Below are 143142 nucleotides of genomic sequence, written 5' to 3' on the forward strand. Positions count from 1 at the left end.
TTTGTGACACTACATGTCCGGATCTGGTAAAATGTAACTCCCAATAAGGTTTCCAAGCTTCTTACAAGATGTGATTCATCTAAATATCCAACGTTATTTAAATCTTACCAAGTGTATTTTCACTTGTTCTATGGTCAGATTTTTTTTACCTATTCCAGTTTTTTTGGGGCATTATTTTTCCCAGTTAAATAACCTACAAATGTTCCGGTTTAATTTCTCCCAGAGCCAAAGCAAACAGCAGCGATGCAGATGAGAGCTATAAATAACCCCGCTGTCTGTATCGGAGGTGGTGCAGCTGTTGTAGGAGAATAGAGGTCTCTGCAGGGCTGAGAGGAGGTGTTTCTTCCTCCTGCTGAGAACACCGCTGCTCTGAAGCGCTCTTCAATCCAGAGGGGGAAACTCCCCCCATCTGTCTGCTGCAGGGAACATGTCATGTGACTGAATCATGAAGCTGGCAGCCTGTGTGTGTGTTCTCTCTCCTTTTAGTCTCGTGGAAACGGTGGCGTAAAAACGACTTAATGTACACAAAAGGCGTATACACTGTGCCTATACTGCAGCAGGTGGACGGGAATACCCTGTTATATGCTGTTAATTATTGAAAGGCCTTCTGACATTGGCTCTCACTTCTATTTTGTTGCTACACTGGAGAAAATGCTGCTTCCAAAATCAAGTAAAAGTAGAATAAAAACAAGGTGTTTTCACACAACAACAAAAAACTGCCAACAGAAGAAGTGAAAATGAGCTTGGTGAGATTTCTTGAAATAAGATGGGATATTTAGATAAATTACAATTACAAAATAAGCAGAAATGCTCAATAGTTGGTATTTCCAATAAAAAAAGGTTAAAAAATAGGTCTTTTCATCTGAAAACAACACCCTATATCTCACTGCGTTGCTACTTCTTAGGTTATTATGTCTTATATCAAGTGTGAAGACATATTGTGACTAGATATTAGACGCATATACTTGGCAAGAGTTTAAGTTTTAACAGTGTATGTGAATTACGGTTGCACTACAATATGCAATATGTAATATATACTGTTTATTATTGTTATTTCCAGCTGCTACTTCACTCCGACTGTAACAGTACTGTTGAGAGTATGTGCATTTTCACAGCCAAATAGTCTTGTTACTTACCGCTAAAGATAGCTTTTGTATGCTCACTTATATTTGTCATATTGCTGCTACTTATCCTTTACAATAGATGTGTCTTTGCCTCTTTATGTAACATCTAACTCTGTTATTGTTTGCCTTTTGGCTGCACTGTCCGTTTAAACTAGTGATACAGAAAGGATTCCTGATTCAGATGTTTGTGTGTGTGTTTGTAAAATATACTACTTTAATATGACATACTAAAACAGCAGTGATAGCTACTGATAACGCATATTTAATGAGCTGATAACTGAACTTGGTGCCTTTTTATCAGCAGAAGGGCTTCCAATAGTTAATACTACAAGCAATAAATGTATATATGTTATAGCTTGAGAGGAGCCGGTCCACACACCAGAGGTTTGCCATCCCTCCATGACAGAAAATGCATTTTCATGTGAGTATAGTTTATGTGTATACCATAAGAGAGTGCAAAAACTGCATCTCCCCTTTGGGTTTAATAACGATACGATATGATCATTCTTTAAAGGTCAGATCGAGTCTGAAATTAGCCTTGCGTCACAGCAGCTCCATTTATAACATCTACATGGACAAATATCGAGACGCAATCCATGAAAAAAAAAAACATAACAATCATTGAGAGAAATATTCTCAAAGACCCTTCAGCGAGTAGTTGATCTGGGAGTTAGCTCTCTGTTTACTGAAAGGATTGGCTGGTGTACAAAGGAGTGCTTCAGTCTGACTTTAATGAATCCAGGGTCTTCTTCTTCATGAGTATCATGCTCTACTGTCATTAGGGAGAAGAATCGTCCACTTATAGACTTTAAGATGCATAATGGTTGTGTATTGTATGCAGAGTGTTGTTTTAAAAGCTGGTGCCAAAGACAAGTTTCAATTTGATGTACATTTAACGGACAGAGGGATCTTTATCTGCACATGCTGACCACATCGTCAGGTATATTATGCATGTCTGAACCTCATCTCCAGGCTACATAATATTGCACATAATATTTAAAGTAAAAATATATAATATTTAAAGTAAAATATAAAGTTAAAATATATAATATTTAAAGTTAAAATATATAATATTTAAAATAAAAACTTAAAGTAAAAATATATAATATTTAAAGTAAAAATGCAAAGTTAAAATATATAATATTTAAAGTTAAAATATATAATATTTAAAATAAAAATGTAAAGTTAAAATATATAATATTTAAAGTTAAAATATATAATATTTTAAATAAAAACTTAAAGTTAAAATATATAATATTTAAAATAAAAATGTAAAGTTATTTTAATGTAGAGGAATATACCCGTTATGGTCCCGCTGAGGTGAAATTTTCGTTTTTCATTTGAGCCATCCTTGTGTTAGGAGCAGTGGGCTGACATTATGTACAGCGCTCGAGTAGCAGTATAGGGAACGGTGCTATGCTCGGGGACACCTCGGTAGCACTTGGTCTTTCCCAAGCCAAGTCCCTGATCATTCAGGATGAGCATAACATCACTGTGGGATTTGATAATGCTAAACCCCATGGTGAGTGGCTTAATAAATAATTTGTGTCCTGTTGCCCACCTGGTTTCCTTCTTTCAAACTGTTAGGGGTTTCTGACATCGACTCTAGGGTTAATTATATGCACTGTGTATCGTGTAAACACATATTCTTCACATATTCCTATTATTTAGTTTCCCCGTGGCTAAAGGCTGCCTCTGCATGCACATCATTAAGACATAAAATAGAGAACACACCAATTAGTGCATGAGGGAAATAATACTGCCATATGTTATTCGTGAGAAACTATTTTCCAAACTAATTAGTGGGATAAGTTGTCGGAGAAAGAAGATTACGGATGCCACTTCAGGATCATTGCACAACCGGTGTGTTGCCTTATGAAGATGCTGTGTGTGTTACGTCATACCCACCGCTGTGAGGGTTACTCGGACAAAAGGAATTACAGAAGTAAAGAGAACGAGAGCTGCATGTTTGCTTATTAAATATGAAACAGCCTCTGTGTGCCAGCAGCTCCCCAGGATGGATTTTAATTTTCTGTTATGCTGTGTGCTTATGCACTGTGGGCGAGAGAGAGAAAGGGAGGGAGACGTACCCTGCACTGAAGGACAAGGCCAACGTAATCACACTTGAGAATGTTGAGGCTGTAACCTGTTCACTGTGTGCGCGTGCGTGTGTGTGTGTGTCAGTATTGTAGTTTCTCTTTTTCATGTGCATATAATTATCGACTGATGGTTCTGTACGGTAAAATATCTCACTTCACTTCACAGCTAAGTTGAATACTTGATTATGATTGGTCAATTTAGATATTCAAGAAGTCTGCTATTTTTTGCTAACAGACCGTTGCTAATGAGATAGTTCTGTTCATGTGAATAGAGTGTGAATAAACACTAAAGAGAACAGCAGAAGAAGACAGACGGGAGGTAAACACTAACGGGAACAGCAGAAGAAGACAGACGGGAGGTAAACACTAACGGGAACAGCAGAAGAAGACAGACAGGAAGTAAACACCAAAGGGAATAGCAGAAGAAGACAGACGGGAGGTAAACACTAACGGGAACAGCAGAAGAAGACAGACGGGAGGTAAACATTAACGGGACAGCAGGAACAGCAGAAGAAGACAGACGGGAGGTAAACACTAAAGGGAACAGCAGAAGAAGACAGACGGGAGGTAAACACTAACGGGAACAGCAGAAGAAGACAGACAGGAGTAAACACTAACGGGAACAGCAGAAGAAGACAGACAGGAAGTAAACACTAACGGGAACAGCAGAAGAAGACAGACAGGAAGTAAACACTAACGGGAACAGCAGAAGAAGACAGACAGGAAGTAAACACCTAAAGGGAACAGCAGAAGAAGACAGACGGGAGAGTAAACACTAACGGGAACAGCAGAAGAAGACAGACGGAGGTAAACACTAACGGGAACAGCAGAAGAAGACAGACGGGAGGTAAACACTAAAGGGAACAGCAGAAGAAGACAGACGGGAGGTAAACACTAACGGGAACAGCAGAAGAAGACAGACGGGAGGTAAACACTAAAGGGAACAGCAGAAGAAGACAGACGGGAAGTAAACACTAACGGGAACAGCAGAAGAAGACAGACAGGAAGTAAACACTAACGGGAACAGCAGAAGAAGACAGACAGGAAGTAAACACTAACGGGAACAGCAGAAGAAGACAGACAGGAAGGTAACACTAAAGGGAACAGCAGAAGAAGACAGACAGGAAGTAAACACTAAAGGGAACAGCAGAAGAAGACAGACGGGAGGTAAACACTAAAGGGAACAGCAGAAGAAGACAGACAGGAAGGTAAACACTAAAGGGAACAGCAGAAGAAGACAGACAGGAAGTGAACACTAACGGGAACAGCAGAAGAAGACAGACAGGAAGTAAACACTAAAGGGAACAGCAGAAGAAGACAGACAGGAAGTAAACACTAAGGGAACAGCAGAGGAAGACAGACAGGAAGTAAACACTAAAGGGAACAGCAGAAGAAGACAGACAGAAAGTAAACACTAAGGGGAACAGCAGAAGAAGACAGACAGGAAGTAAACACTAACGGGAACAGCAGAAGAACAGACAGGAAGTAAACACTAAGGGGAACAAAGGTCGACGCTTTACTTCAGTAGCAGCTTATTCATTTCCTCCCTCCTGTTGTCATTGTTAGAAAAACACATCTACTTTCTGGCATCTTTCAACAAGAACCTGACGAATCGTAACATATCTCATTATCTTTCTAACACTATACAGTTGGCACATTTTAGAAAGTTTGATTATTAGATGATGTTTATTCTGGACTCAAGCTAACTCCCTCAACAATATTATATGGGTATGAAAGTTTATTTAGGATAAGCAAAAATACAGCCTTTCCACCACAATGTTCATATTAAATGCTAATTCCTATTTTGGAATAAGAGTATAGCCTACACTAGATTGATATACCTGATCTAATTCAGTCAAATATTTAGGAGATAACATGTGCATCCAACCCAAGAGTAATATTTTAAAAATCCTCCTGTTTTCAAATATGGGACATACAAAAAGCAAACAACCCGTTTTCGGTGTGTGTGTGTGTGTGTGTGTGTGTGTGTGTGTGTGTGTGTGTGTGTGTGTGTGTGTGTGTGTGTGTGTGTGTGTGTGTGTGTGTCCACAAGAGGGTCTGAATCACTGTTCCTGCACAATGGGCTGTGTTCTCATGTCACTGCCTCCAGATATCATCACTTATGTGAACACACACTCAGTGACCTGCCCGGACCGATCTTTATGTAACGCCGTGCTTTCTGAAATGTCTTGAAATGCATTGTGATCGTTAGAGACTCACTGCTGTCACAAGGACTACTCATTTTTTCCTTGAGTGGATTTGGTGTGTGTGGGGGGGGGGGGCTAACCTTGAGCTAATGTTCACGCTAAAATGCTCACAAAATAAATATCAATGTGCATTTTTGATATACTAAAGGCCACCTTTATTGTTTGTTTATGTTGAATATATTTATATAATGTGTCACATCTCACATTAGAGCTGGTGAAACTAAAACTAGAGCCGCTTGTGATCATCTCACAGCAATAACAAGCGAAGTGAAAAGGTTTCAGACGTGTGAATTGTACTCCCAGTTAGAGATCACACCTGGTCTGGGAGATGTAACGTCGACTTCACACGTGTTCTGCAAGCGTCAGCTCCCAAGACAGGTTTACACATGCCTCGAAATACATTCAGGTTTGGGGAGTAATGGATTGCATGTAACAATGTGATTCCTAACAGTTACATAATTACATTACTGGTACATTTCCAAAAAATGGGGATTACTAGCAGGATTACGATGCCAGAATACACCAGCTGCTCTCGGTGCTTTTATACTGTCACACTGTTGGACACAGGCTACTCGTGCTAATGGAATAACAGGGACACTGATATCACACCAAACCTACAGCTGATGGAGAGATGCTGCATATGTCTTCAATTAAATACACACACACACACACACACGTGCACACACGTTTTCACAGCTACACATGGCAGCACAGGTGTTTACATGCATCCATGCTTGTACACTTCACACATTCATGCACAATCACACACACATACACACACACACACACACACACACACGGTACAAAAACATATGCAGACTTCAAAACAGACACACTGATACACATGCCTTAATGCACGGAAGATCATACTCACACAGCAGTACATGAGTTACACCTTGCACACAAAGGCATGCACAACACATTGTACATGATAAACTGAGGGGCGGGACAGCTCTCAGCGGTTGACCAATCACAACAGAGCCGGCCAGCTGACCAATCAGAGCATACGGGACTCTGGTTTCAGACGGAGGGTGAAGACATGCATGGAGACATGTCCCTGGAGAGACACTACATACTAATATAAACCTGGAAATGAACAGAATAAGTCCTCTTTAAGTGCAAGAGTATACTAGAAATATATTAAAGTAGTCATTATGGATACAGATGTTATATCACTGAGTACTAATACAGATCCGCTCCTGTGAAAAGTTGTACATGGTTCTGCCTTTAAGAAGTGGAGTTGCATGACTGTTTATACTCCCTGGTATCTCAATCTAAAATAGTACGTCATAATTCATAAGTGGATTTACATTTTGTAGTAATAATAAGTAGCTAATCTGTCAAATTAAGAAAACAGTTGATATATTTATAGCATAAGTATATTCAAAATAACCACGAGTACCTCTAACTGTACTTAAATACAGTACTTAGTTACTTTCCACCACTGAAACATACATATTATAAGCTATTATACTTCCTGCTGCTGTCAACACCAGAGGCTGGCTGAAGAGGAGGAGGAGGAGGAGAGGGCTGGTGCTATACCGAGTGATGATTGGCTGTTGCTATACCAACGAGGGCGGGCCTGGAGTGGGAGGAGCCACCGTCTCTTTATAAAGCCCTCATTGAGCAGCGGCTCTGCGCTCCTGGGCTGTCCACACTGTGTCTGTGTTTGTTTACTCTGTTATCTGGCTCTGCAGCGTGGAGCTCAGAGGGACGTTTGAAGGGTGAGCTGTGCACCGGGTCGCTCCATTTCCTCCGTCTTCCTGCCATCCCAGTGACACAGCTGCCTGTGGATTTCTATCTGACTGTGGGTGACACCTCTGAGGACGGAGAGGCAGGAGTCTGCTCCCAAACCCTCCTGTGTGTGTGTGTGTGTGTGTGTGTGTGTGTGTGTGTGTGTGTGTGTGTGTGTGTGTGTGTGGATGACCTGTGCGCTAATGTGAGTATATCTGCTGCGGACACACACACACACACACACACACACACACACACACACACACACACACACACACACACACACACACACACACACACACACACACACACACACACACAGTTTTTCATTGAGCTTGGGTTCAGGGGAGGCACACACACAAGGGAATATGTTGCTGATTTGAGGATGAACTTGTGTTATTTGTACAATCAGGATTACTTGTTAGCTTATTGGTCTTCTCAGGGGGTCTTATTGAGCTCCATGGGGGCTCTTCTAATTGGTTATTTTTGCTGTAAAGCTCTGTCTTGTCATCACACTCAAATGGTGAATTTACAAGTTTGTAATGCCTTAGAAAATTCATGTAAAAAGTATACCAAGATTGCCTGGAAGCCTATATTGTTCCATTAACAAAAACAGCATGCTAGGGCGTCATGCAAACACTTATAACTACAGTCATGCTGTCCAGGAAGTACATGCACAACGAGAATAGATATGTCTTAATGTGACATGAGTCTACCGCTGCTTTAAGAACATCTTTACATATCTAAAAAAATGAAGCGTACGCAGCCTCCCACCCACCTCTCTGCTCTCTGATCAGCCTCAGGTTTAGCACTCGCATGTAAACTGACCCTGGAACAGTAGTAATGTGAGGTAAGAGGGTCATCTAAACATACAGAGGTCTGTCCATAGCCACTGTGCACACAGCACTGTTTACAGTATAAGAGACTGCAGGGGGAATTGTGTGTGTCTATGGTGTGTGTGTGCAAAACCGGTTCCCTTTTCCTTATCATTGTCATGCATCATTGAATCATGCAGACTAAAACATGTCAGTGGGAAGTTAATGGTATGTGGAGGGTGGCGTGAACTCACTGTTTGTGATCATTGTAATAATTGTGTTTAAGGATCTTTGAAAGCTTCAAAATGCACGACTAGAAACATGTTACTGGGGGCCCTGTTGTACTTTTGGGGGTCTACCTTTCTCCTGTAGTGTGTTACATAGGTTTGTGTGCATGTAAACGGTCTGCAAGCTCCTTTATTTACTTCCGGAAAACAAAGTGAGTACATCACTATGTAACACTTACGCTTCTATTGGCTAGCGCTCCAACACATTGTACCTGATAGGCTAAGGGGCGGGACATCTTTCAGCGGTTGACCCAATCACAACAGAGCGGGTCAGCTAACCAATCAGAGCAGACTGGGCTCTGGTTTCAGACAGAGGGTGAAGAGAGGAGCTTTTTGAACATTAAAGCATGGAGACATGTCCCAGGAGAGACATTTAATACAAATGAAATACAGGACAGTTAGTTTTAGACCTCATTTTTAATTGACTTTACCTTTAATGCAAAAGGATTGTACCATGCCAAACAGAACCAGCGTGTCACTAAACATACTGGATCCTTTAAAAGCTTCAAAATGAATTATTAGAGATATCTCAAACCATTTTACTCTGAATTTGCTTTCATTCTAACGCAGTTTTGACTGCAGATGGGTATTTGTACTGCCAATAAACCCAAAATCGTACTCTAATCCAAAACCAATAACAAGCTTTGGATGAAATGCATTGACTATAATTAATACAAAATGATCGTACTGTGACAAACGTAGCCCTCATGTTACTTAACATCCTGCCAGCTTTGATCTCATTTCCAGTTCTCCTTTTGCCCCCTATCAGAGGCCCATGTTTCCCCGCCTGAAATGATAATAGTAAAATGACTGTTGATCGTGTTGCCTCAGCGGATGGTTCATAGTGTAATTTTCCAAAGTAGCCGTCTTTTGTCTTTACCCCGCTGCAGCTGAGGCACAATGATAATGTTTACATAAGCAGCTTATTATAGAGTCCCTGAATCACCACACAGCCTTTTGACCCGCTCAGCCATGATAATGTGAAGATAGACCCTACCATGTTTAACTATAGCTCTGGCACCAGCCCCGAACCGTCCGTCACAGATGAGCAAGCACGTGCAAACGTTTGGTCAAACACAGCGAATGGAGAGCACTTTTCTGGCAGCACGGAGTCTACAGGCAAGTGAGGGAAGACTGAAAGGTTGAATTTTTCACTTCAGCGAGCAACTTTAGTCAAAGTAAATCCATCATCTGCACAACCTGAGACTCCATCGGCCCTTAGCATGCATTTAAATAGAGCCAAGGTGGTTTCTTTAAAAGTGTATTCCATTACCATAACTACTTACCTGTAAGGAAATGCAATCAGTAACGTAATCGTGAGTATTTAATCATAAAAATAATATAACTTCAGTACTCTTGGTTGCTTTTGGAATAACCCAATATCAAACGCAATGCAAATAAATACAAGAGAAAATAAATATCAATATGGTTTGTTTTAACTAAGTGTATTATGTAAGTCAACAGAACAATGTGACCTTACAGAGGAAGAAACCAGGATATTCAGGATCAAAAAGGACTTTATTTATAGGAAAACCTGACAAATGAAACACGGAGAGTGGAAACCACAAAGCCGATTCAGGCGGTAGGCGTAAAGATTCACACTTTGCCTACAGAACAGAACAGCTGACAGAGGAGAGATACAACTTTTGCATGCTGCAAATCTTACCTCACTGCTGTCATGTTGTTGTGTAAGGACCGAACTGTGTGCGCAGTGAGCTCTTTGCAGGTCACTGACACGAAGGTAAGACAGTTTTCCTTTATTGTTGCCACTTTGAGATGACGGCATGCAAAATGCAAGAAGAATGCGATGTTCCAGGGGGTTCTTGTTACTTTTCATTATCCACTTTTTCACTGCACACTAGCTAAATCATCATGTTGTTGCTTTATTTCTTAGACACTACTTCTGCATAGCTGAGTATAAACTTAAATCAGCTGGAAAATACATAAAGTAAAGAGTAATGTACACAGTGACAAAGAAGCATGTGTGTTCAAACACTGGCACACATTCATCATTTTCCCTGTAAAGCGTTCCTTTCTCATAAAGCTTTTGCACATCCAGTATCTAATGGTGCGTTTTTACCATACATGTTTTGGTGTGTCCTTGCGCATCAGTTTGTATCAAATTATTAAAGGTTATTCAGTGATAGGTTAATCCTAACCCATTTTTCGTGCATTCTCCTACAAACGTCCAACAAAACGAGTGATTAGTGCGCCTGCAAAAGCTCCTGCATTGTTGCACCTAAAATCAAAACCAAGAATGTTTGATAACGATCAGGAAAGATTGTGGTTTGGGTTCGAATTGGTACAGAAGTCAACCATTACAGTTATGTAGCATTTGTAAAATAGTAACTCGACAATGGCTTCTGGTTTCCGGGACGTAAACGGCAAATCTCTTTTTAAAAAGCTAATTGTTTTTGGACATCTATACCTCCACCCTCTGTGGACTTTGTCATATTTTAGACAAAGCAACTGCTTCATGATAACGAAGGACATTTATGAACTGATAGAGTTTTGAAATGTAAGTGTGTGGTCTTCGTACGTACATCTACGAGCAGTGTGAGAGCCTGACATGTTGGGGTTGGGGTTTGTGTTACCTTTTACACTTAACAGCTGTTGATCACGGGCAAAGCATGACGATTCCTCACACACACAGACTATTATAAGGAATAACAATTAGCACTTTCAATGTTTTATTTGACATGGAGTAGCTCAGCACCAGGACACGGTTGGATCTTTGTGTGCATGAGCCGCAGCTGCTTTCTCCATCCTGTGCCGCTGCCAGGTTGGCATTGAATTACTAAAAAAAGATCTGAAGGACCTAAAGTGTTGCGGGGCATGCTTTCCTCACTCGCGCCCAATACGCTTCAAAAGCTCTTCACAGGTGGGCGGGCGGCGCGTTCACAGCCCAGCTATCCAGTACAAGAAAAATCTGCCAATGCTTCATAAAGAATTATGTTATTTTCAGAAAACACATGGCAAGACATTTTGTGACAAGCTGTTTGATGTCCCAGTGTGTTCTTTTAAACCTTGCACTGTGTTTAGGCGCTTTATATAATTGCAGCCCTCTTTCTCCCAAGTTGCCAGTCTCCTGCTGCAGCTGTGGCTGCCTATTAGACGTTGGCTCACACGCTGACACAGGCGGCAGCCACCTTGGGAAATATACAATTTACTGTGTGAGAATGTTTGTGAGCTGAGCTGTGAGTCACAGAGCTGCTCCTGTCAGAAGCAAGACCACAAGCCAAAACCTGAGGGAAAGCATCTCATCAGAATAAACACATAATGTGATGTAGTCCAATCCGACAGATGGAAAGGTCTGAGTTTCTAAACCTCGTTTCAGACATTAAATTGCAAAGGAGGATTTGTGTCGGTCCCTTAAGTCATTCATAGCTAATTGGACCAATAATGGTTGTGGTTTGTCTGCCTAGTCAAGTAATTAACTTCTGAATGTTTATTATTGAAAGGAGAGAGAGGTGCAGGGATGACTTATTCCAGTAAGACAGTTAGCATCTTAAGCCGGGCTTTCGATAAAAATCAATAGGATTTTTCCATTGGATCCATCGTTATATTGCAGAAAATATACCCGTTTATGGTACGTACATGTGTTGAAGCGTAAATACAATCAGCAGAAGTAAAAAGCTAACGTTAGGCTATAAGCAAACTACAGCACGATAGCATTTCACATCACCCCTGCTAAGCTAACGGCGGCTAATGTTCCGCATGACGGATGTTGAGTCGTCTCACTATGACCCACAGGTCGATGTCTTTTATGTTGTAGCACAAAGAGTGAAACTCTCTTAACCTGTTAACCAAGATCTAACAACAAGCAAACTGTTGATAAGAGACGAGGGAACAGGAAGTGGTAAAAAGCTGTGTCCTTTGTGGGTTTTGAGACTTACTCCTGCACCACTCTATAGCAAGGTACCAACAATTTGTCTATCACATACCTATAATGACAGAGCTATATGACCCTACTGCATTTACAAAACTGTGACTAAAGTAGACTTTTAAAGCAACATTGTAATCTGCATTATGAGGAACAAAGTGCTGCTTTTGTGCAATCTGAGGCTGTTTGCGTGTTACAGTGCACCGTTTCAGGGAGAAATGCTTCCTCCTTAGTTTGAAAAGTCATCCAGTGCATCACTAAATGTTGGCATGACAGCAATCTGGGACATTTTTGCTGCAGTACGTGATGTTTTGGATTGTGTTGCATGTGTCTAGATATGGATTCAGTTCAACCCTAACCCTGAGTGGAGTGGATACATGAATCCCATCGAAGCAGGGAGAGGTATTTTCAATATTTACAACTTACTCCTTCAGACAGATGCTTTGAGTGTCTATGAGTGGGGAAGTGGAACTGGAATAAAATGTGGACTTGTTGCTGGTAGAAAAAGCTCAGGCTCAACTTCAGATTTTTCTTGCTATCTGCAGGAAGTTCCCCAATCTAATTTTGCAGTTTGCCCTTTTGACCTCGCTCAACTAATGTCATGCTTTGAGTCACAGACTTTGGTTGAACTGAGTCTGTCTGGGGCTGATAGCAGTCTGTGTTGCATCCCAAAATAAATCAATAAGGGGGTTGTCTATAAAGACAGAGAGACGAGACTTTGTCTGGATGAGAAATATTCTGTCTATTGTCTGCGTCTTCAAGACACCAGAGGCTGAGGCTGAGACGGCACCAAGTGTGTTCGCCTTCAAGAGACTAATGCAAGATCCTACTGTACAGACATGCAGCAAACACACAGGGGAACATAGTTGTGTGGCAACACCGACCAAAAGATAATCCACCTGTTGGGCCAGTTTCTGTTTGAACTCTATCTATTTGTTTCCCTGCCCTAAGGAAGATGTCAATCCTTCTGATTTCCAGCCATGATAACTATTGCTTCTCATGCAATAGTCCCACCTATACTTTATAAACATGCACATTACAGCGCCACAGACAATATTGAGGTTTGGTCCTTTACTTTATTTGAGAATGTCAGTCTACATGTGCTTAGTGAGCTTTGTCCTGAAGATATGTGGCTTTAATCACATAGATGTATTGCTCAAACTGTTTTTCATGATCTTATCAGTACCTGCATCAGAACACATGCCAAACCAAAAAGTAGCATGCCATGAAAAGCCTGTGTTTGGTCTGGATGCTCACTGGTGCGTAGTCCCCCCTTAGAGTAGGTAGACTTTTGGCCTGTCATCCACATGAAAAAGTGCCTGAAAGTTGACCTTTTGTTAACAGTTTTCAGGGAAAAGATTTCCAGAAACCCCGTCCAGTGTTGACGCGTGGACAGAGAAATCACTGTGCTGTTACGAGTCCAAACATTTTGGCTCATTTGTGTAACTTATCTCCTCTCCTTGTCCCTGGAATTTAGTGACAATAATGGTGGAAACAAAGGAAACATTAGAAAAAGGACATTTACATTCATTTATAGTACTCTTCCTGCATAAGAGTCAGAATAGGTCACGTAGGTCGCTGCTACAACCCTCCTACGACACCATGTCTGCCATTTTTGGACACTATCCATGTCTGTGTTTGGCCCAAACTGCTCACTGGCCTTGAGAGTATTTCAATGGAGATTTCTTATGAGAACAAAGAAGGAAAAACCCTGAAAGTGTGGTCCAGATCTTTATCCTCTGAAGTATTGGGATTTATCCTGATGCGTGGACAATGCTTTTACTAAATATACGTATGGAGTCTGCTGATTCTCTCAGCAGAAGTGCCATCACGCCATGTGTGGCCTGTTGCACAATAGGCCAGTCTGATGTTGACCCCAGCTATGTTGTTATTCACTTACAGCCACTGGACACAGTTGTGCTTCTGTTCACATGGGGGCAGGGGGTGACATGTAGACAGACACAGAGACGAAGACACAGGGCGTTATTGTTACTGTCAACACTGTTGTCATTTTTTCTGCTCGTGACAGCTTCAATACGGACACCTTCGGCCTGTACTTGAACCACTATGAGCTACATGGTGAGGAGCTAAGGGCTAAGAGAGACAAACAAAGGATAAATTCTGGAAAACGTCTAGTGAAATATATATACAGGTATATAGTTTTACTCGGAGAAACTCGAGACTGAATACAAAATATAGATTCTTACTTATTGCTTGTAATAAAAGTGGCATTAATCAAACACACTACAAGGGACTTGGTTACAAGTTAATGGGTTCATTCATTCAGAATGGAAGAAGCCAGTAAATGAAATATATGAAATGGAAAAATGAAAATAAGAAATGCCTTTTGAGGAAGGATGGGAACAAATGCATGAGACATAAAACACCAAACCTTTTGAATGACTCTCCAGTTAGATGTGACAATGTGTACATAACAATGAATATATAAGTATTTGTGATAGCTATTATCTATTTAATATATTGATTTAATTGTTGTTCATCAGGTTAGTTTGTTTTTTGTGTGTTTTATTCTCTGTTTCTGCTTTTAAAGAGGCCTTTTTGTGCTTTTTGGGGGGTTTTCCTTCCCTGTAGTGTGTTTTTAGTGCATGTAAATGGTCTGCAATGGTTAAAATGTTCCCTCCAGAGGGAGTTTCTCTGCCTTTTAAATAAAGATGTCAGCTATAGAAATGTTGAGTGTGAGCCGTACAGTATAACAGAGCAAATAATCCCGAGATTGTTGTCTGGTGAGGCCCGACTCCAAGAAAATATGGGATGGGAGGAAACAAACGGTCATCTTTATACAGCTGAAGCCCTCACAGAGAGAAGAGGGGCAGAGTGTGACATCATATTGCTGAATCGTTGCTTTGTGTGAGGTATCATAAAGATGTCATGCTGGATTTGTCATTATGGATCAGAGCGACTGAAGCGGTGTCGTCAGCCTGCACAGAGAGATGTCGGGCGGAAGTGATTATCACTGTCGTGCAGCGGGGAGAAACTCTCTGTGGTTTCTGTTATCTCTTAACCCATCAGACCTAACCTGTCCTTTTAAAAGTAGTGTAACACCACGCCAAGTTTGTTAACTTTGCCATGTTTGGTTCTTGTTTACCCTCGTCATGTTGAGTCATCAGGTATTGTCTTTCAATCTGAAGGTCGTGGGTTCGATCCCAGCCCTTGCAGTCAAACATATCGATGTGTCCTTGGGCAAGAAACTTAACACCGAATCGCTCCCGATGGCCGACGGTGTGAGAATGTCTGTGAATGCTGGCTTACTTACACTTACACAGGAGGCAACAATCAGGGATGGGACAGACAATCGCACTGGCGGGAAGTAAAGGGCTCTAAAACGACACAGAAAGGTTAGGTACAAAATGAAACAGGAAGTGCCATGAGGAGACTAGACATAAGTGACTGTAACTTAACACCAAGTCTTGTTTCGTTGGTCACGTGTTAAGTTACAGTCAGTTATGTCACGTCTCCTCGTGGCACTTCCTGTTTTATTTCGTACTTAAACTTCCTGCCTCGTTTCCTCCAGCCATTGTGTTTTTTTCCCACCAGTCCTGGGTTCGATCTCAGCCCTTGCAGTCAACATATCGATGTGTCCTCGGGCAAGTAACTTAACACCGAGTCGCTCCCGATGGCCGACGGTGTGTGACTGTCTGTGAATGCTGGCTTACTTGAGCAAATGGCACATTGCGCTTTGAGGGGACGTGAAGACTGGATGAAGTGCTGTGAGATAAGATGGAATTTTATTGATCCCTGTAGGGAAATTCAGGATGTAAAGACAGTCCATTTACCATGTTAAAGGTTCCATGTTTAGCTTATAGTCCTTGTTAAGTTATGTCTCCTCATGGCACTTCCTGTTTCATTTTGTACCTAACCTTTCTGTGTCGTTTTAGGGCCCTTTACTTCCCGCCAGTGCGATAGTCCGTCCCATCCCTGATTGTTGCCTCCTGTCTCCCGTTAACTCTTCATCAAATAGTCCTCATCTTTCTTTGTCCTGTGTCCTTCTTCTTTCATGGCATGTCAAGAGAGCCAAACCTTTACTTTGTTTGTACCGAGAGCCATGTTTATGCAGTCTTGTATTTTTTTGGTCTGCCTAGTTTTGCCCTGACTGATGTCTGTTCTACTTTGCCCGCTTCCTGTGTGTGTGTGGTCAGATGGAGCTGTGCTATCACTGTTAGCGGGGGTGATGGTCTGTCCTGACACGGCGCCACATCCTGTTTTATTTTTTAAACGGCGTGACTCATTCATTCATTCAAATTCAAACCGGACAGAAGGAAAAACTGAAAGGGAGTCTGCCTGAGGTTTTATATCTGAGCATGTGCAAAGTCATCAGCCAGCACGAGTCAGAGCGAGGCTTGGGGAGTAACGGATTACACAGTTACAAAAAAGTATTCCTTACAGTGGACCGTCCCAGCGCTGGTCCCGGTGTATCTCCAGGCCTCTACTATAAGCCTTAGATATATCTGAACGTGTGTCATGTGTTGTGGTGAAGCCCGTTGAATCAAAGCCCTTATACTTCCATCAGCTGGCGCCATTTCTCAACCATCACACCTGAGGGGAGTTGTGTGTGTTCATTTAGTCAGACATGAGTAACTGGACTGCTGACATATGGCTTTTTGCTCAAACACTCTCCTCAACCCTTCAGAGGTGACTGGACTGCTTCAGTGGATTTGCTCACTGGAGGAGATTTAGTTTCCTCCCACTGCAAAACATCTGCAAGTAAATCAGCGTGTTCACACATCCTTATCTGACCGGGTCCTTGTCGGTTTTCTACGGTTGTTATATTTCATACAGACTTTTGTTTTTGTACCTCTTTGTGTCGAGTCGTTGCATTTCAGTCCCAGTCTTTGTGGGACATCTGAAACAATGACGTTCACTGCAGCCTGTAGGAAGTAAAAAGGAGTTCAAAACCAACTCATAACACTCTTTCTAGTTAGACAATGTGTGTTCAAGCTTTGTTAATGAGAATGTAATCTCCTGGTGATGTGACCCACACAGAGCTCTGTGTTTTAAGGTTTTTGAGTCTTTAGTTTGAATGACCAATCCTGCACCAAGGTCGTCCTACTGTAGAAAATAATGACGTTCAGAGGACTAATGACAGTGTTCAATGTGCAGGGTGGTGCTTGTAGAGCCGTTTCCCTCAGCTGCACAGAGCCTTTAAGCATCTTTTAAATATTGTTTTGAACTTTGCTCCAAACACCCTTGTTTATAGCAGCAACCGATAACTGTTTAGTGGAACATTTAGCGGCTCAGTGAGTGTGTAGAGCTAAAAGTAGAGCGAACACTGGACTAAATTCATCAGGGGACCAGACACATACTTATAAATGTTGCTTGGAGGTCTCCAGAGTTTTGTCCTGTCCACAAATATTATGACGACAATGTAAAAAATGTATTCGGAAAACTAAGTTTTTGCCAAGGCTGACGTTAAATGGACCGGACTTCTTTCAGAGGATTGACACGGCTGCACACAATCCCTTGATCAGATTGTCCTTAGCAACAGTCTGTTCTCCTTAGCAACGGTCTGCTAGCGAAAAAGAGCAGACCACAGAATGTTTGAAATTGAGTCAGCGGTGTTAAGAATACGTAGTAGACTTCACCAAGCACTGTTACAAACACTTGAGATGCCTACGTTTTCGTGTGTGAGAGCCATGTTTTTAATATGTTCTTTAATATGTGTGTGTGTATTGGGTTTTATGGGTTTGTTTGAGGTAACTCCCCCTCAGCACAGTTGGTGGTATATGGTGTTCGGAGATAAATAAATGAGTCAGTGAGCCCCAAGCAGATGTGTTGTTTACCAGAGCAAACCATGTAGCTGTCATGTGTGGCATACTGAGCCTTTTGCATGCAGTTTATTACTAGCATGAACTAAAAGTGCATGTGTGCATTACAGATTAAACACACCAGCTCTTAAACAATGATCCTCTCTCACCACACCGGCCTCTGTGAAGCTGCACCGCCGCCACCATTCATCTACAGTCGGGGGAAATATGTGTTTGTGTTTGCACGTGTGTCATTGTGTGCGCACAGTCGTACAAGTTGAAGTGTAGTTTAGGTCCATATGAACAACTGGAGCACACAGTAATGTAACCTCAGGCCTAAGGTCAGTTTTAGCTCATATGACCCATCACACACACACAGGCGGATGACACAGACGAATGTGTGCATGTGCTTTTGTCTTGAATACACACTCTGTCCAACAGCATGGGAAAACACCGACAAAGAAAGAATGGAAAGAATAAAGATGGGAAAATGTGCTCTGTCGAACGCTCGACTATGTAAAGGGAGTTTGAAGCAGATCTTATTTGGTTCTTATTTGAAGGCTAAACATCTGTTTTTAAGCCAATATGGACTTTACACAGCACTCATCAGAAGAAAAGTAAAAGTAAAGATGGAGACAAATATATAATATCGCACATAATATTTAAAGTTATTAAAATGTAGAAGAAAAGAAGAAGAGTATACCCACAGAGGGTAAATTAAGTTTAACTAGTAGAATGTAGTATGGTAGAGGTAACCCTCCCCCTCAATATTTGGAGATATCAGATCCCATTCGCTCTGCACCCCCCCTTATCTTTCTCTCTTCAGTTCCTCCCGGCTTCTCTCTCGACCCTCCCAGAGATCCACAGCTTGTGTTGGCAGCCCGTCCTGCTGTCAGGAGCAGGAAGCTGTCGTGCCCGCTTCCTCTGTGTGTGTGTGTGGTCAGATGGAGCTGTGCTAGCACTGTTAGCGGGGGTGATGGTCTGTCCTGACACGGCGCCACATCCTCTTTTTGTTTTTTAAACGGCGTGACTCATTCATTCATTCAAATTCCAACCGGACAGAAGGAACAACTGAAAGGGAGTCTGCCTGAGGTTTTATATCTGAGCATGTGCAAAGTCATCAGCCAGCACGAGTCAGAGCGAGGCTTGGGGAGTAACGGATTACACGGTTACAAAAAAGTCTTCCTTACAGTGGACCGTCCCAGCGCTGGTCCCGGTGTATCTCCAGGCCTCTACTATAAGCCTTAGATATATCTGAACGTGAGTCATGTGTTGTGGTGAAGCCCGTTGAATCAAAGCCCTTATACTTCCATCAGCTGGCGCCATTTCTCAACCATCACACCTGAGGGGAGTTGTGTGTGTTCATTTAGTCAGACATGAGTAACTGGACCGCTGACATATGGCTTTTTGCTCAAACACTCTCCTCAACCCTTCAGAGGCGACTGGACTGCTTCAGTGGATTTGCTCACTGGCTATTAGCACCATATTTAGTTTCCTCCCACTGCAAAACATCTGCAAGTAAATCAGCGTGTTTACACATCCTTATCTAACCGGGTCCTTGTTGGTCTTCTACAGCATATGGTTTCTTGGTAAGTGAGAAACTCTTTCTGTCAGTACATATCTCTCGTTAGACGCTCAATACTCTGGGCAATTTCCACAGAAGCAAATTTGTGGTGAAGTGTCTCGCCCAAGGACACAACGACATGCAGTGGGGATTGAACCTGATCCGACGGCGCACAAACCCATGCATTACAGTCACCTGATCTTCCTAGGAGATAGATCTCTCCGGGACAAGGACTTTAGGCTCAGTGATATCACTGCGAAATAATGACTATTTAGTCCAATTTCCACTCAAACTAACCAGTCTTAATGGTTCCAAATTAAGTCAGTTTCAACAGATGAGTAACTTCAAATAGTGTCTCAATCTGGTCATTTTTGGCCTCCTGTCAACCATCTCATAATCCAGCCATGGGGGTCTGCTCACTGTACTTTGAAGGGTTGTCATCTAAAATATACAAGAACAAAAACAACGATATGAAACCACAAACGAAGTGAGAGGAGGACATCAGCTGAGATAGAAACAGGGATTTAAAAAGAAGAGAGACCTGGGTACTGAAGTGTGTTTGTGTCCCGCTTTGCATTAATGCTACAAAACCTTAGAAAAAGCAAAGTGTATGAAGGTGACTCCTATCGAAGCAGGGAATGTTGAGACGTGTTGGATTGTGTTTCAAACACCGGAGAACCAGAAAGGAGAAAACTAGTGAGGACAAGTTAGTGCAAAAACCCACTTCCTCTCCAGGGTGAAACACTGCAAATAGAAAGTATGTTGCATTTCCACTTGAGGCTGTCTGAACACACCTATCAAAGCGAATAACAGGCTGGGGGACTAACGTATTACATGTTAATGGGTTATGTTAGGTCAGATTACAAAAAAGGTAACTGTACACTGTTTGTACTGCACTCATCCAGAGCTGCAGGGATATTAATATTTACATTTGAAACACTTCAGTGAAGCTCTCACTTAGAGGGATGTGAGAGTGAAGTTCAAGTGAGCATGTAGTCTCACTCTTTGATGCTGCACTCTCACGGATGTGTTCTTTTACAGTTGTTTTTATTGAGATCTCTTATCGCTCGCAGTGGTGTTTCTGTCCTTTGACTTTTACCTTTACTAAGGAGGTCCATGATTTCACTTTGGTTTGTTGGCTTGTCTGTTCATCAGCAGGATTTTGGACAAAACTACTAACCTGATTCTCATTAAACTTTGTGGACGATGGTGGGGGTCTATACTCACCTCTCGATACTCATACTGCCTGTGATGCAGCACCTCTTTTCACCCTCTGTCTGAAACCAGAGCCAAGTCTGCTCTGACTGGTCAGCTAGCCGGCTCTGTTGTGATTGGTCAACCGATTACAGATGTCCCGCCCCCTTAGCCTACAATGTGTTGGAGCGCTAGCCAATAGGAGCGAGAGTGTTACATAGTTATGACACTAGTTTGGAAGTGAACAAAGGAGTCCAATGGAGGCGTTTCAGGATGTGACACAGGGATGTTAGCGTTTGCAGACCATTTACATCCACCAAAACCTACATAACACACTACAGGAAAAAGGAAAACCCCAAAAGGAGTAATAGGGCCTCTTTATAACTGATACGATAACATGTATTTGTCTAGGAGCGCTGAACAAATCATACAGCGTGACATCCGTGAGTAGATGAGTAAAGGTCAGTTTCATCCCCATCATAACAATAAACACAGTCCTCCTCTTCTTCAGAAAGATCACATCAACATTGTGACACAAAGAGGTCTTTGTTCTGCTGTTTTTCAATGGACATGCTGATTTGATTTAATGGATAACATGTCTTTTAGGACAACAGTGTCAACTACAGTTTATTTGATCTGTTTTATATGTGAGTCACCCAAATAAGACAACAGAATAATGTGACCTTAGAAAAGAAGAACCCAAGATATGTAGGATCAAAAGTGTGTCCTCTTTATAGGAAAGCATCTTCAGGCAGTAGTACCCTCACCCTTCCTGCAGTAGTATATAGCTACACACCACAACACATCGGCACTTTAGCCAGCCGTAGTGCTATTGATTTCTGTCTGCACAGTAAGCCTCTTTGCTCCTCCCTTCAATCTGCTTCATCTGATCGCTTTTTATCATACCAGTTTCATATGTAGCTTCCCATGATATTCTGCGTGACAAATAACTGATTGTCAGGATTTTCTCACATGGTATTGCTGTCAAAAAAGGAAGGAACAGACCTGCAGTAAATTACTACACAGTGTATTATTACTGCCAAGACATCCAGTGTGTTCCGGGGCACCTGTATTATCTTGATGGAAGAAATTGCACACTCAAGAGGGAAGTGTCCAAGACCAGAGGGGTCATATACCGACCAGATTGTAAAACCCCCTGAGGGTTATTTCATCGGTCTATATAAATAAACTTGATTTGATTTGATTTACTGGACTTCATGCAGCCCTAGAATTCTGAAGCTAAGGTTTTCGCTTCAGCTGCTCATTGCGCATGATTGAGTATTAATGGATTACATAATCAGGATACCATTTATTACAAATGTTGATATGCTACTCATCCATCAGTGCTGACACGAAACACATCAGAAGGTGCAGAACGACCGGGACCGTTATGCTATGTAATATAAGAGATTCGCCGAGCCGTTTCAGAAAACTGCGATCACATGCCCCACAGGAATGAATGGGAAATCCATTTGAACAGTGCTCAAAACCCCCCCAGTTTGACCCCATACATGTTCCGCATACTTTAACGTAGAGCAAAAATGACAAGTTTAAGCGGTTCTCGAGACGATGGACTTTATTAGACTAGTTGGATATTTTTTGATAGCTAGTACGGTTCTCACGTTGTCACAGTTTACGTTTTACGTTCCACATTTTTTGAATGGGAGAGCTCGTTAAGACGTAGACTGGATGACATCACGGCTAGAGGGGAGAGGAGCTGTAAAATCTTCTGAGGATATTTTCCAACTATTGCTCAGCTGGCAACACAGGGATTTTAGCCTCTGCAAACCATTTACATGCACTAAAACCTTTATAACGCACTACAGGGAAGGGGAAAACCCCCCCAAAAAAGCCTCTTTAAGTAAGAGGATGTTTTCCACCGGGGAGTCCCACGAGCTGATTGATTTCTAAAAGCTTCTCCTTCCAGAATTAGAAATCCTCCTTTTCTCTCCACTGATCTGGGGATTATTCGCTCCCACCGTCGCTTTTTGAGCTGCTTCCTTCACACGCTGTTCAATTTATGGCTGCCACCCACGCTCCTCTGGCTCTGAGGCTGTCTTTGTTCTTTTACTCCCAGGCCTTTGAGAATACCTCACACCTTTCATGTAGCTTACGCCCCGACAAACAAGAGTGCATCAATTATTTGATGCCACCGTCACAATCCCCCTTTTTCAACTTAAACCACCTGTGTTTGAGACAAAACCTGAGAGCGTTCCGTAATAAAATAGCACTTTCCATCGATTGAAGGTGCACTGGGGGTGTCTGCTTTCTTGTAATTTTGTTTTTCTGACCAATTTGTGGTGTGTGTATCCTTGAGTATGAGTGTAAATAAAGATGCTGGGCTTAGGGATCAGTCAGAGAAAGCACGCAACAAATGTTTAAGGTTATCTTTGCATTTGTGCTGAAGGGAAAGTAATCAGGCAGAATATCACACACTTATATTTGGGATTGTCGACATGTTATTTCATATATGCCAATCAGATTATTGACCTACCATTAGACCCATTGTATGTTATCATTGGAGCAATCCCTGATGGAGATTTGGGAAAGAGAAAGGCCTACACTTTTATTTACATGCCTTTATTGGTAGCAGAACATTTATTCTGTAAACTCTAAACTGGTTGCCTCCTGTCATCCTTCTGAATTTGTCCCTTTATTTTTAAATGTTTTGTCGGATGCCATGCTTGAAAATGAATCCATTGCATGTTTTGCCGAACCTTGTTGGATGTTGTTTCGATTCTGTTTTGAATTACTTGATAAAACAGCGACGTATTTTTGAAAAAAGCACAAATCCGTGTTCTTTTTTATTTTGCAATCCATGTAGTTTAAGGCTAAATATTTGCACATTTGATTCTCCTTTTTTTTAGGTCACTTGACACCCTGTGTGCATGCAGATCTCATTAAAGACTTGTGTTTTTAAAAGCATTTGCAGTATATTAGAATCCCATTACCTGACCCCGCAGTAATTTGTATGATTGCATATTGTGTGAACTGTACAAAGACGGTTGTAATGGATTGTAATCACTTCAGCAAAACACTTTATTCACAGCCCAATGTCACAAGTAACAATTTGCCCTACCTAACCATACGTTACACCCTTTTAGTGGACAGGTGTGTGTGTTATTCATCTGGTTTATGGTCCTTTTTATGCGTGTATGTGTGCTTGTTGCATGTGTGTATGGTGTGCTGTAGCAGGCATGTTGATCCGAAAACAATGCCACGATAGCTCAGACGCTGTTATAGCCTGACGGTTTATAAAGCTCTAAAAATAACAGTAGGGATTGCAGAGACTTGCTAGAATTGAACCCCCCCTCCGCACACAACCTCTCCAATAATGAGCTGAAACACCCACACACACACACACACACACGAGCACAGATCAGTGCCATTGAAGGGAACGTGGAGACCCCATGACACCGATCTCCAAGGCAAACAAGACACGGAGAAAAAGAGCAAGACCAAAAAGGCGAGCGGAGAAAAGACGTGTAACTTGTAAGGCTGCTGTTTGTGGCTGTGCAACCCACGGACAGAGAGGGTTTATTGATCAGCTGCTTTCCTGCTGTTTCCTGCCTCATTATCAGATGAGGCAGGAGACTGTCTTTGGTCAAACCGCTCATGAATATCCTTCACCGCTGCAAGCTCAGCAAGGCCGTGCACCGGGGAGTGTTTAGTTCCTTCCTCTATTGTACAAGATGTTCTGTGCAGAATGGAAATGGCATGATGGATCTAAATGTGTTGCATTCAGAAATCCTTATCCTTATTTTTGTATTCTGTGGTGATAGAGGGGTGCAGTCATGAGACCTAAAACCTGGAAATGACTCATTTGACCACTTTTGGTTCCCTCGTCTTAAATTTTAAAAAGGTGTACAGGATTTTAGTTAGAAGCCTGAAATGAGGTCTCTGCTTAATACAAGCTTATACGTTTCTATTGTTATGTTTACAGTACGTCATGCTGTAAAATATGTCAGTTAATACCCCACTGTGGCAGCGGGATGTGGTTAGGGCGCCGGCTGCTGGAGTGGTAGGACTGGCTCAGCCTGAGGCCAGACAGCTGATCATGTAATCAGGCACTGATTAAAGTCATGGTCGTAACCTGGTTCTGCGCTGTTGCAGTAGTGAGTGAGGACTGTTTCCCCTCGCCCGCAGGACGAGAGCCACTAACCGCCAGTATCATTGCGAAAGCACTGTTCCCTAATAAAGATTTCATGTTGTTTCAAAGTACCGAGTGGTCGTTCCATCATTGGGAACGTAGGTGTGAGCCCGAACGCTCACACCTACATATATCATAAAAATGGTGGTTGCTAACAAGTGACTGAATGAGAAAACTAAACGTCATCACTCTGAACATTATCTGCCAACTGGTGTTAATATATGTGGAGATTCTCCTGGTGAACAAACTGTGTTAACGGTGCCGTAGAATGGAAAACTGTGTTGACCTCGGCATAGTTGAATAAGGAGAGTTCGGTACATTGAGCTGACATACTGTGAACCTCAAACACCATTGTTTCCTCCTTCAGGTGCAAATCATGAATATGCATATCACAGCGGTAAAACGGGCGAATTAGAACAATCCCTGTGTGTGACGTCACACACAGTAGTCCAGCCCCAACATCTGCATACACCAGCTGCTGGAAACACTAACGCTAACACTCACCACTCCTTAACGCTGCTCTCCAATCTCCGACCAACCGGCTGTTCTTCAAACTCATTGGTTTCCTCCTCCGATAAAGGCTCTAACATGTGAGGTTGGATGCCAATAGCCTCCATGGTTCATCTCTCACAGTTTCACAAACATCACTTACTTCTGTGGGCTCTGAGGCAGCCATGGATTGCTCCTTGTAAACCAGCCAATCAGAGCAGAGCTCGTCATAATTATTTAAATGAGCCCCAAATAAGGCAATTCAGCTCGTTTCATTCTAGGACCAAATCATAGGGTTGTAAATGGGTCTGTAAAACCACATCTGGACATTTTTTGGATCAACCAAAGCGATATACCTTCTTTGTAGACATCAGAGCAGATAGATGCTTTCTATGGCACCTTTAAATATCATAAACGTGTGTCGGCTGCAATATATCAAAATCCAATTGGTTTTGGGTCGAGGAAGCCCTTGCGACGCTAACTTCTGGGTCTTTGGCTAATTGCACCACCCTATACATAAATACAAATACTGAGCTTTGATTTTTTTCAGTAAAGTAAATGTTCCTTTGAAACTTAAATAAGAATGCAGTTTGTTTGGGAACATAACCCTAGCCCTGCAAAGACTGCAGGTGCATGTACTGCATTGGTGTTTATTTGGATATCTTTTGTTGATTTCTTGCTTCCTCTCTTCTCTCAGAGTCTGTTCCTCAACACCATGAACAAGATGAAGAACTTTAAGAGGCGTTTCTCTCTTTCTGTTCCTCGCACTGAAACCATCGAGGAGAACGAGTTCACCGAGCAGATAAACCAGCTCAACATCCGGCACACTCAGGGTAAGAACCCCCCCACCCCCCCACCTCCATTTTCCTCACCTAATATACTCCCTCGTTGCATTTGGTTCCAGAATTAAAAGATACACTCTCCAGATTGATGTTAATGTTTTGATATTTCCGAAAATGTGAAAAGAAACTCTAATAGGACTGAATCCCATTTATCAGAAAATCTGTTATTTAAAAAAATAGAATAGTTGAGAAGCCCCTTGCTCTACAAATAAATACTAATCAACAAAAAAACAAAACATAAAATGGCTAATTATTATTATTCAAAATGACAGAACAGGCACATCCTGACCTACGGAGCCTCTGATTGGCTTACTTCAATGCCCTGACTTAACCATATAATGAAGGCGGAGGGTACTATGGGGTGTCAGGCCTTGACCACAGTAGTAAACCAAGTATAATAGCCTTGTAAGTGTTTGTTTTCCTAAAACAATTGCAGTTTGTATTCCATCTAAATCTGCGTGCAGTCGGACTCCAGGGGATTCAGAATAATGAGCAGCACCAAGCTGCGTGTATCTGCCATTTAAATTTGATCCAGATTTAATTGGTCCTTCCTTTCCACCAATTTCATGAAAATCCACCTTGGAGTTTTTTTTCTCAGTAATACTGCTGATAATAAGGCAAATAAACCAAGAAATAGATCCCAAAACATACCCTCCGATACATGCGCTGCGATCTCTATACCCCTCCGATTACTCGAGGTAATAAGCCATATGTGAATGAAGCTCATTCAAAGTCCTTAACGCTCTACTTCCTTATGTCTTCTGGTCTCTGTGCCAATGAACAGCTCATGTCTAATAATAGACCACAATCTGCATTCAGGTTTCTTAATACCAAATACAAAAGCCTTCTGTGTCTGTGGAAGACCCTCTCAGATTAACCAGGGTTTTTTTAGGCTGTGAATTGTACCACAACTGAAGCTTAGCCACGGAGGATCAGCAGGCTTCAAAGGGAAATGAGGGTTAGGGTTGGATAAGTAGGGGTAGATAATGCAGAACTAACCAAATGCATCCAGAACTAGGTTTTCAAGTGTCTCTGCTTTATGATGTATTACCGAGAAGACACTACAAAGCGATGGAATAGCAATGAGATGAGTGAACACATGTGCACCGGGACGGTTAACACTTCCATCCTACACTTTGCAATCCTGTGTGCGGCTTTGAAGTGGGAAACAAAGCTTGGATTCAAAGCAAAAAATAATTGCTAGGAGGAGAGAAGTGCATCATGTCAGATGCAAGGTCACTATAGGTTTATTAAAGAGGCCCTGTTGTGCTGTACGGGGATTTCCCTTGCCTGTTATATAGGTTTGTGTGCATGTAAATGGTCTGCAAAGGCTAAAATCCTCTCCCACACACAATTTGAACCAAATGATTCATGTTTATCGATTTCATTAATGTTCAGGTCTGTTTGTGTGTTTTATTCCCTTTTTCTGATTTGTGGATTGTTATTTACTCTTTTCTTAATGTGTTCTAGTTTTGAAGAGGCTTTGTTTATGCTTTTGGGGGTTTTCCTTTTCCTTATCCCTGTGTTCCCTCCAGATGGAGTTTCTCTCCCACAGCTCTTCCTGAAATGCCTCCATTGGACTCCTTTGTTTACTTCTTGAACTTAGTGACATCAATATGTAACACTCAAGCTTCTGTTGGCTAAGGGGCGGGACATCTCTAATCGGTTGACCAATCACAACAGAGCCGGCTAGCTAACCAGTCAGAGCAGACTTGGCTCTGGTTTCAGACAGAGGGTGAAAAGAGGTGCTGCAGCACAGGCAGTATGAGAAACAATAAAGAGCTTTCCGAACATTAAAGCATGGAGACATGTCCCAGGAGAGACACTACATACAGATATCTACCTGAAAATGAGCAGAATATGTCCTATCAGATACCTTAACACTTGAGTCAATAGAGAGCATCTACTTCCTCTGAATGTAAAGCAAGAGGCTATAGAGTTCTGTAAAGTGGGGCTGCTGATGGGCCGCCTGACAGAGAGAAAGCAGCTGGATTTGTAATTTCAACCCCCCCAGAGTACATCTGTCGGCCTCACTGTGTGCTGCTGAAGGTCAGTGAAGAGGTAACAAGACAGAGGGACAGAAATAGAAGGAGGATGATGGAGAAAGGGAGACAAACAAGGACACTCAAAGAGAGACGGATGGTGTTTACACTCCTCCTCTAAGCCTTCAGTGTTCATTTGTCTTTCTATCAACCTCTCCTCTCCGGCCCATGTGACAACGTTATGCACTATGGCTGTTAAGACATCATCGGACATTTTTGCAAAGATATTATCACAACACGCCTCGATGAAATGGCCCTGGAAAAGCAGTGGAGTGGAGTAGAAGTAGAAAAATACCTCCTCATTGTACTTAAATCCCGTATGTGAGTAAATGCCTTAATACTCTAATGGTTGCCATGAGATAAGGAAACATTGTACACATGCATTCGAATCCTATTCAATAAACAGCTCGTTGAGCGAGTTTTACTTTCCTCCATCTTATCGGATAATTAGATCCTTTCATTTCATTTCATTAAGAAAAAAAAAAAGCAAGAGCAGCTGCATCAAATTGACACACAGACAAAAAGTGAATCAGTCTCAGATCACTGAGCGCGATGAACTAATTAGCATCCCCCCGAAGGCCGCAAATACACACACTAATACCGAATTAGATGCAGCAACAAAGTGTGTGTTTGTGGGAGTGTTTGTCTTAGGGGAAGCCTGGAGTTACTGCCTAACAAACCACTTATATTTCACATTAAACCCCCCCCCCCCCCTTGTTCTCTCATTTTATATCAGAATAGAAGGTTTATTGCTTAGCTTCACTACTGGAGTCATCACAAAGCGACGCGTTTAAAACCATCTTCTGTGTTTTCTCTTTTGAATTCAGAAGCCCTCTGGCACACAGTTGCACATACAGTCACAAAGCCTTTTACAACCAAGCACATGAGATCTTCTTATCTTGGTTATGTTGACTGGCTGCAGTCCAAAACACACTGCCAGTTGGTTTTCCAGGCAAAGCTCCATCTGCTGCCATTCCCATTAATCTACTCTGTCGTTTAACCTGCTGGACCACATGTTTTTTTTAGCTCAGTTAAAACTCCTCTGCAGAGTTTTATTTACTGTAAACCTGCATGACTTTCCTTTCCCTGTAAGAAGATACAACCTACAAACTAGACGTACAATCACCCTTTTAAAGCTGTTATGGTTCAAGTTTTTATCAAACAGAGGCTTAACTACACACTGAGCAGTTAAACATTGGCATGCATTTGGAGTCTTGCCAATTCAAAATCCAATCCTCATCGTCCATTTTGATCTGTTTTTAGATCACAAACTGTGATTGAACCTGTTAGCCAGCTGATGTTAGCATTCAGCTAACTAGCTCTTGACTCGTCTCTCGGTTCAGAAATGAGTCCTAATAACTGAAAGTCAATGGTTTTTTGACATTGAATTTGGTTAGACAACTGACATCAGGTCTGTGGTGAGCACAAGCATTCAACATTTTCCCACTTTTAGACACTTTTAAACATCCTCACGCCGAACATTAGCCGCTTTTAGCTTAGCGGTGGTGACGGTCAGCCATGTAACCATTATGTAGTTGGTTTATTGGATTACGTTTACTCCTTACTTCTACCGATTGCATTGCAAAGGATCACACAGAAAGTGGTGTTAATATGTGGAGATTATCCTCCTGAAGAGAAACTTGTGTTGGCCAAAACACTAATTTGGGGAAATCCCTTTGATTGTTGTCCAGGGAACCTATGCGATGCTAACATCCGGGTACAAAGTACGTCACCACTGCACCACGCTTTAACATGGCAGTAGGCTCCTAGCATTTTTCAATCGAGGTTTGTTGCATGGTTTTTAAAGTGTGTGCAATGGGGTAAATTCTGCCAGTATCTCTGCCTCTGTTTCCTCTTCGCTGTAACCACGGTTTTGGAAACAAATGCAATGGAAACGCTACAAAAGCATCATGTAGCTCAGCATATGGGATTGTGTTTTTCCCTTAGATGTCAAGCAGGCGTCCATCCATATCTCAGCCATCAGGCTCTGCGTGTGTGAATCAGTGTGTGTGCTCAGATCCTCGTCGCCTGTATTGACCCTAATTAGCCACGGGAGATCAAAGGAGCGCTGTAGCTGTGATATTCAAATGACTAGAAAACAGGTTGTTATTGCATCCTGCAGCCCATTTAAGCTGTCAATCAATCTGACTCAGAGTGGCCCGCAGGAAGCCTCTCTGCAGCGCTGTTACACACACACCTGTTCAACTCATCCAGGCATTAATAAACCTGGTAGAATAGAAAGCACTGTACAACTTCCCTCGTTGATTACTGAATGTAGGACAGCTTTTTTACTATAAGTGTTCTGATTTTGTTTAAAAATGAAAATGACGTATATCTTATTTATTTGCGTCCATTCCCAGAACAGAAATCTGATTTAATTAGAATAAAATGATATAAAACACTAATATAATAACTCAGAATTATTGGTGATTTGTTGGCATCATGGAGTCAAACATTTTTATTTTTACAGAGGGAATTTTCCCTTTTCCAGAAAAAAAAAATCTAATTTCGGCTTTAATTAAATGTCGTTAAGGCTACGAATTATTTTAAAAATACGTAGAAAAAAATCCCTCTGATTTTATCTCTAAAAAAATGCTTAGAATTTTTGTCTGAATCATTTAGAGGTTAGAGTTTTGACATTGTGGCATAGACCTCCATGTATTGACATTTAGATAGGAAGGGATATCCCCTTGAGATCTAATTTTTTTGAGGGGGTCATAAAACATAAATACACAAGTGATAAACCACACACATAACACACACTACAGATACACACATACACACAGCTCGCTCAACCTCCTCTCCAGCCCTCCACAGAAAACAAAGACCAGATACTGAAGTCTGAATGAAAGTCGGTCTGCTCAAACTAAAAGCATACAGAGGCATTGTGTTGCAGATATAGATCAGGCTTCTAACTAAAGACATGTTAAACAAAAACGTTGACTTTGACGTTCTGTTACATTTTTATGCTTTATTTAAAATATGCAAAGGATGCAAAAACAAAGGAGACGACAGGACAATGTGTCAGGATCTCTTTTTGCCACCTGAGAGCCACCGTGTCCTCTATGTCTCCCTGCTCTATCCTTCTATTGTAATTAATTCACCAGCAGCTTGTTATACGAGTGTGTGTGTGTGTGTGTGTGTGTGTGTGTGTGTGTGTGTGTGTGTGTGTGTGTGTGTGTGTGTGTGTGTGTGTGTGTGTGTGTGTGTGTGTGTGTGTGTGTGTGTGTGTGTGCGTGCGTGCGTGCGTGCGTGCGTGCGTGCGTGCGTGCGTGCGTGCGTGCGTGCGTGTGGTGTTTGTTGGACAAAGTTGAATTGACTATAGGAGAAGTCATTTTTTATGCAGCTTATATTAATGTTTTTGTGTTTACATAAAGGTGTGTGTGTGTGTGTGTGTGTGTGTGTGTGTGTGTGTGTGTGTGTGTGTGTGTGTGTGTGTGAGACTTCCTCATTAACACCGCCGAGACTTGCTTCCTTTGACTATCCCCATGGAAACAAGGATTTAGAGCTCTTCGTTTTTTGTTTTTTTTTAAACCGCTGTAGGGGAAAAGTTGTACTGCAGACATTCACACACACCTGGAGGCTGCAGATAAAAATGAACACACTTCAAACACCACACTTCCTGTACCTGTGCCAACACACGCACAGGAGATCAAACTGCAGCGTTTAAAAGAAGCATCAAACACACGTCACGTGACATGGTGTGTGTTGAGAGTCCATTCTTCCCACACACGGCTCTTCACAGTTTAATTGTCTGACACGTTCTACGCTTCAGCTGCCTGAACTTTAATCTCCTGGTGGTTTAGAATCACCCTCTTCTCTGAAATGGTGAAGCTTATAGTCCACTTCAGCAATCAATACTCTCATACAGTGTAGACGCAGCTAACCAGCCACAGTCCTCCCAGTCTCCCAGTCTCCATGTGGTTTCAATGTAGATGTTTGCATGGGGCATCTATTCAAAATAGAACCAGATTCATCGAAATGAAAGAGGACAAATTCTGCTCATTTTCATATCAGTATTTAGCTCCTCTCCTGGGACATGTCTCCATGCTTTAATGTTCAGAAAGCTCTTTATGTTTCTCATACTGCCTGTGCTGCAGCCCCTCTTTTCACCCTCTGTCTGAAACCAGAGCCCAGTCTGCTCTGTAATGATTGCTCGACCGCTTAGAGATGCCTTCTTAACCTATCACATACAATTTGTTGGAGCGCTAGCCAATAGAAGCGCAAGTGTTAGATAGCGATGTCCTCATATTCCTGAAGTAAACATAGGAGTGTTTGGGAGAGAAACTCCCTCTGGAGGGAACACAGGGATTTAAGCCTTCCCAGACCATTTACATGCACTAAAACCTATCTAACCTAAAGCGTTATGTCTTGGCTTCTTTTTATTTCATTTGTATTCCACATATGGAAAGGAATCAAACAGGCTCTGTGTTTTGTTCATCTCAAAGGACGCCCACATGAAAGTGTAATCCTCCTCTTTAAACTGCTTCATGTTTTCTTCCTTTACAAGTGAAAGTAGCACAGAATAAAACACAACCAGTCTTTAGTGTGGGTATACAGTATATGTACAGTAAAGTATATGTAGTAAAACTGTATGTAAACATCTACAAGCTGTGATCGAATGTGTTTTGTGGCTAACCCCTTAACGAAGATCTATACATCTTGCTTGTATTCAAGGTCTTTTAGAAAACAGTGAAACCTTCTACCCACCAGAGAGCACTGACAGATATTGAAGGTTGATAAGAGCCTGAAATCAAACCAGTGATGTCACCACTCTGCAAATGTTGACTGGATGTGTCTCTCCTCTGTCAGGCCTCACTCAGGACAGGCTGTGTCCCCCGTCTCATGACGCCAGTCCTTCGAGTCCTGAACCAACAACACCCGGAGCTGAGTCTCCGTCACACCTCCACTTCCACAGCAAGGCCCAGCAGAGACGTTTCTCCATGGAGGTGAGCAGCATCTGCAGGAGGACACAGGGCTTGGGGAGTCACGGATTACATGTGACAGGATTACGTGATCAGGATACCAAAGAGAGGAGCTGTATTCCCCTTAAAGTTACCCTAAAAAATATGTAATTGGATAATATATTAAATGCAGATACACACGTCCAGTTCATCATCGTAGCCTGTATTTCAAAGAATGCTTTCACTAGAGGGATGTTTCCCCATCTCCTCTTTGGATTAAACTCAAACGAGCATTTGTTTGTCTCAATATGCTTAAAAATATAGAGCAGAAGATACCGTTTTTTTCTTGTCACGGGAAAACTAGTCTTAAAAAACCATATGTAGTTTTCCAGTTCATCATCGAGGTGTCTAGTTCAAAGAATCCTTTCCTTGGGTGGAGATTTCTACTACTGTATGTATTTTGGGGGGTTTTCCCTTCCCTTCTAGTGTTTTATGTAGTGCTCCAACACATTGTACGTGATAGACTAAGGGACGGGACATCTCTAAGCAGTTGACCCACCACGACAGAGCTGGCCAGCTAACCAATCAGAGCAGACTGGGCTCTGGTTTCAGGACAGAGGGTGGAAGAGGGGCTGCAGCACAGGCAGTCTGAGAAACATAAAGAGCTTTTGAACATTAAAGCATGGAGACATGTCCCGGAAGAGAACCTGAAGATGAGCATGATAGTTCCCCTTTAAAGACACCCCTCCCAACCTGGGTGACGGTGAGGGGTTAATGGGGCTAAATGTTCTCTTTGGTTTCAGGTCATGCTTTAGTCATATGGTTTTCAACAGTAAGGTGTTTGTGTTGCGGATTGGGCACCGATAGAAACTGTCAAGGTTCACGTCCACGTTGAAAGCACTGAAAAGGAGTCTGACATGGATGTATATAATGGAGTATATTATCCGTCTTCCCCCAGACTCATTTCTTCATCTCCACCCCCGCCAGCTCAATGATATGAGTCATCTCAGATGGGTTTATGCCTCCCCAGAGTACCAGACTTTTTATTGGAAATGCGAGAGAGTTCACAGTTCCACCTTTTCAGAAATAGTCCCCGTGGAGCGAGTGTGATTCACTTCGAGTCTGTCTCCAACATCTCAAGTGAAGCCACGCCAGAGGAAAGTGAATGCTTAGGAAGGTTCTTCGAAGACGGAAATAACTTTGTGACAATAAGACGGCTGAACGCCAGGGTTGGGAGGGTTAACATGTCTAGTTACCTGCCTTTCATGAAGCAGATTCAGGCTAAAAACCAACACTGAAACACAGGAGCTCATACTACAGTTTACTGAAGCAGGAAGAGATCTGAGCTGACAGGAAATGCTCCGTTTCAGTTTAACACACACAGTTAATCTCACACACACTATTTTATGAACATATAGGTTCACCTGCTGAATTACAAACAGAACAAATGAACCAAAGAGAGAGAAAACCATGAAGCAGATTCAGGCAGTAGGAGTATAGATTCACTCTGAAAGTATGAGAGAACAGAACAGCTGACAGAGGAGAGAGAACACCTGATCCACTCAGGATGAGGAAGAAGTCAGACTCTTAAAAAAAAGTGAGATTTTTGAATAAGTCAGAAGTCAGAAAAACATTTTATATATTCGACATAATACGTTTTTAGGGAAAAGTGTACATTTTGAAGAAAAGTGACAATATATCTGAGACCAAAAGTCAGATCTTTTAAAAGAAAATCAGATCTCATGAAGCAGATTCAGGCAGTAGGCGTATGGATTCACACTTACAGTATTTATCCTACAGAACAGAACAGCTGACAGAGGAGAGGGAACATCTGATCCTTTACAACGAACACTATATACTCATTTAGTATTTGAGTCACATTGTAATCCTGAGGTAATCCCAAATGTTTATAAAAATAACAGTCATCTGAACACAGATTACTTTTCTGTATCCTGTATCCTGATAACATAGTCCCGTTACATGCAATCCAATACTCCTTTAACCTGGATATCTTCATCTGGATAGGCACAGGAAAGTGCTTTACAGGTGGCCACTAATGATACTCCATGAAGAGGGCCAAATGAATGGTTGCTAGGATGTGAAAAATCCATCGATCTGCTAAATAACAACCACAAAAACTATAGCATCTTGATGATTCACCAGGAGGACCTTTCCACAGTTCACCCACTTATCTTCCTGGAACGAGACCCAGAGAACTTACAGTGATCAGGCCCCGACCTATTACTGTCGTGCCCTTAATTAACGAATGACTGTAACATCTAAAGGCCGTGTTGCACTACACTTGGTTCATTGTTTAGCCTCTTCTCAGGAATCCGACATGTAGAGCTCAGCTAAGCTCCATCACCTTCAGCCTGAGGTCGGACCAATCAAAAGTAATAGCCCACATTTGATGGATGAACACGGGAGAATGTCAAAGCCCTTTATTGATCATTTCTAAAACAAATCACAAAGCAGCATGTCCGCAGAGCTGTAACAGCGTCAGTGTGGTTGCAGACATAAAAGGAAAGAAAATAGACCTGTGAAGTACAACACGAGCTGTTCCCCTATCGATCAAAATAGAAACATATTTCTGTGGCCTGTGAGAGGTAGGACTGGAAAACGACTGAAACTCCTCCTGCGGTGTGCATTAAAGATGTAATTGCCTGTACTTATGCGCATATATTAAGTAAAGTCAAGTATTTTTCTTTTCCTGCATTCAACAATTCCCCTGCTTTCGTCTTTTTTGGGGGATATGTAAGAAGCAGAGGGATCTTGATCAGCCTGAAGGGAGTGCTTTTCCTCATAATGACCGCCTCGCTGCACATTACCCCGCTTATTACTCGGCCACATACTTCACAAACTAACGACTCGACTCCCAATATTCATTTAAATGATTTTATTGACTTAAAAAATGATCGTATTTCTTCCGCTAGTGTTTACTTCCTGTCCGTCTTCCTCTGGTGATCTATCTGACGTCCAGCGCTCCGTCTTTTAACCTCTTTCCACTGATCCTCCTTAGCAACGGTCATTATAGTGCTCATCAACAGTCTGTGCTACTGTATTAATGACCTGTCACCTGTTCTGAATCGACCAATCAGAATTGAGCATTCGTGTAAGGCGTGTAATAAAATGTATTAAAGGTGAATGACGCTGTTATCTATAACTTAAACACATTTCATAAAGTAGGACATCTTTATGAGTGGGAATGTGGGTCTTTATTTAAATGATTTATTATAGTATTTTAAATTCACATTACCTCTTTGTCTATTAGATTGTCTATTTTGTCATTTTACACTGTCATTCATATGTGTTGATCTGTACTAAGTGCAAAGCCCCCTGAGACAAATGTGTTTTCTGATATATAAATGAAACTTTTAAAATCAAATAGATCAAATCTAATAAGAAATACATTTAATTCGATTTTTAAAGGTCAGCAAACTTACTTATGACAGCACTTGGCCATATATGGGGTTTAATTGCCACTTTCAGGATAATGCGTGAGTGAAATGAATGTGTTTACTGCTGATTCATTGTCTTAAAATGAACTCCGCACCCTTTAATGTCTGCAGGACGTCAGTAAGCGCATGTCTCTGCCGATGGACATCCGCCTGCCTCCAGAGTTCCTGAAGAAGCTGCAGCTGGAGAGCGAGAACTCCCCGCTCTGCAAACCTCTCAGTCGCATGTCCCGGCGTGCTTCCCTGGTTAGTACATTACTGCAGAATTATCTGTATCATATAGACCTTATAGCCTGCCTATGAAGTGTTGAAATCTCAGTGCTTCTATTCCATTTCATATCGACTGCTGTTATCTAATCTCATTACCTGTACATCCCATATAAGCCACTGTGTTGGCTCTGTTTATGTTACCACCCATTCGACAGATTACCCTGGAGCCAGTGGAAGTCCCGGCTCATATTACAGAGCTTATTTCCTCCTCTCAGCAAATTACCACTGGTCTTATCTCTTATCCTTCCTGTTGTTATTTCGGTCCTTTTGTATTCATACTATAATGAGTCCATTCTTTTTCTCTGATGATTCCCCCAGTTCTTCATTAGTGTAATAGGCTGTTGTGTTCGGTCTGGAGTTAAAAAGAAGGATTTGACCCTAATGAACACGAGAAAACATGAGCTAATGAGTTCAAAATGGTCTTTTAAATGGTCCAATGGGAAACACGATTAATCTACCTTTTCTTTTTCTCTACCAGTCCGACATAGGCTTCGGGAAACTGGAGACGTACGTGAAGCTCGGCAAACTGGGTGAGGTACGTCTCTGCCGACCTGTTACGTCCCCACTAAAGTCTAGGGGACCTGGAGACAGTAACACACAACAACCAATTAATGAGCGATTAAATGTAGACAGACAATGTTTATTTCTAATCACTAAAGAAGGAACAACAAATGTTCTTCAGGAGAGGAGGAGGAGGAGACAAGGGAGATTGTGCCAAATAAAAGAAATACATATAACAGAAACCAGGCCTATCTCTACCTCTCTTCTGAAACAAACTCAACCAAAAACCCTCACTTCCTGAACTACTAATAAGTGGACAAAGCAAAATACAGGGGTGGCAACAATCCGCTAACCTAGTGTGTCTTACATATGTTATCTACGTGATGAGATGTAAAGGGTACCCCAAACTTACCTAACTCCTCCACCTCCCACCACACACACACAGTCACAACATATAGCACAGGATACACAATTGTCACAATGCTTTAACACGCAGTCAAATTGAGGCTCTCCAGTCAGCAGCAGGCCCAGCAGTGAGACCCCCCGAGAAGGCTTCCTGGTTGTCTCCTTTATGGCTGGTCCTGGGTGCTGATTAGTCAGCTGAGGGTGAGAGGAGCCAATCAGTCATGAGTCAGAGATGCCCAGGCAGGTACTGATCAGCTGCTGATTAGCTGTAGCGAATGACAGGGAGTAGAGAAAAGAGCAGGAGGCCAGAAACAAAAGTACAGCCTGCCCGGCACGTAACACGACCACTCAAGCATTCACTTCATAACGATTTTTTCAGGCAGAGGATGTTGACCGAGGTTAAAGGGAACATCTTCAGACACAAATGCAACGTGTCTCTGGTGGGTTATCTCCACCCTGCTGACCACAGGTCTCTGCCAGTCTCCATTATACTTATCAGGTCTTCGCTGAGTCAAGGCCCCTCAGGAGACTAGAGCCTGTCAACATGTGTATAGGTTTGTTTATATGCCAACAGAGTGCAAGCTACAGTATGACCATGTGTGCATTAGTTAGAAATGGGGTTACGTTACCATTAATAGTTACATGTGAAAAATGTAACTTTAAGTCAAAGCTCTTTCTCAGAAATGTTAAAGAAAAATGTAGAATTTTGAAAATAAATCAGAATTCTGAAAAAGTCGATATTTTTGTAAATAAAAAAAATCTGAGTTTAGAAAAAAAAGTGCATTTTGAGAAAGAAATCTGAATTTTGAAAAAGTGAGAATTTTGAAAATAAGTCAGAATTCTGAAAAAGTCGATATTCAGTAAATAAGTCGAACATTAAAAAAAAAATCTGAGTTTAGAAATAAAGTTTGAAATTTGAAAAACTCAACATTTTGAAAATAAATCAGGATTTAAAAAAAAAAAAAAATCTAAATTTGGAAGAAAAGTGAGAGTTATGAAAAGAAACTCAAAAGGAAAAATATCGGGGACAAAAAGCCAGAGGTTTTATAACCAAATGAAGTGCTTTACAGGTGGGCCCTAATGATGCTCCATGAAGAGGGCAAATGAATGGTTGCCAGGATGTGAAAAATCCATCGATCTGCTAAATAACAACCACAACAACTATAGCATCTTGATGATTCACCAGGAGCACCTTTCCACAGTTCACCCACTTATCTTCCTGGAACGACATCCAGAGAACTTACAGTGATCAGGCCCCGACCTATTACTGTCGTGGAAGTGCCCTTAATTTATAGAAAAATAATTGAGAATTTTGAAAACAAGTCAGAATTCTGAAAAGGTCGATGTTCAGTAAATAAGTTGAACATAAAAAAAAAATCTGAGTTTAGAAAAAAAGTTTGAATTTTGAAAATAAACTCAAAAGGAAAAATATCGGGGACAAAAAGTCAGAGGTTTTATAACCAAATGATTTGGACCACGTAAAACAAAATGAAGATCTTATAAAGCAGATTCAGGCAGTAGGCGTATAGATTCACACACACTGTAATCCTGCCAGCAGAAATCCCCATGTACGGGAACAGTTACCTTTCTTTCCATCCTGATGACGTAATCCTGTCACATGCAATCCGTTACTCTTTAAGCTCGAGCCAACACACCTAAATCCTTCAGCATTTATCTGCCATCACTCGTTGCCTTGAGGAGTCAGGAATGATTAGTGACAGAAGCCGTCCGCCTTAGTTTCAGTCACAAGACTCTGCAGCAGATAACAGTGGTGGTGAAGGGATGGAAGAGAGATGCTTTTGTTGTCAATTATCATAACCTGAGGCTCACAAAGGCACCGTTCATCTGCAGTGGGAGACAGTGAGCTGAACATGTGGCAAATATGAACTGAATCCACTGCGGTTTTTCTCTCAATCTCCAAATGTTTTGGCTTTTTCAACTCACAAATGACCCATCATGCCTGGCTGTGGAGAGTATAGAGCGTGCGTAATTGAGTTTTCCCTTAAGGCCCCGTCCCTGATCTCCCGCTCTCGGCTCAGTAGAATTCATGGAGAGAGAAAATAAATATAAACCTAATGATTCAAATCAGGACTGTAAAAGTATTAATACTGGATTCATAATTTAGTTTAAAAAGAACTATCCACCGTCTCTTTCCCAATGTAAGTCAATGGGAAAACTCTTTCTAGGCCGGACATACGGAAGTTGTAGTACCTCCGTTTGGCCACTACAATATTTTCCGTCCAGAGCACTTCCTGGGGGCTTTCCCATACCGTCTTCCTGTTAGTGTTTACTTCCTGTCTGCCCTCTCCTGATGTATCTGACGTCCAGCCCTCTGTCTTTTAACCTCGTTCCTTCTCTTTGCGCTTTTTTGCTTCTCGTTACTCGGGACCGTTTAGCCATCGTGAATCTAACGTTTTCCCTGCTCTCCACAAATTTAAGAAGTATATATTTAAAAAGTATTCACATAGTCCCTTGATCCTCCTTAGCAACGGTCTGTTTTCCTAGCAACAGTCTGTTAGTGAGTATTAACGACCTCTGGAATGTCCAAATGAACCAATGAGAATGGAGTATTCCATTGAGCTGTGTGATAATCAGAAATAAATCAGACCCCTAAATGAATAAATATGCATTAACTGAAAAGCTTTCATTACGTTGATGTGATTTGTCGAGGCTTCTCATGGATGACAGCTGTTTAAACTAATAACCTCTTTCAGTCAGCTGGAATACATTATCTGTTTAAGGTTGATGAGCTGTGGATCATCAAATAGATTCCAATCTGTTATTTGGTAATTACATTGCTAATAATATATAAAAAGACATTTGAGTAAAAGCTTGTGTGTGTGTGTGTGTGTGTGTGTGTGTGTGTGTGTGTGTGTGTGTGTGTGTGTGTGTGTGTGTTTGTGTGTGTGTGTGTGTGTGTGTGTGTGTGTGTGTGTGTGTGTGTCACAGGGAACGTATGCCACGGTGTTCAAAGGGCGAAGCAAACTCACGGAGAACCTGGTGGCGTTAAAGGAGATTCGGCTGGAGCACGAGGAGGGAGCGCCATGCACGGCTATCAGAGAGGGTACACACACACACACACACACACACACACACACACACACACTATGATTTATCTTTCCGGTCCAGGGGTGCTGACCTCAGGCGGATAATAATTCTATTTTAGTCTCAAGGAAGTGACAGGAGCACATTTTAATCTGCCACTTTCACTTAAATGGAGCTTGATTATTGCCCTGGCTCAGGAGGCAGCCGGGTTATTAATGCGTGGTTGATTCTTTATCTGGATTAAAAGTAAATAAGTGATGCACAACCAATGCATTAGAGTGTATACATTTGACAATGTTTAACTGAGTGTTGCCTCTGTTATCACTTATCATTCCCCACCTTCTAGAGATGAATTCATTCTGATATTCATCACCTCAAACCTCTGTGTTTCAAATCCATACTGCATCCTCAAAACTGTCAGTATTTAAACTGATCTTGAGTCTGCTGTGTGACACTTTTACCCACAATGCAATGCACAAATGGAAAACTACAGCAATCATGCGAAGTGATTGTGGATGTTGGTAAATAAACTCCACAAGCCCCTCAGAATACAACTTCTGTATTTTTGGAAACAAGTCACGGTAACGGTTTAAAACGGGGTCTCTTCAAAAGTAACTAAATAGGACAGTTACACTTCGTTGTACCCTTTAATACTTATCCTACTGGTCAATCTCTAGATATGCATAATATAAAAGATTGATCTCACGTTTGTCTCCCAATTTCTTTTCCTTTCTTCTTTCCAAATTTCTGACTTTTTGTTTTTTACAATTTCTGATTTTTTTTCTAAATTTCGACTTTTAAAAATGTCCCACTATTTTCTCATTGTTCTAACTCCTTACTAGTATAGTGTTTGGGACTATTCGCTAAGGTATAAGTGAAACAGGGGGGTCTTCAGTTTGCGACAGAGGACACGTAGACTCTCCACTGTCCTGATTTCAGTGGGAAGCTCCTTCCACCATTTAGGAGCCAGGATAGCGAACAGGCCTGTCTTTGTCGGGGGGGGAACCTGGTTCCACTGGAAGGGAGTAGGCTAACGGTGCCAGGAGGAAACAGCAGTATTAATCTCTCCTCCTTCTGTCCACAGTGTCTCTCCTGAAGAACCTGAAACACGCCAACATCGTCACGCTGCACGACATCATCCACACCGAGCGCTGCCTCACGCTGGTGTTTGAGTATCTTGTGAGTACACGTCGGCGGCTCAGCATGCAGGTGTTCAGAACACAAGTGGATTATGGGTAGATTTGAGTGTGCCTGTTGTGTCTTCCAGGACAGTGACCTTAAACAGTACCTGGACAACTGCGGGAATCTCATGAGCATGCATAACGTCAAGGTGAGCAGCAAGCACAGAAATATGAACCTGAAAACTAGCGTCTGTCCTCTTTGATCCTCATAATGTGACATTTCTCGTACAGATCTTCATGTTCCAGCTGATGCGTGGTCTGTCCTACTGTCACAAGAGGAAAATCCTCCACAGAGACCTGAAGCCTCAGAACCTGCTCATCAACGACAAGGGCGAGCTCAAACTGGCCGACTTCGGTACGAGCGACATACACAAACATTAACCGGTGCAAATCTGAGACACATTTACAATAAGACAGCATGATTCCTGACACGATTGATTTTCATATATATTTTTCTTGTCACTCTGCAATCTTTTGGTCCCGACTCCTTTAGCACCCTTACTTGCTGTAACCTAGCAACTGTGCCCCTCTCTCTCTCTGAGTTTCTCCATTTTGTGCTGGATGTGGGTAGATAAAGCCACCAGGACTCCCTGACTTTCGTTCAATAGTTTAAACACAGCATATGACCAGACAGAGGCTTTATTGTCACATGCACAACAGCTACAGCGTCGTTGTCTGCAATAGAAACGTATAATATAAAAAGTCCCAGGATCCTCAGACACACAAAGACAAGTCACACAATAAACTTAATTCATAAAAATAAAAGAGATAAGATGGTGCAAGTCACAAAATAATGCAATTTAAATGCAGGAATAAGTAAACTATGACTTGACAGTAAGCGGGAATTTCAATGTAAAAATGATATGAATATTATGAATATAGTAATGAACATATTTACTAAAATGCCCAACGTTTTAAACTACAGTACAAAGAATGTCACAGATCTACTATAGTAGTCGGTTGGCCTATGGGGAGGGGATAAGAGCATAAAAGCCTCTGGCGACAAATGGTTTTGGGCGTGTCTGACGGTGGCTGTACAACAGAGAGGTACCTGTAACATTTTCTGAGAGCTCTATATATAAATGTTTATTTATTTATTATATTTTTCTGTAAATAATTTTGCTGTAAATAGATTGTATTTATTCTATTTTAATTTAATCATATTTAATTTATTTTATTATATTTTGCTGTAAATAAAAGCATGTATATGTTTTGCGACTTTAGCCATCTTATACATTTTCTTAGTTATTGCATCCACAATTTCTGTAACACAGAAGAAAGTGTGATATGACTTCCAGAAGAAAGGCATCAACTTCCTGGCCTCTAGCCGAAAGCAGTTACTTGCAAAGATAGATGCTTACCTGAGGACCGAACGTACCTGTCTTCATTACGATGTTGTAGTGGATAGAAACCCTGAGCCTGTTGGTGTTTTCCAGGTCTGGCGAGGGCCCAGTCCGTTCCCACTAAGACTTACTCCAATGAGGTGGTAACACTATGGTACCGCCCCCCTGACGTACTGCTGGGCTCTACAGAATACTCAACACCCATCGACATGTGGTGAGCAGCACGATGTTGATATGTTAGAAATTATAGGATGGATGGATGGATGGATGGATGGATGGATGGATGGATGGATGGATGGATGCATGGATGGATGGATGGATGGATTGAACTTTAAATGGAAGGATGGATGGATGGATGGATGGATGATGGATGGATGGATGGATGGACGGACGGACGGACGGACGGACGGATGGATGGATGGATGGATGGATGGATGGATGGATGGATGGATGGATGGATGGATGGATGGAAGGATGGATGGATGGATGGATGGATGGATGGAAGGATGGATGGATGGATGGATGGATGGATGGAAGGATGGATGGATGGATGGATGGATTGAACTTTAAATGGAAGGATGGATGGATAGATGGATGGATGGATTGAACTTCAAATGGAGGGATGGATGGATGGATGGATGGATGATGGATGGATGGATGGATGGATGGATGGATGGATGGACGGATGGATGGATGGACGGATTAAACTTTAAATGGAGGGATGGATGGATGGATGGATGGATGATGGATGGATGGATGGATGGATGGATGGATGGATGGACGGATGGATGGATGGACGGATGGATGGATGGAAGGAAGGATGGATGGATTGAAATTTAAATGGATGGATGGAAATTTAAATGGATGGATGGATGGATGGATGGATGGATGCTTTTACTAAGGTACCATTTTTGATGTGGTGCTTTTACTTAAAAGGTGGTCATTTTACACTGTGGTATTAGTACTTTTACTCGGGTAAAGAATATGAATACCATTTCCACCACTGACTGGTAGTATTAATCCTCTCTTAGGACCCGGGAAAAACTGAGAACCAATGGGATTGCTCATTTTTTCTCTGACAGAAAACCGCCTCCAGGGTGTCAGCGCTGGTGCTGAGCATTTATCTCTCTTGGTAAATGAAATGAACATTTAATAACCGGAGGATCATACAGGATTTCTATGAATTATGCATATCTATTGAAGTCTCTCAGGTCATCAACTGAGGGATGAGTCACTATTCTTAGCACAGAGCGTAATTCATCTGCATCTTCCTTGTGCATTGTTGCAGCATGCCACGGTGACAAAACCCACACAGCTCTGGTAAAGCAATGAGGATTAAATGTGTTTCTCTAGCAGCCTCCAGCCTCTTATGAGCTCACCTAGCTACATGTCCTCTTCTCTGACCACAGGGCGCCTCTTCATTACTGTGTCAGTGATGGAACAAAGGGCTGCACTGTGCCCACTCACGCCACACGTGTTTGCACTTATGATCAGCGCTCTTTGAAGTGCGTTTGTTGATCACCTAGGGTTTTATAATTGAAGGGCTCTTTGTATTTGCTCCTCATCCCTGTTTCTTCATCTCCTCTTGCAGGGGCGTGGGTTGCATCATGTTCGAGATGGCAACTGGTCGTCCAATGTTTCCTGGGGCCACAGTGAAGGAGGAGCTGCACTTAGTTTTTAGGCTTGTGGGTAAGAAAGCTGCACACACAGGCTGATATTGAGTAATATGTGCAGTGAGAAGAAGGGATAGAAGCATGCAACCTTACATGCATATGTTCTTTTGTCTTCCAGGCACTCCAACAGAAGAGTCTTGGCCTGGTATCAGCAGTAATGAGGAGTTTAGGTCTTACCTGTTTCCTCAATACAGACCTCAAGCTCTTATCAACCATGTGCCCAGGTAAGATGAGCAGTGTCTGAGGTATAAATTAAAAGACTCTACAATGTCTACAGCTTTAGAAGTGACCGTGTTCACTATTTTAGCTTTGTTTTTAGAATGCTAACAGATGCTAACTAGGCTAACGTTTGCCGATCCGGAAGTTAACTTCACAAGGGCTCACTCGTCCAAAAGGGAATGGGATGTTTCCATTGGATTTTGGATTATCCCCACACATTAACCCCACTAACGAAAATGCAATCGCCAGAAGTGAAAAGCTAACGTTACGATATGAACCAACTAAACGATGGCTCTGCATCACCACCGCTAAGCTAACGGCGGCTAATGTTCAGCTTGATGACGTTAAGTTGTCTCGTTTAGCCCCTTGTTATCAACCACCTTTTTTAAGACACTTTTATGTTATAGAATAACAAAATGTTCTTCTTAAAAGCAAGTTATCTCTCCATCATTTAGCTTAATAATAAGAGCAATTGAAGCTAACTCCCCCCTTGTGTATGTACCTTCATTATCAGTATCAGCATGTAATTGTTCCCTTAATACCAACTGATTTCACCTTTTCTCTCTGTCAGGTTGGATACAGAGGGGATCGACATGCTGACTGCTCTGCTGCTGGTATGAGACTTAAAAAAAAAGAAAGAAGTGTCACTCATCTCGATATGAGAAGAACTGGACTGTGATTAATGTGCTGCTTTTATTTTGTGATCACAGTACGACACCAGGAGCCGAATCTCCGCTGAAGCCTCACTACGACACCCCTACTTCACGAGTCTGGGGAATAATATACACAATTTGGCAGACAGTGAGCAGACACACACACACACACACACACACACACACACACACACACACACACACACACACACACACACACACACACACACACACACACACACACACACACACACGCCAGACTCAAACGTAGGTGACATTCTGATAATACTTTATTGTAAAGAGTACCCTCTGAACACACCTCTGAAGCCTCTTGGGTGTGTCAAAAGCTTTTTTGCAAACACCTGTTAATAAACTGTCTCAGCTGTGGCCTTTCTAAAAAAAACTAAATTACATTGCCATCTTTTGAACACAAATAGGACATAAAATGCACATTTCTAGTACAGCTTAAAGGTCAGAAACAGAATAGGGAAACCAGGTTCCAAGAAGCCTCATGTGGGACAAAGAGTATGTTCGTGTCGGACAATTTGGGACTGTCAATCAAATGCAGGAAATTGGCTCAATTTGTGGGCCAAATGTTAAAAATGCTGTGCAGTCCCACACAAAGCAGGACACCTGGTCATCCTAGATGAAACACATTGTGAGTTTAAAGAGCGCTGGGTTTAAATTAAGTGCTGGCATCCTTTTGTACCACTGCAACATTAATTCAAAGGTTTCCTCTGGCTAACGTATCTGCCTTATGTCGTTTTTTGTCTCGAGCTTCCATTATTAGCATATAGCCTGTTAAACTCCACGCCATGGTTGTCAAGGAACGTTCTGAGCTCACCCTAACTCTTACACCATTTTGTTCCATTACAACATTTGTAAACCTTGAATTTGGCTAAAGTATCTGCCTTAAAGGACTTATGAAACGAATTTTAATTGTTGGAATTTCACAGTTTTGGGTGCTGATTCTAAAGGTTCTAAGCCTTGCGATTAAAATGAGATATTGTCTGGATAATAATTTATCCGGGAAGTCATGTTAAAACGGGCTCAAAAGGAGCCACATTTTGTCTTTTTGTGCGAATTCATTTTTTTATGCGTGACGTCATAGGGTTGACACAGAAGTTCTAGTAGTCTAACTGTAATGGCGGCGTCTATGGCTAAGACATCAAAGCACGGTGGAAAATATTGTGTTGCTGGAGGGCCAAATGGTGTTAGTTGCAAAAATAGCAGCTTCACTGAAGGCATCTCTCTGCACATGTTTCCGAAACAAAAAAATACTGGAACTGTTTTCCGTTTTCGCCCGGTAGGGCTAACGGCTCATCCTGGTAGGCACCAACATAGTCCGACTCCACAGACTCACCATCTGTATCTGTAGGCCTACTAGAACTATCTGTCTCGCTCCTTTCACTTATTTCGGAAATTTCCAGATCTGACATTACTGGACTTGTTTTTTTAATATACATATAATAGTGTTCGCTTACTGTTCGCTTCTGAGAAAATACTCTTGAGCCTGCGTCAAAGCAAAGCATCTTCCTTGTCAACCGTTGCCATAAACAAAATGAACTAAGGTAGATGTAGCTGGTTGATCGATACATTTCGGCATAATAATGGGGATAACGCCATTGTTTATTAAGCTTACATTAAAACCATGTTATTATCACACAAGTTTTTTTTAAGTGGCTGGATTTCAAAGTGCCACTTCGTTAGGTTTCAACCAGTAGCGGTGCGTGGCCAATTTTACAGAGGAGGCCAGAGAGATCGTAAGCTACTGAATGACGTCATACCCATGTCAACAATGTGACTAAAAGTAGCATAAATAAATCAGGACAAATGATTGCAGCTGCTGCTATTTATTGACACCATATCGCAACAAGCTTAAACAAACACAACACAACACAACACAAAACCTTACACCCATATTTGTAATCTCAATAATACACTGAACTGTAGCCTACAGGTGGCCTCACATTCTAAAAGTCTCTGACGGGTTCACACCGCTGTCCGCAGGATGCTAAAGTGAAAGCCTCGGCTGTCACATTGCGTAAAGAAATAAAGTAAGCTTACTCACTATTTGTAGAGAAATGCCATTCTCCTATCCTTAATGGTGGCGAAATGATCTGTTGGAGCGGTCAAACAAGAGGCATGGCCAGCAGAAAAGACAATTTAGCATTACACTCCCTGTTAGCCAGTCCGTTCTCGTATAGTTCCCTTCACAAAACGTCCGGGTATTTCCTTTAGCTCTTCCCTGAGTAAGGTCGAGATTCGGAGTGGACCTACCCTTCTGTTTTATTTTTAACTGAATTTCAAACGGTAGTTTAGTGAAATCGTTTCTCAGAAAAAACTCTGGGTCTCCGTCGCCATCCATTCTTACTTTCTAACCTTCCTTCACGGTTAGCAACAGCATGGTTGTGTGTGGTTACGTACTTACGTATTAGTGTAGGAGGCACGTACAAGCTAGCCTCCTCATTTTTTAAATTTTTACAGTTTGATTGACCTTGATGAGCGTTCGGTGACAAGCCGAGCTTCAATCTGATTGGCTAAAACCCTTAGTAGTAGTGGAGGCCAAGTTAAACGGGCCTCCTTAGATGGCAGTATTTCACCTATAGGGGCGCTGTTTTGCTCGCTCAAAGAAAAACATGACATCAGGGAATTAAACACGGCATATTTGGAACCTAAAATGTGCGTCATGAATCCCAACGCATGGATATTTTTTTATCGAATATAAATGAGGAGGCCACGCCTCCCTTGGCCTCCGGGAGAAAACGCCACTGGTTTCAACGTGTCAAAGACAGCGCAGCAGAATGCCATACCTGCGAAACCGGCATGTTCAAATCTTTTCCAGTTTACCACAGCAAACATACACTATTGTGTCATTTGATTGATAACATCTTAATAATAATAAGCGTGTAGTAGAAGCGATGGCTGTTTTGTGCCCGCCGATCCTGTGCCGAAAATGGTAACTTTCTTTCATTTCCATTAGCCTACCCATAGCCTACGGGAGGTGCAGAGAGCCTCTACAATATAGATATTAAATCGATTTGTGTGGCTTAAATTCAACGAAAGTTTTTCCACATAATGTTAGAGGTGTGTTCTTTCGACCTGCTGATGTTTGTATCAGAATTTTGGTTCCTTGATGAGATATAGGTCCATCAAATGTATGTTGTTTTCGCAGCCAGCCATACCAGCAAATAAGGGAGTCAACCCTATGACGTCACGGTCACATGGCCAATTTCGCACCCAAGGCCACATAATTCACACTTTTAAATGGCCGTTTTAACAAGTTATGCCCGGAAAATTTAGTTCAAGTTGGATTGATGGTTTAAGAAAAAGTCAAAATTTCATTTGAATGATAGATGAAAATTCATTTCAGTTGCACTTTAATGAGTTGTTTTCTATGGCTTCCATTATTGGCATATAGCCTGTTAGCTAAACTCCACGTCAACTTCTGTGTTGTATCGCCCTTAAAGCAGTGGAGCAGTAATCCAGCAATCCGGAAACATACTTATTTTTTGTGTTTCTTAAGTCATCCTCTGTCCCTTTTTTGTGTTTAGCTGCTTCAGTGTTTTCCCTCAAAGAGCTCCAGCTCCAGAAGGATCCAGGCCACCGCAGCTCAGTGTTTCAGCCTTTAGGTAAGATCCTGCTGCACGTCCTCACATGATACTGCAAATCTCCCTCTTTGAAAGCCCCTCATTTCCTCCTGGGAAAGTAGACGTACTTTACTAACTTGACTACGTTCTTCACATGTGTCTTTATAGATATGCACTTTAGTTTGGTTATTATTCTCATCGTCCACTTTAATATATCACAAATGTTGTGAGTCTGACTGATATTTATTGCATGATAACAATGTACGTTTCCAGATGCTATGAAACATATTCAAACTAACCTGTTTTATTCCTGACAACATCTCAGCTAATGTAGTGTCTGTTGACTGCTAATTAGCAGACCTAAGAAGAACTGTAAAGAAAAGGGAAATAAACAAGAACGTATACAAATTAAAAACAGATTGCTGTCATATTTCTATACTGTTATAAGGTTTTAATGTAATTAGTATGTCCTTCTACAACTTTCCTTCCCTCTTAAGTTATATAACTTCATGGCCTTACTCATAATGCTTAATTTATTTGACAAGTGTTAAGATTACCTGCAGTCTTTGGATATAAATATACGAGTCATTGCTAATAAACGGCATCATATATTTCAATCTAGCTAAGAGTGAATAATCATCATTCTTATAAAACGGATTTGATTTCATTCTGTCTCTCTTCAGGTCGGGGAAAGAACCGAAGACAGAGCATCTTCTAGAGGTCCCAGAGGAGGATCAGAGACGCTCAGAGAAGCCGCCTTTTCCAGACCACTGCACAAAGGCCATCAAAGCTCAGCTCATTCCCAAGCATGCTAACCTGTGTGCACACACCTGCATGTACACACAGACTCGTGTGCACTCACTTATTTCCAGGGGAGTTCACCAACGGAGACTCACATGGTTTCTGGAAATAAACTTGTGAAATGACTGAGCAGAGATACCCTCCCCCTGCACACACAAGTACAGAACATATTTGCACACATTTGCACAATCAACGACACTGAACATGCTGCCATTACCTATTTGCACACACGATAGATGTATAATTATTCTGCTGACACACATTTGCATTATAGCCCATGATTTTTGACCACTAGGCCCCTGCTTGAAACTTGAATATTTTCCATTTAGAGCATACCCAGGGCTCTAGCCATGTGAGGTAGCTACCACATCTGGAACCTCTGCGTTTTGTTTGTCTTACTAAGGTTAAGGCTTGTCTCTACAGTAAAATGTAGCTTGAAGATACACTCACTGAGTTTCATAAAGCATGCAGTGGCAAAACATTCCCTCGCAAAATATTACAAATGTTATGATCATAAATTCCCCAAATGCACCTCTTACAAACCTCCAAACACTATGACCAGGAACCAAAGAGAGGGTTTCTATTTATTCATGTTTCAAGTGTATTGCCAGGAGAAAAATGATGTCAGAGAAATGCTTAAGGTTTTATTTTAATCATTATTTGTCTGACCTACAAGTAGTTAAAACATACTGATTTAATAAATAAAAGGGCCCTCAGGTTGTTAAAATCTCCCAAATGTTAATAGCGGCTAAAGCCTAGCCTGCTAAAGCCTAGCCTGCTAACAGGAACTAGCTACAAGTACAGACTTGACAATTAAACAATTGATGTCTTTGTTAGCTACAGATAAGCTAACAGGCTCATTTAGCATCCCAAAGTTTCAAAAGGCTACTAGCTTCTAAAATGTTTGGATCATAAAGGGTCCACTAAATACAGTATGTTAGCTCATACATAATATATGGATTCATGTAGCATTATTAGCACATTGAATCTAAAAAAGAACATGTTAAAAATGACCCAAAGGGCCCTCAGGTTGCTTAAGTCCCCAAAATGCTAACAGTGGCTAAGGCCTAGCGTGCTGACCGCAGCTAAATTACAAGATAAGAGTGGGAACAATTACACTAGCTATGTCTTTGTTAGCTATACATAATGCTAACAGGCTAATCAAGCAGTGGTTCACCGGGTCAACGTAACACAGTACGTTAGCTAATACATGATATATGGAGCTAATGATGGTTAGCTACCGGGAGAGGCAAGCTAGCTAAACAACACAAACGATGTATGTGTGTTAGGCCTGTCAGAAGAGTCCCAAATATGGCAGCTATGGATGTGAGTCTTGAAGTGGTACATTCCCAAGCAGTCAGAACACTGAAGTAGTAGCAACACACTGTTCATTTACAGTAATTTTACTCATGTGAAACAAACATTGGACCTGCCAAAAAAAAATCTCAGTCACGTAACAACACTCCGATGTAAAATGGATTCAAGGAGTCGACAGATGTGTGAGGTACACTCAGTGTTAAGAGCTGACCAGTTTTTTTGAAGTTGCCTTAGTAACATGTGCATGAAATTTCAGCTTGTGAAGAATCTTGTCTTTTAGCGTAGCCAACGTGTTATAGGCGAAATTTGCTTTTGTGTGTGTGTGAACAACTCACCATGAGTGTGTGTATTTCTTAGTCTCCTATTTGCACAAACCAGAAGTGTCCTCTGAAGCTTACTCCCTTCCCTTGTGTCCTACTTTACATGGTTCGAAAATATGACCACATGTCCTTAAACTCTGATACTCTTACCTACAAATACTTTCCGGTAGCAAACAGCTCTTAGTAGGACTCACCACTAAACCCTTATTTTGTTTGCACAGCTTTTCTACAGCTATTGCATTGTATAGCATGTAGGCCTACAGTTTGACTAAGAGAGTATAAGTATCTGCTGAAGTGAAACCATCCAATCTTCCTTATATAATGTTCTTTATGTGACTTAGCCCAGGGGTTATGCATACAGGAGGGATCTGCGGTCAAGAAATTAATAGGGGGTTTGCGGCTAAACCGCCCTCTCCTTAATCTGCAATCTCCATCTGCTGCACGTCTGAGAAAAATTCTCCGTCATGCAAGTCAGAAGTAGCTCTGAAGACATTAAGCCTTTCATCTAAAGGCTCCTTCAGTTCTGATTGACATGTGGGTATTTAGGGTGAGGTATAAAACAAACTGTTGTCTCATTTCATCTGAAGGAAACAGCTTTGATCCATGTTCCTTAGATGAATATCCGCAGCAGTTTAAGCATCTGTAAATCAAATGATGAAATCACCCTCCTACTGCTTATGGCTTTTCAACCTACCCTATTTTCCTTAGAGATAGCTCTGTCTGTATAAGCGAAACGGATTTCTTACAATACCCATCTCCCTTCATTCATTCATTCTTTGGCAATTTGAACCATAAAGATAACCCTTAAAAGCCCAAATGTGAGTTCATACCAAGAACGTAACACACTGGGACACGTAATAACCTTTCTAATTAACAAAGTACAGTCTCTCCTCTTGAAAGCTTGGGAGAGAAGTTCAAATTGTGTCTGTACCGGACGTGTGTGCTTCTCACGTTTTGTCTTCAGAGACTTTTACAGGAATTGTTGAATGCATCCCTTTCAGTTCCATCGTTAAAAAAGGTATAGATCAGATCCGATAGGGACTGTGTTTGAAGTAGAGCATTCGCAATGAGCATGTAATGCCACATTGTCCATGCATACTGTAGAACTGAACGACTCTCACGTGACTATTGTTGCAGACTGAACTCTGGTTTCAGACAGAGGGTGAAAAGAGGTGCAGTATGAGGAAAAAATAAAGACCTTTTTGAATATTAAAGCCACACAAAAGGCACAAAATACGAACCTGAAAGTGTGCATTATACAGTATGTCCTCCTTAAATGCTCTGCCCTCCTCACATGTCACTGACAACTGAGAAAGCTTTGAGAGGCGAAACGTCTTCAAGAAATTCAAGACAACTTCTAGATGATTAGGACTTTGATCATCCAGCTTGAGACTGTTAGGGACTACAAAGATGGAGGTAAATGTAAATTGCCTTTAAAAGTGAATTAAGGACCATTCAACCCTCTGTTCATGTGATAAAAGCAGTGAGGAGAGAAACCCGCTGGGACTTCAGAGGGATGTATAGCTGTGGATGTTACTCTTCCAACCTCCCCCTTCCTCCCCTCAGTGGCAGAAGTATTACTGTGCATTTAGTCGTGGTAAATGAAGCTATTTTAAATACTGTAATGAAAAAGAAATAATATATATATGTATTTTAACAGATGTTTCCATCTTTCTCAGTGAGTTTTATGCCGTTTAAAAATAGAACGCTGTATTTAAAAGTATAACAAAGAAAAAAACCTGCAGATGTCTAAATGTTTTATAAAAGATAAGTTTAGATTTTGTATGAGGTGTGATATTCTGTGGGATTTGTCTACACTGTTATGACATGAGAAATTGAATGTACTGTGACTGCCAAAAGGCGTAACATTGATTGAGTAATTGATTGATTAATGGATAAATAAACTATTGAAATTCTGGCACACTCACCTCGCCTATTTTATTTGTTTCCCAAATATTAACACGGTTTTTATGACGTAGTGATGTAGTTCTTTGAGGATGCAGAACAAAGACAGGTGTACAATAACATAGATGACCAGAAGATGGTGCTACCGCTGTAATGATTGCAGTGGATCATTGCATAACAGCATCAGAAGCTATAACGTCATGATTCAATATGTCCTCATCTTCTGTGGACTGCGACAGAGCTGAGATTTGAATAGAATTATGACTTACTAATGAAAATGAGTAGCATCAAATGGAAATACTTCCAATTATTCAAGTCATTCTCATCAAAAAGTCCAGGAGGCAGAAGTGGTTCGGCCTTCAACAGCAGAATGTGATTTGGTGTGAGTGTTCCCAGGTCATTAGGGTCATCAGACAGTTTAGTGATTGGTCGACTGTTGCGAATGGCTTCCATCTCACAGAGAACAGTACAGAAACTCTCATCGTCCACGGTTTGCTGTTTGAGGATGGAGTACAACACTTTTCTTATGAGGCGTATGATCCGCTCCCATGCTCCACCATAATGAGATCCAGCAGGGGGGGTTAAATGTCCATCCTATTCCTCTTCTTGCTAAAGCACTTAGTATTTTGCTGTGATCCAGGTTTCTGAGAGCTTCCCTCAGCTCTCTTTCTGCTCCGACAAGGTTCGTACCATTGTCTGACCTGAGGTTGGCACTGCTCCTAGTACTAGGATGGGTTAAATGCAGAGGACCAATTTCACTGTGTGTGCTCTGCTGTGTGCATGTATGTGACTAATAAAGAGGGTTTCATCCTCCGATTCTATCTTCTATCTTAAGTACAGTACTTTAGTAAATGTGATTAAACACATGGCCTGTCAAAGCCCCACAGATGCATTTCCAACTGGTTTTCTTAGCTTCTCTTTGCATGATCAATTAATAAATTAAAGTAACTATGAAGACAACCGGATAAGCAAAGGATAGATAGACGCATGGTGAAGAGTCTTCTGCATTTACTACAGTCTGAAATTGTTCCAATATGGTGCAGACATGAGGGCTCAGATTGAACTGAATACAAATATATATGTATGTATTATTTTTTCTAAACAGTCTTCAACATCTGAATGTAGGAAATCTAATAGGAGTGTTGGTAGGAGGGGGAAAATAATGGACAGTTGATATGTGCATTAATCCACATGCATCGTTAACAAAGTGAGAGTGAAAGAACTTTGTATCTTTTGGAGCTAGTGTCAGTCTTTTAGAGAATGCAAATGTGTTTCTTCTGTATTGACATTGCATTATTCAAAGAAAACGTTCCTAAAGCTTTCTTCATTTTCCTTTGATCTTTTTATCTTAAATTGTCAAAAAGCAAGACTACATCTCACTCATTAATAACAGCAAATCAACAACCAAAACAGAGAAATGAATACAATAAACAGAATAACGTTTAATGACCATGCACAATGAAAGCTCAATAAATGATTATCACACAAAACATGTAAAAAAATAAAATAAATATCAAATGGAAAAATTAGCTAATTACTTTACAGATGTTCAGATAATACAGGCAACACCACATCTGGTTTACATTTGCACCGAGGCATAGAAAGGCTACATATTCATTATTCATAGGGTTTTATATCTTTGCATTGATTTACTTATTAGTCGTGTCTTATTTTTCCGAGGAATCTTTTCTGTTGAAATGTTATATGTTGTTGCTGTGCTGCATGCATGTTGTTGTTTGTTTTTAACTTGTGATGTGTACCATTTTGTAAAGCACTTTGAGCAGCACGTGCTGTATGAAAAGTGCTATATAAATAAAGCTGTATTATTATATATATATAAAAGTGTTGGGGACAAAATCAGCCATTTCAAAAAAAGTGCTGAGGTTATTTCCCCAGTGTAAATGACGTAATCTAAAACAATTACTCTAGTCACCAGTTTTTATCTGAAATGATTCAGAAAGTGGGCGGTACCTTGGTGCATCAGCCAATCAGCGCCACGTCCGTCAGGAGGCTAACTGGCACTGAAGTGGAAAGAAGTTGGGAAGTGCCCGGACTGGTCAGACTGTGTTTACTTTTCCCTCCGGTACTTCCTGTAGGTCGGTCTGATAGAGCTGCACACACAGCCCCAGAGTCAATGAGCAGCTCCGCGGGGATCCGGAGGTGAAAGCTCCGACATGAAGCTGCTGGACGAGCGGATCTGGGCGCTGTTTAAGCGCCACTGGAAATACACGCTCACCTACTGGAGTGTGTTCTTCAGCTTCGGCCTGTGCATCGCCTTCCTGGGCCCCACGCTGCTGGACCTGCGCTGTCAGACCCAGTCCAGCCTGCAGCAGATCACCTGGGTCTTCTTCTCCCAGCAGTTCTTCCTGCTGGTGGGCAGCAGCCTGGGGGGGCTCTTCAAGAGAACGTGAGTGAGCTGGCCCACTTTAGAGCTGGTGTGTTGATCAGTAATAAAGAAGGGTAGTAATACCATAATATTCATAGGTTTTCTGTGTAACAACGTCCTTACATTTGTATTATTACTCACGCCAAAAGGAAATAAGAAGGGTGGATAAGTTTTATTCAGCAAAAAAAAAGACAAGAGTTATTTCACTTTGATATTTAAGCTCAAAGGACTACATTAAACACGATACTAGCCGGGGATTTTACTCAACAAAGGCTTTGGATACTTCTTCTCCAGTTCAAAAACATATAAGAATATTAAGACTAATTGTGACTGTCGTAGAAACTGTGTAGTCTCCTTTGTTTACTCCCGGAACATGGTGACATCACTATGGAACACTCGCGCTTCTATTGGCTAGCGCTCCAACACATTGTACACGTGATAGGCTAAGAAGGGGGCGGGACATCTCCAAGCGGTTGACCAATCACTGGGCAACAGCTGACAGACTGGGCTCTGGTTTCAGACAGAGGGTGAAAAGAGGTGCTGCAGCACAGGCAGGATGAGAACAGTGAAGAGCTTTCTGAACATCAGAGCGAGGAGAACGGGGGGATTTCAAGTTGATCTTTTGCAGAAGTAACTTTGTTTTAACTTCCATATGTTTTAAATCGTTGGAAGTGTTGATGCTCTTTTTGTGAGATCATTCAGCTGCTCTTTCCTGTTTTCGGATAATGTCCTTCCTCCAGTGTTCAAAGGGACATTTGTCCTCAATTTAGATTAAAGTTATAGCGTATAGTTTAATGTTCACTGAGGGAAACAAGTTCATTTCTGTCTGAGTGTCTCAGAGACCTAGGCTGGCTAAAAAAGATGGACGTTCATAGACTTTTTATCTCTGATTTGTGCTGTTTGTTTAAGTCTGGTCACTTTTTCTAAAGAAAGAAAATCATGTTTAAAGTAGAAACAGTTTGACTACACATTGTTTGGTTTGTTCACAGTAACCAAACATTTACATACAACTAATAAAAACTTCCTTCTGAAGCACGCCTTCTGGCTGCACCTGGAAGTGGGCGGCGCCTGTAAATTTAAAATGTATGATGACTAAGTGAATTAAAAGAAGTCCTTAGAAAGAAAAACCAAGATATTGAGGATCAGAAATGATTTGATTTAAAGGAAAACCTGCCGTTCATGAAGCAGATCCAGCCCATACACCAGCACTGAAACACATCAGCTCATACTACAGTTTACAGAAGCAGGAAGAGGATCTGAGCTGACAGGAAATGCTCCGTTTCAGTTTAACACACACAGTTAATCTCACACACACTATTTTATGAACATATAGGTTCACCTGCTGAATTACAAACAGAACAAATGAACCAAAGAGAGAGAAAACCATGAAGCAGATTCAGGCAGTAGGAGTATAGATTCACTCTGAAAGTATGAGAGAACAGAACAGCTGACAGAGGAGAGAGGACACCTGATCCTTTACAACGAACACTAGATGATCTGTTTTAGGGTTTGACTAACATTGTCATCCTGCTAGTAAGAAATGTAACAGTGATCTAAACTGGGTAAACTGGGAGTGTATGGACCGAAAAGGTGCATTTGTTTGGATTAGAAAGATAACGTTCTGACTTTGACTTGCAAATATTCAACATTCAAATGACTGGCACTTGTTTCAGGTCGATGTGTTTCCTCAGGAGTGTGCAAGTGGACAGAGAGGTGATTTAATTAAACATGAAGTGATATTAATTTCCAGTATGCCACGTTCAGTCTGCCGTGTACAGACTCTGTTAGTTATCGCAACTGGCATGGGTACTGGTTATGTCCAAAATGTGTCACAAACCAAACACTACCCAGGAGAAGGTTAAAGGGAGAGTGGAAAGTTTGCAGGAAAGGAAAATAACACATAAGATAATGTAGAAGTGTGATAAGTCAAAGATAAGGGAGAAAAACCCCATCAGGGTGACTTTACTGCGACAACAACACGCTGGAAAATCCTGTTGTAATCAGCCTGTTTTCAATGACATCATTAATGAACTTAAAGGGGACATGTTCTGCTCATTCTCAGGTTCACATCAGTATGTAGTGTCTTCTCCTGGGACATGTCTCCATGCTCTGATGTTCTGAAAGCTCTTTATGTTTCTCATACTGCCTGTGCTGCAGCACCTCTTTTCACCCTCTGTCTGAAACCAGAGCCCAGTCTGCTGTGATTGGGTTTGCTGTTGTGATTGGATACCTGCTTAGAGATGTCCCGCCCCTTAGCCTATCACGTACAATGTGTTGGAGCGCTTGTCAATAGGAGCGCGAGTGTTACAGAGTGATGTCACTATGTTCAGGAAGTAAACAAAGGAGTCCAACGGAGCCTTGGCGAGTAACAGAATATATTTATCCATAACGACTAAATAAAAAAGATGTGTAGGTTCAGAATTTTAAAAATACACATTTGAAAATGCAATCTCAACAGTCCTGATCTACCTACCGCTGTCCCCCCCCCCCCAGACTCCTGTCCTCCCTGTGGACGCTCTTCTCCTGCGCGCTCGTCATCTCGCTCGTGTTCTCCGTCATCCCGCTCTGCGACCATGTGTCGCTGCTGTCTGTCGCCATGGCGATCGCCGGCTTGGCCATGGGGGTGATCGACACCATCGCCAACCTCCAGCTGGTGAAGCTCTACCAGAGGGACTCCGCCATCTTCCTACAGGTCAGGAGGGGGGAGGGAGGGGAGGGGGAGGAACAGCTGAGAGTGTGTTTGAGTTTTCCTTTGGATTCACTAGTTACCTGTAAAGGAATTTAATCAGTAATGTCGGAGTATCACAAAATAAAAGTGATGTAACCCGATTGAACGGGAGGTGGTGGCGAAGTCCTTACGGTCTAAGCTTGGGAACCAGAAGGTCACCGGTTCAAGTCCCCGAAACGATGAAACTGTGGCACGATTAAGGGTTTATTCTCTTCTAAACAATGCTGAAGAAAGACACTTTAGAGCAGGGCGTCAAACTCAGATTAGTTCAGGGGCCACATTGGATCTCTCGTGGGCCGGACCAGTAAAACCTTACTGACTTTATGAACAACCCAGACATTTCTTAGGAAGAATGAGTGCAATTTCAACTATTATATGCCTCGTTTTACATGTGCATTACACCTTCAGATCACCGTGTGTCTACAAAAACATGTAGTGACCTGAACAATATAGCATTTTACTTTTTGATCAAAACAACATCTGTGTAGCAATCATGACACACCACAATACGGACTAAATTGAGGCTATGAAGGAAGAAGGCCTTGTAAATAAAAGGTATGCATAAAAAATACATAAAAGTTGTGGCAGTGTTTGAACTATAGGGTTCCACCAAACCAACCTCCTTCGTACTCAAGCTCCGACTGACATTTAATTGCACAATTCCATTTTTACACTTTGCAAAGTCATCTTGCGGGCCGGTATTGGCCGTATGTTTGACCCCCCTGCATTAGAGGCTATTAAAGGAGCCTCTGACACGGTTATATCCTCCCTCAAACGTATGATTGTACATATTTGCACACCTTGACATTTGGGGAGGTGATTAGGAGAGGAGTCATGGCCAACTGAGTTTACAAAGAGGAAATCTTGTGTTAAAAATGTGTGGGTTATGAATTGAATTCTGAAAGAAACGAGACAACGTAGTAGAGAAAGTGTAAATACAGCCTCCATGTCTCGCCCTATAGGCCCTGCATTTCTTCATCGGCCTGGGAGCGCTGGTCAGTCCGCTGGTGGCCGACCCGTTCCTGTCAGAGGACTCGTGCGTCCTGGGTGCAAACTGGACCCTGAACTCCACCTCTCCCGCAGACCTGGAGCACCTCCGCGAGAGCCTGGTGGGGCAGGGGGCGGTGATCCCCAACATCTCCCAGTACCCTCTGCACACCGAGGGGGTGGTGATCACCAGGGTGTCCTACGCCTTCTGGATCATCGCTCTGATCAATGTCAGTATGATGGATGATACAGCACATGCTGGTTTAAATGATCTGGTTATGGGCTGTAATGCAAGTCACTAATTGAGAGTAAAGATAACTCATGACCTGGGGTACGGCCGAATTGTCCCAAAACCAGCTCCTCTCGTTTTCTCCTATCCTCTATTCCTTGATCTTTGTGCAACATCACGGGGTTAAGGAATAGTGGATAGGAGAATTCAAAAGACAACCAGGCTTCAAGAGAATCCGACTGCTCTTACACTATCCCACGTATTTAGGATGAACCAGCGGACGTTATTAACTGCTGTGGGGAAACTACAGTTCTCTGTACAGGACGACTGACAGAGCATCTGCTCTGCACCGTGCTCTGATGGTGTTAATACATAGAATGGGAGGATGAAACCCTCTTTATTTGTCACACACAGTGAAATTGGTCCTCTGCATTTAACCCATCCTAGTACTAGGAGCAGTGGGCAGCTATTGTGCAGCGCCCGGGGAGCAATGGGGAGGGGGGGATTGGAGGTGTCCGGTGCTTTGCTCAAGGGCACCACAGCAGGGCCTAGGAGGTGAACTGGGACCTCTCCAAGTAGCAGTCCACTTTCCATATTTCATGTCTGTTTGGGGACTTGAACCGGCGACCCTACGATTCCCAGTCCAAGCTGTTATTTGTGGAGAAATGATAGTCAGATGCTAAGTGAGAACGTTGTTTTATTTTGAGTTTGAAGGCAACCGAAAAAGTCAATTTTGTGCCGAAATAGCTCAGTTGGGAGAGCGTTAGACTGAAGATCTAAAGGTCCCTGGTTCGATCCCTGGTTTCGGCAGCAGAATGGACAGTTTTGGGCACAAACTTGAAAGTTAAAGCTCCTACTTGATTGGTAGAGGTTCATTTAAACCTGCACTGTTAACAACTCAAATGCTAATCAAATGCTAAGAGACAAACACTGTGAAATGTGGACTTTATTTGATCATTTCAGTAAAAAAGTAACGTTCATATTCCTCTGAACGTTCAAAACAAACAACTTTGAAAAGTTACGGCATAAGTTTTAAATTGCTTAACAAGCACCGTTACTCACATGACCCACATTTCTCTGTCCTATCGGTTGATTATGTGAACGGCCGAATATTGAGGCCGCAATGCATTGTGGGACAGCATTTTCTCCTTTCCTTTCCTAAAGGAAGGTCCAGTGTTTCCTAAGCTAAAGGAGGTTATAAAGGAAGCTCCTTTCCTATCATCTTGAGAATCAGAACAGCTCTTGTCATGGCTGCCACTGAGGTACTTCCGGGTCATTTCGCTCCGTTAGGAACCTTCAGACTATTCGACCGCAGCCACAGAGTCAGGAGTCTCTTCTACCCAGCAATATTTACGGTGTCTATGGCCAGTTCATTTCTTTTTTTTCAAGTCAATGGGTTCCAGACTTCAGTCACTCACTTACAGACTGACTTACAGAGCAAAAGAAAACAGACTTCTTCTCGAGCTTAATCGTGAAATGTAGGCATCCCATGATGAGATTGTTTGAATGAACTTTATATTTGGCGTTAGATTCTCTTGAGAGCCATTCTTAATTATTTTAAGGTTTGCTTCAGATGATTATAAGCATCCATATTGGGTGATAAACTCCCTCTGGAGGGAACCCAGGGATTTTAACCTCTGCAGACCATTTACGTTCACAAAACCCCCCCAGCACACACACCAAATATCACTCCATTATCTGTTGGAAGTGTGTCTGTTTCAAGCTGAGAGTCCATAAAGGGAGGGCTACAATTTGAATCAGCTGACAGGAAGTGTTGACTCGGTGACAATACCCTCTTTGTGTGTGTGTGTGTGTGTGTGTGTGTGTGTGTGTGTGTGTGTGTGTGTGTGGCAGCTCCCAGTGCCAGCAGCGGTTCTAGCTTTGATGTACCGTGAGAGACTGCTGCCATGCTCCAGCACCGGGACACGCCTGCTGGAGCGAGCCGACTCTCAGTCCGGCGCTGGAGAAAGCAGTGAGGGTAAAGCATGCATGCATACGTGTGTGTGTGTGTGTGTGCGTCTGTCTGTGTGAGAGAGTGTGTGATCCAAATCCAAATCCCAGACCTCAGCCTGCCTTTCTGTCCTGCAGGTCATCAGAGTTTCTTCCATTGCTGTAACCTCGCCAAACTCCGGGGACGCCCGGCTACTTTCTTCCTCCTCCACGCTCTTGGCGGGGCCATCGTCTTCATCACGGATGGAATAATAGTGAGACATCCCACAACTATACACACATAAACACACACACACATTTTAACTTTCCACGGCCTGTTAGGGGTTGGTAAGGAGAGATTTAAGACATAGAAACTGCATGTAGTAAAATGGACGGACCAATGAGGTTGAAAACGATGAAGAGGAAGGTATTTGTGGTTTCTGTAAATGTGTCTTACAGGAAGAAGTAGAAGCCCTAGTATTGGATGTGACACACAGCTCACTAACTTAAAAACCATTGGTGCTTGATGGTTGCAATTTGCAAAGACACGTGCCTCCTCCTTCAAATCTGAACATCCATTAATCTGGTTAAAGAAAAAAGGTAGTACTTCATCATTCCCCGACACTCATCATGTTTTTAATTTCTGCAGAATCCTAGAAGCTATAACAGAAAAATAAACGGAAAAGTAAAATCCAGGCAAGAGTCTCCGTTTGTGCATGATCCAATATCGTTTAAATAATGCACACAGTTTCCTAATCCTTTCCTGTCGCTTCTCCTTGAGGCTTGAATCAACCTGATAAAAAAAAAACCTACTGGTGCTCTGCTCCCACCACCCCGTCTCCGATATATACAATTACACCAGGGGCCCAAACAAGCCTTCAAAATAAAAGCATAGAAACAAATTTAACTCATTTAAATAACAAAACTAAATAATAATAATAATCATTATAAACAAAAACAGCAAGTAGAGAAATGATGAACTATTAAATAATATATAATATAATATAGCTCCAACTATTTCCTTTAGTGAGCAGGTCTGCCTACCTCTGTTGTGGAAGGATAAGACCCGAGTCAGCGTATCGCTCGAGTCGTTCTCCTATGGTTCTGAACTTTGAAAATTACAATGATGTATTCAAACTAAAACTAAGAAGTTTAAATCATGTCTTTTTTTTTTAAGAGAAATATTTATGTTCATACTTCACTTTTATACATGTTTTGATATTTGGATCCTTTTTGTTTTCAGTTTCTCGTGTGTTCGCTTTCAGATCTTTTTTTTTCACTTTCAAACTTGTGGCACTGATGTTGCTTTGGGGGGGGGGGGGGGGCCTCCTGAGTGACAGCCCTCCCTCTGTCCTGTTGCCTTCATGGATGGACTTTCTATACACAATACTCCCGTGATTGGAGGTAAACAGAACTGATACCAGCGTCAACGTTCTGTTGATATTCAACCGGAAAAAAATATTTCAAAAACGTATTTTCTGTTTGAATGAATCAGTGCATCTTTCAAAGTTCAGGATACAAACTTTAAATGAATTGTATATTTTTTAATGATCCAAATGTATGACCCTGATAAAGCTCCATAATCTCCTTTTACTCTCTCCAGTCGTCACTACAGTACATTTTATGCCCTCACACACACACACACACACACACACACACACACACACACACACACACACACACACACACACACACACACACACACACACACACACACACACACACACACACACACACACACACACACACACACACTACTACTACTTTTTGAATGCTATTTTATTTTTATTGAAAGGTTTACATTTGGAATAGTTTATTTCTAGTCTTTTTATGCTGCTGCAATGCAAAAAAAATCCCAAATTGGGATCAATAAAGTACTTACCTATCTACCCAGAATGTGTGTGATTACATCCCTGAAAGCATGATGGGACCTGTGCACCCCATAATAACTTATTTCATAGTTAAAAGAATATGACAGTCGTCAGAAAATCAATGCATATGCCTGCGGGGGCTTGATAAGGAGGGTTTTGATTGGTTGTGTCTGGACTCTTGTTGTCCCGCAGGGCTCTTACGCCGGCTTCGTCTACACCTACGCAGTGTCCCCTCCCCTGCTGATGGGTCACAAGACCGCTGGCTACCTGGACACGTTATTCTGGGCCGCCATCACCGTGGGAAGACTGGCTTTCATCTACCTGTCCTACAGATACCCGGCGCCCAGGCTGCTCACCTTCAGTCTGGTACGAACAAAGAGAATTACAGGTTGTCCCGCCTCCATCTGTCTGCCACAGTGTCTTTCTAGTATCACAATACAATGGAGCTCATGCCCAGCTGTTGTGTGGAAGAATTTAACCAAATATTTAAACTGGGCGTGAGTGCACCGACCAGGATGAGGTTCAGAGGATGATTCAGCACTTATACAAACAACACGATCTTTGTCGTGCTTGAACTTGATCCAGGCCCTTTGTTTACAACTGAATATTACCTACTAAATCTCTCTGTTTGTCTTTGAATACATGCACAGTGAATTGTAATGCTACGTTCATTGTGTGTCACCTGACTTGCTGTGCTTCCTTTAGCAGAGCTATGCCTCTCCTGGTTTGATTGGGTGATGGGATGAACACGGAAATTTTGCCTGGCACTGTTTGCTTTCAGAGGTTGTGTTTTCCTTTGGTTGGGATCAAATATTTAGAGAGTTGTCCAGAGGATTGGTGGCTTTGTCTGGGAGCAACTTAAACTGGAGAAATGATAGTCGGATGCTAAGTGAGAATGTTGTTTTATTTTGACTTTGAAGGCAACCGAAAAAGTTAGTTTTGTGCCGAAATAGCTCAGTTGGGAGAGCGTTAGACTGAAGATCTAAAGGTCCCTGGTTCGATCCCTGGTTTCGGCAGCAGAACGGACAGTTTTGGGCACAAGCTTGAAAGTTAAAGCTCCTACTTGATTGGTAGAGGTTCATTTAAACCTGCACTGTTAACAACTCAAATGCTAAGAGACAGTCCATTTTCCTTTGATCAATAGTTGATACTTCTTCTTTATGAAATTAATGTCAATTTTTACAGAATCCTGTTCTGTTTAAGCTAAGCGACAGCCAAATTACCCACTAGTATTATTTGGAAATTGTACTTTCTGAAAGTCTGTAAAACTCACAAAATGTTGCCTTTTTTGTGCCTGATGGCCTCCAGAATCAGCTGTTCTGTGCCGAAATAGCTCAGTTGGGAGAGCGTTAGACTGAAGATCTAAAGGTCCCTGGTTCGATCCCTGGTTTCGGCAGAAAGAGGACAGTTTTAGGCTCAAGTCTCCTTGATGGATAGAGCCTCTGAAACAGTCAGTCTCACTGCCTTTGTGTGTTGGACATATTGGATCACTCACATCTCCAGATGCTTTGTGACATCTCTACTGTCATCTAGAATTAGTAACAGTATGTACTTTCTAAAAGGTATACAAATGTTTTGTGTGTAATTTGACCACAGTGATCCCTGGTGTTGGCATCAAAGAGGAGAGCTCTGAAAACACAAGTTGAAAGTTGTTTTGTTTTCGCTCTCATGGTCACTTTCTTCATGTTCTTTTGTGCCGAAATAGCTCAGTTGGGAGAGTGTTAGACTGAAGATCTAAAGGTCCCTGGTTCGATCCCTGGTTTCGGCAGAAAGAGGAGAATTTTAGGCAGAACCTCGATGTTTAGAGCTGCTGAATTATATGATTCATGGGACAAGTCTCCTTGATGAATAGAGCTGCTGAAACACGCACTCTGATTTGGTGCCTTTGTCTCCACATGCTAGTAAGATGATCTCTGACAACCCAAATGTCATCTGGTATTAGTATGTACTTCTATAATCTTTCCTAAATGTTTTGTGTGTAATTTGACCGTAGTGATGATGCCTGGTTTCAGCAGCAAAGAGGAGAGCTCTGCGCTGTTTTGTTTTCGCTCTGACGGTCAATTTGTTCCTCTTCTTTTGTGCCGAAATAGCTCAGTTGGGAGAGCGTTAGACTGAAGATCTAAAGGTCCCTGGTTCGATCCCTGGTTTCGGCAGCAGAGAGGACAGTTTTGGGCTCTATATCCTGGTCATAGCAGCCTGATTTGGTGTCCGTCTCTGTCGCACCTACGTTGACTTCTACCAGTCATGTAAACTGCACAGATGCTACGGTACAGAACAACTGCTAGCTATCATTAGTTGGAATTTGTACTTTCGGAAAAGACTTTTGTTTTTACTAAATGTTTTTTTGATTTCCTAAAGGGCAACCAGGATGATGGCTTTTGTGCCGAAATAGCTCAGTTGGGAGAGCGTTAGACTGAAGATCTAAAGGTCCCTGGTTCGATCCCTGGTTTCGGCAGCACGGAGGATAGTTTTAGGCAGAACCTTGATCGTTAGAGGTCCTGAAACATTGCAGTCTGATTGGATACCTTTGTCTTTAAATATGTACTGGGATCCTTGGTTTCCTCTGTGGTTAGACCTGCTCAATCTTTGCCTTTCGATGTTGCTTAGGTTCCCTTAAACGAACAGCTAAAAGTGAAGTGACAGCCAAATTACCCACTAGTATTATTTGGAAATTGTACTTTCTGAAAGTCTGTAAAACTCACAAAATGTTCATTTTCTTTGTGCCGAAATAGCTCAGTTGGGAGAGCGTTAGACTGAAGATCTAAAGGTCCCTGGTTCGATCCCTGGTTTCGGCAGAAGGACGACAGTTTTAGGCAGAACCTCTTTGGTTAGAGCTGCTGAAGCGTTGGTGCTGCTCATCATACATGTTCACTCATACTGAACCTTCAGTGTAAAAATGGAGATTTGCTAATCAAATGCTAAGTGTGAACCCATCTGCCATCTAGCATAACCTCAATACTTTCTGAAAAGTCATTTTACAACTAAAGACGTTCCTCAGGTTTTGGCTGAAACTGCCACTGAGTATCAGTGAATGAAACGTTCATCGTTTTAACTAACTGTTGTTCTGTTTGAGGTATCAGAGTCTGAAGTTATGTAATTGTTGCCGAAATAGCTCAGTTGGTCCCCTTAAACGAACAGCTAAAGGCTAAAAGCTAAGCGACAGCCAAATTACCCACTAGTATTATTTGGAAATTGTACTTTCTGAAAGTCTGTAAAACTCACAAAATGTTGCCTTTTTTGTGCCTGATGGCCTCCAGAATCAGCTGTTCTGAGCCGAAATAGCTCAGTTGGGAGAGCGTTAGACTGAAGATCTAAAGGTCCCTGGTTCGATCCCTGGTTTCGGCAGCACAGAGGACAGTTTTTGGCAGAACCTTGATGGTTAGAGGTCCTGAAACATTGCGGTCTGATTGGATACCACTGTCTTTAAACAGCTAAAAGCTAAAAAAAATAGCAACAGCCAAATTACCCACTAGTATTATTTGGAAATTGTACTTTCTGACAGTTTGTAAAACTCACAAAATGTTATCTTTTTTGTGCCGAAATAGCTCAGTTGGGAGAGCATTAGACTGAAGATCTAAAGGTCCCTGTTTCGATCCCTGGTTTCGGCAGCAGAGAGGACCGTTTAAGGATCAATCTTGATGATTAGAGCTCCTGAAACATAGCTTTCTGATTTGGTACAGTTGTCTATTAGGTTTACCCACATCTCCAGATGCTATCTCGATGCTTTGTGACAGACCACATGCCGTTTAATATCACTTCCATTAATGTACTCTCTGAAATGTCCGTCCTTGTTACCAAATGTTGTGTTTTTCCATGTGACTGAGATATAAAGGTCCCTGGTTCAATGCAGAGTTCTGGCATTAAAGAGGAGAGTTCTGGCCTTTAGAACATTTTGTTTTGTTTTCGCTCTGACGGTCACTTTGTTCAGTCTCTTTTGTGCCGAAATAGCTCAGTTGGGAGAGCGTTAGACTGAAGATCTAAAGGTCCCTGGTTCGATCCCTGGTTTCGGCAGCACAGAGGACAGTTTTTGGCAGAACCTTGATGGTTAGAGGTCCTGAAACATTGCAGTCTGATTGGATACCACTGTCTTTAAACAGCTAAAAGCTAAAAAATTAGCAACAGCCAAATTACCCACTAGTATTATTTGGAAATTGTACTTTCTGACAGTTTGTAAAACTCACAAAATGTTATCTTTTTTGTGCCGAAATAGCTCAGTTGGGAGAGCGTTAGACTGAAGATCTAAAGGTCCCTGGTTCAATCCCTGGTTTCGGCAGCAGAGAGGAGAGTTTTAGGCTCAAGTCTCCTTGATGGATAGAGCCTCTAAAACAGTCAGTCTCACTGCCTTTGTGTGTTGGACATATTGGATCACTCACATCTCCAGATGCTTTGTGACATCTCTACTGTCATCTAGAATTAGTAACAGTATGTACTTTCTAAAAGGTATACAAATGTTTTGTGTGTAATTTGATCGCAGTGATCCCTGGTGTTGGCATCAAAGCGGAGAGCTCTGGCCACAAGTTGAAAGTTTTAGAAAATGTTGTTTTGTTTTCCCTCTGACGGTCACTTTCTTCAAATTCTTTTGTGCCGAAATAGCTCAGTTGGGAGAGCGTTAGACTGAAGATCTAAAGGTCCCTGGTTCGATCCCTGGTTTCGGCAGCACAGAGGACAGTCTTTGGCAGAACCTTGATGGTTAGAGGTCCTGAAACATTGCGGTCTGATTGAATACCACTGTCTTTAAACAGCTAAAAGCTAAAAAATTAGCAACAGCCAAATTACCCACTAGTATTATTTGGAAATTGTACTTTCTGACAGTTTGTAAAACTCACAAAATGTTATCTTTTCTGTGCCGAAATAGCTCAGTTGGGAGAGCGTTAGACTGAAGATCTAAAGGTCCCTGGTTCGATCCCTGGTTTCGGCAGAAGGACGACAGTTTCAGGCAGAACCTCGATGGTTAGAGCTGCTGAAGCGTTGGTGCTGTTCATCATACAGGTTCACTCATACTGAACCTTCAGTGTAAAAATGGAGATTGTCTAGTCAAATGCTAGGTGTGAACCCATCTGCCATCGAGCATAACCTCAATAATTTCTGAAAAGTCATTTTACAACTAAAGACGTTCCTGAGGTTTTGGCTGAAACTGCCACTGAGTATCAGTGAATGAAACGTTCATCGTTTTATCTAAATGTTGTTCTGTTTGAGGTATCAGAGTCTGAAGTTATGTAATTGTTGCCAAAATAGCTCAGTTGGTTCCCTTAAACGAACAGCTAAAAGCTAAGCGACAGCCAAATTACCCACTAGTATTATTTGGAAATTGTACTTTCTGACAGTTTGTGAAACTCACAAAATGTTGCCTTTTTTGTGCCTGATGGCCTCCAGAATCAGCTGTTCTGTGCCGAAATAGCTCAGTTGGGAGATTGTAGACTGAAGATCTAAAGGTCCCTGGTTCGATCCCTGGTTTCGGCAGCATGGAGGAGAGTTTTAGGCTCAAGTCTCCTTGATGGATAGAGCCTCTAAAACAGTCAGTCTCACTGCCTTTGTGTGTTGGACATATTGGATCACTCACATCTCCAGATGCTTTGTGACATCCCTACTGTCATCTAGAATTAGTAACAGTATGTACTTTCTAAAAGGCATACAAATGTTTTGTGTGTAATTTGACCGCAGTGATCCCTGGTGTTGGCATCAAAGAGGAGAGCTCTGGCCACAAGTTGAAAGTTTTAGAAAATGTTGTTTTGTTTTCGCTCTGATAGTCACTTTCTTCAGCTTCTTTTGTGCCGAAATAGCTCAGTTGGGAGAGCGTTAGACTGAAGATCTAAAGGTCCCTGGTTCGATCCCTGGTTTCGGCAGCATAGAGGAGAGTTTTAGGCAGAACCTCAATGGTTAGAGGTCCTGAAACATTGCGGTCTGATTGAATACCACTGTCTTTAAATATGTTTTGGTTAAATCCTTGGTTTCCTCTGTGGTTAGACCTGCTCAATCTTTGCCTTTCTATGTTGCATATATAGGTTCCCTTAAACGTGCAATGTAAAATATCAGATGCTAAGCGACAGCCAAATTACCAACAAGTATTATTTGGAAATTGTACTTTCTGAAAGTCTGTAAAAGTCACAAAATGTTGCCTTTCTTTGAGCCGAAATAGCTCAGTTGGGAGAGCGTTAGACTGAAGATCTAAAGGTCCCTGGTTCGATCCCTGGTTTCGGCAGAAGGACGACAGTTTTAGGCAGAACCTCGATGGTTAGAGCTGCCGAAGCGTTGGTGCTGTTCATCATACATGTTCACTCATACTGAACCTTCAGTGTAAAAATGGAGATTTGCTAATCAAATGCTACGTGTGAACCCATCTGCAATCGAGCATAACCTCAATACTTTCTGAAAAATCAGAAAGTCCTCAGGTTTTGGCTGAAACTGCCACTGAGTTTCAGTGAAAGAAACTTTCATCATTTTATCTAAATGTTCTTCTGTTTGATGTATAAGAGCCTGAAGTTATGGAATATGTGCCGAAATAGCTCAGTTGGGAGAGCGTTAGACTGAAGATCTAAAGGTCCCTGGTTCGATCCCTGGTTTCGGCAGCATAGAGGAGAGTTTTAGGCTCAAGTCTCCTTGATGGATAGAGCCTCTGAAACAGTCAGTCTCACTGCCTTTGTGTGTTGGACATATTGGACCACTCACATCTCCAGATGCTTTGTGACATCTCTACTGTCATCTAGAATTAGTAACAGTATGTACTTTCTAAAAGGTATACAAATGTTTTGTGTGTAATTTGACCGCAGTGATCCCTGGTGTTGGCATCAAAGCGGAGAGCTCTGGCCACAAGTTGAAAGTTTTAGAAAATGTTGTTTTGTTTTCCCTCTGACGGTCACTTTCTTCATGTTCCTTTGTGCCGAAATAGCTCAGTTGGGAGAGCGTTAGACTGAAGATCTAAAGGTCCCTGGTTCGATCCCTGGTTTTGGCAGCAAAGAGGAGAGTTTTAGGCTCAATCTTGATGGTTAGTGTTCCTGAAACTCTGAGTTGTTGGTAATGGTTCATTTAAAACGGCACTGTTAACTACAAAAATGCGAAGAGACACTCCAATATCCTTTGATATATTAGATTTAATATTTGATACATGTTCTTTATGAAAATTCTGTCATTTTTTTACATTTTTAACAGTTGCTTTGTGCCGAAATAGCTCAGTTGGGAGAGCGTTAGACTGAAGATCTAAAGGTCCCTGGTTCGATCCCTGGTTTCGGCAGCATAGAGGAGAGTTTTTGGCAGAACCTCGATGGTTAAAGGTCCTGAAACATTGCGGTCTGATTGAATACCACTGTCTTTAAATATGTATTGGTTAAACCCTTGGTTTCCTCGGTGGTTATACCTGCTCAATCTTTGCCTTTTTATGTTGCATATATAGGTTCCCTTAAACGTGCAACGTAAAATATCAGATGCTAAGCGACAGCCAAATTACCAACAAGTATTATTTGGAAATGGTACTTTCTGAAAGTCTGTAAAACTCACAAAATTATGCCTTTTTTTAAGCCGAAATAGCTCAGCTAGGAAAGCGTTAGACTGAAGATCTAAAGGTTTCGGCAGAACTGAGGACAGTTTTGATCTCAAGTTTCCTTAATGGATAGAGCCGCTGAATCATAGCAGGCTGATTTGGTGTCTTTGTTCTCCATATAGGTTCACCTGCACCTGAAATGTGAAATGCAGATGTCTTACTCATGTGCAGTCACAGCTCAAAGCCATGTAGCATTAGTTGAAAGAAATCTCTCTCACTTTTACAAATTGTTGTTTGTCTGACGGCCATGGTGATCTGGCCTTTTGTCCTGAAATATCTCAGCTGGGAATGAAGATCTAAAGGTTCCTGGTTCAATCTGTTTGCTGCTCTTAATTAGTATTAGTGAACACTTTCTGAAACGTTGATCATCTTGATAAAATGTTGTTTGTTTTGTGCCTGATGGGCTCCAGAATCGGCTGTTCTGTGCCGAAATAGCTCAGTTGGGAGAGCGTTAGACTGAAGATCTAAAGGTCCCTGGTTCGATCCCTGGTTTCGGCAGTTTTGGGCGAAACCTTCATAGTTAGAGCTGCTAACTAGAAGTGTGATTTGATGCCTTCAGTAAAATAAAATGTGTACTTTAAGTGAAAAGGTTCAATACTGGTTTTTGGCACTCATTGCTATGCCTGCTGAACCATAGGAGTCTTATTTTGTTCCTTCTCTTTTGTACAAACAGCCTCTTTTTATACCTGCAACGTGAATAACAGATATGCTAGACAAATACTAAGCCTGACAAATCCCAGAAGAAGGCTTATAACTACAGCAGCTTTTGCCCAAAACTCTCCTCTCTGCTGCCGAAACCAGGGATCGAACCAGGGACCTTTAGATCTTCAGTCTAACGCTCTCCCAACTGAGCTATTTCGGCACATATTCCATAACTTCAGGCTCTTATACATCAAACAGAAGAACATTTAGATAAAACGATGAACTGATACTCAGTGGCAGTTTCAGCCAAAACCTGAGGAACTTCTTGAGGTTATGCTCGATGGCAGATGGGTTCACACGTAGCATTTGATTAGCAAATCTCCATTTTTACACTGAAGGTGCAGTATGAGTGAACCTGTATGATGAACAGCACCAACACAGACCCAATGCCTCAGCAGCTCTAACCATCGAGGTTCTGCCTAAAACTGTCATCCTTCTGCCGAAACCAGGGATCGAACCAGGGACCTTTAGATCTTCAGTCTAACGCTCTCCCAACTGAGCTATTTCGGCACAGAACAGCTGATTCTGGAGGCCATCAGGCAGAAAACAGACAACATTTTGTCAAGATGATCAACGTTTCAGAAAGTTTTCACTAATACTAATTTAAAGCGGCAAACAGATTGAACCAGGAACCTTTAGATCTTCATTCCCAGCTGAAATATTTCAGGGTAAAAGGCCAGATCACCATGGCCGTCAGACAAACAATTTGTAAAAGTGAGAGAGATTTCTTTCAACTAATGCTACATGGCATTGAGCTGTGACATCTGCAGTTCACATTTCAGGTGCAGGTGAACCTATATGTAGAACAAAGACACCAAATCAGCCTGCTATAATTCAGCGGCTCTATCCATTAAGGAAGCTTGAGCTCAAAACTGTCCTCAGCTCTGCCGAAACCAGGGATTGAACCAGGGACCTTTAGATCTTCAGTCTAACGCTCTCCCAACTGAGCTATTTCGGCTCAAAAAGACAGACTACGGTGGCCGTCAGACGGAGAAGACAGCAACAACATTCAATGATATTCTTTTGGAGCTACGGTTGGATTCACTCCACGTCATTGTTCTGGTTGAGAATGTAGAAACCAGTCCAAGATGTGTTTTATTTGTCGATATTTACTGGAAATATGTGTCACGTTTTGCACAGCGAGTACAGCTGTAACAGCATTTATATTTCCCCTGTTTCCTTCAGCTGGGGGTCATCGTGGTGCAATGCCTGCTGATGATCTTCTACACGAGCTGTGTGTTCCTCTTCATCGGCACCTGTGTGTTGGGACTGTGCATCAGCAGCGTGTTCCCATCCATGCTGGCCTTCACAGAGGACATACTGGACTACAAAGGTAAACCCAATCACAACAGAGCCGGACAGCTGACCAATCAGAGCTCACTGGGCTCTGGTTTCAGACAGAGGGGGAGTTGAAGCATGGAAACATGTCACGGTAGAGGCAAAAAATACAAATATGTACCTGAAGATGAGCAGAATATTAATTATTTCTCAAGGAGTCATGCTCCATAGATCTAGGAAATAGTAAGTGGTTGAAAGTAACTAAGTAAATTTACCCAAATACTGTACTTCTATTTGAGGTATATCGACTCTACACCACTTTATACTTCTACTTTTTGTATTTCTTTAATCTACTGTAATGTTAATTTATTATAGTTATTTACTAGTTACTTCATAGATTCTGATTTTGAAACACAATAATAAGGAGAAGCTTTTCAAAATATGATTATTTGGTGTAAATCAAACCTTCCAACATCAGTATAAGTGTTTTTACAGTGTTTCCTTATTTTGTATATTAATGATTTAATCTATGCTTTTTTCAAGACCATTTTCATATATGCAGCTTCCCTGCTTCGGCGTTTTCAACACGCCACAACAAAACTGAACAAACTAAGTAACTGGAAGAAAAACCAGAAAGAAAATTAGGAAACAAACCAAACAGGTTACTGCACAGAGTTAGGTGTGTGTGTGTGTGTGTGTGTGTGTGTGTGTGTGTGTGTGTGTGTGTGTGTGTGTGTGTGTGTGTGTGTGTGTGTGTGTGTGTGTGTGTGTGTGTGTGTGTGTGTGTGTGTGTGTGTGTGTGTCAGCACGCCCAACGGTAGAGTAACGTTGGACACCTGCTTGAAATTCTCAGGACAGGTTGATGATTAAACCCCATTTGAAGTCCTCCACTGACTCACTGACTCACTGACTCACTGATTCACTGACTCACTAACTCACTGACTCACTGACTCACTGATTCACTGACTCACTAACTCACTGACTCACTGACTCACTGATTCACTGACTCACTGACTCACTGACTCACTGACTCACTAACTCACTGACTCACTGACTCACTGATTCACTGACTCACTGACTCACTGACTCACTAACTCACTGATTCACTGACTCACTGACTCACTGATTCACTGACTCACTAACTCACTGACTCACTAACTCACTGATTCACTGACTCACTGACTCACTGACTCACTGACTCACTGACTCACTAACTCACTGACTCACTGACTCACTAACTCACTGACTCACTGAATCACTAACTCACTGATTCACTGACTCACTAACTCACTGACTCACTGAATCACTAACTCACTGATTCACTGACTCACTGACTCACTGACTCACTGACTCACTGATTCACTAACTCACTGATTCACTGACTCACTGACTCACTGATTCACTGACTCACTGACTCACTGATTCACTGACTCACTGACTCACTGACTCACTGACTCACTGACTCACTAACTCACTGATTCACTGACTCACTGACTCACTGACTCACTAACTCACTGATTCACTGACTCACTAACTCACTGATTCACTGAATCACTGACTCACTGACTCACTGACTCACTGACTCATTGACTGCCTGTGTGTTGAAGGTTGTGCCACCACAGTCCTGGTGACCAGTGCCAGCAGCGGAGAGATGCTGCTGCAGCTGCTCATCGGATCGGTAACACACACATCAGATACATTTCCTCTTTGAATGTCATTTGACTCTCAATAATCTGTTCATTTAAAGCAATATTTGCAAAATCACATGACCTTTAACAAGCCGAGTTTATTTATGAGGATTGGTGTGTGGCCTGCGGTGCCTTCAATTATAAACTTCTTCTGTTGCAACTTTCATTGTTTTATTTGTGTGTGTGTGTGTGTGTGTGTGTGTGTGTGTGTGTGTGTGTGTGTGTGTGTGTTCCCCCAGGTGATAGACAGTCAGGGCAGTTACTCCTTCCTGTTGTGTTGCACAGTAACGTCGTTCATCAGCCTCTGCCTCTTCCTGCTGTTCCTCGTTGTCCAGCGTTGCCACAGAAACGGCCAAACAGGTAAACACTCAACAGGTATAAACACAAACAAAACAGTGAATTTAATTCCATACACATTACAGCTTTGATAGAAAGGCATACACATACTGCTGGTTCAAACACCAATGTAACCTGTGCTCCTTCCAGTCCGTTTAAAGAGACTGGTGTACTGGTGTGTAGGAGGATAGCTGTCGGTCTGCATGAGAAAATCCCTGCCAGAATTCATGTATGATTCATCGAGGACTTACTGACCCCTATTTGTGTTAATGGATTGTGTACAGGCAGTGTCTTCATGATTTGCGTTGCTATGATGTACCAGGAAGTACGGTGGCCGACAGGTGCAAACGGGCCACGATCATCCGAGATATTTTTAATAGGAGCTTCAGAAAGGATGCAAATATAAACGCAGAAATGTGCCAAAACACACGAGAAACTGTTTGCAGGGGACACTAAAAAGTGACGCACATAGCTGGGACCGGAGAGCTTGCTGATGTTCGGGGATAATAAAGTCCTGGTCAGTGTCACTGGAATGTAACCTTTAATTACCGTTAACACGTCAAAGCGTTAATTGACTTATTTTAGCAGTGTGACTAAAGGATTCCTTCCGATATTTGTCCAGATTTGCTGTGAGCTAGCTAATGTAGCTAACATAGTCATTTCAGATATCCCGACAAACACTTCCAGCTATGAGACTTAGACTAACTCTGCCAACAGAGACAGTGTGCCAACTTTATAGTCTCTGAACGTGTCCAAGCTGTGTGCGTCACGTTTTTGCGTCCCCTTGTGTCTGTTGTGTTTTGTATTTGCAGCGCTTTTAAGTAAACGCTGCGCATGTGTTGTGAAGTCGGACACGTTTCTTTGGTTGCATTTCTTTTCATATTTGCATTGTTTTTGAAGCTGCAGCTAGAAGTGTTTATGGGCGGTTGCAGCGCGTAAGCACCTCTGCTAAAAATGCTGCACTTCCAGCAGGTCCGCATGCACGCTGTTCAGGTAGAACAACAACAGTCAACAGACCGTAAATGTTAATCCCGTTTATCTCTCAGATCCGTCTCAAGGCACAGACCTGAAGGAGAAGCCACAGCCTGGAGGTTCCTGATCGGAGGGGCCCTGAGAGACTCAGTGGGGACGGGACTAGAGGACACAAATAAATGACCAATGAAAAGAGAGCGTGGGAAGGAGAAGCATCTCTTCAAGGCCACATGGCCTCAGAACAGGAGCTTTACTCTGGCCTCCTCCAACTGAACATTTTCGACGTAGCCGGATGATCAACAAGCAGCCGAATGGATGAGAATTTCATTTCATATTTGGCACAATTATGTCTTACTGCACTCTGTAACTTTGATTTTGATTAAGGCGCTTTCACAGCTGTAGGTCGGTTTATTTTGTCCGATAAATGACTTACAAACACGAAGTGATTCAGACTGAAAGTTTAGTGATATTTATCCTGAGAGACTTGGTGTCACAACGAGCTCAGGGAGAAATAATGATGAAGACTTTAAGCAATATTAGTATGATTAGACTGCAAATCAGCCCAGTGTCCTACAGCTAAAGAGGGGTGCAGGAATGAGTCCTAAAAAGGAGCAATATACCAAAAATCCAATGGCGAAATCCCATTGCTTTTTGCCAGGGTCGGACTACAAATCACGTCATTGCACCACTCTGTCGACAGTAACGATTTTGAATGTATAACTTAATGAACTGTACAGAAGCGTTGGATTAAAGCACAACATTTAAAACAGTTTGTGACCTTTTATTATGGACGATATGGGCGCTGTGCACGTGTGTGTTACGCCAGTTTGGTGGGAAATGACCTCCAGTAGGGCCATCTGTTATGTTTATGCCAAAGCATCTGGAACATATGACGTCATATATCAGCCCGTGGGAGTACTGCTGTGGTTATATCCTGGCCAGCTGAATGAAGCCATCATTAGTCCTGAGTCCTGGACCCTCAGTCCTGGTACGAGTCGTGGCTGTACATGGCGCTGTGGTCCGGCTGATGCTCACCTCACTACCTCTTTGATGGCATCCAGGGGATTGTTTACATCCACCTGGATCCATCGTCTTCTTATTTATAGACACATGCATTCTGCAGCATTTGGACTTCCTATGTTGTAAATGTATTATCTTTTTTTCTTATATATTTATTTATTGAATTTTCACAGGGTGACACAATCAAGAACGAGCAGAACATTTTCCACACAGTAGAATAATAAAAAGTATTAAAAAATTAGGTTAATAAAAATAAAAGTCCAGCAGTGGCTCAGTCAGTAGGGGCTTGGACTGGGAATCGTAGGGTCGCCGGTTCAAGTCCCCGAACAGACTTGGAAAGTGGACTGCTACTTGGAGAGGTCCCAGTTCACCTCCTAGGCCCTTGAGCAAGGCACCGGACACCTCCAATCCCCCCTCCCCATTGCTCCCCGGGCGCTGCACAATAGCTGCCCACTGCTCCTAGTACTAGGATGGGTTAAATGCAGAGGACCAATTTCACTGTGTGTGCTCTGCTGTGTGCATGTATGTGACTAATAAAGAGGGTTTCATCCTCCCATTCTATCTATCTATCTCTAATAATAATGAAAATAACTATATATTATACAATAATTAAATAAATAAAATATATAATGAATGATATAAAGAAAAGACTGCATTATCTTTGTAATTTAACATCAATTGCACGTTCGTCCGTCCTGGGGGAGGAGCCCTCCTCTGTTGCTCTCCCCGAGGTTTCTTCCATTTTCCTCGTTAACTGGGGGTTTTCCAAGTCCGATGTGAGGGTCCAAGGACAGAAGGTGAGGTATCTATATTCTGTACAAACTGTAAAGCAAAATGTGTGATTTTGGGCTTTATAAATATCTTTGATTGATCAGACTTAATTAGGATGCAACGACAGAACCCAGGCTGATTAGTTAGAGATCTTTTATTATTGGTCTCTTCCATTAGAAACACTTCCTCTCTCCAACATCGAAATGCCACTTAAGACAAGCAGCCTGTAAACATTTGAAAAAAAAGCAACAAACAAATAGAAAACTGGACAGAACAAAGCAAGAACCAGATCTTTTCAAAAGAAGATTTTACGGGAAAACATCAGAAGATACAAATATGCAAAATATGCAAAGTCCTTAAAGACTTCAGGGAGGAAACTTTCAAATGGGCTCGGTGTCTTTTTATCAAGCCATTTCATAGATTTGAAAAGTTACTGCAAAAATGCAACCAATTGTATTGGGCGTCTCTATAAATTTACATAAATAAATATTCCGTGGTAGTGCCTAATCACAAAATGCTTGTAAATCCTTTGATTGAAATTGTAAAAGACTAGATTTACTGTATAAAATACGAAGTGCATAATCTTTTTTGAATCCTTCCTTAGGGAAAATATACATTTCTCAGTAAGCAAAAACGTCGACAACAAAGTCATCCAAAAGGAAAGTCATAGAAAAGCGACAGAATCCAATACTACAGGAACCCCGTGAAGTGCAAACGTCCCATCACAACATTTGCATGAACGATATCAACACTATCAAAACACTTTACATATAAAACACAGATTTAGATTTCTCCCCCATAAGGCTTTGATTCCCAATAACAGCCAGCATGGGGGGAGGAGGGCCGCCGCCGCCTCCCAACACACAACATTAGAAAACACATGCACGTTAAATCAGAGAACAGCAGACGTCTATCTATCTGGCCATTACAAAAATAGAAATGAATCTTTAAATTCTACAGGAAAATTACACGAAAAAAACAGGATTTTTTTATATATATTTATATAGTTTCTAAATTTGTTATCACAAACATTTAAAGCAGGTTGGAAAGAGACTGATTACATGCTCTGCATATGAACCTATATCCTGTCTGTATGTACATGTATGCATCCCAGGGTACGGCGGCCGACAGGTGCCAACACGCGACTGAAAACACTTCCATTAGGAAACACGCTGCAGATTAAAAAACGATGTGCCAAAAACACATGCAAATGAAGAAACATCTTCACCAACCTGACGAAAAATGCAAAACGCTGCAAGAAGCTCAAACACAACGGAGATTGGGAAGCTAAGAAGTGTCGCACAGAGCTGGGACCGGAGCGCATGTTGACTTTTTGGGATTATAAAGTCTCTGTTGGTCGAATTGAACCTAAAATATATATTTCTTCGGCTTATTTTAACAACGTGATCGCATGATTTCTTCAAATATTACTGCAGATCTGTTGTAAGCTAGCCAGCTAACGTAGCTAACCTGGACATCTCCCGATTTCCCCGTGTTTCAACCAAAAATGTCACCTTTTCACAACTGCTTTTAATCTGCAATAGTGTTATTGTAATTATGTTTTGATTATAATCCCCGAGCGTCACCAAGCGCTCCGGCCCCAGCTGTGTGCGTCACTTTAAAGAGTCCCCTCGTATGTAGCGTGTTTGCATGTGTCGGCCTCCGTACCAGAGCGCACTGCAGAGCATGAAGATCGTGCTGCACATGAGCTGCAGTGGACTCTCACTCTACATCCCTGTGAAGTTTTAATTGGCAAACTTCTGGGGCTCTGGTTTGGTCTACGCAAAAGATATGGCATAAAAACAAACAAGTCGTTAGTTTTGGATCAAATGACAGAGCTCCGTCCATGGGGAGCTTCACTTGGCTGTGGTAAGGCACCGTATATATATCAGAGTGACGGACTGCAGGCGAAAGGAGGGAAAATGTCTAGTAAAAACGAGAAGATTAGCTGGTCATCCATCCCTGGGTTAGAAAGGGACACTTAGGTAAAGACACACTGAAGCGTGTTCTCTCCAAGCGTCATGTAAACAAGTGTTGTGTACACATTTCCACATGTATCAGCGTAGAAACGTGGGGTCTACGTCTGAAGTCTGTCGCAGACTTATGGCTTCAAAGTCATTTACATTTTCATTGCTGATAGTGAGGAGGAGGAGGAGGAGGAGGAGGAGGAGGAGGAGGAGGAGGAGGAAGGGGTTTCAGGGAGGGGAAGGTGCTTCAGGTGGATAAGGCTCGGCAGGGGTTAAGGCGGGACTGTGAGGAGTCTAGCCGCTAAGTTTGGACGTTCAGTTTTAGATCAAATATCGCTCTGACGCTGCAAGCAACTTAACCACAGCTCTGGTAATTCAAAGTCTGGTGGGATTCATATTTCGGGAGGTATAATTGCCAATTAAGATGAAAATAGATCTCTTTATGTAAACATGAAGCTGGGGACAGCAGCTGGAACACTTTGCTTTCTCACTTTTGCTCGTAAAAGTGTTTTTTTGGCTAGAATTAGTATTTTTTAGGACAGGAGCAGCCATTATGTTTGGGCTATATATTGATATGATACCAAATACTCACATCAGGCCAGATTTGGATTCTTTATTACGATAAAATAAATAGAAATAGTTGCTTTTAAGGTTATTTTAGACGTATTTTTCAACAGTAATCAGACTCTTCTAGATGTTCTATTATTAGCTTTTACCAACACGGTCATTACTTCTATAATAAGGATCATTATTTATAAAAAATAGAGCTGGAATACAGTCGCATTATCAATATTGGGATAGGATTTAACAGCCTATCAGGTACAATGTGATTGAGCAATAGCCAATAGAGGTTTGAGTGTTACATAGTGATGTCACTGTGTTACTGGAGAAGACAAAGGAGTCCAGTGGAGGTGTTTCAGGCAGGGGGGGAGTGTGTGGGTGAGAAACTGACTCTGAAGGGAACATTTGAGCCTTTGAAGACCATTTACATGCACTAAAACCTATCAAACACACTACAGGAAAGCTATCAAAGCATAATAGGACCTCTTTAATTTAAAAAGGCCACACTAGAGCAGAATCAAAACCGGTTGTGTTTGTTGCTTGCAGAGTCGATGCACGTAAAGAGTTATGGCTTCACTTTCTTTTCAATCCCACCTGAACGCTGATTGGCTGGAGGCACACCAGGGGGGGTTCATGGTCACTTCCTGTTTACATTAGAACAGAGGCATGATCAGAGGTTCAGAGTACGGCCACGCTGAGAAAGGGCAACGTGTCGGATATGGCTAACACTTCAGAGAAGCAAACACTAAAGAGCAGAGATAAAGGAGGTAAACATGCACACTATCGGGTTAAAGCGCTACCCTTCAGCGAGGTCAGGACAGGGAACAGAGTCAGCAGAGCAGAAGACGGGTTAGAGGAGCAGAAAGGGTCTTTGTTTTGGCAGAGAGAGAAGAAGGAATTCTATAAAAGGAAAGATTCAGATATCTGCACTTCCACTCGTCTGCGTGTCCACAGATTGTCACAGCCGCTGAGGGTCCAATCCACAGGCACAAGCTGTTGCCATGGCAGTCCTTCCTCCCTCCTTCAAAATTGTTGTGACTGAGGATCACTCAACCCCCCCCCCAAAAAAAATCCAGACAAATTGAATCAAAAAGTGCAAAAAATAAGGAACAATGGAATCAGCACGCTCGAGATCAGGTTCCTCAGGGTGTGAATGTTCATCCACCTCTCCAGACCCCCGCGCCCCCCCTCCAAAACGTGAGATTGTAGTGGGACTCCTGCGGCGGAGAGCTTTAAAGCACCAGAGCGATGAGGAATGGCTCCCACATCATTGTCCTGTGTGTGGGAGCAGGGGATGGAGCATGAGGAGGAGGAGGAGGAGCATGAGGAGGAGGTGGGTTCATATGATGTGATACTGTAAGGTGGGGGGGTTAATCCTATGTCTTCTGAGGGTCCGGGGAGATTGGGCCGGGTGTGTTGGTGCCATCCAGACTGTGTATAGGGATCTGGAACTGAGGAGTGAGGACCGACGGGAACTGGAACAGAAGAGTTAGAATAAGAATCCTTTTGTTCGTCCCAAAAAAAGGAAATTGACACGAGTAGGAGAGCCGAAAATAGCGTAATATTATCTAATTAATTACACAATTACAAATTCCCAAATACACATCCAGTGGAGGAAACAGTGTATAAAACAGTGGGATAGCAGCCAGTAAATGTTGTATAGTCTATAGTAAAACAATAACTTTAGGAAGGGATATTAAAAAATGATAATAATAATAAAAATAAATAATAATAAAATAATAATTTTTAAAAATAAATTAAAATAATAATAATAATTAAAATAAAATAATAATTAAATAATAATAATTAAATAATAATAATAAAAATATAATAATAATAATAATTAAATAATAATAATTAAAATAAATTAAAATAATAATAATAATAATAATTAAATAATAATAATTAAATAATAATAATTAAAATAAAATAATAATTAAAATAAATTAAAATAATGATTAAAATAAAGATAATAATAATAATATAATAATAAAAATAAGATTTATTTGTATAGCATCTTTCATGCACAAAGCAGCCAAAAGTGCTTTACAGAACAAGAAAAAACACAACAACAATATTAAAATAAATACAGAACATATGAAAGCAGAAAAACACGGAGAATGATACCAGTGAGAATTGAAAGTTAACCCAAATTAAAAGCCATATTAAAAAGAGAGGTTTTTAATATACTATATTAAACTCTGATGTACTGACCTGGAACAGGTGGGCCCCCCTCCGAGTGGCCGGGCTGAGGGGGGCCACCGGACTGAGCGTGCTCCAGAAGTGGATGTTGGACAGCAGAGGACTGGGAGTCAGCAGCAGAGTGGGAGTCTGAGGACGGAGGCGAGAGAGTCAGAGATGATGGATTAGAGATCGACAGCACGGCAGATAGTAGCTTTGTTTTAAAGAGGATATTTAATGCTCATTTTTAGGTTCATTTTGTGGTTTCTTTCAGGTTTTTCTTCCATTTCTTCTCAGTTTGTGTGTGGTGTGTTGTAAACGCAGAAGCAGGGAAGCTGGATGTATGAAAATGGTCCTGGAAAAAGCGTCAATTAAAAAAATGAATATCCAGATGCTGGTTTCAAAAGTATTCCGAGTACTAAAACCACAGTGTAAAATACTAATACTAATGTTGGATGGTTTGATTTACACCAAATAATGTTATTATAAAATATTATTGTGTTTCAAAATCTGAATTTATAAAGTAACAAGTAAATAAAACTGTAAAAAAGTACAAAAATTGTAGGGTAGAAGTATAAAGAAGTATAAAATTAAAGTAAAAGTACCTCTATTATAAGTACAGTACTTGCTCTGCTCATTCCAGGTTCATATTTGTATTTAGTGTCTCCATGCTTTAAGGTTCAAACGCTCTTTATTTGTCTCATACTGCCTGTGCTGCAACTCCTCTTTCCACCCTCAGGCTGTGTTGTGATTGGTCAACCGCTGAGCGATGTCCCGCCCCTTAGCCTACAATGAGTTTGAGCGCTAGCCAATGAAGCGAGAGGGTTTCAAAGGGACGTCACTATGCATAGGAAGTAAACAAAAGGGAGTCCAGTGGAGGCGTTTTGGGGAATTTAGCCTTTGCAGACCATTTACATGCATTAAAACCTATAGAACACACTACAGGAAACAGAATAATAGGGCCTCTTTAAAGTCCATCACTCAGAGCAGAGGGAGGAACTCTCTCATATGTCTGGATCTCATGATACTGGGGGAGGGGGAGGGGGGGGCAGAATAACAACAACATTGTTTGAAGCAGAAAATCTAATAGACTTCTAAATGAAACGTCATGCGGTCTGCAGACTGCATCAGGAGAGGGAACAACACAAACACAGGAGCAGAGCCAGCGGTACAGAGAACTGCTGCCCCCTGCTGCTCAGGATCGGTATCACTAAAGATGGGAGTTATTTGATCTTGTTCTGGAGGACTTTATGGGGCATGGATTGATCTTTGGCACACTGAGATCACTTTAAAGGGACTCTGCTTTGGTTTAATCTCAAGGGAGCGTTCACTGACGTCACTTCTGTGTATTTATATTGAATATTTGATAAAGATGCCGTCTGGATGCACAGGACATCGTTCCCTGTCAAACATTAAGAATATCTTTTACACTTGTGATCGCTTTCTACTGTCAATATGTAAATTTTAAACGTTTATTTTCACTTTATTGCCTTTGTTTACTCATCTTATGTAACCTAAACCCAACGACTCGCAGGTTATTTCCAGCAGGTGAGTGAAATGAGTAAATACTCCATTCAACATGACACTGGAAGGAGCCTGGATGTCCCACTGTTACATAAGGGAGGAGCTGAGATATGAAGAGGAGATGCAAGTGAAGGAACAATGCATCATGGGATACGTGTTATCATAGGGCTGGTTAGTTACTGGCTCAGGGTTTCTCAAGAGGCTATGAGCGTGTTCACAGGAAAGAGGCAGGTTTATCTTTTATTGAAAGCCTTCAGAAGAAATATAGTAATATGATTAAATATGTGATAAGAGGAGACATTGGTGTCTGTTTTAGAATTAAAGGATGTAAAGTATAATCACACAGCTAGACCAGATTAACACTACAAAGTAGAGGAAGAAATAATGACCCTTATGGCTAAATTATATTTGATGATCATTTATTATATATTCAAAGATCTATTGGACGTTTCAAATGTAGTTTTGGATTTCTTTTGTCATATTTCATGCTGTCAATATCCTGAAAATAAATAAATATCTGTTTAAATATTAAGTAATCAATTAATTTGCAGGTAGTATTTTATTTCATAATACACTTTCTTTAAAACTATAACCAATTTGTTAAATTGCTGCTATACCATTCTGTCAAAACAGCCTTTTTCAGCCAGTAAACATTCTATTTTTTTAATTCCAGCAACTATGGACTGCAGCAATATATTTAGTTGGATAAAACATATATAAATTGTAGGAATTTCACATTTAGAATTGTTTTACTTTTATTTACTGTCAGAGCGCCCTCAAACCACAACACAGATTTTCCCAGAAAAATTAAAACAATCTCTCTGTGGGTCAGAAAGGGTTTCATGAGTCCAGAAATATGGAGATGGGGTCAGATGTCTGGTCAGACGGCAGAGACAGCTTACGGAGAATAAATAGGGGATGGGTGTCCGGTGGGTCTGCCGGGGGACGGGTGGCAGGCAGCAGGCTGACACTGAAACTGAGATTTCTGATCCTTTCTTTTACTCTCCTTTTTTCTGGAGAGGAAGTAAAGAAGCTCTGGATTTATTTGTTGTTTGAGGTGCAATGTAGGACTCAGCAGCTTTAAGACGTGAACACACTATTATTTTCTGCTTCGCTCTGATGCAGGATTTTCACCGGAAAGTGGGCGGGGCTTAATTTTGGCGGGAAGGGACGTTAGCGCCTCATGCTCTGTTTATCTAGAAAAAACCCCGTACACGTGTTGTCTTAATTTTAAGTGTTCCAGTATGTTTCGCTCCACACTCTCACCTGCAGCATTGCTGGTGTGAGGGAGGCCGTGGGGAGGGAGGGGCTGCAGAGGTTCATGGGGGAGAAGTCCGAGGCGGTGACCAGCAGGGTGGGGGGGCTGATCTGCAGGATCTTGGGAGGTTTGCGTGTCTTGGAGGCGCTCAGGGTGCTGATGGTGTTGCTGCCGCTGCTCAGAGACGAGGAACTGGTTTCAGCGTCCATGAAACTGGTCTCATCTCCGGACAGACCCATGCCGCTGTCCACCTGCTGGAGAGGAGCGGGACAACAGTGACTACACGTCTTTCATTCATTCAGGTCCATCACCCATCAGCATTTTTATTCAATATACAAGGTTTTGCCTAATTAACAATTGCATACTTGAAGAGTCCCAGTGAGCCAACTGCTTTGGTTTTTCATTCCCCATATTTTTACAGTATTGCTTCAATCTCAATGCTCTAATAGCATTTATTAAACTAAAAATGATCTATAAACTCACAAAAATAACTGCGCAGCACTAAACAGAAGACAACCGCAATCAAAGAACTAGCTGGGGGAACTTATTGGAGTATTTGTAGTCAGATATTTCCCTCAGGAGTAAATGAAACCGGAGCTTAAAGGAAAACATATATTGGAGCAAGTATCGCGTTGGGTGTGTAAAGACGCAAGAACTAGCCAACGAGTCACCATAACTCATTAACAACTTCTCTGTTTACATCTTTTGTCCATTCATACTTTAGAATATCACTAAAAAACTCAGGATTTTGAGGTGTGTATTGATCAGATATGATCGACAGGGGTCTGGCAACGTAAGAAAGCAACCCTTAACTGTCATCTGTTTCTGATTGAATCTGTAGCTTAACTCTGATTGGTCCACAGAAGTTAAGTGTGAAAGTACTCGCTCATTTCCTGATTTGAGGACTCATTCCTGCACCCCTATATTGGGTGAATATATTCCCTAACATTTTTGAGTACCACTTTACAATAAGACTACCCGTATAAAGGATTCATAATTAGGTTATCAACACTTTATTAATCATTAAGCACCATTCATAAACCACTTCTAACATAGTTTCATACGTCAACACAGGCTCACTATTTGGCAAGATGACTAAGTCTTATATTGGCTACCTAGCTTCCTTCCTCTTCTTCATCAGCCAGCATTCTTGGTATCTGTTGTTCACTGAGTTGTCCCCCCCCATCTTGATGTTACTTGGCATCTCTTTAAGCTAAGTAGCCAATATAAGGCTTAGCAGTACAGATAAATGTAGGCTCACAATTTGGCAAGCAGCCGGTCACAGTGACCCTGTTTATCTGTCGTCTTATAAAAGCTTATTGATGATTTATAAAGTGTAAGTCACAACCTAATTAATAAATGAATTACAAACTATTGGTAAACCCTTTATAAGGGTAGTCTGATTGTATAGTGGGAACCATTTAGTCCCACAGATTACAGTAAGAAGCTGATTGAAGAAGCATGTTTTCAAACGTAATGTTCCTATTATTTCCTCTTTGTGTGTGAGTGCCTCTCTGAATACTAGCCTTGTCGTGTGCTTGAGCGTCCGCGGTCTGAGACGATCCGGACTCGATGTCGCTGTCGATCACCAGCTCCTGGGACGAGTCGGGCACCAGGCTCGGGGACGGGCTGGCTGAGGTGAGCTCCTGGATGCTGAACGTCGGCGCTGACGGGCGGATGTGTTCGAAGGCGTACACGGAGTGGCACGGCAGGGAGGAGATGGCGCTGATGTCCTCGGCCCTCAAGGGATCCAAGTGGCTGGACATCAGGGTCATCTCGACGGCAACCTGAGGGGACGGCTTCGGAGGGGTGTTCCCGAACTTGATGACGGACGGCAGAGCAGTTTGTGGCGGAGGCGACAGCTCCTGGCTCTGCTGGGTCGCAGGGACGCCTCGTTTGTCCGCTAGCTTCTCCCCCGGGTTTTCTATTTTGATGGACTTGAAGAGCTGCCGTCCGTTCTGCAGCGAGTTGAGGGTGAAGGAGGTGTACAGGCCGGAGTGGATGTAGTCGTTTCGGTTCGACTGCTTGGCACTGGAGCTCAGAGCCGCCGTGCCACCGGGCTCCCCGTCCTGTGGGGTGCTGTCTCCCCTCTTTAAAAGGGGAGGGAGGGCCCCCCCGGCACCCACCTCCCCGCCCTCTGTCCGGGTGGCAGCGTCTCCTTTCAAGATGTCGGGATAGGACACGAAGCGGTACACAAACTTCTGCCCGTTCACCTTCTTTATGATGTTCTGTAGGACACCGGAAACAAATAGAGAGTTATAGAGAATAAAAGTAGAGTCGTCATCAACCAATCAGAAGGCCTGAGGTTGCATTTTCAGATTCCGCAGTCAATATGTGTCCTTGGGTAAGATACGTAACCCCAAATAGCTTCCAATGTGTTTCAATATCCAATAAAACTACAAGCTGCACAACCAACCAGATATCTTAAGAGGTTTTGTTTTCTGTTATTGTTTAGTTTCACAAAAAGCCTCAGTTTACATTTCATTTCAGCAGTTTTCATTAAGTAAGTTGTTTTTTTGGGGTCAAAAAGTCAAATATGGTCACTTAGTGGCATCATCTGTAGTGAAGGGACTATAAAGGACTACAAATCCCATGGTGCCAGCCTTTAAGAGACACAGATACTGGCAACCTGTGTGCAAGACGCCGTTAAACACAGCTAATAACTGTTAAATGATATTATGTACAGCATAAGATAAAGAAAGAAGATCTAAGTTTGTTTATCACTAAATCTGTTTGTGTTTACTCTTTTAAATGTCTATTCCTTTCGTTGAATGTGTGTGAAAAGAATATTTTAGTCGCCTCACATCAAGCCACCATCAGAAGCTAATACAGCTATATAAAACACATTAGATTAGGTTTGTTAGAAAGGTGTCTTAGAACAGTGGGTCCCTTGGTACCGGGCCGCACAGAAAGATTGAATACCAAAATATTGAAGTTATTATCAGCCTGAAAGATGTCTTATGTGGAAAAATGACCGGATACATCCGTGTGCGTCTCTGGACACATCAACAAGACGCTCGTCTGTGTGGAGAAATGTGTTCTCTCTGCTGAGCTCTGTGTGTTTGTCTGCCGGACACCGGTACTGGTTTCAAGAAGATTTGGATTGTGATCATTTAGTAGTGGAGCTCATGAAAATGTAGACCGAAACCTGATGTTTGCGGAAGACAGGACAGATAGGGTGGTGGTGGCGAAGTCCATAGGGGCTTGGCCTGGGAACTGGAAGGTCACCAGTTCAAGTCCCCGAAAGACCAAGTGCCACCGTGGTGTCCCTGAGCAAGACACTGGTTACCTACACTGCTCCCTGGGCGCCGTACATAATGGCAGGCCACTGCTCCTAACACTAGGATGGGTCAAATGCAGAGACCGCATTTCGTTGTCCTAGTACTTGTACTCTGTACAATGACAATAAAGTTGAATCGAATATGTTCCGGCTGTGACTGGGTGTTTCGTAACTTCACAAGCGGTGCCGGTTCTGCTCGAAAGGGAAACTCAACAACTTAGCCCCCCCCCTACCTTGCTGACCTCCTCCATCACCATGCCCCCTCCTGATCCCTCAGGTCCGCCTCAGCCAACCTACTGCAAGTCCCCCGGACGAAGCGCCGAACCTGGGGTGATCGGGCCTTCTCAGTTGCTGCCCCCTCCCTATGGAGTTCGCTTCCCTCCCACCTCGAAGTCTCCCCAACCCTCTGTTCTTTCAAATCTGCACTAAAAACACACCTTTTTGCACTAGCCTTCACCACCTAACTCCCACCTTCTTGTTCTTGTTTTAACCTCTGTTTTGTTTTGAACCCTAGTATAATTATTATTATTACTTTCAACTAAGGACGCAGCCAGAAGTGGTGCCTTGGTTGCGGCACTACAGCCCAGTATCCCCCCCTTACTTTGAAGGCCGGTCTGTGAAAACATAGTCCTACATGAAACCGGTCCATAGCGCAATAAAGGTTGGGGGCCGTTTTATTAGAGGCTTGAACAAACAAAGGAAGGAAGCTACGACAGGTGTGAGATTTGAAATGCTAACCTAACTCGTTCAGTGTCTTGTAACCTCCTAAAGACTGAACATTATTAAATAAAATCTGTTTCATGCACACCTTGGGACCTGAGCACATGGCCCCTTGCACAGCAGACTGTAGAAATGTGTGTGAATGTGTGTGAACGTGTGTGAACGCTAACTTGTATATGTAGAAGTGCTTTGAGGGAACTGAATGCCCTCTTACTCACATTTACCAATTACCATAAACAAGGCTTTCCTTCACGATGCATGACAAAACCAAAAAGAAGCAATGGGGTCAAAAAATAGCACAGTGAGACCACAAAAAAAAAGCCTTGAACGTGGGACAGCTCAGCTTCCTGTCTGAAGCAAACCAGCAGCTACTTAGAGCCAAACATACCAGCCCTGCCCCGAACACCCACAGGGTCCGGCTGCGCTGCTGCCAAACCACAAGCAGAGACAGACAGCGCTCGCCTCTTTTCCGTCTGCCACTGAGCAGAGACTTCAACAATTCTGAGACGCAGTTCACTTGCTGTTAGCTGGAGCTCTCTCTGGTACGAGGAGTCCCACTCAGAGTATCCAGCGGCTTATTCAACTCAGGCATCGTGAAATTGTTTAATTAAGACTGACAGTTAAAAATCTGACCTCGTAGGCATGATCAAACTTCATTTTCGGTTCTGAAAACCTCGAGAGGGGCGATAATATTGAGCAACCTTACATCTGTTCTTAAATCAGTAGAAATAGGGACTAGATCTTCAGAAACGGCTCAAAAAGAGAGCAGAAATATTGTGTTGAAGTCACTTCTTCTAGAATATTTAGTTTTATTAGTCCTCCATGAAAAAAGGAGGGGTGGTGGGGGTTTAAAATTGGGTCATGGATACGTACATGTTGGCTACTGACTGCTATAAAAACCATCCTTTGAGTGATGCAAGTAAATAAGTGTGCATTATTTTAGTCTTTCTTTAATCTAAAAAACACAAAGTGGTTCGAGGGAAATTCTCAAAAGCATATGGAACAAATATAGGCGGATTAAATACACCCCAGGGTTGAACTTGTGCTTCTGACTAATATCTAAATCAGTATTTACTTGGACTTGAGAGAACCTGAACATTCATCTTTATCTAGAAATCCTTTAACTGTGGCTCACCATAAGTCTTATTACCATCATGATTAAAAAGTACAGCTTATAAAGGAAGGTTTGCCATTACCAGAACTGTTACTCCTGCTTTTTCACCCCCACTACTCTGGAAAACACCGTCTACTTTGACTCTGGAACCAGGCCGGAGAACAATCCTTCAGTCAGCAGCATTACTCCAAACACAGCTACATAACACCATGCCTAATATCTATTTTTACACAGCAATGTTTCTTCATTGTTGGATGCATTCTTTGAAAGCCTAAAAAGGGCGTGCTTCGGCTCTGGATGGAATAAAGATAAGAAGCAGCAATAAGATTTCAATCAAGGCTCCATCGTACCGTCAACAGTTGGCCAACACTCAAAGGCACGATTTCATCACAACAAAGGGCAGCATCACCCTTCAAGACAGAGCTGAACAGGCTGTGATTGGTCAGATGTTTGACCATGCATGTGTCAGGGTTAGGGAGTAATTGGGAGTTAGTTAGGGAGCGCAACCAATTGGTTTTCCTATGGATGTCAATGCAATATATAGCGCACAGGCAACAGCTAATGGTTGACCCGATATTGGTGTTGCAGTGGTGGGATAGTTACCAGTTTCAATACCCTGGCGCCACCTGCTGTGCATCCTACAGGGTTATCTGCGCTCACCTTGTCGTAGTAGTATCTGAGAGCCCGGCTCAGTTTGTCGTAGTTCATGTTGGGCTTGTTCTTGCGGGCTCCCCACAGCCGGGCCACCTCCTCCGCCTGCAGCAGCTTGAACTCCCCTTCCTCATTGGTCCAGCAGATCAGGTGCTCGTTACTGGAGTCCAACAGGAGCTGGAGAAGGAACTGCCACAGGGTGACCGAGTTGTCCATGGCTCTCACTGGAAAAGATTTAAAGAGAGGAGGAAAAAACATTACACTAGTATGGGGGAGTCTTGTTAAAAAAGTGGTGGCTTATACGTTTCTAATCTAGTCCTGTAGAGCGGTGCAGAAATGAGATGAGTCAGCACATTATCTACAGGTTCTCTTGACTTGAGATAAGATCTGTGGTTACAGTGGCTTCAGTTATGTGCTGATCTATGACGTCAGAATGTAACCGACTTCCAAAGCATCTGTGAGTCATTAAAACAGTGAGACCCGCAATACACAACATTAGCCGCCTTTAGCTTAGAGGCCATGCGGCAGTGATGCAGTTTGTTTATAGGCTAATGTTAGCTATCTACTTCTACTTCTAACGCCACTTCCCGCCATAACTAAGCCCCGCCCACTTTCAGGTGAAAATCCTGCTTTAGAGCGAAGCGGAAAATAATAGCTACTTCACATCTTAAAGCTGCTGAGTCCTACATTGCACCTCAAACAGCAAATAAATCCAGAGCTTCTTTACTTCCTCTCCAGAAAAAAGGAGAGTAAAAGAAAGGATCAGAAACCTCAGTCTCAGTGTCAGCCTGCTGCCTGCCACTCGTCCCCCGGCAGACCCACCGGCCATCCATCCCCTATTTATTCTCCGCAAGCTGTCTCTGCCGTCTGACCAGACATCTGACACCATCTCCATATCTCTGGACTCGGTAAACCCTTTCTGACCAACAGAGAGATTGTTTTCTGGCAGCACTTCGACATGTTACAGGGGAAATCTGCATTTTGGTTTGAGGGTGCACAGACCCCTGGTTTAGACCAAACCCAGTTTTGTACACAGTTTATATGTGCAGATTATCCTGCTGAGCAAATCCCTTCAAGTATCGTAAACCTGTGCTTGCATCAGATCTTATTTTCTGCGATATTCAGACAATCCAATGGCAAAAATTCCATTGGCGTTTTCTCAATGGAGCTCTTACGTTGCTAACTTCCGGGTCATTCTACAAAGACACGTCATCACTGCTCCATTCTATTGCTTTAAAACTGAATCATCCTCCCCTTTGTGTTTAAAGTCCTACAAAAGCCCTCAAAGAAATGCGTTGGATACTCAAAAGAGTGGGAAATAATGTGGATTAATGGCTGAAAATGGTAATGTACTAGCCTCAGAAGAAGGAGGCTATTTTATGAGCCCAGGTGCAACGTCTGGAACAAACGTTATCCCTCATCCGACGACCGCCAGCTTCTAAAAGGTTGATAATGCCCACCTGCATCCTGCTGAGTAAAACTCATGAGTGGTTTAATTAACAGCTGGGAGAAGTTGAACACCTTTTATGCCTGTTCTCTTTGACAGTACGTTCTGCAGCCAGGAGTGTGCACTTCAAGATCCTTCGTCCCTTACCGAGTGGATATTAAAGACGCTGCCTCTTTGTGTTCGGGGCTTTCAGCTTTCAGAGGTCACACACCTAGCCACGCTGTCGTATTACTCAGAGAGATTGAATAAAATTACACCTTATAATCGCAAATCATTTTCTCTTTGAAGGATGCCTATTAAATGTGGCTACTGGCTGAGCTCAGTCAAGGCCAAACATCTTGTTCACATACGGCTGTTTTAAAAAGAGCCGCAGCAGAAACACCACGGCCATGCAAATGAAGGGCATTCATTACTCATGGAGAAGATGATTCAACAGAGGTCAAGGAAAGCTATTTAATTAAAAACAATTAAAAACCCGCAAGGAGAGTACAACAGGGTCAAACCAAAATGCAGATTTCCCCCGAAAAATGTTAAAGTGATGCCAGAAAACAATCTCTCTGTTGGTCAGAAAGGGTTTAATGAGTCCAGAGATATGGAGATGGGGTCAGATGTCTGGTCAGACGGCAGAGACAGCTTACGGAGAATAAATAGGGGATGGATGTCCGGTGGGTCTGCCGGGGGACGAGTGGCAGGCAGCAGGCTGACACTGAGACTGAGATTTCTGATCCTTTCTTTTACTCTCCTTTTTTCTGGAGAGGAAGTAAAGAAACCTCTGGATGTATTTGTTGTTTGAGGTGCAATGTAGGACTCAGAAGCTTTAAGACGTGAAGGAACTATTATTATCAGCTTCGCTCTGATGCAGGATTTTCACCGGAAAGTGGGCGGGGCTTAATTTTGGCGGGAAGCAACACTAGCGCCTCATGCTATATTTATCTAGAAAAACCCTGATTATTATTTGATTAGATTGATTGATAGATCTGATTGACATAGAGTATATCCTGCAGAGTTATAAATGATCTACAACTCTTTCTATAGATTTTTAACCAATAGATATTCAAAACTGTGTATAATATAAAGTACAAGGTGATTATAATCCACATATTTTGTGGTTCATTAAACAGCCAAACTTGAAATGGGTAAAAAAGACATGATGGTGAATTCTAATTTCTGTCATTCAGAAATGATCCTTTTGCGGGCTGCTATAATAACTCATAAATTGGATGCAACATACGACACAGAACGACATGTGTGTTTTACTGCATGACTCTAATTGTTACCCTCCGTTAGGCTGCCTCCCACATGTGGAATTTGCTTTGATATTTTATTGCGGTCTTTACATGTATTTCAGAGTGACATCCTATACTTAGTTTAAATGCTATAAACACCCCTCAGGTGTTTTCACTTTGTCCAATTAGATCTCATTCAAGTGCTTTGTGGGCGTGTACAGAACCACCTTTGATTGACATGTGCCTCACCGCTGTGTTACACCCCCTTACTTTTTCACATTCCATTCTTTTAGAACCCGAAACACATCTACACTTCTTTCCTACCCCAATACAATCTGCTACTGGAAAACAGTTATGAGTCCCAAGACCCAGAAAAACGTAACCACTTCCTGTTCGATTTCTCAAAATCAATGATATTTATAAAGTGTTTGTGGTTAAAATACTTTAGTCAACCATCCATTTGTTAATCTACGAAGCTCCTATGTGTCATAAAAATGTTTGCTAATAAGTGAATAAATGAACTGCTAAGCGCCATCACGCCGCCTTTAGCTTAGCGGTGGGGATGCGCAGCCATGTGACCGAGATGCATTTGGATTTTAGGAAAGCAAATAGGTGGCAACATGTGGAGATTATGCAGCTGAACAAAAGACATGCAAGTATCATAAACGTGCTGAAGCTTCATTTCTGAAAAATCCAATAGACGACTGCTAACTTCTGGGCTTCAAAAATACATCAACGCTGCACCAGTACGGCACACAGGTGCATCCTCCTCGAGAGGCTCAAAGAAATACACCTGAACCTCGGCATTGATTCCCACCTGTCCCCTCAGCTGGGCCACATCATTACATGTTGTCCAGAGAAACAGAGACAGGTTCCTCTTCTCACCAGAGGAAGACTTCCTGCAGATAAAATCACCCGATAGATGGAGGGGTTCCTGCTGTGTGACCGATAGTGGGGGAGGGAGGGTACACCTGTATATAGAGTGTGGGGTATACTTTAGAAACATCAAGCACTGCACACCAGCTTCACCCCGCTGTCTCTCATCCCTGCAGGAGATGAAAGAGGAGGAAACCTACGTCCTGTCGAGGTTCGGTTCTGTTCAGATCTCTGGGTCGGAGAGGCTGCTTTTCATGAAACCTCTTCTATATTTTGTTTACTTTATTTCATATCTGACTGCTAGCTCCTTTCCGCAGGACGAACCATCTGCTGTGTTTGCAGTAACCTCTGTTGCCTCACACGTAGTGCTCCACTGCATTTATCTGCATTTTAAGGACAAAAAAACCCCACTTAAGGTGTTTCTCTGGGTTGCAAGTGGATCCATATTTAGTCAAAATAACTAAAGAACAAATCTGGGCTTTCCTTATGATTATGGCAAGGTTTATGAATAACAATCATGGTTATATAATGGCAAACATAAAGCTGCTTTACAAATAATATCCTTGAATAACCTAGAAATCAGATGAGAAATCCATTACTAACTTTACGTTATAGTTTGCAATGACATATTCTGATAAATAGCCAAAGGTTCTGAAGGTTGAAACCCTAATTTTTCTCTCTTTATTTCGTATTATTTATTAATGTTTGAACTGTGCATTATTTATTATTAGAATTCTATTATTATTATTATTTACGTATTTTATTTTAAAATAATAATAATTAATAAATAATTTTTCTAAAAACAATAAAATAAAATTACCTCTAATTTTGGGATTTTCAAATTAAAATATCACTAAAAATAAAATAAATACTAAGGTTACAGAAAAGTACTGGACTAAAAATGAAAGACAAAAACTAAAAATGTCCCATAATAAAACAAATAAGCAATCAATCGCAATAGATGGGTGATTAATTTCGGGGGGCTTGGACTGGGAATCGTAGGGTCGCCGGTTCAAGTCCCCGAACAGACTTGAAATATGGAAAGTGGACTGCTACTTGGAGAGGTCTCAGTTCACCTCCTGGGCCCTGCTGTGGTGCCCTTGAGCAAGGCACCGGACACCTCCAATCCCCCCTCCCCATTGCTCCCCGGGCGCTGCACGATAGCTGCCCACTGCTCCTAGTACTAGGATGGGTTAAATGCAGAAGACAATTTCACTGTGTGTGCTCTGCTGTGTGCATGTATGTGACTAATAAAGAGGGTTTCATCCTCCGATTCTAACTTAATACAGAGTGCAGAACAAAATATGAGTGAACATCAAAGCTGTTCCTGAACGCAACTTCGGTAAATGGGTAAAAATGCATTTTCAAATTCAAGATCTTGAATCTTGAGCGGTTTTAGACCTTGAATTACACCTGACCATAGACGCTCAACGGTACTCGTCACCAAAGCGCTGCACTGGGATGTTTACTGTCACGCTGCAGCTTGGACATTTCTTGCTACGGCCCTCCGTTGCCAGCAATCTATGAAGGGCAGCCTCCCACATGACAAATGTTCTCATGAGTCGACCAAATGACAACTATTGAACACTTTTGAGATTGACAAGCCCAGCAACTCTTAGACACTTGGAGCTCAATCTTTCTGATATGTTTACATGCAATGCAAGGCCAGTTTTTATTTTAGTACAATATTCCTGCACGTCCAAACTGCTGAAAGTGTCTTATATTGCCAAGAAGAGCCAGAAGTTATAGGTCTAAATCCAGTATCAAATATGTGTGTAAATAAATACCTCGGTGTCGATAATGCAATGTTATTACAGCGTTGATTATTAGTGCATTTTACAAACATAAGTACACATAAAACGTGATTTTATTGATGAATAAAAATCATTAATGTGAATATAATGACAAAATCTGTACGAGGGAATAATCGGACAGCTGGTAGTTCGTTAAATAACACAGTTTTTACGTAAAACTTGGAAAAGACTACTACAAAATGTAGTCTAAACCACAATATATAATGTATTTCCAACCCTAGCGCATGTGACATCAATCCCTTTAACGCTCTGTATGTGTTTCTGCAATTTCATGTTTTATTTTTGCTATTTTGTCCACTCCAGTTTACAGCCTGAATCTGAAGTGTTCTCTCGGTCAATATCTGCACACGTGAGTGAGCGTGTGTGTGAGTGTGTATGTGACTATGTAAGCTTCTTATGTGGTCCAGTAAATCTCCCCTCGACTCATCCTGACCTGCTGGGTTGGAGACAGATCTCCCCCCCCCCCCACACACACACACACACACACACACTCGATCTGCCCCAAACTGTCACGGTAAAAGCGGTGATAACGGGACTAAAATAGGACAGCTGCTGGGGAAAACTGTCCGTCCCGCCTGCGCCTTAACATGTTGCTATCTTCTTAGCATGTAATATGTATGTTTTGTTTATTGTTTCCTATTAGCACCTACAGTATTGTGAGCCTCTATGCTGCATGTCTTTACAGATTGTGTTTACTTTAAGGGTGATGAACAACATCTGTAATGTCCTACAGATGAAAAATAGCATCTTAGCTAACTCTGACGCATTTACACTAATGTTTATTCAAAAATAACAAAGAAGTTATTGTCAGAATTAACCTCCAACATCTGGAGGAAAGAAGAGGAACAGTCCTTTAGACTTAGGATCCAACCTATGATTGGAAAAATACTGTAAACTACAATTTAACACCTCAGGAATGACTGCACATGTATTTTAGAGCATGTTATATTGAGTCTGCTTTACAAACGACTCAAAAGAAATTCTGATTATTGTTCAGAGCCATCATTATTTGTTTTTGCCCTTTAGAGCCCCCACCCACCCACACAAACATCAGATTTGGAAACCAATTTATTGCAAAGTAAGAAAAATAAAAACAACTTGCAAAAATCCAGAAACGAGAATATGAAACAATACTTTTAAATAAAAACGCAACTAAGGATATCGTACCTTTTACATGTTTGTAACTCGTGCAATGCTTCACAACACTGCTGCTGAAATATGTCCCAATATTGGATGAAGAAAGTGTGTCTGTATCTAATATAATTATGCAGCAGAAAGAAAAATAAATACAAATACTTAAAATAAATACTATAAAACATTATCAAATGCAGAAAAGTGCAACATAGTGGGAGGATTGTTTAGATCTTTGTATTACTAGGTATAAAAAGGATGTGCAATGCAAAATAAATACAATATAAGTGGAAGTTTTGTGCAGAAAAGTGCAAAACTGTTGGAGGAGGAATGTTTGTCTCATAACTATATTTAATGTAAATATTGTCTTTCATTTAATAGCTTTTATTATAGTATTCTTACTTATTCTTATTCTTCTTTCTGCACCATTTAAACCTCAGTGAACATTTTAGATATAGAAAACTATTTGCATGAAATCTAGATATACCAAAAAACGATGTACAGTTTTACTATTGCAAAGGAAGAACAGTAAAATAAGATATGTGCAGTATTGTTAAAATGGAAAGCTGTGCAGACACTAAGAGAGGTACCTTGTACACATTTGCTAGATATTCGTGATGTCGTGCAGAAATGTCATAATTGAAAAAAGGTAAATGCAAAGTAAAAGATTAGGGATGATGCACGTTATGCAACACCTGACATTGACAGCAAAGTGGAGATAAACCAGCGAATAAGAGAAATAACATGGGGTTGTTATGCATGCATTATTGCTTCGTTATAATGCTTCCTTTATGCAGCAACACGTTTCATCAAGTAGCTGAAGATGTTTTTCCATTTGCATGCGTTTTGGCACATTAGTGTTTCTATAATTGCATCGTTTCTGAAGCTCCTTATGTAAGTGCTTTGGGTCGTTGTAGCATAGCGTTTGCACCTGTCAGCCACCGTAGCATACGCTTTTGTCTTTAATGTAACTGTATGTGAATACAATGACTTCATTTTTGTATCCTGATTACTTAACGCGTTACATGTAATCCATTACTCGGGTGTCAGACAGCCCACACACACACAGTGCAAAATAAAAGACCACTTGTTGATGAAACGCGTTACTTTCGTTACCTTCAACACACACTTCCAGCCATTCACCTACAGTGTAAAGTCACAGTGTTGATCTAAAATCCCCTCGTTGTGTTCAGCATGTGTGTGTAATCAGTTTAGCAGACACACAAATGAACGTTTTGTTGTTAGTTTGCAGTAAGTTAGCTGCTGGCTAGCTCCGCATTAGCTTGTGTGCTAACATTTACCTCGCTCGCTGAATTCCCGAGTCGTCGAGCCGCGTCGAAATATTCCCAAAACATGCTGAAGAAGCTCTCTATTGTGCCACGGCTCCGCAAATACACATTAAACTGAATGTCACGGAAATACCTGGACGTGAAATACATTAAACTCCCCCTTTTGGCTTCAACTGACGATATATCCTTTGAACAGGAAATAATGCTGCGTTCAATGACCATCGTATATTTTACAATCGAGATATGTCGCGCCTATACAGTGCGTTTTCTCCGGTTCAACACATTTTGGCTTCAATTCATAGATTAATACACCCTATTAATTTAATTGTATTATAACTGTTTTGTCGTTGTAGTTGATCTTGTTTTAGTTTATCTATTTGTATTGTATTTCACATTCTATCATGTTTTTGTAATTTTAACTACATTTTACACTGTGTTATTCTCGAAAAGCCCACTGAGACTTGTTTTGTGATATTGTCAGAGAGGTGTAACGTAACTAAGTCCATTTACTCAAGTACTGTACTTAAGTACAATCTTCATATACTTTAGTTAGTTTACAGATTAGGATGAATGATAGTAAATATAATCAGCCCTTAAATCAGACTGTAGTTCACCTGCAGTAAATCCAGCAGCTACCCTGCAGTATACAAAGCCATTCAAACTAGCTGCACCTTTACCAGCTCTGAGAACACTTTAATGATCAATCATTATAAAACATATCAGAGATATTATTCTGAAATGGACCAATCAGACAATGACTACTTTTACTGTCGCTACTTTAAGTACATTTAGAGGAGAGTACTTTCTACTTTCACTGGAGGAACATTTAGAATACTTTCACTGTGACAGAGTATTCCTACACTCTGGTACTTCTACTTTACTCAAGTACAAGACCTGAGTACTTCTACTTTACTCAAGAACAAGACCTGAGTACTTCTACTTTACTCAAGTACAAGACCTGAGTACTTCTACTTTACTCAAGTACAAGACCTGAGTACTTCTACTTTACTCAAGTACAAGACCTGAGTACTTCTACTTTTACTCAAGTACAAGATCTGAGTACTTCTACTTTACTCAAGAACAAGATCTGAGTACTTCTACTTTACTCAAGTACAAGATCTGAGTACTTCTACTTTACTCAAGTACAAGATCTGAGTACTTCTACTTTTACTCAAGTAAAAGATCTGAGTACTTCTACTTTACTCAAGTACAAGATCTGAGTACTTCTACTTTTACTCAAGTACAAGACCTGAGTACTTCTACATTTACTCAAGAACAAGATCTGAGTACTTCTACTTTTACTCAAGTACAAGATCTGAGTACTTCTACTTTACTCAAGAACAAAATCTGAGTACTTCTACTTTACTCAAGTACAAGATCATAGTACTTGTACTTTTACTCAAGTACAAGATCTGAGTACTTGTACTTTTACTCAAGTACAAGATCTGAGTACTTCTACATTACTCAAGTACAAGATCTGAGTACTTGTACTTTTACTCAAGAACAAGATCTGAGTACTTCCACTTTTACTCAAGTACAAGATCTGAGTACTTCTACTTTTACTCAAGTACAAGATCTGAGTACTTCTACATTACTCAAGTACAAGATCTGAGTACATCTACTTTTACTCAAGTACAAGATCTGAGTACTTCTACATTACTCAAGTACAAGATCTGAGTACTTGTACTTTTACTCAAGTACAAGATCTGAGTACTTGTACTTTTTCTCAAGTACAAGATCTGAGTACTTCTACATTACTCAAGTACAAGATCTGAGTACTTGTACTTTTACTCAAGTACAAGATCTGAGTACTTCTACATTACTCAAGTACAAGATCGGAATACTCCTTCCACCTCTGGTAATATGTCTTGCATGTTTGTTCAGCAGTGTGTGAAAAGTAAATACCACCGGTTTGATCGTGTATCAAAATTCCGATGCTTTCACATACACAAAGTGTGTCTTTGAACGCACCCTGAGATCACTTCCTCTCTGCGGTGTTTATTATTTGGTAGGTACTTTAACACACATTTACACATTTACTACATACAACATGTAAGTGCGTGATGTTTGTAGCATTATTTTTAATGATTAAAATTCCTAAGAAATCAAGACTACGATTTTAAAGCCATTCAAATGATCTGGACCAATCTGCAGAATGAGTACTTCAAATAGATTTTGATGATCACAGTTGTATACTTTTACTTGAGTAACATTTGGAATCCAGGACTTTTACTGAGTATTCCCACACTCTGGTACTTCTACTTTCACTAAAGTACAAGATATGAGTTCCACCTCAAATACTTAAATTATGAAATGAATGAAAGCGTAAACGTGTTTTAGTAGGTAGTGTAATGCCTTACTTCCTCACTGTCTTCAAGATTGGAGCTTACCTCGGTGTCTATCTGACCAGAAGCAGGGTCAATCACACACATAATAGTGAATCGTTTTTCTTTATTTGATGAAAAGCTTTTAAAATGTGATTGCCTTGACTGAGTAACTCCCCAACACTCATGCACATTTAACGGGTTGCAGATTTGTCCACAGGAGGGAGCTGTTCGGTTCCTGTCTGGATAACCTCCAACATCTGGAGGAGAGAAGAGGAACAGCTGCAGCATTTATGAGCCGATTTATGATTGGAAAACTACCAGAAATGCAATCTGAAAAGCTTTTCTCAGCCTGAATTTTAGTGCAACATAAATTGAGTTTACTGTGCAAAGAAACTGAATCATAAACAAACTGATACAAATTATGATGCCTCTTCTTCCCATTTGGATTGTCAAATTCCATGCATAGCAATCATTTTGAAAAGCACACTTAGACATCAATGTGTGGCTGAGTTAAGTTTAACTAAAAGGAACGTCCTTTGTTGTTATGGTACATAACATAAGTCTTTGATAAGTATTGCAAAAATCAAGACAATCATATATATAGAATACAATAAGAATATGAAATACCCATAAAGAAACATCCACAGTAGAGTCTCTCCATTATTTTTAAATGATACATTTAACTGGAGAGAGTAAGGCAATATCTTCTCTACAGACACCTTGCATTGCGTTTTCAGATTAACCAACAAGGAGCAGCGTATTAAAGCAGCGTCACATAATAATAATCATAATAATAATCATAATAATAAAAATAATAATAATAATAATACAATTAAAATAAAATAAAAATAATAATAATAATAATAAAAATAATAATAATAAAAATCATAATAATAAAAATAATGATAATAAAAATAATAATAATAATAATAATAATAATAATAATAATAATAAAAATAATAATAATAAAAATAATAATAAAATAAAAATAAAATAAAAATAAAATAATAATAAAATAATAATAAAAATAATAATAATAATAATAATAATAATAATAATAATAATAATAATAAAATTAAAATAAAATTAAAATAAAATAATAATAAAATAATAATAAAAATAATAATAATAATAATAATAATAAAAATAATCATAATAATAATACATTTAAAAAATAATAGATTAAATGTATATGGGCCTTTAATGGGGTAAGGACAGAAAAAAAGGCAAATAATAAAGTAAAAATGAATAAATAAATACAATAAAATAAATAAATAGCAGTAGGAGTGGAAGCAGGGGGACAGTTTTGGGTAAGGGGTCAAAGGCCATGGTGAACAGGTGAATTTTGCAACATGGACACCTGAAATCACAGCTGACTGCAGCAGAGTCGAAAACGAATTTAAAGCTTGACTGCAGCACAATGGTTGGCTGCTGGAGCTGGGTGAAATGTGATTGGTTAAAAGAGAGCGCCCATAATGAGCTGATTATATGCAGCTGTTGAGTGAATGAATGTATGCTCTGTCTTCCTGAAAATAAAAAATCTGACCAAAAATGTGTGATATTACACAGTCATTGGTTCAGTTATTAACAACACATGTGTGAGTGCAGCTGGAAGCCTGTTGGACTGCTCTCTGTTTAGTTTCCAATACAGCCAGACACAGGAAGGAAGGCAGAGGGAACAAAAGGAAGAAAGGAGGGAGGGAACCACTTCTCATAAACTCCCTAAATAAGTTTCAAGCTATCTAATAAAACAAAGGAAGCCTTTTCTCAGCTTTAGGCGGGAAATATCACACTGACTGATCTATATCTTCTCTTTAACAGGCAGAACTGTAACACAGTACAGTAGTCTCTCTGACCTGTGGTAACCTCTGGGCACAACAGTTGTCGGCTACTCTTATCACGTTTCAGCCTGGGGCCCCGTTCCATTTCTAAAAGGGTAACTCCCTTCTCTCCTCAGTTTATAAATCACACCGACATGGGACAAATCAGATGAGCAACACCAGCCATACACAACGGGAGAGCACAAGACATTCAAGCTGCTTATACAGAGGGATGGGAGGGTTACTTTAATGTCGTCACTGTTAGGGAATTCAGTCACCTGATTTTGTAATCTGTTACTCCCCAACCCTGGTCATACGTGTACACAGCAGAGGTGGGAAGTACATTTACTTAAGTACAATTTGAGATACTTGTACTTCACTTGAGTATTTCCATTTTCTGCTACTTTGTACTTCTACTCCACTACATTTCTTTAATCCCTTTAGTTGCTAGGCAGATTAGGATTAATGATGGTAAATAATCAGCCCTTAAATCAGACTTTAGTTCACCTGGAGTAAATTCAGCAGCTACCCTGCAGTATACAAAGCCATTCAAACTAGCTGCACCTTTACCAGAGGGTACTTCTACTTTTACTCAAGTGCAAGACCTGAGTACTTCTACTTTACTCAAGTACAAGATCTGAGTAATTCTACTTTTACTCAAGTACAAGACCTGAGTACTTCTACTTTGACTCAAGAACAAGATCTGAGTACTTCTACTTTACTCAAGTACAAGACCTGAGTACTTCTCCCACCTCTGGTACATAGAGTATTGAACTTAAAGATAAAGCTCCTTATTGCAGTATTCGATCAGTATTAGAAAGTACTTACAGAACTGAAATCTGCCTGCAGCGTTTTTTGGTTCAGAGACTCACTGGAGTGGTTATCCTGCCTCCCACTGTGCGCTGTAATCCCTGCTATCATTCAGCGCTGCAGGACATTCAGATTGGTGTCATTTCAATGACTGGATAAATTAGTAGAGAGGAGTTGACTAGAGACTATGAAATCGAAGAAAGTTGGTCATTTTGCCACCCATTCGGAGTCAGTCGATGAAGTGGCTGTCAATAGGAGTCAAGAGTTGAGGTGGTATGACCATTTTTTTTACCAATTGGCTCAGCAGGCCGTTATCGTACATTGGGCAGCAATCAATTAATCAGTCAAATTGTATTTATATAGCCCAATGTACACATTTGACACCCTCTGTTCTTTGACGCTAGCATCATACAAGGACAAACTCCCCCAAAATAACTACGATTAACAGGGAAAATGGAAGAAGCCTTTGGTGGAAGCAACAGAAATGATCATAATATGATTTATAATATACAACAATACTAAAGGACAAGGGTTGTTCCCACATCCCAGAAGTTCAATAGCAGTGAAATGGTGCCACTCTTTATTGTACTTTTCTACAGCGTTGGATCAAAAAGCACCTGAGAGCAGAATGATTCACAGTTTGTGGATTGTGAAAACCAGATTTCTTCTTGTCCTTGAATAGCCTCTTACTTAAGAGAAAAGCAAACATGTAAAAGCATCGGTTAATCCCTCAGATCAAAAGGTACAAAGACACACATTGTGGATACGAACAAAAATAACAACGGTGTTTGTATATCGCCTCCTGAATGAGGCTCATTGTGTGTGATGTGACAGAAGACGCCTGAGTCACATGACTCACCTCAGCTCTATGGAACTCTTGATGCAGTTTCAGATCACCTTGTTTTGTCTGGCCCACACATGTATGAGTTTGGGTCAGTTTGGGTGGTTCAGTGGACTACTGTTTCGAACCCTTTAGATCTTGTTAATGAAGAAAATGAACTCTCATGAACAGAACACACAACAGTTGACTCTGATGAGAACAGAATTTCATTATGCTGTATTGAGGAAGATTAGTAACAATCAATTGAGACTATGAACCCTTTAGGCAAATGTACTGAGGTTATAAACCAAGTGAGAAGTAGGGTCATTTTCTCATAGACTTCTATACAATCAGGCTTCTTTTTGCAACCAGTAAAGTTGATATTTGATATTACAAAGAATGCATTTTATCTGCATTTGCTTCAATAGCAAGTCTGGTATTCCAAAAATACCAATAAATACACTTATGGTAACCCAGAGTGAGAAGAAGGGATATAAGAATGGATGTCAGTATCTGCCTTACTTTTTAGGCCTTGAAGGTTGCCGCTCTTTAGTTAAAAATAAAGCCTGTGTTAAACCAGAGGCAGACGGTACTTTTCTCATAGACTTCTATATAATCTGACTTCTTTTTGCAAACAGTGAAGTTGCCCTACTGGATAATAAAAAGGATGCATTCCCGCATTTGCCTCCGATTTGAAGACCTTAAAAGATGTTGGGTTATTTTATTTTCTCATTGACTTCATTACAATCCGACTTCTTTTTGCAACCAGGGAAGTTGCCCTACAGCAGGGGGGTCCAAACTACGGCCCGGGGGCCAAATGCGGCCCGCAGGCCACTTTGAATCGGCCCTCTGCACATTCTAAAAGTATAATGAATATGGTCCACAAATTAAACTTCTGCTTCTCTTATTTCGTACTTCTCAAATATATATGTTACAATATATTAATGAGCCCAATTTAAAATAATTTCAGTCATTTAGAATTTAAAACATGTTCTATCAAATCTTAGTTGATTAAAAAAAAGCCCAATAACTTATTTCTATAACCAGCTTGAAATGGAACCTTCATATTTACTCTGATTATCAGCACTCTGAGGCTTCTGTTTTAAGGAATGAGCTGCCAACAAAATAAATGAACCCCTAAAGACAGACGGGATGTAGGCTGTTCTTTCCTTAAACCATTTTCATGTATTGCGCATTATTCTCCTACATCTGATTTGTTTTGCTAACTTATAACTTCACTTTTGAGACGATATTCACCTCTAGAAGCGGCCCAGCTCTCCGTATATTTTTCTGTATGTCGCCCTCGGTGAAATAAGTTTGGACACCCCTGATCTACAGGAAGTAAGAAAGACAGCAAAATAAAAACTGTTTTTTAACACACACTTATGAACCCAGCTAGCTATTTGATTCACGCACCTCCCAAATAACAACAAAAGGTAAAGGATTTCATTTTTTGCAAATAGGAAAATAACATATCTGGTATTCCAACTGAAATATAGATATGCCTATGGTAACCCGGAGTGAGAATAAGGGACATTTTCTCATAGACCTCTATGCAATCTGACTTGTTTTAGCAAAGGGTGACTTTGCCATATTGGATATTAGAGAATGGATGTCCGTATTGTCTCACGGTTCAGATCTGAAGGTTGAAGCTTTTCCCTTCTCACTCTCTTGACATGAATCCAGCTGTCAGTTATTTTCAGTAGGCATCTCTCAAATAACAACAAACAGAAAGGATTTCATTTTTTGCTTTTTTATTTTTGCAAATAGGAAAATAGCATATCTGGTATTCCAAAATAAAATAAAAATAAAGCCTGTGTTAAACCAGATAAACAGGCATGACAGAGAAACAAGAGAGACAGACAGAGAGATAGATAGAGAGAATTGGATGATGATTAGGGAGCACAGGTCTGGATGTAGGTCAGTAGAAGCTGCCTGGGGAGGCTCAGACACAAAGACAGCATTGGTTCAGACAGATAAACACGTCTGCCCGTCTGTCTGCCTTCAATGGGTTTCTACCTTACTAAGCATGGTTTGTTTTTCCAAAAAAGAGTGAACCATAATGTATCCATTATGCTAAGAGACAAAGATATGGAGGATGTGTAAGTGTGCGACCGCTACATGCAGGAAGTGCTCTGCTTTTGAGTTGAAACCAAAAGCCCCTACAAATTGAAGTTAGGTCAGCCTACGTTTTGTAGCAGTGAGTTCCCGAGACCATTCAGTTATGTGAAGCGTTATGATTTCAGTTATACAGTCTCTTTGTGTGAAGCACTGGTAGCTTTACACGCATCGAACAACTGATCATGGACTGCATTGCACAGTTTTCTTAGAAAATATTCATCTTTTCTTTTTTTTTTTTTGGCATTTTACCGTTCCAAAGTCATACATGTCATGGAACTGCCATAAGAGCACAATGACTGTTCTTCTCACTTCCCACGAATACAAGTGCACTTGAGACTCAGCTTAATGGTTTTGTGAATGGGTAGAGTGGGACCATAATCAGTCTGACATTCCACAGATTGATCACGCTACAATCAAACTCACATAAAAAGACCCAAAATCCCTCTCTCCGGAAACACGTTTTGAATAGCTTAATGCACTGATTGAAAAATCCTCATCGATTTAAAAACAAACACATATCTATATAAAGGCTACAAGCTGTACATGTTATCTTTGTCCTTTATGTTCAGTACACATATTATTGAGTATGTTAATACAGGTGATTAAGTAGATGTGAGCTGCCTATCCAGCTGTTTAAACTATTGGCTTTTCTTGCTGCTATAACCAACAGAGAAATGTATTACAGTAACTGTCACTGTAAGATAGGAAGAGCCGTGTTTCACGTCACTTTTGCACCGTTGAACCGAAACATAACAGTAGTAGTAGTTGTTGTTGTTGTCCAGGCCATACAGAAGTCGGCTGCACAATGACTGCAGGAGATTTTCCCCAGAACAAAAGAGCTTAAAAACTGTCATGCACCCCGGGTGTCATTTTCAATTTCCAGCAGAACAGGGTTTTCTGGTTTGTCAACCCCCCCCGGCTCGCAATCACAGTAAAATAAGAGCAGTCATATGATAACAGTAGGATCAAGTGAGGTGGTTTTGTGATATGTACAAAGGCATCAATAGAGATTAGGGCGAACCGGGGCTGAGAGAAAAAGGCATATGGGGTCAAACGGGGTGGCTCGTGATTGGACGAATGCAACAAAGGCCAGGTTTGGATGCGTTCGACATCGGGGAGTTTTTCTCAGTTTGGTCAAATTTGAAGTCTGACAATGTCTCGGCATTTTCTCCTAATATCAAGAGTTCATTCGCCGTGAAGTGGATAAGCATCTAAGGGTAGATTTTAATCAGAATTTCCCCCTCAAGGGACAACATGTCCATACGAGGAGACGCATGAATTATACGTGACACTAAATTGTTCATTTCAACAGCGTACAAAAAAACGGAAGCTTCATCCACGTGGACCCTGAAGTTTGGCTTTTGAAGAAGAAGGGCAATCATGGAAGTAAAAAAGAGGATTATCGAGTTCGAGACACTCCTATTGCTGTTATGTGTTGTGTGTGTGCGAGGAAATCCACTTTCAGCTGGGGTCTTCCTGAGGAGAATCAGATGCTCAGAAGGAACAGGGAAATTAAAACAGCAAGGGGAGGAGAGAAAGCCAAATAAGAGGAAACGGGGGGGGGGGGAGAGTGTCCAGCTCTCACAATTCTTTTAAAAGTTCTGCTTGTGAAGCACCAAAAATATCCTGAGGGAGACCCGGACCCAAAGAGTGTCACACGGTGGCCTTGATGATCCTGCTGGGTCTGGAGCTGCGGTGGACCTTGGTGTGTTTGGATAGGTGGTCGCTGCGGGCAAACTTCTTCTCGCAGAGGGAGCACTCGTACGGCTTGATGCCGGAGTGAGAGCGGCGGTGGCGGGACAGTTCGTCAGATCGGGAAAATCTGGCGACAAAAAGAGCAAGAAAGTGGAGTAAGGAACACGGACTCTGGAGAGAACATTGGGATTTTTAGCCTCTGCAGACCATTTACATGCACCAAAACCTACAAAACAAACTACAGGAAAGGGACACCCTCTAAAAATCACAATAGGGCCTCTTTAAGTTAAACTTTTGAACCCATAGAATGATGTTTACCCGAGTGATATATAGTTACAGGTGCCTTAATTCAGATATACAGGTGATCAAATTCATTTCTGGGGCCTTATTGGGTTTTATCCCGTTGGCTTTTGACACCAAATGTCATAATATTGTTGGTACAATACTATATTGTTAGTAGTTGTGTATTGTTTTCGTATCTGATAATCCTTCATACTGATGGATCTGTAACAAATTGTACTTGTATTGTGTTTTATTCATCAATAAAAAGTATTTTTTGTAGGCCAGCCTGGAAGTTAGCTTCGCTCCCTCAACAAAAAGCGGGATTTTTCCAGTGGATTTCAGAAAATAAGCATTGTGACAAACACCCGTTTATGATCCTTACCACGCTTTGTTTACCCTTTTTCATTTTTGAAGCATAAATTCTATCACCGGGAGTAGAAAGGTAATGCTAGGCTATAAAGAAAGTACATCATGGAGGCATGATTTCACCTCACCACCGCTAGCTAAGATGGCTAATGTCGGCATGATGACGTTTACGCAACATTCACACGGCTCCGTTCCGTTAACGCTTGCCGGAGGGCGTATCTGGCGCTTGGGGTTAACGCGACCGACAACCAATCACATTAATCTCCCGCCTGGCTCCGGACACTCAAAGCAAAAAAGCTCACTTTCTAGAGCGCGATTCTAAGACATTTAGAAGATTTGGAGATTCAAAAGTGGCATATTTAATGTTGCAGAAGAGAAGGTGAACATTTCGTAAGCTTGTGTTAACCACAGACCTCATTTCAGGCTTCAAACACGTTCAAAAAACTAACTCATTTCTAGCTTTAGGACTCATTCCTGCACCACTCTGCAAACCCTGGCTAAACCCAGTGGATAACTCCCTCAAAACATGGTGTCTTTTAGCAGTTAGCACACATCATGCTACGTACCTCCAGCCGCAGTCGGGCCAGCTACACGTGTAGGGTTTCTCTCCCGTGTGCCGGCGGAAGTGAGCCTTCAGATGGCTGCTCTTGGTGTACATCTTCCCGCAGCCTGGGTGGGAACACTTGTGGACCCTCTCTGTGGGCGGCAGTCTGGTCACCCTGGGGGCCACGGCCTTCAACAGCCCACCGCCCTGACTCCCGACCGCAGTCAAGCCCGTGAGCTCTAGAGTCCTCATGGTGATGGGCAGGGGGGCGATCTTAACGTACTTCTGGTCAGGTGACTTGTTGTCTCCACTGCTTAGTGATAGCAAGGTGGTGTGGGTGGTGGGGGTGGACGGGGTCAGCAGGGTGACATTTTGTCCTCTTGCACCCTGGAGGCCCATGAACAGATGAGTGAGCCAGATGCCACTCTGGGCCCCGGCAGGAGAGCCAGCCGGGGCCGGAGGCTGAGTGATAGGTAAGGGCTGTAGCTGCAGAACCAGCGGGGCACCGAGGAGCATCGGGGGGGTTCTGGAAGAAGGTGAGGGATTACCTTGAGCAGAAGGAGAGTGGTCATCTGGGCTGTTCTCCTCCTTTTTAAGGGAACTTGAAGTGCAATGAGAAGCAACCAGATCACTGCAAGTGTCTGACGGAGCTTCGGGGGCCACAGTGGAGGATGGAGACTCGCTGCATGCTAGAGGGGAGGCCTCTTCTTTTGGGACCAGAAGACCCTCTTTGACCAGTTCCATCTTTTCCCTCAAGAACTCCTCGATGTCTTCCAGGGTGGGAGAAAACGGGGAAGAGGGATGGAAAGGGAAATCCGGCAGCTTAGGCTCGTGACTCGCCGAGTCCTCCTCGCTCTCCGCTCCTAGAAAGATATGCAGACTCATCTTCTCGTCATCATCATCATCATCTTCCTCTTCGTCGTCTTCCTCCTCCTCTCCGGGGCTGGAGCTGTGCATGGCCCCCAGCTCCCCGGCATCGGGGCTGTCGCAGGAGGCCGAGCTGCCCCCCTCGCTGTCTCCCAGGCCGAGGGAGAACAGGCTGCTGCTGCTGTCCCTGAACAGGTCATTCTCCGAACTCAGCGCTCTGTTGCTGAGAGACACCATTGATCCAGGCCAGTCGCAGAGGAGAGGGTGTGGAGGAAACACGATCCACAAGAGGTATCACAGAAACCTGCAAAGGCAACAATCAGATTACATTTTTGATAACCAAGCAGAAAGTGAAAGTGCATGAAGAGCTATTTACCTCAGAGCCCGGATTTAAAGAAGACATATCCTGCTGATGTTCAGGTGTATATCAATATGTAGTGTCTCTCCTGGGACATGTCTCCATGCTTTAATGTTCAGAAAGCTCTTTATGTTTCTCATACTGCCTGTGCTGCAGCACCTCTTTTCACCCTCTGTCTGAAACCAGAGCCCAATCTGCTCTGATTGGTTAGCTGGCCGGCTCTGTTGTGATTGGCCAACCGCTTAAAGATGCCCCCCCCCTTTGCCGTACTATCATACAATGTGTTGGAGCGCTAGCCAATGGAAGCGCAAGTTTCACATAGTGATGTCACAATGTTCTAGAAGTAAACAAAGGAGTCCAAGGGACAGGGATTTGAGCCCTTGCAGACCATTTACATGCACAAAAACCTATATAACACACACTGCAGGGAAGGGAAAACCCCCAGGAAAGCATAAAAGCGCCTCTTTAATAAAAACGCATATATATATACTAGACTTCCACGTGGTTAAATTAGATTAAAACACCTGATGATGTTATTCTTTTCTGAGAATGTATTAACGTTTGCACATAACATGATCAAAAAAGTAATTGGATTTATTGAAACGTCCTGCCTGATGTGTAATATCTTAGATTTAGTGTGTGATGGTTGTTATATTGCTTGCTTACTTTATTTATCTGTTGTCTTTTTTAATGCACCTCTGTAAAGCGACGTTGAGCACCTGTAAAAATAAAATAAAACACTTATAAAATAAATGTATTATTAGTAAATAATCAAAGGAAACTGGGGCTGAAAAAAGCAACCAGAAATGATCCTTAAATTAAGGCAGTTTTCTTATAGCAATCCATGAAATAGTCCCTTTAAACCTTCCATAATTAACGTTTAAAAAGTAATAAAATATAACGAATAATTCCATTAAATAAATGCAAATGATAAAACACTTGTCTAGTGTGTGGCATGGGGAGAAAATATTTAAAATATATGGAAAGTTGAACGGAAAAATGCAAAAATAAATAAATAATGCAAATTCAAAGTTAAACGAGTTAGCTACCAGTGCTAGTTCAGCTTCAGATCTGCAGACATGAAATGTGGAACTGTCCCATCACACACGTTTACAGGGGTGAGAAACCCCCATTAGCTTCCACGGGATGTGTGTTGCTGCTGTCAGATTGCAGGCACATGTTGCAGCAGGGCCTCACACACTTTACACAGTGCTGGGTAAACACGGCCCGCACTGACTCGCCCATGCGTGTGTGAGTGCGTGTCGAGGGGGAAGTCTTTTTACTCCGGAGGATTGAAATCGGAAAACACCGCTCGGTGACTATTTTTAACAGAAGGAGCGCTCGACAACATGGCAAACCGCCTGAATGCAAACTGCGCCCGCATAGGAATCCATGAGTCTCAGGTTCAGAAGATCTATTTATACTCCTCCCGTGAACCGAGCAGCATCCCGGATATTTGGCTAGACTTACCGTGAATTTCCTGCAGTAACTCGGTGTACAAGAAGCCGCACCGTCGAAGGGGTTCTTCTTTTCTCCGCTTTTTTCAGTTTTTCCTCCGTCGTATTATTGTCGTAGCACGCTCACATCCCGTCCTTGCCACGGGTCCATGTTGGCATTCCTTTTTCCCAGCGTCACGTGACAAGCATTGCTGCACAACTCTGGAGGCACGGGTCCTGTTCCGCCGCGCTGATTGGCCGAGCGCGGTGGAGGCTCGCCCTAAAGGGACGGCTCTGATTGGCCGCCGCTCGATAAATTCAAGACTGCCATGTGTTGATGGAGAGACCCCTGTACGCAGCAGCTAAACACCACAGTGCTGCCTATTGATGGGTGGACACAATAATGGAAACACCTATTGATGTAAACAGTGCTGTAAAGAAACCAAGATTTTCCCAGGTACAATGTTGAGGGACTGTATTTTACTTGAGTATTCCCATGTTTTGCTACTTTGTACTTTTACTACACTACATTTATTAAGTGCCTTTAGTTGCTAGGCAGATTAGGATGAATGATGGTAAATATAATCTCCCTTAAATCAGACTTTAGTTCACCTGCAGTAAATCCAGCAGCTACCCTGCAGTATACAAAGCCATTCAAACTAGCTGCACCTTTACCAGCTCTGAGAACACTTTAATGATCAATCATTATAAAACATATCAGAGATATTATTCTGAAATGGACCAATCAGACAATGACTACTTTTACTGTCGCTACTTTAAGTACATTTAGAGGAGAGTACTTTCTACTTTCACTGGAGGAACATTTAGAATACTTTCACTGAGACAGAGTATTCCTACACTCTGGTACTTCTACTTTACTCAAGAACAAGACCTGAGTACTTCTACTTTACTCAAGAACAAGATCCGAGTACTTCAACTTTACTCAAGTACAAGACCTGAGTACTTCTACTTTACTCAAGAACAAGATCTGAGTACTTCTACTTTACTCAAGTACAAGATCTGAGTACTTCTACTTTACTCAAGTACAACACCTGAGTACTTCTACTTTACTCAAGTAAAAGACCTGAGTACTTCTACTTTACTCAAGTACAAGATCTGAGTACTTCTACTTTACTCAAGTACAAGATCTGAGTACTTCTACTTTACTCAAGTACAAGACCTGAGCACTTCTACTTTACTCAAGTACAAGATCTGAGTACTTCTACTTTATTCAAGTACAAGATCTGAGTACTTCTACTTTACTCAAGTACAGGATCTGAGTACTTCTACTTTACTCAAGTACAAGATCTGAGTACTTCTACTTTTACTCAAGTACAAGACCTGAGTACTTCTACTTTACTCAAGAACAAGATCTGAGTACTTCTACTTTTACTCAAGTACAAGACCTGAGTACTTCTACTTTTACTCAAGTACAAGACCTGAGTACTTCTACTTTTACCCAAGTACAAGATCTGAGTACTTCTACTTTACTCAAGTAGAAGATCTGGTAACTAGTAATTGCATCATAAAGTAACCCTCCTAACACTGCATATTATACTGGGTGAGGTCCTAAGGTCATTCCGACACTGGCTTGGTATGTAGGCAGTCCCGTACTGTACAGTATATTCTTGATGATCACTACAGGATGTTGTCAGAAACCCTTTAAGTGTATTCACCCCCCCCCCCCCTTCTTCAAACAGCCCTGAAGCTTGCCATGGTGGTAAACCACACATCAACAGGTGTTTCCATTAATGTGTCCACCCAATCAATAGGCCCCACTGTGTAGTGTTTATCCGCTGTACAGCAGAGGTGGAAGACGTACTACTTGAGTAAAAGTAGAAGTACTCAGATCTTGTTCTTGAGTAAAGTAGAAGTACTCAGGTCTTGTACTTGAGTAAAGTAGAAGTACTCAGATCTTGTACTTGAGTAAAGTAGAAGTACTCAGGTCTTGTACTTGAGTAAAAGTAGAAGTACTCAGAGATTGTACTTGAGTTAAAGTAGAAGTACTCAGGTCTTGTACTTGAGTAAAAGTAGAAGTACTCAGGTCTTGTACTTGAGTAAAGTAGAAGTACTCAGATCTTGTACTTGAGTAAAGTAGAAGTACTCAGGTCTTGTACTTGAGTAAAAGTAGAAGTACTCAGGTCTTGTACTGAGTAAAGTAGAAGTACCAGAGTGTAGGAATACTCTGTCACAGTGAAAGTATTCTAAATGTTCCTCCAGTGAAAGTAGAAAGTACTCTCCTCTAAATGTACTTAAAGTAGCGACAGTAAAAGTAGTCATTGTTTGATTGGTCCATTTCAGAGTAATATCTCTGATATGTTTTATAATGATTGATCATTAAAGTGTTCTCAGAGCTGGTAAAGGTGCAGCTAGTTTGAATGGCTTTGTATACTGCAGGGTAGCTGCTGGATTTACTGCAGGTGAACTAAAGTCTGATTTAAGGGAGATTATATTTACCATCATTCATCCAAATCTGCCTAGCAACTAAAGGGATTAAATACATGTAGTGGAGTAAAAGTACACATTAAATGGAAATACTCAAGTGAAGTCAAAATTGTACTTAAGTAAATATACTTAGTAACTTTCCACCTCTGCTAGTTACCTATAGAAACATGTAACCTAATCCGAGCATCAACATATTAAAGTCGTGTAACCTGATTACTTGCCCTGGCTTTTGGATTACCTCAATATCAAATGCAATGCAAATATCAATGAGATGTTCTTACTGAAGTGTATTATGTAAGTCAACAGAACAATGTGGCCTTCGAAAAAAATATATATTTGGTATTGAAAATGATTTTATTGAAAGGAAATCCTGCCTTTCATGAATCATCTTCAGGCAGGAGCCCTGAAACACATGAGCACATACTGCAGTTTAAAGGAGCAGGGCTGATGCTCTGTGCACAGGGGCCCTCTGCTGGTTCAGCCGAGAGACACAGAGTCCATCGGCAAACTTTGAAAGGTAACTTTAGACTTCATTTAAGGATCGCCCCTTGAGATGAACCACCTCTTTTTCGAGGGGGATCCAACAACAGAACATACGGGGCAACAAACATTAAACAGACAATGCACATCAGAGCCCTCGTTAGCCCACCAAACCACACAATACCCCCTGTAGCCTGTTGCCAAATCAAATATCACACAAATAATTTTAAGAATACATAAATAAATACATCAAAAATAAAAGTATACAAACATAAACACACGTACATTTTACAATAATCCTCAACTAAATTACTTTATTATGTAGTAATAATTATTACCTTTAAACTTGCCTTTTCATAAATATGGGGAAGTACATATAAGCTTGAATCTGAACATGGTGCAATAATATCACACCTGATCTCCACTTTAAAAAATACATCTATATAAATATATTGGTTCAATGACATCAGTTCCCATTATCTAAAGAGCAGAGCAACCAATGGCTGATATATAATGCTGATGTATTAGCATCTGATTAAAACAACAATTTAATGATAATATAAAATAATCATTATTTAAATAATAATATAAAATAATCATTATTTAAATAATAATATAAAATAATCATTATTTAAATAATAATATAAAATAATCATTATCTAAATAATAATATAAAATAATTATTATTTAAATAATAATATAAAATAATCATTATTTAAATAATAATATAAAATAATTATTATTTAAATAATAATATAAAATAATTATTATTTAAATAATAATATAAAATAATCATTATTTAAATAATAATATAAAATAATCATTATTTCAATAATAATATAAAATAATCATTATTTAAATAATAATATAAAATAATCATTATTTAAATAATAATATAAAATAATCATTATTTAAATAATAATATAAAATAATCATTATTTCAATAATAATATAAAATAATCATTATTTAAATAAAAATATTAAATAATCATTATTTAAATAATAATATAAAATAATCATTATTTAAATAATAATATAAAATAATCATTATTTAAATAATAATATAAAATAATCATTATTTAAATAATAATATTAAATAATCATTATCTAAATAATAATATTAAATAATCATTATTTAAATAATAATATTAAATAATCATTATTTAAATAATAATATAAAATAATCATTATTTAAATAATAATAATAATAATAAAAAATGAGACACAAAACAACATTTTTTAAAAACAATTGTACTTCCTGTAGTGAACTTGATTAAAATAATTTATTATATGTATCAAATAAATAAATGACTGAAGAAAGAAATTACTTCATTTTAGTAAAAAATATAAGTTATAAATAAGTAAACACAAACCATTTTTTAAATAAGTGTTGTCAGTGTGTGGCTCAGGGAAATGCTATAATCAATAATAGTCTTGTGATGTCACGCATTGGCCATTATCTCAAAGCATTTATCGTCCAATAAATCTTTTTCCAACAGGTTTTCAAGTTTGATTTCCATAGGATCAAGCTTTAACTGACCGAGCAGAGAAGCCTCACACACAGAGCGTACAGCATGGAGGGTGGGGTGGGGTGGGGGGTGGGGGGACTGCAGCACAATGCACCAGACATTAGTGTCACTGTGGTTTCTTAGCAACAGTACACAGCAGGATATCAGTCCCTATCAGTGCATGTACGAGGATGTAAAAATAGCTTCTGTTTACACATTTAACCTGAGGTGCGTGTCTTGAAAATGCATCACATTTAAAGAGAAGCTATTATGCATTGTGTAGGTTTTTGTGCATGAAAAGGGTCTTTCTCTCCCAAACACTGCCGCAAGACGGTGGTGAGAACGCAGCTGAGGAAGAGCAAGGTGAGCAGCGTGGAGAGGAAGGTCTCCTCCCCTCCTAGGTATATTACAATGGGTGCTTGGCTGCAGTCCACGGCAGAAATCACACATCTGGATTTAGAGTTTAATATATGGTAAATGGTCTTGTACTTATATCCACTCTTTTCAACCCCATGTCATTCACCCCATTCGGACAGAGCAGTACATTTTTTGCTCTAGGTAAATACCTTTCACACACATTCGTACACCGTTGGCCAGGGAGCAAATCGGGGTTAGGTATCTTGCCCAGGGACACATCGACATGTTGACTGCTAGGGCTGCTAGGGCTGGGATCGAACCCACAACCTTCTAGGTGAAAGAGAACCGCATTACCTCGCAGCCACAGTCGCCCCTACTATAGAGGGAAAACTAAATCATGTTTTGCAAATATATAACTTGATCACTTGAGCTGTGTGCGTCACTTTTTAGAGTCCTTCTCTGAATCGGGTGCCCTTTGGGTCTTCAAATTTTTGAAACAAAAAGTTAAAATATTGCATTTCTGATCATTACCTCTGGTACTGGACTACTTAAACCTTTGGGACAACACATGTCCCCACCTCAGGCATACAATCACAATAATTAGGAATTTAATTAGGAATGTTCCTAGTTTTGAGTTCAACCCCGTCACAGACAGCTTGGACTCTGTGTGGCTGTGATTCGAAAAGATATTGAAGTTAATTCTTGTTGAACCTCAACAATCGGTATCCCTGGTAAGAATGATTACAGACCGTTCACATTAAAGCCGACCATTTAGTCATTTAAGAAATGTCAACAGTTCAACCCTGTAAAAAATGTGACAGGGTTGAAGTTCTTGACAGTAGCCATAAGTCCTTGTTGAGCTAGGATATAGCACCACATGGAAGTGAAGGACATCATCAAATTGTAATATTTAGCAAAACTATTGTTCATTTTTTCCTAAACAGTTGTTTGCTATCAATAATTCATACAACCGAGTTGAAATGTTGAGGTTGACAATCTCAATCTGAAATACAGGTAAGCAAAGATACGGACACCTGCCTTTCTTTGCCACCTTTTCTTCCAAAAGACTTTAGGGATGCCATTCCCCCAACGCAGATCACATTGACTGATCTGTTATTTAAATAGGGGGCGTTAATGGTATGGCGTGTCAATATTGCAATTGAATACATAATTCATTTATTTTTTCAGATTTTTTTTGTATCAGAGTTAAAGAAGACAAGCATCTGATTATATAAGCAGCAACATTTAGGTTCAATTGGCCATTTTATTTGTTATATATTCAATCAATATGTAATGATGCTTAGTGAGGACATGCAAATATGTCTGTTGTCTGCTACAAAGACAACCAACTCTTCCAATATACAAATATTTAGTGTTCCATTGTAATGCAAAACACCCCGTTCCATTAATTCATTGTTTTAAATACATTTTGTAGTTTACTTTCATTAATCTTTTGAAGTTAGCTTGGGGGACTCAAAAGGCACCCAATTCAGAGAATCACGTTTCAAAATGAAATAAAGCATGCATTCATAACTGCAAGCGAATGAGGTTCACAGTTTACTGGAGAAAGGTTTACTTAGTGCCTTACCCAAAGCAGGTCCCCATGCTGTTTGTAAATGACTTTGACTTGCACTCGTATCTGCACACTAACATGTAAATATCTATCAATCCGAACCCAAACACGTATACATCTCAACAGTTACTATACTACTAAGTTAGTCCAGCAGTGGCTCAGTCAGTAGGGGCTTGGACTGGGAATCGTAGGGTCTCCGGTTCAAGACCCCGAACAGACATGAAATATGGAAAGTGGACTGCTACTTGGAAAGGTCCCAGTTCACCTCCTAGGCCCTGCTGTGGTGCCCTTGAGCAAGGCACCGGACACCTCCAATTGCCCCATTGCTCCCCGGGCGCTGCACGATAGCTGCTCACTGCTCCTAGTACTAGGATGGGTTAAATGCAGAGGACCAATTTCACTGTGTGTGCTCTGCTGTGTGCATGTGTGACTAATAAAGAGGGTTTCATCCTCCATCCTCCGAAGTTTCATTTTTAATGTTTGTGTTGTGTATTTGTTACCTTGTGTGAATCTGTGCTGTCCTGTTCATTGCCCCTCTGTTGCTGCTCTACTCCTGAATCTCCCCACTGGGATAAAGTAATAAAGGTCCATCTTGTCTTACAATGCCAACAAGTTTGCTCCGAGTTTGCGATGGACATTTCTGTCCTCTCAAAATATCTAAGAGACGTGTCTGTACTGTCAAACCAAAGATTTTCACACCAATGGTATGACATGGTATTACCTTCATGTCCCTTATGGTTCAGTCTGATGTATTTATACAGTCAATATTTTAAAGCATTACAGAGTTTGCTAGCTGGGGAGTTCTGGACCATTAGTCGATGTTAGCTCAAGATGTGGCATGTTGCTCAGACAACCAGAGAACAGACATTTGTCCTGAATGAAGAGGCCAATACTTTAAGAATCTATACGCCTACTGCCTGAATCTGCTGCATGGTTTTCTCTTTCTTTGGTTCATTTGTTCTGTTTTTAATTCAGCAGGTGAACCTATATGTTCATAATAATAATAATGTGTCCTTCTTTTCTGTTCCTATTTTCATCTGTTGCTGACACACACCTGTGAGGAGTCATCAGATCTAATAATCTGTAAATGGTTGAATTCAAATGAATAAAATAAGACGAGGGGATCATTTTGCTGTCTTGAACTTTTTATATTCTAAAATGTATCGTAACATTGTTTTAGGTATCATAAAGCAGCCCTGTTTTAGCTTTTCAGGGGAAGTTAATTGAAGATTTGAGCCTGCTATTTAGGCATGAAGGAGGATTGTCCCTCAAAATGACGAGGTGTGCTACACAAAGACACACAATGACCGATGTGTCTTATTTTTATACATTGCTTTAATGACAGATGTTCAGGACCTGGACACTTTTTATATATATACCGCCATCAGAGGCATTTATTTAAATCCAGAGGCGGATTCAGTCTCTGCTCGAACGAATATCATAGTGAACAAATAGTGGAAGCAAATCATCTTGATGTCAAATCATGGCGGAGAGGAGATGAGGAGTTTTGAATCACAATTTTGAACTGAGCCATGTTGGTTTTCAAAAAGCTGACTTTTCAAAATGAGACAGATCACTTTTGATTGTTCAGTTGTCAACTTTTTGATTTGCCACACTGCAGAACCTGATTGGTGGAGATAAACTGTAAGGAGTGTATGTGGGCGGTCAGCACACAGCTCCACTGAGTGGCCTTCACCGAGTATTACAGATCAATACAAAAACCAAAGCCACATTTCACAGATCTCAACTTCACAAAACAAGAAGTTAAATCCGTATAAAAAGTAGGTTGCCTTTATTAGAAGCTGGGAAACCAAAACATTATCAACATAGTCGTGAATACTTTTTGTTGTTGTTGTTGTTGTAAGACCACACAAATTGCCATCATCAACGCTTCGCACTTTCTCCACAACATGCAAAAGATTCAAGAGTTCAGCGTTCCCTCTGCACAGACCAAAGCTGCTCAACACGGGGCTCCTGTAGGAATCACAACTTGGCTTGCATTAACATTGCCAGCCAGCACAACTGCAGGTAGATAGAAAAGAAACATCAACAACACAACAGAAGAGATCTGAGAATGGATGAAAGAGGAGAAATTCACAGCCTTATGCCGTGTGCCTCCCGAGCGGTGATGGAGAAAACCTCAGCGCTGTGAACTACAGGACAGATCCGGATCCTCCGAGCTTTACGTTTGTATGAACACTGTTTTTGTATCCAAATGGACATTAAGGATTGGTGCCAATTCAGGATGTCCACCTAGAAAACACACTAACCTGCTGTTGTGAAATAATCGAATGTGCTTCTGAACCCATGACTAGGTTTGAGTGTGTCCTGTACACATGCAGGACTCAATCAAGAGCAGCCTTGAGACAAATCAAAAATATATCCTGACTGTTCCCGAATAATACATTTGAGTTCCTAAGATTGGTAAGGTTCAGAAGAGGATTTGGGCACCATGTCTTTTTTTTATCTGAACGAAAGTCGGAATTTAATTGAAGAATCCCATTTTTTTTCTTAGAATTCTTACTTTAATCTAAGATTGATTTTTCTTACAATTTTTTCCGATTTCAAAATTGGAATCTGCGAAAGAAATTCCGACTTCTCAGACTTCCGACTTTTCACAGTTTAACGTTAAGTTAAGAATTCCATTTTTTTCCCCCCAGTATTCTGACTTCTTCTTAAGAATTCAGAATTTTGTAAGAGTCCCCAAAAAAACACAGGAAAAAAAAACCTGTGCTTTTTTTCTCAGAATCAAATTTTAATCTCAGAATTCAAACTTTCCCCAGAAATCTGTGAAAGAAACAAACGCTTTTCAGGGCAGATCTTTCCAGAAAGTCACACGTTGCCTCTTCCGTACATAGCAGATGTCTCATCTACATTTGTGATTTTATTTGCTTTGACGTCACAACACTACAATCTTACAAACGCTGCATCTGATCTCCGCGTCACTAGTTTCACCGTATGGCTTTTGATGGTTTAAAATAATTTGAAGCCTAACTTACCGCTTGTAGCAAAGAACTCAGACATGAGGACAGATTACATTCTTCGGTGATAAACTACTGGTGCTGAACTCACTGGAAATTAAGGCATTAATATAGACAAACGAAGGCTGGATAAAGACCGAGCTGCTCACTTTATTTCAATCTTTTCTGAGCCTTAGTACTGTAAAAAATGTGCTTGTGAACGGGCAAACAAACGCTCTGAGGAACACAAGGATACAAACAGTAAGCCGAGTGAGAGGACAGGGGGAGGAAATGGGGGAAGGCCGGTCACAACAGATTGGATTGGGTCGACTTTTTTCTTTAAAATCAAGATACATTTTTATTTCTTTTCTTAAAAAACAAACATTACAAAAAAAAAATCTGAATAGAGAATTAGAACAACAGGAGAAAAAAACGACATTCATTTTTTTGATCTCTCAAAAAACAAAGTAAAACCAAACATCTCTTCCTTGCATTTCATGAAAAATATAAATGGGGAGGGCGTGCCTGGCACAAGGGGCTGAAATGTTGAGAAGCTGCTGTAACCATGCAGGGGGGGGGGAGGGGGGGGAAGCGGGGTTGGGGGTGGCGGGGCGGTGGGTTGCTTCACGAAAAAGAGCTGCATCATTAGAAAGCCAAACATACAACAACTGAAACCGTTAGGCAGCTGACCAGGAAGTCCCCCCCCCCCTCCACCGCCCCGCACAAGCATTTCATCGATTACTTAAAAACACACACACACACACACACACACTAACACACACACACACACATACATGCTGGCTCGTGTGACGGTGTGTGAAGTAAAACACTCCGCCAGGTCTACGATAACGATTGGATGGAGCAGCAACGGAAACGGGTCACCAGGAGAACAAAACGAAGCTCTTTAAAAAAAGAAGAAGAAAATGAAGCTGCTTTTAGAAAACATGCTACTGGATTTAAAAAAAAAAGCACACAAGTACCAAAGTAGAAGGCTTTCCGGCTCTGCGTGTGTTGACTTTAGCTTTGTAAATACAGCGCTTTGGGAGCTGTGGTGGTGGTGGGGGGCGACAAGCGAATGGATCTGTTTCACAATCAGGACGGATGCTCGCTAGCACTGAGGAGAAAAATGCACACCAAAAAAAAGTAAATCCAAATGCAGAATGAATGTTGTGACTCCTTTCACACAGCGGGTGATCACATGAGCACAATGTCTTAGTTATAGAGGAGGGGGAGGGAGGGAGGGGAGGGGGGAGGAAGCAAATAATAAAAGCACACAAGTCCAAACCGTTGAGCCAGGCCACCAGGAGAGAGAACAAAAAAAAAAGTCAAAATAAAAACAACCTCTAAACGCAGAGCAACAAAACTTTGAGAAGAGACGGAGAAAGAGACGTGGAGAAGAGGATGGGCTTCGGGTCGGAGGGGAGGTATGGTGGGGGTGGGAGGGGAGAGGGTACCATCTTCTAGTCTTCTCCGGAAGGCGCCTCCTCTTCTGAGCCGTCCTCCTCCTCTTCGTCTTCCTCCTCCTCGGCCTCCTTCGTCTTCTTGGCGACGGGGGAAGTCTCCTTCTTCTCGGCCTCCTCTTCTTCTTCCTCCTCCAGGGGGCTCTCGGGCTCCTCCTCTTCCTCCTCTTTGGGTGAGCTCTTCTCCACGGTCTTGGTGCTGGGGCGCCCCTTACCCTTTCCTTTCATCGGGCTGGGGGTCACTGTGGGGGGGGAGATGAAGGAGTCAGTGATCATCACACTAGAGGTTCATCTCAGGAAACTGCATCCATTTCTACACCCGTAGAGTGGTGCAGGAATGAGTCCTAAAACCCGGGAATGAGTTAGCATTTCCCAGTTCCCTCGTTTCTAAGTCAACGATTTAAATTAGAAATGGCTCGACGCTTCACTCAAATTAGTTTTCACATTTATGGAAACATTAGATCAGAAGTGTAAAGTAACTAAGTACATTTACTCAAGTACTTCTACAACTCAGAGGTTAAATGTGTACTTTTACTCCACTACATGTATTTAACCCCTTTAGTTGCTAGGCAGATTAGGATGAATGATGGTAAATATAATCTCCCTTAAATCAGACTGTAGTTCACCTGCAGTAAATCCAGCAGCTACCCTGCAGTATACAAAGCCATTCAAACTAGCTGCACCTTTACCAGCTCTGAGAACACTTTAATGATCAATCATTATAAAACATATCAGAGATATTATTCTGAAATGGACCAATCAGACAATGACTACTTTTACTGTCACTACTTTAAGTACATTTAGAGGAGAGTACTTTCTACTTTCACTGGAGGAACATTTAGAATACTTTTACTGTGACAGAGTATTCCTACACTCTGGTACTTCTACTTTACTCAAGTACAAAATCTGAGTACTTCTACTTTTACTCAAGTACCAGACCTGAGTACTCCTCCCACCTCTGCATTAGAAGCTCCATCTAGCTTGGCTTAGAGACTGGAAGCAGCTGGTCTCGCTCTGTCCAAACTACCCTCCCTGTAAGGTCCCATCAGGTACCTTGTTTATCATGTCTATATGAATACTGGTCGTTTTGCATTCTGTATGTGTGTGTGTGTGTGTGTGTGTGTGTGTGTGTGTATGTATGTATATAAAAATGTTTTTGGGAGGTTAAAGTCATTTGTACTGTGGCTGTATGGAAATAAACCGTGTTTAAATGTAAACAAACTAACGATGGGACATTTTTCCTAGGATATTTAATATTAAATCACTTTTAAAAAGCTCTATAATGGCGTGCCTGTAATTCCTGTGACAAGGCTTTGAGTTCAACAATGTTTTGATGATTCTTAGTCCATGGGTTATTTATCTTCATAGTCAACTATGCCAGTTTATTTCTCTCTCTACTTCTCTGAGATGTCTACACTTTAGCATGTCTTATTTCTAACTATTGTCTGAGCCTTGTATTGTTTTAAAATGCATTCTGAGCCTGAAGATAACTCAACATTTTAATAAAGATAGTTTGAGTGGCGGCATAACATTACCAGAGCTAACATGTGGAGATGAGAGCCTAACAAACGTTGATCATTCTGCAGCAGAAGCATCACCCCTGCACTGCTCGTCTTTCTAAAGCTACCTCAGGTGTTGCTGGGGGTCCCTCAAAGTGTCCTCACCTGTGGCCTTTAGTCGGGGTTTGGGGCTCTTCTTCTCCTTCTTTTCCGGCCGCCCCCGTCGGATCACCTTCTTGCCCTTCTTCTTGGAGCGACCGTAATCGCTGTCATCGTCGTCCTCCACCGTGAAGTCCTCGTCGCTGCCGGACTCGTCAGCTGCAAGGGACAAAAAAACAAACATGCATAAGGATCGTTTCAGCAAGTCGAAATCAGTCATGACACACACTCCTGGTCTACTGTGTGACATCAGTCGGGGTACTTACGGTCGTTGTAGCCCTCCTCCTGGTCCTCCTGCTCCTCGTCCTCGCTGCCCCCGTCTCCCAGCAGGATCTCCCTCTGTTTGGACACCGCCTTGGAGGCCGCCTGGCGCACTGTACGCTTTCGACTCACTTCCTTCTCATCGTCGCTGTCATCTACGCATAGAACACACAAAAGATATGCAGTGTTTATGCTAAATTCAGGGGTGGGGGGGGGAGTTACTTTAAAAAGGTATTCCTTTACAAATATTAGTTGCTTTTAAATAAAATGTAATCTGGATCCTAATCTGAGTAATGTACCCTGATGACTCCGTTACTACACATCCAATGCAATAAAAATATATTCCGTATACAAAAATAGCTCAATTGCAGACTAGCCCTACAGAATATGATCATTTACAAAAGCCGTTTGGATTTAATACATTTATTAAAAAGCAACAAGTATTTGTGTTTCATAAATGAGGTGCAGCTACTTCATTTTAAAAACACATTTCAAAATAAGGAAGAGCGTGCGTCTCCCGGAACTGTAATCTAATCAAGTCTTCTTGTCTGTAACTTCAAAAGAATACAGCTGCAGATGAAAACTCCTACTTGGTTTTTGTGTCCTGTGCTCCGTTGAAAACAGCTGGAGATATTTGAGATTGGTGCTCGGTGAATGTCAAACTTTTTGCTGGGGGATTTTTTTGTCTGCTCCTCTTCCTCACATACCAGACTCTCTTTATCGACTTTTCACTGCCTTTAAATTCAAGTAAGATGTATTTTTTAACAACTATTTCTCATCTGTTGGACTTTGGTCTCATTCTGTTGCTTTAGTCAGTTACTGAAATAAATGAAGCTGTGGACCGTGGACCATGATAAGTCATATTTATGTCTGGGACAAGTCCAAAGGAGCTGGATCCAGAAACGGATTGGCCATCCACTCAGCCTATGAACCAACTACAGCAGCTTCCAATTAATGAACTAACCAATTAACACCTCGAGGGAAAGGACGATAGATTTCTACGATCCCCCAGATTGATTACCAAAGACGAGCTTTATCAATCATGACTTCCTGTCAGTTATAAATCAAAGCACAACCAGGAACGGTCGGCTGTGGATGTGGGAGGAATACAGTATTTCTCAGATACTCAAAAGGATCAATATCCATGGCGTGTATTCAACTCCAGCCTCTCTGTCTAGCCTTCAAAAAGTTCTGGACCAGAGCATCAGAGCCAGAATACATATCGTCCGGCTGCACGGAAAACCGAAGCCTCCACAAAGTCCAGAAACTCATAGTTTGACTTGTTTTATTAACTAAAGTCCTATTTTGTATATTTGATTCCTCATAAGTTAGCCCCAGTTGTAAAGACATTCAGGTGGATGAGTTACAGGAAGGAGCGGGATGGTTACCTGCAGCCCGTTTCCTCTTCGGCCCCCTCTTCACGGGCTTCTCCACCTTTGCCTTCTTTCCCTTTTTGCCTTTTTTTTCTTCATAGTCACTTCCCGCGTCTTCATCGTCCTCCTCCTCTGCGAAGTCGTTGTCTTCCTCGTTGCTGCCGAAGTCATCTGCAGCAGAGACACAGAGGGGGGTGAGTGAGCCGCCTCTCCACCACGTAATCACCTTCCAGCTGTTTCCATAGAAAAATTGCCCAAGCGATTCCTTCTCATTTTAAAGAAATGAATAAACAGACTTACCTGCTGAGTCATTTTTGGGTTTAGTGAGCTTCTCATCAGACTCCTCGCTGGAACGAACACAAGAGAAATGTCAACTCAAGTAGATTTTGCACCCAAAATTTAAAAAGCAACCCTTTTTTAATAAAGGATAAATCAAAAACACCGTCAAGGTTTATTATCTCAGATTTGAGACACAGATCCCCCAGGGGTTTATCTAGAAAGTATAGCATGAGGCGCTAACAGTCCCTTCCCGACAAAATTAGGCCCCGCCCACTTTCCAATGAAAATCCTGCATCAGAGTGCAGCGGGAAATAATAGTGTCTTCATGTCTTACAGCTGCTGAGTCATATACTGCACCTCAAACAACAAATAAATCCAGAACTACAGCTTCTTTACTTCCTCTCCAGAAAAAAGGAGTAAAAGAAAGGATCAGAAATCTCAGTTTCAGTGTCAGCCTGCTGCTCATGCTAATTTTAAGCTAGCGTCTTGGAACGCAGGCAGGGGGCTGAGAGTCACAAAGAAGGACTTTAATTGCAACGAAATCAATCGCACAGTGAGCTGCTGTAAGAGCAACACTCCTATAATTGAGCAGTAAATGGAGAACTTAAAAACAGAGGGAGCTGTGACATCCGTCCGGCAGCGAGGGTAAGGTAGAGACAGTAAATTAAAGTATGCATGTAATCAAATTGTTTTCTCCAGTCAAGAGAAGAAAAGTGAGTTATTCTTCTCCCCGTTTCCTCCAGCTGAGTTTCTTTCTCTCTGCACCTCAACTACCAAACTGCAATACCGCACCTGGCAACATGTATTCGATCAGCTACCCTCTTCTCTTGGCCTCATAAAGACGGCCTTCCACCCGCAGCCTCATTGCATCCTGTACTGGGACATGTCTCCATGCTTTAATGTGCAGCACCTCTTTTTACCCTCTGTCTGAAACCAGAGCCCAGTGTGCCCTGATTGGTTAGCTGGCCGTCTCCGTAGTGATTGGTCAACCAGCTTAGAGATGTCCCGCCCCTTTTACACTATCACGTACAATGTGTGTGTATGCTAGCCAATAGATGCGCGAGTGTTGCGTAGCGATGCTCACCTGTCATCCTGTGAGTTCTTTGAGCGTTTGTGCTTGGGCTCACGTGGGGGGGCACGCACCTTCTTAGGCTTATTCTCACCATACTCCTCATCTACAAAGAAAAGGACAAGGTTTCAGTACGCGGTCACTTCCAAGGACATGTCCTGGTTAGACAAATACTGTATTACATATTTCTGTTGGCATTTCTTTATCTCGATAGTTCGGAACATGGATTAATGTGCCAGATGAGTCAACAGCATGCATTTCCACCTATTTATCCACACATTTCTCACTAAATTTGCCATTAAATGCATTTAATTACATCATACAGTACAAGGATATCATGCATAGATATCTAACACCACATTAATTGAATCCCATCTCTTACCTGCATCATCAGACTCATTGAATTGTGAGTAGTTCACCACTTTCCTGTTCCTGTGAGGAAAGAGTAGAAATTGGATTAGGTTACATTCACACAGGAAAAAGGTTTCTCGTGTTTCTAGACACTGCAGGAAGGGGTGGCGGGGGCAACAAATATGATCAATATGAGCACAGCAACAGGTTAGCTGTGTGGATGTCATTATGCTGTTTGAGAAGCCACAAAGCTGCGGGCGGTGAACTGGACACTGGGAGACTTCTACAGTTTCCGAGGCTAATTTAGCAAAGTATATACGCGGGGGAAGCCTCAGGTGACAGTGGACAACTTCAGTTCAGGTAACACACACCTGGAGAAGCTGCGTAGCTGGAGCTTAAAGCACCAGATGACTCGTCCCTCATGTAATTATGTATATTTTTATGGCTTCATTGACCAATCCTTAAAATATGTAAATCTCAACAAGAGAAAAGATGCTAATGTGTGGCTACAAGCTAATTTACACTTAGCTCAAGTACCGACCAATAAAATATAAATAACAGCAAATCAATTCAACTATAATAACAGGGCCACAATTCCTTTAAAATCTCAAATTACAGTCACAGTCCTGAAACCCGGGAATGAGTTAGCATTTTACAACTTCCGGTTCCCTAACCTTTAAGGCAATGGCCTCAAATAAGGTCTGTGGTTAACACAAGCTGAAATGACTTAAATTTGAAGTACAATATGTCAGTTAAATAGGTAAATGTCTGCTTCTATGCGTCATAAAAACAGCGTTAGCTAACACGCCACTAAATTAAACTACTAAAACGTCATCCCACCGGACATTAGCCGCCTTTAGCTTAGCGACCGCGGCGTGAAGTCATGTGACCGTGATGTAGTTTATTCAAAGCCTATCGTTAGCTTTTTATTTCTGCCAATTGCATTTACGTTTTAAAGAAATTGTTTGTTGGCCACAGATCTTATTTTCTGCAGTTCACTGAAATCCAATGACAAAAACCCATTGATTTTTGTCGAGGGAACTGATGCAACGCTAACTCCCGGGTCTGTCTACAGAAATATGTCTACAATAAATCTATGTTGTCAGGACTGGTTGCTCAATAGCCTTTTTGTTTTTTTTGCCCCATGGGAAAAGAGTGAAAGTGGAAGAATATTCCAATGCTTGAAAACACGTAGTTTAAGTGCTTAAAATACTGGGCACACAAACAAAGGAAACAGGGTAGAATTAAGTAAATAATCCACAAGTTCACTGATTGCATTACAGTCGGTCCCAACCACGTGCTGGAGGTGTGTGTGTGTGTGTGTGTGTGTGTGTGTGTGTGTGTGTGTGTGTGTGGTGGGAAGGGGGCTAGGGGTAACAGCGCCAGAAACTTTTGCAAGTTCTTTGGTTACAGCGACCAGGGACACACACACACACACACACCCAACACCGACCGCAGTGTGAGCCTCAGACATGTGTAATAACAGTTTTACACACATCAGAGAGAAACACACCATGTCTCCAACTGGTTTCCATAAAGGAAGATACCAAGCTGTGGACGATTTGATGCGTTAGGGTGGCGATGACACGTGTATCTGCTACCGAGGTGGTCTTTTGTCTAATAACCGTTAATTGTCTTGTATAGAAAAATGTAAAAGCTCACATAGGAGTTCTTTAAATGTATATATTAGAATAAGAGGACCGACATCTTTACAATTGAGAAGCTGAAGGAAGTTATGGTTTGGTAATTGTTATAAATGGACTATTTTTTCAATGTTTATCTAATTTAATTGCTCTTGATAATGTGCATCCGGAGCCGGGCTACAACAACTAATCAAATCAATCAGAATTGATCATCGAAATAGTTGGCAACACAGTTTATGCATCGATTCGTTTGGGGTGTGTGTTATGATGCACAGCCACTACACGTGCTGGCATCGTCTCTGTCAGGGGGGGGTGGGGGGGGCTAGACGACCAATGTTGGCGCACTTCATGAATCACCGTAAATGACGGCGACTCCTTTGTGTCTGGAGTTAGTGTTTGTAAAGCGGCAGAGATAAATGAATCAGCGGAGAGAAGTGAAGCTAAAGGGCGAGCTCAGGATTTCAGGATGATTGAACAAAACGGTTTTCCCAGATTTTTTTTGGAGTCTGGAACCAAATAAAGCTCTTTTAACGATACACCGTGATGAAGCTACACCCTTCTGTAATGATGTGGTTTTGTTTGAACAAACTCAAAAGCTTTTTCAAAGAGAAGCGGAACAGAATGGTCTAGAAAATCTGGTTAAAGGGTATTTCCAGGATGTCAAAGGTTAAAAAGATAAGGATAGCCGCTAACCTTAAAGCCAGAAGTTTACAACCTTTGGACACGAACGATTCAATTTAAATTAGGGGTATACAAGTGTTGCTTCTGGGGAGTTGATTAACCCATAATAAGTTACGTTGATTCACCGACAACTCTGTATTTCTTGGGCCCAATGGCATCACTAAGACGAAGCTGTAAATCATAAAGTGGACAATAGAAAATTAGCTTGAACGATGGCGAAAAGACGCCGATGCTACGCTCTGATTGAGCAGTCGGCTTTTAAAGGGCGTGTCTTAGCGAAGGGGTCAATTGAGTTGATTGCCGGGCCACGTTACCTTCTTAAACTTCTGTTGTTTATTTCTTATTTTTATGTCTAATGGTTTGCTATGTCTTGTTTTGTATTATGCTGCTGCAACACAAACATTTCCAGTTTGGGGATTAATAAAGTCCTATCTCACCTCTATTTGTCTAAGTGTTAAATCACGTGTGCTGCAGCTGACTGTAAACACGTGTGAAGAACAATCAGGTACTCTTAAATGAAGCAGATGATGTGTGTTTGTTATTTAAGATTTATGGAAATGATTAGTTCAAGCACGCTGTTTTCTTCTGGGAATAAGAAAGACGTCGTTTAGTTAAAAAGGTGTCTTTATGTCTTCGTATGTTGGCATGCAGGTTTTAAATGAGGGGCCGCAGATGCAAATGGGATAAGAGTAAATATAGATATAAACAAAACTAATTTTCCCAGACTGCAACTGGTGGTGGTGGTGGTGTGACAATAGTGTGTTGTTGACATGTTTACGATCTCCTGGTTTGTTATGTATTTAACAGGACATTTTCTTTAGAGTAATCTACCAAATCATACTGTACTTTCCTTTAATGAAACAGCCCTAAATTAGGGATTCCTTATCGCATGACTAATTCAGATGCCTTGGTTTTTGTGGATCCACTTTAAATGAGATCTTATAGCATCAAAGACACTTCGAGTTAAGAACAATTCATTTGGTTTGAATAAAACACCCCGTGTCTAACACATGCATACTGTACTTTGAATGTGGGGCTGCAGAGGCAACGCAATTAAATAATGGCATGATTTAAAACAAAGACACAACATAACTCGAATGTGCATACAATAAAATATCTAAATGGGTTAACTAACAAATAAACAAATCACAAGACTCCCTCTGGCGTATTGTGTGACGTGTTTAAAATATCCAATGTGGTAAATGTGTGCTTTATTACCTTAAGCATTTAGGACTTTTCTTAATGACTCTTTTAATCAAAACCTAATTTTTGATTTAAGAAAGTAACGGATCCTTTGTCAAATGACTGCTGAAAAAGGTTCCGTGTCAAGATTTTGTAGACTACCTTTAAATTAGATCTTACAGCATCACAACCTATTTTAATGAAGTTAAATCTGCATTAAATTAAACACACCATCTTCAGGACTTCGTATGTGGGGGTGCATTTGTTTTTAAATGTGGGGCTTTTGGAAATAACACAATGAAAATGGCATTATTTGATATAACTAAAAACAGATATCCAAGACTACGAGTGTGTGTGAGATATCCAACGTGGAGTACACCTGGTCTTTGTGACGTTAAGTAGAGCCAGAGAAAATTACTATGACCATTTATTTAGTTGTTTTAAATCAATATATGAATCAAACCTAACTTCTGTTTAAAGAAACAGCCCTTAAGTACCTGATAGAAAATGTGAAATAATTCATTGATATTAAATTAAACACCTCATGTTGAACACACCATCTTTAGGACTTCAGGGGCTGCAGATGCAACACAATTTGAACAAATAAATGAATATAAATAAAACTCATTTCCAAAACTCCCTGTGTGTGACCACAGTGTCTTGTTGATGTGTTTGAGATTTCCAACGTGGAGTACACTTGTTTTTTTCAGGAGAGGTCCAGAGGTTTCTCTCTTTTTTAATTAATCGTCTAATCAAACCTCATTTCCGTTTAAAGAAACAGTCCCAAGTAACGGATCCCGTTCAAATGACTCATTCTGGTGCCCTGAAAACCCGCGAGATTTCGCATACCAACTTTAAATGAGACCTCAAAGCCTTGAAAGCCACTTCTAATCAAAGTTAAATAACCTTTTTATTGTAACCTCTCGGGTTGTAATCTCGGTGGGGAATCATGCATTGGGGGTTGGGGGTGTGGTGACTTTTTGTAGTTTCTCCGCCTTCTTCTGACTCCAGCCAGCAGGGTTAATTTACTGCTAACACTCAAATACCTCCGTTATTCCTCCGATAGCGACATTTAATCCACAAACACTGCACGTCTTACTATTCCGAATAGATGGAAATGTATTAAATGCAATGCAAATGTGATATAAGCACACTACAGCCTCGACATGCCTATTCTGCGCGGCAACAAGATCAAATCCCGAGGCCAAACGCCACCTCCCCCGGTCGGTTTTTTCCCCCTTTTGGTGGGGGGTGTTAGCGTGTTAGAGCCTCCCCTGGATGAATGGGTAGCCATATTCTCATTCTCAGCCAAGAGAGGGGAAATATATGCATAAGTGGAGCCTTTAAACGGGTTAAATCTCACCATGGCCTACATAAGCAGGGAAACAATGCACACATGATGGGTTGGTTTTAAAAAACAGCCTGGTAGACACGACACACAGCATGGCCACAGCGATGGGATCCATGTTAGAAAAAGAGGGTGCACACACACACACTGGAAGGGAAGCAACACACACGCACATTCCCATTATTTTTTCATGAAATAAACACTATTCCCAGCTTCATAAAACACACACAGCGCGGTGTGGAGACGTGCATGTTTTCTGCACAGCATTACGCACAGCACAGGACAGAATTGGCACACCTTACCTCACTGGTCTTGACATTTTGCAGGAATACTGTAGAGGTTAAAGGATGTAAGAAAAAAGGGGGAAGAAGCACACAGGGGAAGAAGGACAAAAAAAAAGAAATATAGAGATTCCCGCTCTGCAAAAAAAAAACCCCGAGGTTGGAGCACAACTCCACCGTGCGAGCGAGCGCGTAAAAATAAAAGTACTGCACTGATGTGTCCTCCAAACGCTTATATTCTTTTTTTTTTTTTACCTTCAGCTACTCAAAATGGTGAATAAAACAAACTGAAACTGCAGCCTGTGTGCAACCAAACGCGCGGCCTCAAAGGGGAGGGTCCTTGAAGACAAGCCACGCCCTCTGCTGAGCTGTGAGAGGAGCGACGCGGCACTCCGCTCCTCCGATTGGCTGATTTGAACGACGAGGGTCTTCCCTATTGGTTGACGCAGCTGCACGTTAGAACACCCTTAGCATTTCGTTCCCCGCCTCCGTTAGCAAGCTCGGTTGCGTTAGCACTGTTAAGAAAACAAAAAGAGGCCCTCAGGTTGGATGCAAACAGTGAATTCAGTGGGTCATAAAATAGCATAAAGCAACATTGCAAGTGTGTTTTACAGCGTGCACACACATCATGTTTATATAACGTATTGAAATTCATTTTAAGAGTCAGAATGACTGGGGTTTTTTTTGCTCATACTGAGACTAGCCTTCCTCTGCCCATCAGGTAGACTGCAGCAGGCTGGAGATGCAGCTACACAACAGTGGCCATAGCATTACAGGTATATACTGTGCATTTGTCTGTCATATCTGATCAAATCAGGCTGGTTATTGATCGTTTTAAAGGGTACACACACCAGAAGGGGAGCACACAGGTGAATAATATCCTACTTTCAAATTGTGTTAGCCCTCTATAGTGTTCTTTTTGTCAGATAGTCTACAGATTCTTATATTTCACGGTCAACTTGTATATATTTCACTTTTTAGCTCAGTTTTATTTTATATTTCGAGATGTTTTTCTTTTCTTTTTTAAAATTTTCTACTATTTGTATTTTCAAAGGATGTGCAACGCCTTGTTTTAACATACCGCTGTCACAAAAATCAAGATCAATAAAATGTACCTTATCTTGTTTTTAATCTTACATAAAAATGTGTTTCTGTTTTTATTTAAATAACGTGTGCTTGCCTTTTTAAATAATGTGTTAGCTTCCTCGTTCTAATCTAATCTACACTTGACTTTTGCTGCTGTATTGCCGTAAATGTCCTTGCAGTGAGACCATTCAATTATTTCAGATTATTATTCTGATTCTTCAGACTCTAATATAAATGTAAAACTAAATTTCACTCAGCAAAAAGTGCATAAAGCTGTTGGCATCTTGCAATGTATTTGTCTTAATAGTTATCAAGGTAAAAAAACAGTATTATTACAGGTATTTCTTTCACTATTTGTTTTGGTTTCATTTGTTTAATGTCCTATATATATATATATTCATGATGCATTGTTGGAGGAGCCTGGGACTTAAGGTTTTCAGGGCCATATCTACACTGTAGCTGCTTTGCCAATAAAGCCTTTGAATTTGAATTGAAGTCCCTCAAATCATTTCACAAAATGCCTCAATTGCTTATATCCCTTTCAGACCTGTAAACTGACCCACGGTAATCCAGATCAACTGCATGGGGTCAGTATAGACTCTGTACCTGGTCTGGGTTAATGCACAGGAAGGAGAACTGAAGGCTCAACTGGAGTTTGCATCATAACTCTAGAATAAATACTACACGCCTTAATGGTAGATCTTAAAGCTTTTAAAATTGGATGCTTAATTTCAATTATTAGGACAATCATATATATCCTTACATTAGTAGAGAATGAGAAGTAAATACCTATATTTGTCCCACAGAGTGGAAATTTTCATTTGTTACAGAGGAAAGAGTCAAAGACACCTCAATATTACACCCAAGATATACAAAACTATTCAAAAACGACACAACTGATGATGAATAGTACGTAAAACAGACTCACATATTGTCGCCATATGTTATTGATCCTTTATTTATTCAGCGGTCCTCCTGATTTATAATTGAGTCATTCAATATGTTCTTTAAGTTAGTTTCCCTCTCAAAGAGCAGGTGAAATACGTGAAGACGAGTTTCCTGTCTGTGATGAAGCTGGTTGTTTATGTCAGGAGGATCCAAGGCTGTCAGAAAAACAGCATCAATAAGGAATGAGGGTATGACTGCGCACTTACTCTGTAAAAGTCTTCAAGAAGGAGCGAGATGTAATACACCTTTGTGGTTTTGAGTAAATGTGCAGGCGTTACTTTGTCCAATCGGTGAGGCAATAAATACACAAGTTTTGTAAACGAATTGATACATACAGAAAAGTTATTGCCAGTTCCAGAGTTTGATTAAGATTTGGATGATCCTGGCACACATTATGCATTCAGGCCATGAATGACCTTACTTTGGTAGAGTTGTAATGCTTCTCTCATCTACTTTCTAAATGAAAGTAGATGGCATTGAGCTGCTGGTGAACAATCCAACCCTAACCAGACAGACAGAATGAATAATATGTCAAAGTTGTGTCTTTTATCTGTCGCTTTATGTAATAGCCATAAAAGCTGAACAGTCTAGGACAAATAAAGCTGAATAAATCCGCTGCAGATGTGAGGGATGCACTTTTTCCTCCGAGACTTGGTTACAATTATTAGTCAAATGCTCCCAGCAGCAATCAATCAAAGTTTATTTATATAGCCCAGTATCACACATTTCACATTGCCGGCAGGAGTTTACACCAATTCATGGCGGTTCAAACCTCAGCTCTTTCATTAACCCGTCTGAGGAACCTGCAGCACGTTTATACATCTCCTCCAAAACCAGTTCCTCTCCCAGTAGGAAACAAGACTCGAGGGAGGAAGTATACCATGTTCATACAGATGGTATTTATTAACAAATCAGAATGGACTGGTAAATACCATGTTCAGGACCACACGTTTTCCCCTTCCCTGTAGTGTGTTATATTGGTTTTAGTGCATGTAAATGGTCTGCAAAGGCCAAAATCCCTGTGTTCCCTCCAGAGGGAGTCTCTCTCCATTGGACTCTTACAGTATGTAATACTTGAGCTTCTATTGGCCGGTGCTCCAACACACTGTACGTGATAGCGTAAGAGGCGGGAAATCTGTGAGCAGGTTGACTAATCACGATAGAGCAGGCCAATTAACCAATCAGAGCAGATTCTGGGCTCTGGTTTCACACAGAGGGTGAAAAGAGGTGCTGCAGCACAGGCAGTATGAGAGAAATAAAGAGCTTTCTGAACATTAAAGCATGGAGACATGTCCCAGGAGAGACACTACATACTGATATACACCTGAACATCAGCAGGAGAGGACTCTTTAAAGTAGAGACACTACATACTGATATACACCTGAACATCAGCAGGAGAGGACTCTTTAAAGTAGAGACACTACATTCTGATATACACCTGAACATCAGCAGGAGAGGACTCTTTAAAGTAGAGACACTACATACTGATATACACCTGAACATCAGCAGGAGAGGACTCTTTAAAGTAGAGACGCTACATACTGATATACACCTGAACATCAGCAGGAGAGGACTCTTTAAAGTAGAGACACTACATACTGATATACACCTGAACATCAGCAGGAGAGGACTCTTTAAAGTAGAGACACTACATACTGATATACACCTGAACATCAGCAGGAGAGGACTCTTTAAAGTAGAGACACTACATACTGATATACACCTGAACATCAGCAGGAGAGGACTCTTTAAAGTAGAGACACTACATACTGATATACACCTGAACATCAGCAGGAGAGGACTCTTTAAAGTAGAGACGCTACATACTGATATACACCTGAACATCAGCAGGAGAGGACTCTTTAAAGTAGAGACACTACATACTGATATACACCTGAACATCAGCAGGAGAGGACTCTTTAAAGTAGAGACGCTACATACTGATATACACCTGAACATCAGCAGGAGAGGACACTTTAAAGTAGAGACTCTACATACTGATATACACCTGAACATCAGCAGAAGAGGACTCTTTAAAGTAGAGACGCTACATACTGATATACACCTGAACATCAGCAGGAGAGGACTCTTTAAAGTAGAGACACTACATACTGATATACACCTGAACATCAGCAGGAGAGGACTCTTTAAAGTAGAGACACTACATACTGATATACACCTGAACATCAGCAGGAGAGGACTCTTTAAAATGAACACTAAAATAAAATCGCACTTTCAACCTGTCTCTAAGCAGATTTACATATAACTTTTTAAGCAAGATGGTTCCCTGTAGGGAATGATGAGACTATCTGCAAACTAAAACACAACATTTAAATTGAATGGGTTTGATTGATGACTTTCTAAAGGTGGTCAACTTTCTAATAAACATTCTACACAAACACAAAGGAAGTATCCGTGTCTGACGTGTGTATGAAATGAGTCTCCTGAGGATATAACATTTTAATTTGTACATAAAAATGTGGTTGTGCTACATGTCGTTGTTGTGGAGGTAACCTTTGTTTTTTTTAAAGGCTTTTTGGATTCCAGGTCCACCCACTCGTGTGGTTAGTTTGAGTGGTTTCCGTCAAATTGTAGGCTGCTCAGGGCTTGTTTCGAATGTGAGTTATTCCCATCCTGCTGTGCTGCTTGTGTGTGTGTGTGTGTGTGTGTGTGTGTGTGTGTGTGTGTGTGTGTGTGTGTGTGTGTGTGTGTGTGTGTGTGTGTGTGTGTGTGTGTGTGAGGGAGAGGGAGAAACTGTTAATATGCCTGCTCTTTCTCTGTGCTTCTCTCTCCTGCTTCCTCCCCATCGAACAGACTCCTGTCTCTGAGCTCGGGGAAGATGCTGGAGTGATGAGCAGGTACGTTGCTATGGTAACCGGGGTAGTGACTCGCCGTCTCTCTCTTCACGGCCGCACAGTTTTCCTCCAGACGCTCCTCCGGTTCGATCCCTGCTTCCTTCATCGTGCCACAATAGAAACATCCTTGAACGCTCAGAGACATGTTTACAGCACAGCTTAGGGTTTGAAGAGTGACTGTGTGTGTGTGTGTGTGTGTGTGTGTGTGTGTGTGTGTGTGTGTGTGTGTGTGTGTGTGTGTGTATGCACCATTATCGTGTTAACATGGAGGGAAAAAGGACTGTTTATTTATCCTGGTGGGAAATTGGGCTTTGTGACAGCAGCTGCAATCTTAGAATGAAATAAATAAAAGCCTAAGATAAAATACACAAACAAATCGCAGATATTTATATAAAAATACAAAATTAAAGATAGTACGTGCAATAAAAAGACACAATTAAATAAAGATATATTATATAAACGTAAAAGGTTAGAGTAAAATGTCTAAATATAATATGAATAATAACTAAAGAAAGAAAATACATTTAAAAGATTCATATAGACGTGGATAAAACTAAGATGTTTCTATCAAAACAAAAGAAGAAGTTCAATTTTGATTATTACATAGACCAAATTCCAAGATAAAAGTCTGTTTTTATTCACTGAAATCCCACATTTGGTTCCATCTGCTGAGGTGTTGAGATGTGATTTAACCTGTAATAAGACGCTCACTTGCAGCCAAGCGTTGATCCCTCCCTCCCCGGTGTAGCACTGCCCCCTTGTGTCTACAATGTGAAACTGCATTAAAGCAGAGAGGCCAGCAAATACAACCTCATGCAACTCAGATGTAATTCATTATAAGTACATTTACTCAAGTACTGTACTTAAGTACCATGTTGAGTATTTTCATGTTATGCTATAGTACTTCTACTCCACTGCAATTCAGAGGTAAATGGTGTACTTCTACTCCACTACATGTATTAAATCCCTTTAGTTGCTAGGCAGATTAGGATGAATGATGGTGAATATAATCAGCCCTTAAATCAGACTGTAGTTCACCTGCAGTAAATCCAGCAGCTACCCTGCAGTATACAAAGCCATTCAAACTAGCTGCACCTTTACCAGCTCTGAGAACACTTTAATGATCAATCATTATAAAACATATCAGAGATATTATTCTGAAATGGACCAATCAGACAATGACTACTTTTACTGTCGCTACTTTAAGTACATTTAGAGGAGAGTACTTTCTACTTTCACTGGAGGAACATTTAGAATACTTTTACTGTGACAGAGTATTCCTACACTCTGGTACTTCTACTTTACTCAAGTACAAGACCTGAGTACTTCTACTTTACTCAAGTACAAGATCTGAGTACCTCTACTTTATTCAAGTACAAGATCTGAGTACTTCTACTTTTACTCAAGTACAAGACCTGAGTACTTCTACTTTACTCAAGTACAAGATCTGAGTACTTCTACTTTACTCAAGTACAAGATCTGACTACTTCTCCCACCGCTCTGAGAGGTAGATGCAGTACATGCCGGCATCACTCAAATAGAGAAACCAAGTTCTTACAGCTAAGAGTGGCACATATTTACGGTCCGATGTGATGTATTTTTCTCATATCTTTTAGAGCACAAACGAACCCCAAAACATTCAGTGCTTTAAAACACATATAAACAGTGGTATTGTGAAGGTAATTCAAAATGTGTCCTGTTTTCAAAATAATACATTTCAAATAAATGGAAAACACATAAATCAAAAAAAGTATATAAAAAATTCTAAATAAAAAATTGGTTAAAAAATATTTTTGCCGTCAAAAAATTTATATATATATTTAAAAATCAAAAAATAAAATAAAATAAAATATATGCATAAATAATGCTACACTTTTTCACGTTGAAACAGAACGTATTTAAATACACACAGAATTAAATGAACTGCAAACCACCAACTTCGGATTGTCCACAGTAGGAATGTATGTATGTCGAAGTGAAATGTAAAAGTAAACACATTATAAAACAGGGCAAAAAGTAATCAAAAGCATAAAAGCAGGTGGTTGTTTAAAAGTGGGTCCTCGTCACTTCCTGTTTCCTCCTCTAGAGGGCAGCACAGGACTGCAGGATAGTTGGAGCTCTGCTTCAGAGCACATTACTGATTCCAGTCAGAAGAGCTGGATGCCTGCTGGCCAAATGTTTGACTTACCTCTGCGTCTGTGTGAACGCCTGATTAAAATGTCTCCTGACCCAGCTGTGACCCCCCCCCCCCCCTCTCAGTCGGTGAGCTTTGACAGTCTGCAAACATACCGCTGATGCTCAAAGAGAGAGAAACAGAAACAGCGTTAAGACGTCTCCATAAATGAACCTCTCAAAGGCTGATGGCGCCTCCTGGCACAAACAGTTGTTCCTACACATCGTCCTCCTCCACGTTGGATCTCATTTTCTCTGTTCTCAGATGAGAGGCTGCAGGCGACGCTGTGGATAAGTGGAGCGAGAAATACAAAGTGTGTGAGAGGTAGAGGGAGCACAGGCTGGTGGTGTAACTCCATCCTTAACTCACGTATGTATGTAGGAAATTCTGCTACACACACACACACACACACACTGGTCTGCAAATGATGAAGCCTCTGTCCACAAACATGTTTACTGGATAATCCACAAACATGCTGCCATTAAAAAGTACTTCCTGTTCAGAGGGAGGATTTTGGGTAATCCGGAGCAGTGTGTCTGACATGTTTGCTTGATGAGCTTGACTTGATTTTGTTTACTTCGCCTTCAAAAGTTAGTTTTTTCCTGCTAGTCTCTCAACAAATCCTGCTCTCCTGAATTTCAATGCGAGACACGACAGACCACTTCTGGGTTTTCATGCTCTGGTCAATTTTGACAGTTTTCGATGTGTTCATGTCCTCCTAAAGTGGAGAAAAAACACATTTTCATGTTTTTAAAACTAGCGTTTGTCTGTAGATATCTCCTAAATTGACCAAAGATAACCACAACGAAAGAAAACGTAAAACCCACAATACTTTTGTTTTGCTGTTACTAATGTTTAAGCTGAATTTCAAGACTCAACACCCATAACACGTCCTCCTAAAGTGGAGAAAAAACATCTAAAAAACACATTTTCATGTTTTTAAAACTAGCGTTTGTCTTTTTGTGTCTGTAGATACCTCCTAAATTCACCATATTTTAACCAAACCGAAAAAAAAGCTAAAAATAGAAAATATTTTGGGCTTGTTTTGCCTCCATAAGACGTCCTCCTCAAGTGGAGAGGAAACAGATGTTCATTTGACTAACTTTGTCTGTTTGTGTCAGTAAAGTTCTCCTAAAAGCCAAAAATGTATAGATTTTTGTGGAACAGCCTCCCATTGGATCTTTGAACAACAAAGTACTTTGGAGCTTTTAAAGATAAATTACAGATCTTTCTTTTTAATTTGGGGTCATTTCAGTTGTTTCACTGTTCATGATTTATTGTTTTGTGGTTCTTTGTGTTTGTTTACAACTGGTTTTAAATTAGCTTCTTTTTTTTTGTATTTGTAAAGCACTGGAGGAAAGGTGCTGCATAAATAAAGTTACAATATTATTATTATAGCTGAATTTCAGAAGTTGGCATCCGTAACCCGTCCTCCTAATGTGGAGAGAAAGCATCTAAAATGACACATTCAGATGTTCCTAATACCAGCTTTTGTGTTTTTGATAACCAAACCAAAAGAGAACATAAAATAAAGGGAATATTTTGGGCTTTTTTCTGCAGTTAATGATGGTTTCGGACACTCAGATCCTCCAATGCATTTCTTTCAGAGGTACCAAAAGTGTTACGCAGTAAATCTGGGGAGGCTGCTTCCCATTGGATCTTAGAACAGCAAACTCCATTTGAGTTTAATAAAAAGTCAACTAAAGACATATCTTCTTTTATATTTGGGGTCATTTAAGTCTTATCGTATATTACAGAAGCATTATTGTTTTATGGTTCGTTTATATTTGGTTAAAGTTACCTTCTTCCCTCTTTATTTGGTGTCTGTAAAGCACTGCATCTTACATTAAAGGTGCTTTACAAATAAAGAGTATTATTATTATTAAAGCTGTATTTTGAGAGTTTGCATCCATGACACGTCCTCCTACAGTGGAGAGAAAACATCTAAGGAACACATTTTGAAGTCTATGATACTAACTATGTGAGTTTGTGTAAAGTTCACTTCAATTATTGCAAAAAAACCCACAAAAGATTTTTTAAAAGGCGTATTTTCTGCATTTGAACAGGCTATGGATGAAGACTGAATATCGGGTCAGAGAGGAAAGACGTGCAGACTGCTGCTGCAAGAACTCAGCCTCTGTGCGCGGGTCGTCTGCTACCGGAGCGCCTCTCCTTCTGCAGGTCAAACATTGAGCTTCAGACGACTTTTATTAAAAAGATGGATCTTTTTTAACGAAGACGATCAACTGGAGAAGCTTTAGGTCATTCTATTTGACACTCTTCACCTGAAGGGACTCAAAAATGTATTGAATTTGTACAATTCTTATTTCTAAATGGCATTTTTTTAAAATGTGCTGAACCTTGAAGTGTAGAGTCAATTATCTGCAATCCAGCCACACTTATTCACCACACCATTTCATTCTTAGCTATATTCTGAAGGTTTTTATACATACTTTATTCACAGCTTGGTTTGTATAACTT

General features: G+C 41.2%; 5 protein-coding genes and 21 non-coding genes across 30 annotated transcripts; 20 read left to right on the forward strand and 6 right to left on the reverse strand.

Moving 5' to 3' along the window:
• Positions 1 to 7072: 7072 nt before the first annotated feature.
• Positions 7073 to 53796, forward strand: cdk18 (cyclin dependent kinase 18). 3 transcript variants are annotated; one of them, XM_063910510.1, is made up of 16 exons: positions 7073 to 7369; positions 26006 to 26141; positions 33005 to 33141; positions 36666 to 36797; positions 37300 to 37356; positions 40677 to 40791; positions 41857 to 41951; positions 42040 to 42102; positions 42185 to 42308; positions 43390 to 43510; positions 44888 to 44985; positions 45088 to 45193; positions 45760 to 45802; positions 45899 to 45989; positions 49396 to 49473; positions 50115 to 53796. In XM_063910510.1, exons 2-16 carry the CDS (start codon positions 26024 to 26026, stop codon positions 50147 to 50149), a joined length of 1413 nt encoding a protein of 470 aa, XP_063766580.1. In that variant the 5' UTR covers positions 7073 to 7369; positions 26006 to 26023; the 3' UTR covers positions 50150 to 53796. The 3 variants fall into 3 exon arrangements, with proteins under 3 accessions (XP_063766580.1, XP_063766581.1, XP_063766579.1); XM_063910511.1 differs by having other exon boundaries at positions 7073 to 7237; XM_063910509.1 differs by lacking the exon at positions 7073 to 7369 and having other exon boundaries at positions 20840 to 26141.
• Positions 53797 to 55816: 2020 nt separating this feature from the next.
• On the forward strand, positions 55817 to 77183 carry mfsd4aa (major facilitator superfamily domain containing 4Aa). 2 transcript variants are annotated; one of them, XM_063910017.1, is made up of 10 exons: positions 55817 to 56181; positions 58654 to 58852; positions 59851 to 60105; positions 61959 to 62082; positions 62193 to 62308; positions 64097 to 64270; positions 73326 to 73473; positions 75026 to 75096; positions 75346 to 75466; positions 76489 to 77183. In XM_063910017.1, exons 1-10 carry the CDS (start codon positions 55949 to 55951, stop codon positions 76539 to 76541), a joined length of 1494 nt encoding a protein of 497 aa, XP_063766087.1. In that variant the 5' UTR covers positions 55817 to 55948; the 3' UTR covers positions 76542 to 77183. The 2 variants fall into 2 exon arrangements, with proteins under 2 accessions (XP_063766087.1, XP_063766088.1); XM_063910018.1 differs by lacking the exon at positions 75026 to 75096.
• On the forward strand, positions 60842 to 60914 carry trnaf-gaa (transfer RNA phenylalanine (anticodon GAA)). The gene has a single exon. It is a non-coding gene; the product is annotated as a tRNA-Phe (tRNA).
• On the forward strand, positions 64848 to 64920 carry trnaf-gaa (transfer RNA phenylalanine (anticodon GAA)). Its single transcript has one exon. It is a non-coding gene; the product is annotated as a tRNA-Phe (tRNA).
• Positions 65228 to 65300, forward strand: trnaf-gaa (transfer RNA phenylalanine (anticodon GAA)). Its single transcript has one exon. It is a non-coding gene; the product is annotated as a tRNA-Phe (tRNA).
• trnaf-gaa (transfer RNA phenylalanine (anticodon GAA)) lies at positions 65600 to 65672 on the forward strand. The gene has a single exon. It is a non-coding gene; the product is annotated as a tRNA-Phe (tRNA).
• Positions 65985 to 66057, forward strand: trnaf-gaa (transfer RNA phenylalanine (anticodon GAA)). Its single transcript has one exon. It is a non-coding gene; the product is annotated as a tRNA-Phe (tRNA).
• Positions 66287 to 66359, forward strand: trnaf-gaa (transfer RNA phenylalanine (anticodon GAA)). Its single transcript has one exon. It is a non-coding gene; the product is annotated as a tRNA-Phe (tRNA).
• On the forward strand, positions 66627 to 66699 carry trnaf-gaa (transfer RNA phenylalanine (anticodon GAA)). The gene has a single exon. It is a non-coding gene; the product is annotated as a tRNA-Phe (tRNA).
• On the forward strand, positions 67177 to 67249 carry trnaf-gaa (transfer RNA phenylalanine (anticodon GAA)). The gene has a single exon. It is a non-coding gene; the product is annotated as a tRNA-Phe (tRNA).
• Positions 67843 to 67915, forward strand: trnaf-gaa (transfer RNA phenylalanine (anticodon GAA)). The gene has a single exon. It is a non-coding gene; the product is annotated as a tRNA-Phe (tRNA).
• On the forward strand, positions 68105 to 68177 carry trnaf-gaa (transfer RNA phenylalanine (anticodon GAA)). Its single transcript has one exon. It is a non-coding gene; the product is annotated as a tRNA-Phe (tRNA).
• trnaf-gaa (transfer RNA phenylalanine (anticodon GAA)) lies at positions 68488 to 68560 on the forward strand. Its single transcript has one exon. It is a non-coding gene; the product is annotated as a tRNA-Phe (tRNA).
• On the forward strand, positions 68750 to 68822 carry trnaf-gaa (transfer RNA phenylalanine (anticodon GAA)). Its single transcript has one exon. It is a non-coding gene; the product is annotated as a tRNA-Phe (tRNA).
• Positions 69675 to 69747, forward strand: trnaf-gaa (transfer RNA phenylalanine (anticodon GAA)). The gene has a single exon. It is a non-coding gene; the product is annotated as a tRNA-Phe (tRNA).
• trnaf-gaa (transfer RNA phenylalanine (anticodon GAA)) lies at positions 70031 to 70103 on the forward strand. Its single transcript has one exon. It is a non-coding gene; the product is annotated as a tRNA-Phe (tRNA).
• On the forward strand, positions 70398 to 70470 carry trnaf-gaa (transfer RNA phenylalanine (anticodon GAA)). Its single transcript has one exon. It is a non-coding gene; the product is annotated as a tRNA-Phe (tRNA).
• trnaf-gaa (transfer RNA phenylalanine (anticodon GAA)) lies at positions 70781 to 70853 on the forward strand. Its single transcript has one exon. It is a non-coding gene; the product is annotated as a tRNA-Phe (tRNA).
• On the forward strand, positions 71060 to 71132 carry trnaf-gaa (transfer RNA phenylalanine (anticodon GAA)). The gene has a single exon. It is a non-coding gene; the product is annotated as a tRNA-Phe (tRNA).
• On the forward strand, positions 71864 to 71936 carry trnaf-gaa (transfer RNA phenylalanine (anticodon GAA)). Its single transcript has one exon. It is a non-coding gene; the product is annotated as a tRNA-Phe (tRNA).
• Positions 72228 to 72300, reverse strand: trnaf-gaa (transfer RNA phenylalanine (anticodon GAA)). Its single transcript has one exon. It is a non-coding gene; the product is annotated as a tRNA-Phe (tRNA).
• Positions 72578 to 72650, reverse strand: trnaf-gaa (transfer RNA phenylalanine (anticodon GAA)). The gene has a single exon. It is a non-coding gene; the product is annotated as a tRNA-Phe (tRNA).
• trnaf-gaa (transfer RNA phenylalanine (anticodon GAA)) lies at positions 73026 to 73098 on the reverse strand. The gene has a single exon. It is a non-coding gene; the product is annotated as a tRNA-Phe (tRNA).
• Positions 77184 to 78341: 1158 nt separating the features above from the next.
• elk4 (ETS transcription factor ELK4) lies at positions 78342 to 99445 on the reverse strand. 2 transcript variants are annotated; one of them, XM_063911858.1, is made up of 6 exons: positions 99257 to 99445; positions 91471 to 91685; positions 87223 to 87924; positions 85705 to 85947; positions 82948 to 83064; positions 78342 to 82208 (listed from the first exon to the last, which is right to left on the reverse strand). In XM_063911858.1, the coding sequence occupies exons 2-6, from the start codon at positions 91675 to 91677 to the stop codon at positions 82110 to 82112; spliced, it is 1368 nt and encodes a 455-aa protein (XP_063767928.1). In that variant the 5' UTR covers positions 91678 to 91685; positions 99257 to 99445; the 3' UTR covers positions 78342 to 82109. The 2 variants fall into 2 exon arrangements, with proteins under 2 accessions (XP_063767928.1, XP_063767927.1); XM_063911857.1 differs by having other exon boundaries at positions 85705 to 85950.
• A 7365-nt stretch (positions 99446 to 106810) lies between these two features.
• On the reverse strand, positions 106811 to 112889 carry si:ch211-117k10.3 (Krueppel-like factor 15). The gene is made up of 3 exons (XM_063910142.1): positions 112725 to 112889; positions 110052 to 111200; positions 106811 to 108964 (listed from the first exon to the last, which is right to left on the reverse strand). Exons 2-3 carry the CDS (start codon positions 111131 to 111133, stop codon positions 108796 to 108798), a joined length of 1251 nt encoding a protein of 416 aa, XP_063766212.1. The 5' UTR covers positions 111134 to 111200; positions 112725 to 112889; the 3' UTR covers positions 106811 to 108795.
• A 7939-nt stretch (positions 112890 to 120828) lies between these two features.
• On the reverse strand, positions 120829 to 133929 carry nucks1a (nuclear casein kinase and cyclin-dependent kinase substrate 1a). Its single transcript, XM_063911832.1, has 8 exons — positions 133621 to 133929; positions 128496 to 128545; positions 128129 to 128219; positions 127066 to 127112; positions 126781 to 126936; positions 125398 to 125547; positions 125138 to 125290; positions 120829 to 123715 (listed from the first exon to the last, which is right to left on the reverse strand). The coding sequence occupies exons 1-8, from the start codon at positions 133635 to 133637 to the stop codon at positions 123474 to 123476; spliced, it is 906 nt and encodes a 301-aa protein (XP_063767902.1). The 5' UTR covers positions 133638 to 133929; the 3' UTR covers positions 120829 to 123473.
• Between the last annotated feature and the right edge of the window lie 9213 nt (positions 133930 to 143142).

This window comes from Eleginops maclovinus, chromosome 20 (assembly GCF_036324505.1).
Source record: "Eleginops maclovinus isolate JMC-PN-2008 ecotype Puerto Natales chromosome 20, JC_Emac_rtc_rv5, whole genome shotgun sequence".
Classification (NCBI taxonomy): domain Eukaryota; kingdom Metazoa; phylum Chordata; class Actinopteri; order Perciformes; family Eleginopidae; genus Eleginops; species Eleginops maclovinus.

What these genes read in the sequence shown, in the direction of transcription:
- elk4 (XM_063911857.1), bottom strand. Translation starts at nt 91,677, where the DNA reads ATGGACAACTCGGTCACCCTGTGGCAGTTCCTTCTCCAGCTCCTGTTG. An exon ending in ACGCTCAAGCACACGACAAG is followed by an intron (nt 85,951 to 87,222) that starts GCTAGTATTCAG and finishes GCTCCTCTCCAG; the next exon opens with CAGGTGGACAGCGGCATGGG. An exon ending in GGGGGGCCCACCTGTTCCAG is followed by an intron (nt 82,209 to 82,947) that starts GTCAGTACATCA and finishes CTTCTGTTCCAG; the next exon opens with TTCCCGTCGGTCCTCACTCC.
- cdk18 (XM_063910509.1), top strand. Translation starts at nt 25,892, where the DNA reads ATGCAGTTTGTTTGGGAACATAACCCTAGCCCTGCAAAGACTGCAGGT. An exon ending in AGAGACGTTTCTCCATGGAG is followed by an intron (nt 33,142 to 36,665) that starts GTGAGCAGCATC and finishes TAATGTCTGCAG; the next exon opens with GACGTCAGTAAGCGCATGTC. An exon ending in TATACACAATTTGGCAGACA is followed by an intron (nt 45,990 to 49,395) that starts GTGAGCAGACAC and finishes TTTTGTGTTTAG; the next exon opens with CTGCTTCAGTGTTTTCCCTC.
- mfsd4aa (XM_063910017.1), top strand. Translation starts at nt 55,949, where the DNA reads ATGAAGCTGCTGGACGAGCGGATCTGGGCGCTGTTTAAGCGCCACTGG. An exon ending in GGATCATCGCTCTGATCAAT is followed by an intron (nt 60,106 to 61,958) that starts GTCAGTATGATG and finishes TGTGTGTGGCAG; the next exon opens with CTCCCAGTGCCAGCAGCGGT. An exon ending in GGACATACTGGACTACAAAG is followed by an intron (nt 73,474 to 75,025) that starts GTAAACCCAATC and finishes TGTGTGTTGAAG; the next exon opens with GTTGTGCCACCACAGTCCTG.
- nucks1a (XM_063911832.1), bottom strand. An exon ending in ACCCAAAAATGACTCAGCAG is followed by an intron (nt 126,937 to 127,065) that starts GTAAGTCTGTTT and finishes TCTCTGCTGCAG; the next exon opens with ATGACTTCGGCAGCAACGAG. An exon ending in GGAGGAGGGCTACAACGACC is followed by an intron (nt 125,291 to 125,397) that starts GTAAGTACCCCG and finishes TGTCCCTTGCAG; the next exon opens with CTGACGAGTCCGGCAGCGAC.
- si:ch211-117k10.3 (XM_063910142.1), bottom strand. Translation starts at nt 111,133, where the DNA reads ATGGTGTCTCTCAGCAACAGAGCGCTGAGTTCGGAGAATGACCTGTTC. An exon ending in TGGCCCGACTGCGGCTGGAG is followed by an intron (nt 108,965 to 110,051) that starts GTACGTAGCATG and finishes TTTTGTCGCCAG; the next exon opens with ATTTTCCCGATCTGACGAAC.